Source organism: Lonchura striata, chromosome 3 (assembly GCF_046129695.1).
Source record: "Lonchura striata isolate bLonStr1 chromosome 3, bLonStr1.mat, whole genome shotgun sequence".
NCBI lineage: Eukaryota > Metazoa > Chordata > Aves > Passeriformes > Estrildidae > Lonchura > Lonchura striata.
Window position 1 is genome coordinate 57,913,756 of NC_134605.1, and position 115,793 is coordinate 58,029,548.

Below are 115,793 nucleotides of genomic sequence, written 5' to 3' on the forward strand. Positions count from 1 at the left end.
TCCTGACACAGAAGGAGGCCAGGGGTTTTGCACTGCTGGTGGTGATGCTGAATGAAACAGAAATGTACACGAGCCTGAGCAGCAGCAATGCAGGAAACCTTTGTTGGTTTGAGTCTGACAGCGCAGCAAAGATTAGAAATGTCCTGGCACTGACCACTATGGTGAGGTCAAGCCTCATTTGGAGCCACTTTTAGACAGCAATGAACAAGATCAAAGTGGAGAGAACTATGAGTGGGTTAAAAATGAGGTAATTAATGACTAAAGATACCGATTGCATTGTTGCACCCAGAGCCCTTAGCAAACAGTTTGAGAGACCTTCATTTCCTGAAATCCTCCATCCCTCTGAAACCAAAGTATTGAAAGATGCTTCTCCTCTTTTGATAAAGACCCAGGAAATATAACCATGTTGGGAAATACCTGAATTATAATGTGCTTCATCAGCTACTAAGTACTTAATGTGGAAACCAATCTGATAAAATCTTAACTACCATCAAAGAAAAAAATCAACATCTGGATAAGGTCTTGTTTATGTAACCGAACAGTTTGTAATTTTTTTAGAGAGCACAAAGTCATTGATCAGTGATCTGTCTCTCTGTGTTAAAATGGTAATTAATGCACTATGTTAATAAATAAATGTATAAAATAATGTAAAGATAACTCACGGTATCATTCAATCTTTTACCTTTTGCTATCTATCATAGTTTGCTCATATTTACACAGACCTGGAAAAGTACAACATACCAAGCACCTTTTACCCTATTTATAGTAATAGCAGCTGATAATGTTCAAAATTTGGTGGGAATAGGTGATACATTTTCCACGAGTCATGAACTTTGTTGTAATTTGCCTCCAAGGACCCAGCTGGGGTGCAGCACTGATCTCTCCAGCTTCGGTGTGCTGAATTCAATCTGCTCTCTATATCCATCAGAAAAGGGGAGAGCTTGGTTGTGTCCTGGTCTTGTGCTTCCTGAGGCTGTCTCAAGGCAAGGAGACTCGGCCTCAATGCCTCTGTTGTGAGGAAGGGCAGAATACTCAGCTCTGTCACTGTGACCTTCCCCAGTGTGTCCCGGGTTATCTCCTGTCAACAAAGGCAAACGCCTTATCAGTCTGCTTTTAGAGACCTAGCAGTGAATATGCAAGGGCATTTTTGGAGAATATACATAAGAATAAAACCCTACCATTGCTCTTTAAAATGAGACTATTACAAAAATGAAGTTATTTTGGTGCATTTGATCGCTGAGTTTTGAATGAAATGGCAGAAGCCCTTTAGGCTGTTAAAATACTTATTTGTGTACTCTATTTATTTAAAAAGACAGGGAAAAAAAATGACAACTAGGTGGCATTGACTTAAAACAATAAGCCAACCAGTACTATAATTCGAATTATTTCTCTTCTCTTTTAAGCAAAGTGGCTCAGAGGCATTTGCTAAGATTTGCATTATGCTTAGGGTACCCACACCTCCCATCCCATGTCCTCCTTGCTGGGGCTGAAAGTGAGCCTTGTGGCAGCCTCATGCATTTTTTGTTTCCTGTGAAGGAGGAACCGTGGGCATAAGGGTGTATTCTTGCTATTACAGTTGTTTGAGGCTGCTCTGGTCTCCAGGGATTCACAGGAGACAGCCACCTTCTGTCTCACACAACTCTTGCTTGCAAGACATGAAAAGTGAAACAAATGAGGTGCTGAAAGCTCCACTGGTCATACAGGAATGGAAAGTCACAGACACACTCATGAACTAGATTAAAGCCAAATAAACAGACTTTATTAGTCCCACTCCTGCACAAAAAGTGCTTGAATCCAGAATTCCCAAGGGCAGAAGAGATACAAAGGAGAATATGCTGACTTCTTTTTTTTTGCACTACACTGAAGTAAGATCATTAATGTGCTCAAAAAGGAATGCAGGACTAGAAGGGAGCCCTTTGCAAAGATGATTTTTTTGTTACTGCAATTAAGAAAAAACAAAAAATCCCATCTTTAAACTGATCATATTCTTTACTGAAAGTACTCGGGATTTTCTGTCTCTTCTTATTCCAGGCTGTCCAGAAGCCATAGTCCTCTGCCAGCAGATCCATTTCAAGCCCAGTTTCACTGTCATGCTACAGGTGATGCACTCTTGTCAGGCAGGCCAAGTCACTCTGACACTTCTAGATAATGTCCGACAGAAGTAGTCATATAATTTCCTAACTGGAGGAAAAGAGTGTACTTCACAGGCAGTTTTCCTCAGTTTTTTTTGAGAAAAACTGTAAGTCAACATTCAAACAAGTGTCAGGCTGGGTCCTGCTCTCAGTCAAGCCAAGGGATGAGCTTTGCTGGAAGTTTCAGTGGGAGCTGCTGTGGTATTTAAAATGTTTAAGATATGTGTTAGACATAATTATTTTTATCCTGAAAAATGCCAGCATGCTACTTCTTGCAGATAATGGGTACTTGTGCATGTGAAGAATTGCAGACATTTAGTGGCAGCTACTGTGCTCATGGTGAGGGGACCCCCAGCTAGTTCAGCTCATGACTTCTTTTCCAAGTGTGTTAGTGGTGTTCCAAGTCTGTAGATGAGCCATGAGGGAGGAAAGTGAAAGATAAAGCTGAGGGGAGTCACCACATACACTTGGACAAGCTCTGGGGCTGATGTAACTAGAGGGACAGCATAATGCCTCCCATAAGGTAACATTTCTTCAATGCTCAGTGTGTTTAAAGAGTTAAAGTGACAGAGAAGGTTTTCTTTTCTGCCTAAATTAGAAAGAGAAGAAACTTCTGAGGTTCCATGTTTTGTGTGTATGTCTGTGTCCTGGAAGACCTCTACCAAATAAAGACTCTACATAAATAATTGGGCAAAAATAAATTTTCTCCCTGAGTCAGAAGGAGCACATTGTAAAAAGGGGTGAAGGCAGCCCCCTGGAGCCAGCAAGTGAGTTTGAAAAGAGCATGTAGACAGAGAACTTTAATTGCTAGTGGTGTGACAGGAGAAGGGTCTGAAGCAGGTTATATTATGCTGAGTAGAAATGCAGAAAGGATGTGGCAGAGAAATACTGAAGATGTCTGCACTCTCTGCACTCTCTATATAGGTTTTACTCATGCTTTGACAGCTCTGTCTGTACTGAAGTTAAGGAAAAAGTCCCATGCCTCTTTGCCTCAGAGTTTTTTGTTTACATCATTCTTCTTTCCATTTTCCCAGTCTCTCAAGTCTTGTCTGGCACTTCAGGTATTCAAAACAAGAAAGTGAACGTCTCAAGGGAGAAGTGATGAGAGAAAGGACAGACCAGGAAAAAAAACCAAAAAGCAAAAACCAAGAAAAAGCCATAAAGAAGGAAGAGGGAAATAGAAATACCCAAAACTGTGGACATTGGAGTAATATGGTGGACAAAGGTGGCAGAAGAGTAATTTCAGTACTGCTTATTTTGTTCCTTCTGCTTGGTCCAGTTCGACATAGGGCTCAAAGTTTGCAGCCAATGCAATGGCAGAAATACTATTTTAAGGTCTGTTTGTTTTCAAATCAGCTGTCAAACAGTCGATTCAGCAGCCCAGGCCTTTGCTTAGCCCCAGGAGGACATCTCTGGCTTCTACAGCCATCAGATTGTGCAGCTATCCAAGAGGAGAAAAGACCAGGGCAAATGCCCAAAAAAGAAATGCTTCCCCTCCTTTCCCCAGAAGTGTTTCCAAATCCTCATCTGAGTTTGGCTTGGATATATGAGAAAGAAATAACCCTAGAAGAGGGGGGCCACCTGCGCCTATTCCAGAGAATTCTGACTCTTAAGCAATACTTTCTATGGAAAGAAAGGCTTTGAAGTGCACAAACATGTAATTTGCCTCACGGTGCTACAACAGCCATGTCTGAGAGCAGCACCAGGGGGTGATGTGCCTGTGATATAATGATATATTTGAGATGTGTGAGGAACAAGTGAGAATATGAGTAGTGCCAGTTACTGCAGTGGGGAAGTGCTCTTGTCTATGAATAGGGCAGAGACTGCATCTCCTCTTGCATTAACATAAAGACTGTTCTTGAAAGCCAGAAGGGATAATTAGGCTTAATCAATCACATGTTTTCCATCAGGGAAGTCTGTCTCACTACTGACACAAGGAGGTTAATGCTTGAAAAGCCTGGCCTTGTTTTGCCTGGCGCAATGTTCCTTCAGGAACCATGCACCTACACTTTAATGATCATCCTGAGAAAGATTTACATTTGCAATTATGGAACAGGCAGCACCACCCTCAGGTGTTTCTTCCCAGTTGATGAAAATGTGAAGACTGAAGAATTTAAGCCTTGTTTGAATAAAGTGCCTGAACACAAGCTAGAATTTAGGTGGATTTAAGGCATGTTCTCATGCCATCCTGACTTGAGCGTGCCCTTCAGAAGAGTTTGTGGTTTGTATAGAAATCCTTTGTATTCAGAGCCTGCACCCTGATCCCATCCTGTAGATAGCTGCTTGCTTAAGTAGCTGAGAGGATGCAAGAAGCCCTTGTAAAACTAGTTAGATGGGATCAGGCAGCATCTGAGGCTCATTCCCTGGTTTTGGGCTCACATATTCGGTAGTGTAGCTTAACTCTGCCAAAACAGAATTAGTAGATGCCCACTGAGACTATCACAGGTGATAGTAACAAAAAAATGTCCCATGTTTGCAGATTCTGGCCAGCAGCTACTCATATGGCCTCCTCTGTCCCAGCAGAGTCACCAAACCAACAGCCATGGGGCAAGGGGCACGGACTCCAGTGACCCATGTGCCACGGGAGGGACGAGCCCCACTGCCCTGCCATCCTGACGTGCTGCTGCGCGAGACTCTGCTCCAGGGCTCTGTCACTGGAGTTACCTTCCAACTCCGAATGCTGGCACCCCATCTCTGTGCCGTGCCAAAAGACAGCTCTGATTTTGGTCTTCATCTATCACAATGTCTCCAAAACATTCCAGTGAAAAAAAGAGCTAGAGATTATCAGGTTGTTTTACAAATCTCTTATCTACCTTTTTCCTCTGACTCATACTGCTTCTACACAACCAACTGTATTCTAGTCTCTTGCTGATTCTTCCTTCCCCCATCTCTGTCCCTCAAAAAAATACCCCAATGCCAGAAACCAAGCCTTTCTTCACCTGAGAGAGTACTAAGTTTAATTTTGGAAAGATATGTGTATAAATATTATGCATATTTTGTGCTACACAGTAATCTGGGTGATTGGTACACTTGGCCTGATGAGGAAGAGCTGTATAGCTCTGTGACTGACACTTCTCTATCTCCTTCCATCAACCCATAGTTGGAGGAGGACTAGGAAGTAGCTTTGCTGAGAATATGTCTCAGATTAGAGTCTAATCTCTTTGTACCACAGTAGACCAATCCACATAACAATATAGCTGCAGAAAACTTATTAAGTGTACTTAAGTGTGCCCTGAGTCATGCTTGTAAACTCTGCTCCTCCACCTCCCTGAGAATGTGTATTCGTCAGTGGGAATGTGGGTGCATATAAACCACAATAAGGCATTAAAAGATTAAGCCAGGATCAGAGAGAGAGGAAAAAAACAGATATTGAGAAAGAGAAACAGGATGGATGATACAGAGCCACCAGCCTTCAGTCTTTTGCATGTAGGTGCCTTGTGAGCAGTGAAAGTGCAGTGGAAGTGCTTTGTTGCCAGGGCTACATCCTGTGGGACTGTGTTGGCCTGGGGGCTGGTGGTAACCTGAACATTTCTACTCTGCACAGCTACCTCAGGCCCACTCCATCCCACCGTGGGTGCACAAGCAGACACAGCTGCCCACCCGGGACATGCTCTGGAGCCCTCCCTGCACCTGCCTCCACTGCGATCAGCAACACTGATTGCATGGCCCAGAGCCACACAGAGATGATGGTGTGCTGCTCACAGGGCAAGGAGAATCACAGGTCCTTGTCATCAAAAGATAAAGTATGGCCAGGAATAAAAAATGTAGTCCTGGGAGATGTGTTCAGTGGGAAATAGAGGCAGCAGTAGTCCCTGGAACACCTAAATTAAAGGAAAATATTTTCTATTTAATAAAGACTGAAACTTCAATTGACTCTGAATATGTTTTAATTGTTGGAAGTTCCTGTTAAGGAAAGGGAGAAAGCAGTGGTGTCTTTAACCTCTCCATCTCAGAGGAAGAAAGAATCTTATGTTTTGATGCAGGAAGAAGTAGCAGAATGCCTAAAAAACACAGAGTTTTTTAGAACATGGAACATTTCAGGTTCTTTATCTCCAGCTGCAATTCAGTTTGTTGTTGTCCACTACACAGCTTATTTAGTATTATCTCAACTCTGCAGGGTGAATTCTTTGCTACCAAATCAAACTATGAATAAAAGAGGACAAGTCAATGCTGTTTCTGAAAGCAAACTGATGACATGTTTAATATAGGTGTTCATGCTGGAACTTTGGCAAGATGTACCACTGCATTACTGTAAGAGACAGAAATCCTGAACTTGAAGTCCTCAAGAGCAGCCTTTTTGCATTTGTAGGGCCTGAATTATTACCTGGTTTAATTACATGGATTTCCATGTGATGACTACCACAGCTTATCATCTTGTCCCATTTTTTGCTGAAGGTATAAAGGAGCAAGTTGAAAAAGGTGGAAATATATAAATAAAAAGCCAAGACCTCGTTTTCCTTGTTTTCTTGTTTTTCCTGTAATATAATCAAACAAATTTGTTATTGTTTTTGTGAGGTTGAAGCAGAAGGTAAATTCTTTGTATTTTTAGTATTTATATGACTATATTAGATAAGTGTCTCACAGATTTGTAGCTGGCCTCCCAGTGTTCCCATGCTACTCCCATTTTGCAGAGGAGGAATTTTGCTGATGTTGAGGAAGTCTGAAACAGAGTAATCCCAGGCTTCATGATTTCTACCCTCAGAGTCTTTGTCTTGTAGTCTTGCTACACTTTAACAATTTCATTTTTCAGAAAATAGAATTACCTTTTTTATATTTTAGGACCCTAGATGCACTCTCTCTATATATCTACACTTGATAGAAGAGACAGTTCAGTGTTTTCACTCAATGACCTTCTGACTTCATGTAGTAAACCTATTGCACGAGCTTGTTTTGCACTTTTGTTCAAGATGCATCACCTTGAAAAATAAAAATTATCTCTATGTTTTGTCTTTGGAAAGAGATGAGTATTAGAAGCAATTTAGAATTAACAGAAGAATTTTACTCAAAGAAAATGTCTAGCTACTTGAGAGTCTTCATTTAAAAATTCAGCATTTGGAAAAAATCCTAAAGCAGGAGGAAATATTTTCCTTCTGCAATGATATTTTGATGCACTGTGCTCTGGTTCTTCTCTGTTAGTCATGCTCCCAGCTGGAGACCAAGAGAAAAGAGGATTGTAATATGAAGTCATATTCCATGGTGCACAGTGGGAGGTTCTGTTCAAAAAGGAGAAATGAGACATGAGAAAACTGGGATGCAGTTTCCCTGCAGAACCACAATGTGATATACATGCACCCATAACAACACTGGAATTTTGATTTTTAAAATATTGAATTAATTCACAGACCTTTAGACCACTTTTACAGTTCTGATGGAAATTCCTTCTTTAAACCCCAGCCACACATAGTAATACACACTTCATTCAGGCATGTCATTATAAAGCTCTTGTTGTTTACTGCTTATTATCTAACTACAGTCCTACACAGTAGTTCCATTTTCAGCATGTCATTAGATGACTTGCAAAGATGTTGCCCTAAGGAGTTACAGACCTATCCTGGCTGATTCCAAAGAGTGTCCAGAAAGGGCTGTTAACAATTTCTGTGTTATCTACATGATTTTTTTTTTTTAACTCCTGGTGCCTCCATACACCAGTTATCATTCTTTTAAACAGTTTTCCAGTACAAGGAATCCTCAGCAGTGTAGTTATTTCTCCTGTGCAGAGGACAGGGACACAGGTGAGCCACCAGACTTCAGGTGAAAAATCCTGAGTGTTCAGTGAACTGACCAAAAGAGACACAGGTTTCACAGTACCATGCATCAAGCATCTTACTTAACCACCTATTCCTGCAGTACATAGGGCAAATAAAGAATAATGGCTAATTTCTGTGATAGGTTGGAAATGCATGCAGCCGATAAATATGTGATACAGATTAAAAGTAAACAGGGGTAAAAGACAAAAGACAGTACAATCAAGAGTAAAGATTATTTCAGGGTAATCTTTCTTACGAGGGCAGGGACCTGACAGATGTAACTTAGTCTGACAAGCAACACTGTTTCAAGAAGAATTTGGACATATGTTGCTGGGAACATCCAAAAACAACAAGGGTTGAAAGAGAGAGTACCATGGTATCGACCCTTCTTTCATTAACTTTATCAGTAATACAAAATGTCTTACTCTATATGCACTACTAGCTAATCAGCATTCAGAGCTTTCCTTCCAACATTTTATCATAGGAAGCTCTGACTCATCTCTATCATGCCTCAGTCACATTTTCTAATGTGTAACTTCTGCTTTGCACAACTAAAGCTAAAGTGGTTTAAGCTGCCTATTCTAATCATATATGCCAGGTTATTACTGCCATTCTTACCCTGTTGTCTACCCAGTGGTTTCCTGCATTATTTTACATATACAAATTGAAAATGTAGAGAGAAAATGCTGTTTCCTGTATCCTTACATTGCATAGCAGTGGTGGCCCTAATGCTTGGCTGCTGTTGGGGCTGCCAGCAGACAAGTGCAGTGCATCTTCTCTTTGATGTGTGATGACCCTGGGTTTGGTGCAAGTATTTTGTGGCATCACTGACCAAACCAAGGGGGCAATAAGACTGAGAACCCTGTCTTCAAGGTAAGAACAACCACCTGCTATTCATGTTATGGCTGAAGGTTGGTATGCAGACTGTTGGGGAGCCTCTGAAACCCAAGGACAGAGGAGATAAAGATGGGCATCAGGAAACCTTGTTCTTTTGTATTAAGTTTTCCCCAGCTCACAGCAACACCAGGAGTTCCTCACTTGCTGCTGATCTTCTCTCTGATTTGGGAAACTCCCTGCAATTTACCCTGGCTTCTTTCTCACCACCTGTGATGTGACACAGAGGTGTGAGCTCAGATCCAGAACGCCACGTGTGCTGCCAGGCAGCCGGGTAAACACGGACATGTGCTATTGTGTGAATAGGTCTGTACAGCTTCTATAGCCAAATTGGCTGATTTCCTTTCTGCTTGTGGGGAGTGGAGCCAGCTGTGTCCCCCCCAACACTTCAGCAGTCACGTTGGTGAGCAGCACATGCCCCACCCCGAGGCTGCTGCTGGCATCACCCCTGGGTGCTGAGCCGTGGCTTGCCACCCAGAGCCGTGCAGGTCAGAAAAAAAAAAAGTGCAACTCAAGTCAGGAGCAGGAACATCTCCAAATCCTTCCTTGCTCATGAGACAGTCAGCCCACAAAGTTATAATGTAAACAAGTCCTCTAACCTTCCACCAGCCTGGGCTGAACACCACCAGAGTAATGGGCCAGACACCTCACTTTACTTCCAGAGATCTGCACGTCTGCCTGGGGCTCACCTGGCCCTAACTTTTTTCTGCTTTTAATTACCGTTTTCTCATCAGCATTTTCAGAGCAGAACCTAAAATTCACAAATCATTCAAAAATATCTTTCACAAAGAATAGAAAAGTAATCTGAAAACAGCTTTGCCAAACTATTTCAGGAACCTGTATGCTCCCAACACCAACTATAAACCACCCTCTCACTATGTGCTTTATTCTTTATTCAGGTAAGGTTCTTCCCTGTTTCCCACAGTACACTTGGCTTTCAGCCCTAAATCCACTTTTATAAGCATAATGTGGTGGGTCTTAACCACCCACAAAATAATAGGATTAATTCACCTCTACCAACTTTAGCTGTCAAAATTTCTCAGTAGGATTACAGGATTAAGCAGGAATCCTTGATTTAGAGCCTGCTATTCCATACTGTTCTCATGAAAACACAATCCTATGATTGCTACTAATAGGATTTTACAATTGGCCTTACAGCAACTGAGCAGCCACCAAGGAGTCTTCAGCCTTACACCAATTCCAGACTTAGCTGTCTTTGTCTTATGCTTTCTAGAATTTTAACTCCTACCATAACTTTACTTTTAGCTAACAGATGACCTGTGTTGGCTTCAAAACTTGCTGGTAACATATATTTTCACCTTGTTTTGCAGAAAGCAGTACTAAAGCCAGCTTTCACTCCTGTTGCCTATAAAACACAATCCATCAGTTGCCACCCTCTAGGGAGCTGGTATATGCTAGGATCATGGCTGGTATGAGTAGGATAAAAGATGTCCAGCAAGTTCTGTGTGAATTTTGGGTTAGGGTAACCTTAATTCTCAAGTTTATCCCACACTCCTACTTTAATGACACTCTCACATCACCTATTGAGGAGTATCCATAAGTCATCATGATTCTTCCAGTGTCTGTGAGACTTAAGGGGTCTTAAAACTCTTAGGATCCATGCATTTTGTAGAGTCACAGAATGGGTTGTGTGGGAAGGGACCTTAAAGATCATCCATTTCCAATTTCCCTGCCATGGGGAGGGACATTTTCCAGTAGATCAGGTTGCTCACAGCCCCAGCCAACTTGGTCTGGAACACTTCCAGTCATGGGGCATCCGCAGCTTCTCTGGGAAACCCATTCCAGTGCCTCACCACCCTCACAGTAAAGAATGTTTTCCTAATATCTGATCTAAACCCACTGTCTTTCAGTTCAAAGCCATTTCCCTTTGTCCAATCACTACATGCCCTTGCAGAATGTCCCTCTCCAGCTTGTTCTCATTGTGTCCCATAGTCCTCTGTTTGCACCCTAAAGGCTCCAGTTTAGTTTTTGGCCCTCTTACAACCCCTCTTTTTTCAGTGTGCCCCCTCTGTTAGTGGTTGGAACCCACATCTTCAATCCATAGTCTGAAACATAAGCCTAACTCCTAACCTTTGTTAGAGCTGAATAATTAAGGAATGAATTTCAGCTAGAAGGTGGTAATCACTGAATGACCATCAGGAAAAACTTCACTTCCTGAAACTGCTACCAAAGCTCATCTCTGAGGGGTTTTGGTTATGGCTCATGTAAGAATAAAGTGGGAGACCTGACTCCTGGGTACACAGAGCCTTTTTATACACTGGCACCTGTACCAATCACATAAACCTCTCTAATCTGGTTTATAAATCCTGGGTTGTTGGGTTGTGTTTAATGAACAAATTGGAAGTTCTTTACAAGTTGCCTTATGCTTCCAGCAATTGGAGAGGAGAGAACATGAAATTATACAAAGACTAAGAAAAATGATAAAAGGTAACACTACTAGCTTCCTGCATACAGGATACTTGCAAATGTTACTCAATTCAGTTTGCATGCACTGCAAAACTGCTCTGTCCCACCAAGTTAGTGTCAGAGAGAAGGATTTTAAGATAAATTATCATTCATGTGACATCCTGCTGTATATTCAGTTTAGATAAAAATTAAAAGAGTTTCCATATTGCCCATCATGTCTTTACCGTCAGTACTAATTTATAGTCCCAAGATCAGTTCAATTTCTACATTGTGCTATTGTAGCCCCCTTGCTCACATCTGAATACTTAAACTGATTCAGAAATAGCTGCTCCAACTCTTGGCAGTATCTGATATAAAGACTGCTATTCAGCCTTCCTCTTACTCCCAAAATCACCAAGGATAAGGTGTGTTTGTGACCCATTCCCCTCAAGACCAGGTTCCACTCGTGTGCCTGAAGGAGGTCACACAAACCAACTGCCTCTTGGAGACTGGGAAGGCAGGGCATTTCCAACTTTGGATTGCAGTGGGCTGCAAACACATGTACCTGGTTAATCCTGACATGTTAACATATTCCTATAATGACTCCCTCATTTATTGTATGCATATTTCCTTTTTGGGGAAAGAAGCAGGTTGTTTCCTTTTTCAGAGGTAGCTTGAAATTTTTGGTCCCATAGGTGTTGAATGTAAGGTAGATTACAACTTAAGCCAACAAAAAACAGTTAGAAGTTGTTTTATTTCACTCTGTTCCTTTCCTAACTTTATTCTGACCCTCCCTTTGGGGTCATTTATTTCTCACATTAGTTAGTTGTTCTTCCCGTTTGGGGATTTGGTAGTTTTAGTGAAACATTTAAAGGAGTAGACCAAGCAAACTCTATCCTTATTTGGCTAAGAATGTTTGTTCTGCTAATATCTGAATATAAAAACAACCTAATACTTGGGACAAAAGCAGGGACCATCCTCAGGAGACTTTTCAAGCTCCTAGTTTTGTTCAAACTTTTCAGGAGAGACTGTTTAACTCTCTTGGAAAGATTTTTGTGATTGGTTGGGTTTTTTGTTTGATTTTTTTCTTTTTTTTTGGGTAGCATAATCTCAAGATATAGATTTCACCTAGAGGAATGGATGTATGAGACGAGCACAATGGGGTATTTCTTCCCTTCCCTTCCCTTCCCTTCCCTTCCCTTCCCTTCCCTTCCCTTCCCTTCCCTTCCCTTCCCTTCCCTTCCCTTCCCTTCCCTTCCCTTCCCTTCCCTTCCCTTCCCTTCCCTTCCCTTCCCTTCCCTTCCCTTCCCTTCCCTTCCCTTCCCTTCCCTTCCCTTCCCTTCCCTTCCCTTCCCTTCCCTTCCCTTCCCTTCCCTTCCCTTCCCTTCCCTTCCCTTCCCTTCCCTTCCCTTCCCTTCCCTTCCCTTCCTTTTCATGATCTTTTTGTCTTTCTCACTTTCTTGCTTTCTCATATCAAAAAATAGGAAACAAAATTGCAATTTGACTTTTTTTTTTTAAGATGGCACGTGGTGGCACATGAGATTTTTTTTCTTTGGATCTTAACATCCCCAAATAGATTTTCTACTCCCTTCATGTTTGTTTGTTCAAACTAGGTCTCTTGGTATTGTAGCAGCTCAGGACAACTTTCCATATACTGCCCTTCAGTTCCCACAAGAGTTAAATCCCAGGCTTTCAGCTAGATGAGTTGCCAACTACTGAGTGATGCCATTTGAAGCTAAGCCTCAGATGATGAGCCTGGGACCCTTTATTTGGCATGCCTCAGACCTTTGGAGCAATGGGAGGACTGCACACTTCTTTTTGAGTCATGGTCAGAGTCACTATTTGCTCCCTTTCTTACCAAAGGCAAATGGTTGGAGAAGGTAAACTTCTGCTTCTTCAAGAAAGTTCTTCAACAGCCTCAGGGAAATCTGAACAAACCATGGATGTATCTGGAAGAAGAGGATTCTTTCCATCCTCATCTCTGAATGCTGTCATGAGGGAATGACCTTAGTAAGTCGAGAATTTTTTTTCCTCTTTATTTTACTCTCCAGAGAGAAAACTCCTTTCCTACAGTGATACAAATCAAGAACTTGCTTGAACATATTCATACTCTGTCACTCTTCCATACTTGAGTCTTTTAATTCTCTTTTTCCTTTCCTATTTGTTTTAACTCTTTAAGAAAATAGCTTCTCCTCTCCTTTTTTTCTTCTTCCAACAGCACACTGTTTGAGCACCTTCCCTCTGCCGTTTTTGCAGAGCACTGCTTTTGGGAGGCTTGCCACTCGTTCTGGCCACTGCATTTACTTGTTGCATTCACTCTCCTCTACACATCTCCAGCTATGTTGTTTGTTGCCTTCAGCTGTCTCAGGTGGTGGCATGGTCAAGAACATCATTATTGTTTTGTGCACAGGTTTAAATGCCAGCAAGGCCTGAGGCTTCCTAGGCTCTTTACAGAATGCTCATTCTTAGGCTGTGATATCCTGTCTTAAGCAGCTGTTCTAAAACCAGGAAATGCAAGGCTCATGAGAGAAAAACTATGACTGGGGTGAATGGCTCTCTTTAAATAATCATTGAAGAAGTTGCCCCAGTAAAACTTCTTTACCTTGCATTTGATGTTCTTAACTACTTGACTGTACAGGTAAATTTTCATGTTAATGGACAAGGTAACTTATATGGATGAATCAAGTCAGCTAGATAAGCTTATTGTCAACCGTTAGTCCCTGTTAACATCAGTAAATCCAAAAGTGTCCTGAATGTGACTGTGTATCATCACAGGGCAGCTGGGAACTTAACAGGGAATGGTGTGTGAAATATTTATATGAAAATCAGCAGAAGCCAATGCTACCAACTCTTTGTTTTGAGATAAAAGAAGACTTACAAAAGGAGACGTTACCCCATAACTCAGCAAAACAGTTAAAACCATTATAACAATGGCAGGGGACCTGAACAGATTGTGGTGATGATGATGATGATGAACAGATGATGAACATGATGTGACAAACAACATCGCCTTGTGATGGGCTAGATTTATAATGTTTGCAAGATATCTGCAATCATGTTAAGTGTTTAGAGTGTGTGAACATGTTTAAATTATGTTATGCTGTGATAAATGGCACTTAAAGCAGGTAAGAAATTGCTTTCTCAAAACAGTGCCATTTTGCCTTTCCTCCACCTCTGTACTTGGAGGAAATACAATGTTGAATAACTACAAATTATTTTTACTTAATTAAATCCCTTTCTGGAAAACGGATGTTGGTATCAATGTTTTTTTTTAAACCAAAAAAACCTATGAGCCAAGTTCACTTGAAATGCATAAGTTTAACTTAAAATTAATGCCATTAACTTCAATAGGAACTGAAGAGACCTCTCTGGGAACAATTTAGGGCTCTAACAAGAGCTACCAATGCCATTTGTCACAACTATATAATGAAACTGTGCAATATGATGGGAACTATGATTGCTTGTCCAAGAGCTCTTTAAGAGAATCTCTTTAGCTGTGGTTTAGCACTAACAGGCTGAGCCCCTCAGAGAAGGCAGGTCAGGATTTCTGCTAGCATGATGGGCTCAGTGATCTTTAACATTGCCAAGAGCAGTTCCAATTGGATTTTAGCTAGCATCAGTATATCAAAGCTGGTATTCCTTTTTCCAAGGCCTTCATGTATGACCAGAAATTGAGGGTCCACAAAAACAGAAGGAAAAGGGGGAGGGGAGGAGCACACAATGCTCACAGTATATTTTTATACATATTTACAGAAGGAAGAGCTGTGCTATCCAAACTTGAGCTTTCCCCATGGATGAGTCAAACATAACGTTTCATCCCAGCGAAGGCACAGAGAACATCTCAATGCACAGAAACATTTCTACACAGGAAAGGGTCTGGGAGATATTGACCCCACTTTGGGTAATTATGATCATCTCCTTCCTGGGTTTTTGTGAAAATGGAATTGTCCTCTGGTGCCTCTGCTTCCAGATCAAAAGAAACCCATTCACTGCGTACATCACACACTTGTCCATTGCTGATATCTCCTTACTGTTTTGTACTTTTATTCTGTCAATTGAGTACATTGCTGGCTTTGGATTCGCATATGGTTTTTACTATTATGTAACCACCACACTATCTATTGTCTTCCTTCTTGGCTATAATACTGGTCTCTATCTCCTGACAGCCATCAGTATTGAGAGGTGTCTGTCTATTGTTTACCCCATCTGGTACCGATGCCACCGGTCACAGCACCAATCGGCAATTGTGTGTGCGATTCTGTGGACTCTGTCTTTTTTCATGACAGTGGCCGAATATTTAGCATGCAAAGATGATTCAACTAAGGAACAATTCGACAACGGCAACCATTGCCAAGCTCTGCTCATCTTCACATGGATCCTGACTTTCATGATCTTCATTCCTCTAATGATTTTGTCCAGCCTGATCTTGGTTATCAGGATTCACCGTAACTCTCTGAGACCTCATTCGTCAAAGCTCTACATCATCATTGTGGTCACAGTCATTGTCTTCCTCATCTTTGCCATGCCCATGAGGCTGTTGTATCTTCTGAATTACCACCACTGGTCATCGTTGCTCAGCCAGCAGAACCATGTCACCATTGTTCTCTCCACTGTTAACAGTAGCATCAACCCCCTGGTTTACTTCTTTGTAGGAAGCAGCAAGAAGAACAGGTTCAAGGAGAGCCTCAAAGTGGTTCTTAGCAGAGCTCTCACTGATGGATTGCGGCCAAGAAGCCAGGAAGTTGGCATGAGTTTGGATATAGCTGAAACAATTTTCTAAAGCTAAGGGGGGAAACTCTAGGGGCAAATAATGGATGTGGAACGTTTAATAAACCACTGCAAAACTAAAAGCATTTTCCATAGAATGTAAAAAGCAGAGGTGAAATAGTATTGTTTTCTTTGGTGGTTGAGCAGTGGAAAAACATGGACTAGAATAAAGATTACTTTTGTTTTTTTGTTTTTTTTTTTTTAATTTGTATTTTCTTAATTATTCAAACACATGCTACATCCTGATGTGACTATACCAATCAAAGATACCACACTGAAAAACAGATAGGCCAACAGAGAATATAAAAAAAGGACACAGGAATATGTTATAAATAGTGTGACATTTATAAAAGCACCGAGCACCCATAAATGCTATTGAAGTCATCAGGGCCTGTGTGCGTTCACATTTTTAAAAGTCAAACCCACTAAACACAGGATTCACATTACATACTGGGATTTAATTTCAACTGTTTCCAGCTTGCTTAAGTGCGCAAAAGAGCTGCTCCCTGGGGGAAACAGAGGAAGAAATCCATATATGACAGTAAGTCCCCATACATAGCCAAGTATATACGGCGTAACTTCAATCTAGCAAGACATTTAAGTATATGTTAAATGGCCTAATTAATCTGCTATTAAACTTAAGAATTTGTTTTCAAAGTATATGTTGCGTAATTTCCACTGACACCGAGATGTCTCTGGATCCTTGGATAATTCGGTACTTGACACATAGGAGTCTGGCAACACAGCGATGTTGCCAACTCACAGAGGGCTTTTGCCCTAATTATGAAGGGTGGGGCAGCCTTATCCCCAAAAATGTCAGCATTCCTGTAGGTTTAGGTATTCAAGGAGCCTATGAGAAAGCCAGTCCCAATATTTGCTGTCCCAGCCACGTATGTAGTATTTATCTCTTCTTTGGAGAATATATATTCTCTGTGTGGCCTCTCTGTTTTATATCAACCAGTTTGGAAAAGCAGAAAAAATATAGGTGCCTCACACAATGAATGACTGGAGCTACACACCAGTCACACTGTTCCAGCTGCCTGCTTCCCTCTGTTGTATGCCAGGGTACAGGGGCTGGTATTTCGTGGAGTTTAATTCCCAGGGTCACTTGCCCAGCTATAGCTAAGCTGCAGAGTGCAAAGGACAACAGGAAAGAAATTATGGGGCCAGATGAGCTTTACCACACAGAACATGGGAGGTCATGTAAGACAGAGCGCTGTGGCACTTTCAAAGAGACACACATTTGCTTCTGGCCCCCATGGAGTTCCAAATTCAGCAGGAACTGAGACTTCCCCTCACAAACAAAAGCAGCATCTTCATCTTCATCTTCCCGCCAAGTTTCCATTGCCACACTTAATAGCTAACTGGGGAAAGAAAAATACAACCCACCACTCCTTTGTTGAAAGATTGCCAGTCCTGGAACAAGGAAGATTGTAGGTTTAGACAAAGGATTGGATGGGAATTCATGTAGAAAAGAGATCTCAGAAAGATAAATGTTCTTTCTACATGTGTCCCTTCCTCCTTGCATTAAAGCATTGCAATGTGTCATTGTATAAGACTTGGGAGAAGGAAGAGATTACTCCTACATCTTCCTGAGTCCCTCACTCTATCAAAACCTTTATCTATGGCAGCCTCTCCCCCTGTCCCAATTTCTGTCTTTGAAACTCCAGTCCCAGGCTTGTCACCTCTGCTGGTTCAGGCAGTAGATGAGTGGGGTCTGCTTCTCTCTTAGGGCAGAGGTCTACTGTGCTGCTGGAATAACACATCAGCTGAGCTGCACCCCATTGTCAATGGGGAGTGCAGGAAAGGGTGTCTGTGGACACCTTGTGAGGGAGGGTGGGGGGAAAAGTGAGTGTGATATCCACAAACAAGTGTCGTGTATGCAGGCAGCTGCTGAGGGCTGGGGGACTGTTGGGAAATTTGTCAACACTGATGAATGCCATAAACTTAAATACGAGGGTAGATCTAGCCCTCGCTTAAAAAACCCCAGACTTTTCTTTAAAGCTGTTCCCTACCCTTACCTCAAAACCCTTTTCAATAATCACACAGAGAACCAGAGAGAGGGGCAACATTGTGTGAAGCATCTTCAACACATGCTTCTGCCGTAACCACGCATGTAACCCAGTTCTCTCAGAGTGATTCAGGTGAGGTAAGGCATATGGTTTACAGTGCATAAACATATCCAGATTATTACAACAGCCTTGGGTTAAGGATCACTATGCATGCAGCCAAGACAGTAGATGTGAAGAGGCAATAATATGCAGCAGGGCAATCAGGATGCTTGCGAGCTGAATAGGTGCTCTAGGACTTTTTGCTTCTTATTGCTTTTCATCTGGCCATGCCTCCAAATGCTTCAGATTTTGAACAACAATCGCTAGATCAGTTCACAGAGCAACATGAGCATGAAATGAACATCCAGGACAAAGAAAAATTAATATCTAATAGTAGAAAAATTATTCATATTTCCCAGTGGATAGATAAAAATAACTTAGGAATATTCTTTCTTCTTTATCATAGCACCTGGTGACTGTTCTCTGTGCAGACAGGCTGCAGTACAAGGGGAACTAATAAGCACATGATTCCATGATTTAAAAAAACCAAAGAAAAACAAACCCCAAGACGGGGAAAATGTGACGATGTTGCACAACAAGGATGTGATTCTCCAACAGCTGGCATCTTAAAAAATTATTTGCAACTGTGGTAGAGACTGAAATACCACTGTGCAGATCAGATGGTTTAGGCACTCTTTAGTGATCCAGAACAGAAAAGGTTTTTTTGGTAGCAGCTGTGGAGTTTAGAGATGAGAATTCTATTTTCATGCAGTATTGGCATCTAATTTTTCTGTGCCACTCTTTCCTACCTATAAAATGAAAGTTGTATTATTTTGCCTCCAGTGTAGTGCTTTCACATTTGCACTACAGGCATGTCAGAACAGTAACTATCTCGGTTGGCTCTATGTCTGGGGTAATAAGGATGTAATTTTGCTGTGCTGTCAAGACAAGGAATTACTCAGGAAAGTAATGTCCAGTATAGAACTTGCTTTTTTAAAACTCTTTTTACCAGTTTTCTGATCAGCTTGATACTAATGAATATGTAAAAGTGTGACTAGAAATACAAGGAGAGAAGTCACTTCCCTAGGTACAGAAGAGCTTTTGCTCTTGTAGCTACTCCTTGGGTGGAGAGGATGCTATGAGGCAAGCTGCTGTTTCAGGTCCAAAATGATGTGATGAATTTATGTAGCAGCTTTCCTCTATAAGTCACAAACTTTGTGAACAGTCCTTGTGACAACAAGGACAGAGAGGTGAGGAACACAATATTGCCCACTTTATTTCTAGCCTGGAGCATACTCTGGGAAATCCTCTAAGGGAAGCTGAAATGCTTCCCAGTTGTACTGGTTGCTGCAAACAACAAACCTCCCTTTCCCAGCATGAGAACAATCCACAAGTCCACAGCATTTCCTGGTAAAATTCCTCAGGTCACTTTGTGGAGTGAGAGTAGGAAGGACAGTTCCTTTGCAGGGTCCTCCAAAAACCCTAGATAGATTGTTTGGCTCCACATGCACCTCAGAGAGACTCCTTCTCAAGTCCTCCCACTGTGCCAGTCTCAGTGAGAGCATGATCCACACACTGGGTTTTATGAACAGACATTGCAGTGATGGCACTGGCCAGCAGAAGATACTCTCAGATGGCACCAGGTCAAGGGAAAGCAGAAAGTCAGAGTGAGCTTGTGTGTAGCTCACACCATACAATGCTGCCTGCCATTTGTGTGCCTGTTGCTTCTCTTCCCAACTCCATGCAGAAATAATTCATTAAAATTCACTATACAGGGTTTCTGGCAATCCATCCAATGGAAAGCTAGTTTGCTTTCTATTTGGTTGCCCAGGCACTTGTGTGATATCCATACGGAATTATTTTCTTTTCCAGGTGACTCACACAACTAGCCTAAAAGATGAGGCATCAGGATCCACATTCAAACAAAAGTATTATCGGTGCAAAACTTTGAATTCAAAGAAGAGGTGCTGAGATATCCTGCATGGTTCTAATACTTCTTCCTTGCATATAACATTCCATTTTTAATTATATGATTGCAACCTATTTTTTTCCTCCAAACTGGACTGTTGCCTCATTAAATACACAAGACTAGACCTGCTGCTGGTTTAGTTAAGTATTTCTTGAGTCCTTGCTTCAGTTGTTTCAGAAACATGAAGGGTAGGAAAGGGGAGGGAGTGGCTGTGGCTGTATCCATCTGGCCCCAAATCCTGTCTCCAGCAGCGTTCACAAGCAGATGCCAACAGAGGAGAAGGAACAGAGCAAACATGTATCATGCTTCTTTCTCATCCTCTCCAAGCCTTCAACAGTTATCAGCTCAGAAACACTGAGGTCTAGAAGTCTTTACACTTGGTAACTTTCAATGGATTTCTCTTCCACAAAGACATCTGACCTCCATGGAAGCCGTACAAGCTTTCTACATCTTCAACACCTTCACAGAAGTATTCCTGGTTATTCTGAAGGATTGTCTTCAGGAATAGGAGAATGAAATTCTTACCTTGGATTCCATCATTCTAACACCACCAAGCAAGATGCAATACAAAGCAACTAATTTTTTTCTTTTAGAGAGCACTTTTTTTTTCCGTCTGGACACAGAGCATCTCTGGAATTGAAGTAACTTTTAATTATTTATTTTTCCTGTTAAGAATTTGCTTTAGAAAAAATACGGCTCTTGAAAATTGGACATTGTAGCAAATAGATAGCAATTTTAATGATAAAAGTTAACAGATTTATGAGGTAAAGAATAAATTAAAATATTTATAGAATCAGTATTTTTAGGTATAGTCTACAAAGAGATGTAAAACTTAACAGCTACGTGCAGAAGATGGAGTGAACACTTTGGTGTCACTGTTGTATCTTAGAACAAAAACCCCATTTGCTTAAATGCATTAGAGGAGGGTGTTTGATATTTTATGTTGTCTTTGGTCTATCTGGATTTATTTTTTAACTCAAAGAGTGACATCTGTGTTTCAGATATAATTTTTTATATTATTTATAGGAAAAAAGTTCTCTTTGTTACAAGTCAAGTGTTTCAGATGAACACATATGTTAAGCTCAATGACTATACTCAGATGCTACGGCAAAATGTAATTATTTTGTGAAAATAAATATATCATACCAATAATTTTTGTTTTGGCTAATTTTGATTTTTTTTTTCTTTCCCTGGGCTTGGCCTGGAATCGACCTGCCCTTAGCCAGGGCACAGGCTGAGCCTGTCAGACCAGTGTCTGAACAGTAAACAATGTCTCTATTGCTAGCCTCAGCCTGGCTGAGGTCCTTTGTAAATATAGCTCTGCTCAATAATTATATTCTTAATATTATCATCACTCTTCTGGTTCATTTATCTGTTAGCATATATAGCATTTCAGGACAACACTGGCCTCCACTTCTTAGCAGCATTCAGTGTGGAGAAACTTTTCTCTGTACTTTTCTGTGTCTGGACTTGATGTCAACTCCCAAAGCGTCATTCAGCCACTGCATGCGCCAGCCTGTGGGTTCTCCCTTGTTTCATCCCTGTGGCAGGAGACCTCAAGCCTACAGCACAGCTATTTTAACTCCTTGGGCAGACGTGGTGAGATACGTGCCATGCATCTCTCAGCTTTCTATTCATCCTGAGTACTGTGTACTCCACTCAAACGTCCCTCCAGCTTCATCATTCACATAAGGCTTGTAAAATTCTGCAGAGATTTGATGCCTCTTACCCTGTCTACTCAGAGTCACTGCAGATATCACGTTCTTCTCTTGGCTGTGCTCATGACATCATGTCCCTCCTGTAGCACTGGGATAACAAAACACTGCCCAAAGAAGCTTTTAGCATCACTGCCCATCATCAATCAGTGTCAGTCTTTTCATTATTGCTTTTGTGGAGCAGCAAGAAGGAAAAGACACATAAAATTCCTCCAACTAATTTTATTGAAGGCTTCAAAGACAAATTACTCTTAGCTCATGAGAAAGCTCCAACACTTATTTCAGAGAGCAGGCACTGGGGCTCGAGCACACATTAGGACATTGAGAAGGGAAAGTTAAGGCAAATAATACACAGATAAAACTATTTTCTCTCTTGTGTGGGACAAACCTTCTATCCTATTTTGGATGAGAACACACATGGCATTTCCTAATATTACTTTATTTCAGCTGCTAGAAATTTTCCAATGTGGTGTTTATTCAATTCAGTAAGGGTGACCTGAAATATTTTCTTCCCCACTGTAACATCTATCATATCTCTAAATGTCATGTCAGTACACGAAAAAATGCCAGAAAATTCTTCAAGATAGTTGTCATTCTATGCCTTTCTGATGCATATTTCTTAGCACATTCACTATCATATTTGTACACTTTCTGTTAATTTTACTCTGGCTCTGACTGAAAAAAGAAAAGGAAAATCTGGATTACTGCACTGATTCAGATGGCAATATTACAGATTCAAAACTGTGGAGTATGGAGATCTCCTTGTCATGTGATCCACATGTGCAACAGGTTTTCTTGATCTACTGTGAATCTCTAATTGAACCATTTATTCAATGTAATGGTAATGTTTTGTAATGGTTTACCTGGGCCTTGTGTACACTGACACTTATTTTTCTCTATCCTATCTCCTTCAGCAACTTGCGAATATAAACACCCAGGGCAACATGGTATCTATTATTAAAAATACTAGATTATTACTTTTATTCTAAGTAAGTTAATATGTGCACTTCTTTCTTCTACTTCATATACCTTAAAATGTTTTACAGACAAATGTAATGGAAATAAAATGCATGCCTAGAAGAAGTTTATACTGGCCTAAACCTATTTATGAATATGGCTATAAAAACAAATATATATTCATGGACAGAATATATAAATGAATCATCAGAATATATCAATAAATTCTAGCAAGGCAGGGTGATAGAAGAATCACCTGAATAAAGTATACCACATATTTTAGTCCTCCATAAATATCACCTTATGCAAGAAATTTCTTGCTCAGTTCTTTTCCCCTGAGGCAACTAGGAAGAAAGAAAATGTAGGTTGAGCCTTGATGCTTTAAACAAAAGCAATTTGGTAATTTCTCTGTTGTGTATGAAGTTTGTTAATTTTTAAGTGTGATGTTGAAAATATAATTTTGATTTTGGTGCCATTTTGCTACATAGGAAAAAATAATTTCTTTTTCTTTGTAACTTCCCATTACAAAGAACCAGGAAAAATACAGTAAACCAGAAATTTATCAGCTACCTTGTAACAATCAAGAAGGAACAGATGACAACATGTTTCCTTACATAATACTACTGAATTAAGTGAAATAATTACTGAACTAAAAAAAGAAATTTTGGCTATTGGCTTTTAATAAAAATACAACATGACAAAGCAGTAAGACTTCCAGATGATTCATTTTTTTCACTTCAGCTCCGCATGAGATATTTGCAAGTTTTTGCCATGGTAAAAAAGTGGTCTTTACATATCTTGTACCAGCCTGCACTTCTTCCAGACAAGGATCCACAGCTGTTTCCAGCTTTAGACATCGCTCTAGGTTACTGCTGTGGTTTAGACCCAGCTGGCAACCAAGCCTCCTGAGTGATTTGCTCTGTCTTTCAGGTGAGAACTAGAAGGGTGAAAGTGAGAAAACTGAGATAAAGACAATTTAACAGGGAAAGCAGAAGCCATGCCACAAGCAAAGTAAACAAGGCAGGCAGGTGTTCAGCCATCCCCAGGAAAGCTGGGCTTCATCATGTGCAACAGTGACTTGGGAAGACAAACACTGTCACCTCAAACCTCCCCGCCTTCCTCCTTCTTCCCCCAGCTCTACCTGCCAGGATGGTGCTGTGTGGTGTGGGATATCCCTGTGGTCAGTTGGGGTTGGCTGTCCCAGCTGTGTCCCCTCCCAACACCCAGTGCACCCCCAGCCCTCTCGGTGGTGGTAATGGTGGGGGGAGGGATGAGAGAGGCAGAAAAGACCTTGATGCTGGTTATTGCTGCTCAGCAATAACCAAAACATCTCTATATTATCAACACTAACCTTCTAAGCCACAGCACAAAACTGTGCCCTTTTCAGTGCAAACACCGAGTACAGCACGTAAGGACTTTCCCAACAAAGATTTCATATAAAGTCAAAGTGTTCAGACAAAGCTGATGTTCTTTTACAGTATCATTGAACAGAGTAATCTAGATTAGGAAATATCATTAATTATCTCCCTAACTGCATTGGGAAGCCTAAACCTAAGTCTGCAAAACAAGGTCATCAGGGACTGTTTTCCTCAATTGTTATAAAGCAGGATAACTCATCACAACAAATCAGAAGGTACTTCTTATCGAGAGCTGGCCTATAAAAATGCTAAGGAGAATAGATGTAGAACAGAAAGAAGTAGAAAGCATTAGAAACAAGCAATGTAGAACAGAAAGAAGTAGAAAGCATTAGAAACAAGCAGCAAAAAGAATAAGGAGCATTCAGAAGTAATGGCAATGGGAGTAATATTAGGAAGACAGAAGTATAGAATAGCAAGCAAGAGAACAGGAAAGAAAAGGAAACTACCCAGTGAGTGACAGATCTGTGCTTTCTGAAAAACTGCACAGCTCCGCAGAAAAGCCTTATGAAGTTTCCATGAACTATAAAAGTAATTACTTCAATATAAGCTTACAGAGAGATAGAAACTGTTCAGACCTCACAGGATAAGGAATTTTCCACAATCAAATGTAAAAACAGCTCTGGATGCTGAAATTTTTTTTGTTTCTATTACTGAAAAAAAATAGAGATCAGATGTGAGTGTTAAAGGGAACTGAGATGGTAACAGTAAAAGTGAGCTGCCTCTAAGCCAGCCTGACCTGCACAGCTGATGGTGGCCACATGAAGCAAGACTGTGAGACAGAAGAACAAAAACTGATGCGATATTTGACATCTGGCAAGATGAAAAGAAGAATCCTGGAGGACCTGTGTATCCATCAATCATTCATTACACTGTGCCTACTGAAACCCATCCATAACATGGAAATTGCAGCACGGCTTTCAGGTGTACTGGGATTTACTCCACATAACTAGCAGCCATTGTGCTGAACTTCTCCTGAGGGAAAGGAAAAGGTAAGATTAAGACAATTACATAATTTCAGAATATTTTAACACTTGGCCATGATACATGGCTAGCTGAGATGCCAGTATGATTAAGCACAGGAGGGAAATACTTTATAAATCATACTCAGAATGGCATACTGTTATGGCTACTTGCAAAACATAGTTTAGGATATAAAAATGACTAACACATAACTCCTGACAATCTCTATTGCATGTAGCTAGCTTTAAGCATGGCAGAAAGCCCATCAATCTTGAGGGAACTGCTGCATCCACCAGATTATAAAGGCTAAGGAAAATATGTAGTAAATGGAAACAGCCATATGATTGGAACTTGTAAGCTTTTACTTCATTTTATTTTGAAGATATTTGCACTTATGTTGTGTATTTCAGTATTTCTGCAGCACCCTTGCTGTGTTGCAGCATCGGTTTATTGTTAGGTTTATGCTTATGTATTAGCGCAGCAGATGAAAGAAGAATTCCTGGTTTGTTCCTTTCCTTTCTAATTGGTATTTTTCTTCCAGGTATTTCAATTTCTTTCCTTCTTGCTAGATAGCTGTTCACAAACTTTCCTCTGTATGCAAAGAAACTGCTCTGAAGTCTTGGGCAAATACAAAGGCCTAAGCATTCATAGCAGTACCAAAAGTGAAGAATGCCACTCTAAACTTCTGCATTCTTTTGTCAGTAAACAACTTTGAGTTATCTCTTACCAGACAACTTACATTAACTGTTTCTGCACTGCCAGGCCCTCACACTGCTATAATTATATGTATTCCTAATGTTACCAAGGTGAGCTGTCACATTGTCTTCAGTGGAGTCACTCAGGTACTTAAATCTACACAAAGAAAATTTCAGGGATAAAGTCCTATTTGCAGAAACCTGGGTAGATAATAAGATTAGCAGCTACAGAATGGCTTCCTGCTCTGCTGTGTGCAGTGAATTTCCTGGCTGATACATTTTTAATTGAAGAAGAGACAGGATTTCCACCAAGTCTTTTCTATTAGCACTGCTCTGTGTAAAGTAAGTGATGCCAGTGCTGCCAGCAAAGTTTAAGAAACATAACCATAGAAATAACAGATCTAGTATTCTTTTTGTCAACTGTCTTTGTCTTTTTGAGCCTTTGAGTTGGTGTCATCAAGCTTCTCTTTAAACTATACAGGCTGGAGTCTTAAAGGCAGACAACAGGGTCATCAGATTTGGAACTTTCAGGAATCCACTGAAGGCTAAAACAAAAGACAAAGAATTGACAGTAATCCATTATGTTGTAGTAGAAAAGTGTAGAGGACAATAGTATTTCCTCAGTCCCTTTTATTAATTCTTTTTTCTGAAGTTCCTCTGCCCCTTCTGGAGCTGGTGGTGCTGTTGTGCAGATATGCAGTGAGCCTGGTAAATCAGGTGACAGGTTCAGCTGCAAACTTGCAGGAAACAACCAGAATAGCATGCCAGCTTTCAGCCAGAGCAGCATCTTCAGCCAGCTGACTGCCCTGCTGCGGAGCTAATGCTACCAGAAAGGTGGGCTGTATCTGAGAGAAAAGAGAGGAGAGGAGGTCAGGGCAGCCTGGAATCACGCTGAACTGCCTGAGAGGCACATCTTCAGTAATGTCCTATCTCATGGATGCTAGGGAATGGAGCAAGAAAAACAATTTCCGTTTTAGGCCTTTTTTTGGGTGGTTTTTTTTTTTTTTGTGCAAATGGTTTTGGAAAGTATTCATAATTAGAGAACAGGATTTCTTCACACAAGACAGCTGTCTGTTTAATAAGTGTAACTTTTAGTTTTCTTTCTCTCTCCCACCTTTATGCCTCTTACTACTCTCAAAGGTGCTTTTCGTCTTAGCTGCACTTTCATAAAAATGTACTGCTAATTAATTCCCCCTTTTGAATCTTTATGTTGAAGTAAAAATTGCTAAATCCTGGACATAATTATGCAAGCTCCAGGCTGGATCACTTTTCTCTGTAGGCCAGAAGGCAGTGGAGGTAGGACAGTGTGTGTTTCACTTCCTGCTGTCAAGGCTGCTGCCTTGTGCAAGCCTCCCCTCCTGCCCTCTGTTTGAAATGAGGGTAATTTCTACACACCAGCCTCCCTGCTGCAGGAGTAATTCTTGCAACCAGACAATTAACCACTATAATTGCCTCCTCAGCCTTCATCCCTAATGGGTTTCATTTCCTGATCTCTCACAAGATTTCACTGTACATTTTGAATAACTTATTTAAAACCCCACTTAATGTTTTCCAAACAGCGTTTCTTTGATTCGACCACCAAGCCACAGAATCAGAGAATGGTTCAGGTCAGAAGGGACCACAGTGGGCCATGTGGTTCTAGCCTCCCTGCTCAAGTTGGGTCATGCCAGAGCACATAGCACAGGATTGTGTCCACATCATTCCAGTGAGGGAATCTCCAGTGACAGAGACTCCACACTCTCTCTGGGCAACCCCCTGCAGTGTGTGGCTTCCCACACAGTAAAGAAGTTCTTCCTTATGTTCAGATGGAACTTCCTGAGCATCAGCTTCTGCCCGTTGCCTCTTGTCCTATTGCTGGGCACCACCAAGGAGAGCCTGGAGGCATCCTCCTGACACTGCCCCTTAAGACACTTATCGGCAGTGACGAGGTCTCTTCTCCAGGTCCAGCTCGCTCAACCTGTCCTTGTTAAGAATTGCTCGGGTCCCTTAATTGCTGCCCTCCGCAGGACACTCCAACCCACCGGGAGTGTGCCCCACGGGCCGAGCCCGCCGCACCTCAGCGGCCGGACAGCAGGCACGGCCGCAGCCCCGGGGACAGGGCTGCCGGTGCGGTGGTGTCCCGGTGTGTCAGGGTCCCTGTGTGTCCTGGTGTGTCGGTGTCCCGGTGTGTCAGGGTCCCTGTGTTGGTCTCGGTGTGTCTGTGTCCCGGTGTCCCTGTGTGTCATGGTGTGTCTGTGTCCCAATGTGTCCGGTCTTGGTGTGTCGTTGTCCTGGTGTGTTGGGGTGCCGGTGTCCCTCTGTCCCCGTGTGTCAGTGTCCCTGTGTCCCTCTGTCCCTGTGTGTCTGTGTCCCAGTGTCCCTGTGTGTCTGTGTCCCGGTGTCCCTCTGTCCTAGCGTCCCTGTGTCCCGGTGTGTCTGTGTTCCGGCGTCCCTGTGTCCCGGTGTGTCTGTGTCCGGGTGTGTCGGTGTCCCTGTGTCCCTCTGTCCCTGTGTGTCTGTATCCCTCTGTCCCTGTGTCCCTCTGTCCCCGTGTCCCGGTGTCCCTGTGTCCCTCTGTCCCTGTGTGTCTGTATCCCTCTGTCCCTGTGTCCCTCTGTCCCTGTGTCCCGGTGTCCCTGTGTCCCGGTGTGTCGGTGTCCCTGTGTCCCGGTGTCCCTCTGTCCCTGTGTCCCGGTGTGTCGGTGTCCCTGTGTCCCTCTGTCCCAGTGTCCCTGTGTGTCTGTGTCCCTCTGTCCCAGTGTCCCTGTGTGTCTGTGTCCCTCTGTCCCTGTGTCCCGGTGTGTCGGTGTCCCTGTGTCCCTCTGTCCCTGTGTCCCTGTGTGTCTGTGTCCCTCTGTCCCTGTGTCCCGGTGTGTCGGTGTCCCTGTGTCCCTCTGTCCCTGTGCCCCTGTGTGTCTGTGTCCCTCTGTCCGTGTGTCCGTGTGTCCCTGTGTCCCTCTGTCCCTGTGTGTCTGTGTCCCTCTGTCCCTGTGTCCCGGTGTGTCGGTGTCCCTGTGTCCCTCTGTCCCTGTGTGTCTGTGTCCCTCTGTCCCTGTGTCCCGGTGTGTCGGTGTCCCTGTGTCCCGGTGTGTCTGTGTCCCTCTGTCCCTGTGTCCCTGTGTCCCTCTGTCCCTGTGTCCCGGTGTGTCTATGTCCCTCTGTCCCTGTGTCCCTGTGTCCCTGTGTCCCTGTGTCCCTCTGTCCCTGTGTCCCTCTGTCCCTGTGTGTCTGTGTCCCCCTGTCCCGCCGCCCCAGCGTCACGGCGCGGGCGCGCACCACGTGACGGCCGCGCGCGCGCCCGGCGGCGGTCAGGTGACGCGGCGGGGGCGCGCGGCGGTCACATGAGGGCCGGCGCCGCCGCCTGACGTGCCGGGCAGCCCGGCCCACGGCGCCCATGGCCGCGCTGCTGCTCCGCGCCCTCCTGGCGCTGCTCCCGCCCGCCGCCGCCGCCGCCGCGCTCCCCGCCTCCTACCAGGACCTGTGCAGGTGGGCGGCCGCTGGGCCGCGATGGGGCGGCTGCAGAAGGGGGGAGCGGGGGGTGTGTTGATGGCCGTGCCGCTCCTGCCCTCCGTGGGAGCGCAGCAGCGGGGCCCGGCCGCCCGGGCGGTCGGCCGCTCGTCCCGGGAAGGGCCGGGCCGGGGAGCTCCGGGGCAGCGGCGGCCGTGTCCCCGGGCTGCGGCCGCCGCTGGCCCACGGCGAAGGCGCAGCGGGGCTGGGAGCCTGGCGGGTGCCCTGCGAGATCCCTCTGCGTGGGTCCCCGCAGACACGGGCAAGGACGAGGGGACCTGCGCCATGCAGGGCGCCTGTGGTCCGTCTAGTCTGAAAAACACAAAGTGTTGTTCCTTTGGAAGGGGTGTCATTTGAGAGTTGGCTTCTTGCTAAGGATATCGCCGTGTGCCATTCGGTTACTTACGGATGAGTTAAGAAAGCTTTGGGGAACTTAGCACGTGGAGATGTCACCACTATTTCATGTCTTGACATTTTTTTACTCCAGTTTCAGCCGTGAATTTAATATAGCACCAATATCTTGCCAGTCTTAATTTCTTAATTACTCAGACAGAATATGCAGGTACATACAAGGACACATTATTTCAGTCAGTGTCGCTGTGAAGGCACTGGTGTAGCAGGGTGGGTGTAGCACTAAGGGCAGAGGTTGGATCACTCGAGGCAATGGGCTGTCCACCTTGCAGAATCTAGGATATGGTATTGTTAAATGGTGGAAAAAGGGGGACAAAAGGGTTGGCTTGTAAGAATACTCCATGAGGGTGGCAAAAACTGGTTTTGTGGTTTCGTCAGATGACCACCCTAATTGCAGAATTGAGACAGAAATGAGAAACTATCATGTAGCTTTTAGAGGGAGTTTAGCTACTTTGATGAATGATTTTTGTTGGTGGTGTTTTTTTTTTTTTTTTTTTTTTCTTTTTTTCTTGGCTTTGTTGTGTGTCTGTGACTAGAGGAATATTTGAGAGTGCTATGCAGTCTCATTTTGGATGCAAATTACTTAAGCTGGTTTAATTTTGTTACTGGCAAATGGAAATAATTTGCATGTAGATAGCACAATCAGCAGGTTTCTTTTTAAGATGAAGATGGACTGCTTCAAAAATGTGTATTTGTTGTTGTGCCATGGTGGGGAAAAAACTACTTTGAAGGATTTATATCCAGTAATCCATAATGGGTAAAAGCAAAAATAAGAACTTGTGCTCTGATAGGTGGGAAGTCCCCATGGAGTTCAGCGGTGAAGTGTCTTCTTGGGTACAGCTGCCAAAAAACTTTACCAAGTTAGGAATGATATAGGCAATGCAAACACACTACTGGTGGATATTTCGGCCAAAAGTTGCAGTGTTGGTGTGCAGGACAAGTCCCTGATCTACCTGTTTTTGTACTGGCTTAAAGCAAGGTTTTTATTTGTTTTACACCTGTTAAGAAAACAGTGTCTGGGTTTTGTGTGCTGTAATAGAGCTGGTGAAACTGCAGCAGCTGTTGCGTCTGGTGTGTGAATGTCAGAAAGTGGGCAAAGAAAGAAATTGCTGGGGATTAGAAGAGACACTGGCTCTCCTTTAAGTAAGAGTAGGAAAGCTGTTTTGCAGGGAGGAGGAAAGGTGTCAGAACTGTTTTGCGCAATAACTGTGGCATGAGGCTACTTAAGCTTGAGTTGGAGGTTTTCATTGTTTTTTGTAGCCTTGCTGCTGCTATGCTTGGATGGTCTCGGGAAGGAAGACAAGCTTTCATTCTCTGAAACTTTGTCTAATGGCACGGCTTCAGTCACTGATTTTGTTATGCTTTCTCCTTTGTTCTTGTGTGCTCTGACAGCTGACTGTGGCTGTCATGTGACTTGCAGTTGGAATTCTTTTTTTATCTTCTGTGTAGAGGTTTCTCCAGGATTGCTGCAGTATGAATACCTGAGAAAGAGTACAGGGAACTGGGTGGATACAGGAAGTTACCGGCCAGTTTGGTCTGTCCCAGTTTTTCTTCTTCCCCTTATATCTTTCATGTTACAATGCAGGAAAAATTCTGGAATTAGAGTTAATTTTGTGACATGTTATTTAAGTCCATCCACTTAGAAAGAAATCTTGACAGTTTGGGTTCACCTACATAACCCTGCAAGAGTTGCTGTGTAATTTTCAATTTTTTTTTTTTTAATGCAGAATATGTTTTGCGTGTGGCAGTAGAACAACAAATACAAATTGCCTTCTCTGTGGGCTGTTTTGCCTGAAAATCTATACTGGATGAGAGGTGATTTAATGACTGCGGATGTTTTTGCCCCCTTACAAGGATAGGAGCTGGTGCATAACTTCAGTGATTTTTAGACTTATGGATGTAAGGGAATCTCAAACTTCTGTACAACACAAGATTGCTATTACACAGACTTCAAATTTTGGGGTTGTAAATCAATTCTATTTTATGTTAAATGTGTAGTTTTTAATAACAAAACTTTTACAATTGACTGTGCCTAAACTTCTGTTCATTCAAAAGACTGTATTTTTAGCCTTTGTTGTGAAACCACAACTGTGTTCATCTGTGCTGCTTGAAACTCTTGAAACTCCAAGCTTGGCCTTGGTGAAGAAGCACATGCTGAGTACAGAGAGGTGACCTTTGGGTGCATTCATTCAGCTCTATTAAGTGCTTTGACATATTTAAGTGGGAGATGTCATAAATAAGATATTACTAGACTTACATACTGATGTGAATGGTTGTGTTATGTGCCTGGGAAGCTGTCATTGTAACGTCTGAATGTGATTACTCAGCACATGAGCCATCTCCTATAGTCTTATGTACTTAAACTTCAGATTGCTACCCCTTTTCTTAAGCATTCTGTGAAATGGTGTAGTAGATGTGGTTTAGAGTGCAGCAGGAAAGACCAAATTTCTTCTGGCTGTGAAAAGCAGAAGAGCTTGTTGTGTAGCTGTAAGGCCGTCATGCATTATGCACAGGCAAGAAAACTTGTCTGAAGATACACAGTGTGCTTGGTAGCTGGAAGAGGGGATGGGTGAGCTAGAGCAGAATTATGCATGGGTAGGGATGCATTAAAAAGCTCTTGAGGCGTAGCGATGGCTGTACTTTGTGCCATTCAAGCTCTCATTTTCTGTAAGGAGAGCTTGCTTTGACACAGATTTTTTTACTGTACACATTGGAGTGAAAAGGGTAGTCACATCTAATAGTGAGTTATGTGGCAAGTGAGCTGCAAGCTTCAAATTAACAGTGGCCATTCTGGAAATTGTTCCTGATCTTGTCTGCTCGAGATTGTGCTGGTTGAAACTGCTTCTAAAGAGCTTTGGATACTCGTTTAATCTCTGCAGTATTGTGATAGCTCAGAAGCATCTGGGCACAAAATCGTGTGGATGCATAATCACATGTGGATGTGCTTTCCAGCTCTGTGGTCATAGTTTGCCTTGTCTCTCTGCCAGGTCGTCTGTGTGATACCCCCTCAGCAAAATGAACTATTTCGGTGCGTTCCCCTGAGAGGAAACACATGATTCTTTGCGACTGTGCTTTACAGCCATTTGGAGCAGGGTGCACTGTTCTTCCCAGCAGTCATCCCTTGGGTAACATTTTGAGAGCCAAGAAGCTTGAACTATTGTTGGAGATTGGTGGCAGTAGTCTCTCTGGTGCTCTGCTGATTTGAAGTGGTTCCCTAGCGCTCAGGCCTCAAAGTGGCTCTGGCATCGGGATGCACTTGCTGTGACAGGAGTTAGCCTTATGCACCTTGCTTGACTTCAGCACCTCAGCTTCTCATCACAAAGTAAACTAGGCTTGCATTTCCCTTTCTCGTGTTATTTTTTTCATATTGCTTCTTTGATTTGTTAAAAAAAGCAGAGCTCTCATTTGATGTTGCAGGTTGCTGAGAAGTAGATTAATTTTCTTTTTCATGTAATTGCTTCAGTGTCTCAAGAACAATGCTAGGTGGCTGAAAAGGCTGACCTGCAGGCAGCGTTATCCCCAGTAACTCATTTGGACCTTGCTTGCACAACTGCCTTAGACAGTGGTCTGAGCTGGCCCTGCCTCCCTCTGTGTCTCCTGCCCTTGGTGCATGGCCAGAAACCACTGTGAGCCAGACGGGGAACTGGCCAGGCTCAGTCCTCCCTCCACGCACATGCACCTGTTGTTTTTGCTCGAGTTAGTTTTGAGAGAGTACAGTCCCTGGGCCCAGCTTGTGTCAGGTGCTTGGGCCAGCAACACTGGCAGGAGACAGGAGAGCCTGCCCTGGGGGGATTGACATGGGTGTATGTTTCATCCCTTAATTGTGGGACAGTTTGAAATTGGGTTTATCAGAAAACAAGCCTCATGTTGTGGTTTCAGCAAAAAATAACTGTTTGACAGTTTTATTCAGGGCAGACAGCATGTTTGAACCCTGACCTTGAACTGTTCCAGAAATAGCTGTTTGAATGGTTTAATCTGTGAGATGGCATCTGTACTGAGCCCCCTGGATCAGAGGATACATCACGCCCCACCCCACAATCATGGCTGTTGCTTTTTAAAGGTGCTGATATAACAGCTCCCTAAACTAGCTCAACTGCATTGAAGCAGGATACCTTAAGCCCTTCAAACAAGATAACTTCGTCTGGCCCTGGCAAAGGCCTGATTACATCAGGCATCACTACTGGTGGAGGTGAGTGCTGAGGAGGCTGGAGGAAACCAGTCCATGTGACTCACATGGTCGGGATGGGCAGTGTGGTTCCCAACAGATTGTTTCCATTATGGATTGTAGTACAGAGGTCAGCTTGTATTTTACTGGAAAATAGAGCACATGCAACTTGAAACTATTCCCAGGTACTGATTTAATGCCTGGAGTTTTACTTGTGTGAGAAATAATTACTGCTTTTACTGTGAAGGTACTGTGCATCTCTGAGAACAGCTGCTTAGGCTACATCTGGGCTGCTGTTACTTGTAATGAATAAATCCCACCTTGCTCCTCCCACACATTAGAAAAAAACAGAATCTCTGTAACATCCATGAAAGTAATACTCTTCTGAAACTGCACTAGATTTTCACTTCTATGTGCCCCTGAAGTTGTGGTTTGGAATATGATTGAACATTGGACTTCATATTTCTTTTGTGCAGATTGTTTTGAAGGATTCCTCCACCTTCCCTGTCATGGGGCCTGTTACAGGGCAGAGGGAAGGTCTGGCTTCAGTGGCTGCTTTGCTTCTGTTCTGTAAGCTGCACATCTTGTTTCTGGCCTGTGGGTGAACTGACTCGAATTCCTATATTTCATAACATGGAATTCCTATATTTCATAACATGGAACTGGGAAAGCAAAACCTTAATCTCTCAGTGATAATTCTGTTGTGTGAAGGACTTAAATTCTTGTTCCATTCACAAATAGATTTTAACTTTCAAGGTCTCTATAAAAACCTACAATACACTGAAGAATGCCCCAGCTTGATCAAAAACGTTGTGCCTTAGTATTATATGTTACCTTTTTGTCATCTTCCAAAACCAGTCAAAGAAAAGAGTACTGGAGCCCTTAAGAAATTTTTGGCTCTCAATTTGAGAAATGCTAACTTTCTGGGTTTCACTGTGCAGAAATTTGGTTTGGATTGAAATGCATTTTCTCCTGGATGTAGAACCAGCTTTGGTTTTAATCTCTTGCTGTTTTCAGAGCCTTTGAAGATGGTCAGGTTCTTCTAACTTATTTTTTTTGTGTGTTGAGAAGCTTTATTCTGTTGCTGAACTTTGGTTATTCTGTACCATAGCTAAATTCTCATCATTTTCCTGCATTGATATTGCCTTTATCCACTTCAGAAATGCAACAGACTAGCTAAGAGAATGAATCAATATGATTGTAAAAGGTCAGATCTGCCTGCTTATGAGGAAAGAATAATGGCAAGTGTTTGTCTAGAATTGAGACACAGTCCTTGAATACATACTTTTATTGATGTTTTGGGTATGACTCAATACCTGGCAAGTTATTTTTGACCCTTATATTAGGATATAAAGTCTCAAATATAATATTATGCTAATATATAAAGATTTTCTTTGTTTTTTCAGTTCACAGGGAATGCTTTTGTATTTGTTCCTAACTTGTTCCAGCCAGCAGTCTGAATTCTGAATTAAACATGGCTGCTATAGTACAAGGAATCAAAGAGCCCCATAGTCAGTAATTAAAATGGAAAAGTATGTGCTATCTTACTACTTGCTCTTGGTTAGATATGGGATGCACTGGGTTCAAGAGGAATTCTCAGAGGATTTAAAATTTAAAATCAAGTAGCTGAACTGTTGTTGCCCCTTTCTCATCCAAGGGCTGTAGTTCAGAGCTGAGCAGGAATGGTTTCTTCTCCTGGGGGAACCTGGCGTGCAATAATGCTGAGTGGTGCAACACATATGACCTAGACATTAAGGCAAACAAACCTGATGGGTGAAGCTTCTTATCAGCTGAGATTTGTGCATTAAGACAAATGCTTCTGTGGGTCAGATAGGTGCACTAAATTTTATGTGAGTTCTAAATAACAGGAATACTTGAGTCACTGTGGTGTCCTCAGTTTTTTTATGTGTTGATGAATGGGTATTAATCCTACTGAAGCTTCCACTTGTAATAGAAAGGCAGCTGGAGAATCTGTTGCATTGCAAAAAACAAGTGTCCAGAAGATGCTGCCAGTGCCAGGAGAGGGATAGCTGAGCCAAGGTGGCAGCAAACCTTTATTGAGTTGTGCTTTTTTTAACAGAGCTTGACCAGAGGGCCCTGATGGTAAGCCAGGCTGTCTGAAGAGCTCCTGGCTCTAAACTAGATGACCTGGGCCTGCCTCAAAACTGAGCAGTGCTGTGTCATGCAGCTGACCACATTTCACTGCAGTCATACAGCCTGCTGTGAGGGAAGGAATCCTTGCCTCTGAACTGTGCTGCATTTGATTTTTTTCCTGCTGTTACTCGGATTTATTCCCAGTTGTATTTATTTAACCTAAGCTTTGTGTTCCTTACCCAGTTTTTAGATATCTGTTTTTCTGATAGGCCTGTAGCTAGGTAGTGTGATCTTTCACTGAGTGTCTTGAGTATAGCTCTGCTTGGTTTCCAGCTGTGACATATATGTAATGCCTAAAGGTGCAGCTGGGCCCTGATAAGCACTATTAGCATCTTTTGGTCTGAATACTGTAAGACTCTCAACCCTAATTTTGACCCTGAAGCTGGGGGACTTTACTGCTCTATTCCACTTAGACATAGCACTTCTGCCACTGTTGTTGGGCAGAACACTAAGGTGAAGTAGTGTCCAGCCTGCCAAAGTCATCTGAGAAATTTATTGGGCTGTCAAGCTAACATATTACAGGTGATGATCCTTAGTCAGGGTGACCTTCATAGAGATTTGAAGGATGGGGTAGGCGAAGAATGGGTAATTGGGTGTTCAAGGCAGGGAAACATGGACTCGATGTTATGTTCCACAAGTGGTTGAATCTGTTCTGCTCTTAGTCTCAACAAAATAGAAATTATTTCTGGCATTTACAAATATAGAACCTGAATAGGAATTTGAGTTAGTGATGTTCTTAGCCTTTAACTTGGTTATTTCAGGGAGTGGTATCTAGATGGGATGCAATTCAGACAACTTGAATACCAACTGACAGATGTTTTTGTCTTTTCAGTTACACTTGGGAAGCAATTGATGCAGACAAAGAAGTACTTTACAAAATAAATTTCTGTTCTGGTGTTGAAGAGTGTGGAAGAACAAGTGCAGTCTGTGCATATGACAAGAAGAAGAATGTCCATCTATCTGTAGGTAAGTAAATAAGTGTCTTGTAGGTAGTTCAGAGGCATGTTAATGGATGGTCTTATAACTATTGCAAAGTTTGATGTGTTAGGAAGGATTTCCCTCCACTGCCCCCTCCCCTTCCCCCCCAGAACCGTGTAAAACTTTGTTTTGTTGCAGATTTACTAGGGAGATTTGGTAAAACATGATCTGATTGTAGATAATGACTTTATGGGACAGTGAAATGTATCTTACGCTTTAGTTAACTGTAACCTAGTGTGAAAGTATGCAAGGCTACCTCTGGTACAGTAACTCCATCTACCTGTGGCAGGGTATGGACTATGCACAACGTTGTAAATACTGAACACAGGACAGAGATTGAGTTACAGCTCTAAATTATACTCAGCCTAGCCTGATGTAATGTCAGGTCTTTGTTCAGAGGCAGGTCTCTTTGTAATGCAGTCTTGAGAGTATTGCTAAGTGGCTGGGGTGTCATCTTCAAGCTGTTCTATGCAGAAAGGAAACTAACTACATGCAGTTCTCTGGTTGTGGTTACACTTGTGAAATCTGGTGTCAGCTTCAGTAGTTCACAGATGCCCTTGGTATTCTGAGGAGAGGCAGACTTGTGCATGCTGATCTAAATATGAAACTGGCATATTCCTGTACATGTACACGTGATTTCATCAGTCAGAAGCACCTTGTGCTCTGAACAGTATTTTTTCTTGAGTTCATGTGATTTATTTTCATGGATGTTTATCACTTTCAAGGTTGCTTTTGTGTTTTGGCTGATGAGACAATAATACATGGGTACTGTTCAAGAGGCTTTCTCATAGTTTACTGTACTTCTAATAGAATAAAATAATAGCATTCTGAAGAGCAGTATATCTTCAGAATGCTTCATAGTATCTGCAGCTCTGAAGTCTGATTTAACATGCTTGCCAATCTTGCCAGCCATTGGCAGACAGCTCTTAAGAGAAGCTATGATTCTTCATTGAATTGCTTGAGCTGCTAGAATGTGGTGAGGAGGAAAGTGCTTTTCATCTGTATGCACCAGCAGCTAGTCAGCTTCCGTTCTCCTCTCACCTCTCTATTAACAGTAGAGATACTTTGGTTTCAGTCTGTGGTTGATGAGTGCTTTTCAACAAACTGTTAATGTTGGGACTCAGGCTTACAGAATCACTGAATGCATGAATAAAGGTATATTCTTGCTCCAGAGTTCTCTAGGATGACTGGTTAGGTTGCCTTTGTATTCAAATGGCAACTGCATGTAGTGTAGCATCTTCTCTGAGGAGTATGGCATGTTAGAGCACTTGATGCTGTTATTCTTGTTGTACATTTTAGGAATGAAACACATTTTTATTTCCTGCTGAGAGGGGTCTCAGCTCATATGCTGTTGAGGCTTCAGTTACCTGTAGATTAGAAAACAAAACAGCATTTGAGTGTCTGTTTTAACATGCTGCTTTGGGTGAGACTGGAATGTGGCAGGTGGAGTGAGATTGAGGAAGTCTGTTCTCCGAAGGGAAGTGTGAGAACTAGAGGCTTGTGTAGGTTTTATTCCACACTTCTTGTGGAAAGTGGAAGGGCGAACAGAACTGGATGATGAGTGAGCAGTATCAAATATTCCTCTGTATGCAAACCTTGAGTTCATGAGTGCCTCTGTGCTTCTGAGTGGAAAAGCATTTAGTAACAGATGTACTGTGGTCTTGCCGAGGCAGTTTGAAATGACTTTCAGAGGTTAAACTGTGAATCTTGTTCAAGTGGGATATGTTTTTAACTACCCTGCAATCAAGTGCAAAAACAAGGTCAACAGTTAATGTTGTCATTGAATTTTGTTTTTTTCTATTGGTCAAATTGTCCAAGTTTTGTTCTTGCTCATGCCTCTAAATGCCTTGAAGCTTCATCACCATCACACTGAGTTTAGATCATGCTAATGGGTTATCAAACTTGTTTGTTAAAAAATTTAAAAAAAACCAGTCCTAGTGAGAAAAGAAGAAATTCTTTGATCCAGGTTTAGGCAGGTGTAGACTTCTGGTTACCTAAACCAGCTAAACCACATACTTGTCTTCAAGCAATCCAGCTGACATGAGGTTACCTGTATGCCAAAGCTGTGAGTCAATGAAGGACATTTATTTGGGGGAAGAAGGACAGTTTGTCAACTGATAAATTTGCTAAGTAGTAAGCTTTCTTCAAATATGGGCTTAATCAGTTCTCTTCTTCATTCTTTCAGAAAAAAAAAAAAATCAATGCAAACAATTGTTTTGTTTCTGAAATATTAGCTGTGCAAGGGATGACAGCTGTAGTACTGTTTGTTGCTCCCAGCTTTGAGGCGTGTCAAGGCCATATGCTCTGTGGCAGTAATCAGCCTGTATCCCAGGCAAGCCTTGTGGCTAATCTTAACTGTGTCAGTGATGTACCAGGGTTTGCATGGAGGCCCCAAAGGCCTCTCCTCTGCACTTTTATTGATTAATCCTAGATGTTTTCAAGGATAGGCAAATATTTAGTTGATGAACATCAGTGAAGACAGAGACTACATGGTAGTTATATTACTTTTCAGCTTACTATGATACCTAGTGACTCATGTACCATGTACTTGGACTGCTCTTAGAAAATGGAGATGTTACTTTAAGTGTGTGTTTAACCTGATGGTGGAATGTGCACTTTGTCCAGCTGCTGTAGGATGAGTGGACATGAAATGATAGCTGCCACCTAAATGCCCTTTCTTCTGGACAACTTATTAGATATCTTCTGTGATTGCCTTTTTCCTGCTAAGTAGCTAAGCAGATGGAGTCAATGAACAGAAGGTGTTGTGGACAGTGCCTTTGGTACTGATTTAGTACAGCTGTGTAATACGAAGTATTTGGTGCTAATTTTCATGAACAGTACTAGCTGATTTGTAGTGTGTTGCTTTGTGGAAGCAGCATATCTCTGAAGTAATGAAGAAACATGAGTGATGATTGTAGCGGGAGCTTGTTGCTACAGTAAAAGTGGTTGCAGCTGTGGAAGGAAGCTGATCATGTGAGGGGCTGATTTCCCTTGCCCTGTGGGAAAGGGTATGATGAGGCATGTGCCACTGAAGAGACTTACTAAAACTTTTAGCAAGTTCCCAAACTAATTGTAAGCATGCGAGGGGGAAGAGAACATATGTGTTGGCCTGTAGTAAACAAAGTAATATTCAAGAAAAAACAAGTTCAGCCAGTATATCTTAACTGAGAAAATTGGAATGAGCTCAGAAGTGCCTTTAATGCAATGTACTATTTAGCACAGAGAGAAGCTAGTGCTTACAGAGTATGAAATCCTCAGATGGTGCTGCCATAAGTTCCCTGCTAACTGGGGGCTTGTAGCTGTATACATTTATAACTGGAGAGGTTTTAAGTCTTGTGCATATTGTTACTGTATACATTTCTTGCCTAGAAAGTTGTGTTGGCTTCCTTCTGCTAATCTGTGGAAGAAAAGAGGACACCTTGACAGTATCTTCTAAGCAATCATGTGATAAGTAATAATCTTGCTCTCAAAGCAGTATGGAGCTCTTAGGTTTAAGACAGCTGCATGGCACTTTGGCTAGCACCAACGCTAGAAGCTGTAGAACCTGAAGATGGCCTTTTGATAACACAGGAAATAAAAAAGGCACAAACCACATGTATCATCTTTCTGCTCAGTTTTTTGACTTCTGTTCTCTAAGCTGCATTAACATGAGTGCAGTGTAGTTTTGCTTGCCTTAAGTGAGGAGGTAACAGGTTGGGCAAAGTTCCTACGAGTGTGTTTTTTAAAAAAACATTTGACCTAGGTGCAAAGCTGCTATCTGCAATGCTTACAGATTTGGCTTGCTTTCTCCCTACTGTAGACGTAAACTAAAATGGAAAAGGGGAAGCTGATCCATGCTCATATTTTACAGCATTTTCTGTAGTTCAAACCAAACTCATTGCAGAATTAAAATCTACTTTTCAAAAAGAAAAAAAAAAACAAAAAACAAAAAATCAAAAAAAAAAACCCAGGCTGGAGTTAGTATGTAAGGTCTAGAGTGGTCTGTGTTTAATATTAACCAAAATGGGCTTGAGCAGGAGCATTTCAGTGACCTGAGCTGGTGCTCATCATGACTTGAAATGTGCTCCACCTTTCCCTTTCACATCAAGTGCTGGGGAGGAGAACAGGGTGTGGTGACAAAGCACTGCCTCTACTCCTCATGCAGCGTGTGAGCTGTGCTAAAGGGGATGGAGGATGTGGAAGACTTGTACTGAGGCAGTGGATCTGTGCCAGATTTGTCTGCAGAGAGTGCCAGTGCATGGGCACCAGTGTGTTCTTCATTAAGTATATTAAAGATTAAGTGGAACCAGCAATGTGCACCTGCAGCTCAGAAAGCCAGCTGTATCAAAAGCAATGGGGCCAGCAGATCGAGGGAGGTGATTCTGCCCCTCCTTTCTGGTGAGACTGCACCTGGACTACTGCATCCAGTTTTGGGGTGCTCAGCTGAGGAAGGACAGGGACCTATTGGAGCAGGTCCAGAGGAGGGTCACAAAAATGTTCACAGAGCTGGAGCACCTCTCCTGTGAAGACAGAGTGAGAGTTGAGGTTGGTTAGCTTGGAGAAGACACCAGAGAGACCTTACTGCAGCATTCCAGTGCTTATAGGAGGCTTATAAGAAAAATAAGGACTTAGGAGGGCCTGTAGTTACAGGACAAGAGGTAATAATTTTAAACCAAAGGAGTGTAGATTCAGACTAGATATAAGGAATAAATTTATTTGATGATGGTGTTGAGGCAGTGGAACAAGTTGTCCAGAGAGGTTGCAGATGCCCCATCCTGAAAATGTTCAAGGTCAGGCTGAACAGGGTTCTGAGCAAGTGATGGAGTTGAAGATGTCCCTGCTTATTGCAGAGGGGGTCCCTTCTAAGCAAAAACTGTTCTATGATAGATTCTCTCTCATCTTGTGCTGATGTTATTATTATAAATGGTATAAAGGCTGAGAAACTGATAAATAGAAACTTGTAGGAGGAAGGAGTGAATTGTGATTGAAACTAGTTGGTAACAGCTTTCCTTGTTCCTAAGGAGTTGACTGGATTGTAGTAGCACCTATTTTTAAAAAGTGTTTGCTAAAGTCCTTTAGGAAAGTACAAGTGTGATTAGGGAGTCAAATACTATCTTAACTTGGATCTGATCTTCCAAATCAAAAATCCACAAAGATCTTCAGTTGTACTGTCTTCCAGTGAACTGGTATGTCTTGTGTGCTCAGTGGTTGAAACTAGATCCTGTCTTTTGAGTTTCTGTGTTGTATTATAACACCCATTTTTCCCCCACCTTCTCATTTTTTAAATCCTAGGTGATTTAGCCTTGCAAAAAGTTTCTGAAAGTCTTCTGGAGCTGAACACTACACGTAACTGCTTGCAGCAAGGCAGTGAACACCAAATTCAAAGTAATATTAACTTCCTCTGTGGGAAAACACTGGTAAGTCTAAATAATGTGCTGTTATATTCAATGGAAATGACAAGTAGTTCTGACTTGCTTTTTAAAGAGATTTGCTGTACTTTTGGATGTACTGATTATTGAGCTTAAAGAAGAGCCAGTTACATTTTACTGTTAAGTTAAAGTGATAATTTATTGTGGCTTTCAAAATTCAGTCCTTGTAGAAAATTGTTGCAGGTCTGCAGCTTAGCTCTGGTTATAGGGTCTTCTTTGTCTTTAATGTTTTTATATGGTTGGCACTGTAGTATTTTATTAGCTTAATATGGAGGAATGAGTCAACAGTGTGCAGAGTACCATAACAGTGAGAGCTGTTGTTTAATTGTTGGCTGTGCCTTAGCTGGGAATCTGGCAAGACTGTTTAATAGAACAGTATTGAAGAAAATGACTGACCTCTGTCATGGGGCAGCCTAGTTAACAGCAATAAGACTTAGGCTTGGTCCTATTTATACATTATACATTTCTACTTATACATTTATACTTGTATATTGTTGAACTATCAGTGCTTATACAGCCATCTGTGCTTCTGAGGAACTAGTTGTTTGGGAGAATGTGTTTCAAGTGTGATTGGAGATCCCTGAAAAGTTTCTAGTGGCCTGTGTGCATGCAGTTCACTTCAAAGTGCTTTTGGAGTTACACCCTCCACACACTTAACAGATACAGGAACTCAGTGCAGACTGTGATCAGCTCACGTATTTGTGTATGTGGGAGAGGTATTTATTGGTGCTGCTCTTGGCACTGACAATGCTATTCCACACCCCCATCTTGGAAAATCCAGCCAACTCAAACAAAGTGCCAGTGCAGCAGAGACTTAAATGCTTCTTGTTCTTTTTTAGCAGATGACTCTTGAAACTAAATTAAAAATTATTGCTCAACTTCAGCTGTAACACCAGATCATACTGATCATCAGGCTTCTTCTGGTTAGCTCAGTTCTAATACCTGTTCATCTCGTGACATAGTAAAAGGATTTTGTAATAGTGTCTGGAACAACTTGTTTTCTCCCCTTTTATGGCAGGGTTAAATGAGAGAGGTAATCAGTTTGTGTGCTAAACTGCTGAGGTGGTGGAGGGCAAAATGAAAAATTGTTGTTTTCACTGAGAGATGTTCAGTTGAACATCCAGTCCTGAACCATGGTAGAATCCCCATCCTGAAACATACACAAATGTATATAAACGTGAGCCTATAAAAATAGGCAGTGCAGGTCAGGGATATTCTTTCTGTGTAGCAGAAGAGACTGCTAATCAGTTGTTTCTGTAGATTAAAAGGGAACTGATAAACCATGCATTGCCTCACCATGTTAACCTATTTATACGCATTTCTATTGGTGTCTTCCTTTTTAGTAAGCAGATATCACTGGTGCTTCTGTCATTATCAGTTGGCATAGTGAGCACTTCTAAAACATGGAATACAGTTACTGCATATTAGGACTGGATATGTTGATTGTTGGTGCACATGCAAACTATGGATTTGGCATCCTGCGTCTTCCCAAGTTGCCCAACAAAGCTGTTATATAACAATCTTGTTGTTAACAAGTGCCATTAACAAACTGTATGCCCTTGTTCTTTGATGTGCTGTATTCTGTTTTTCTTAATCTCTTGAATAAACTTCATAGTATCTACAGATGTAAAATAAAATCAGTGTGTTTTTTAAAGCACTATTTTTTCTTACTTAAAATAGGGTACCCCTGAATTTGTAACAGCAACAGAGTGTGTGCACTATTTTGAATGGAGGACCTTTGTGGCTTGCAAGAAAGACTTGTTTAAACCTGTGAAAGAGGTAATCTATGTACTATTCATGCAAAAGCTACTCTTCACATACATGACAATTTTGCTCTAATTACCTGCTCCCCTCCCCAAATTAAGCTGAACAACCTCCAGAAACCTATGTTTTTCACAGGTTTGTAAAGCATAAATGTTGGAATTTGGTGGAATTGAGAATTTTCAAGAACTCTTGAACCTTTTCTGTTCATTGGGTGGTAGTTTATAGTAAAGCTTTTTTAAAAGCCGGAGTAAATGAGTCTAACTTTGGATGCCTCATTTTAATCAGCATGTCTAGCTTTGAACTTCCAGAAGTAAAAAACTTTAACACATCCTAACTGGGCTTCATATATGCCTGTTCATCACTTCCCCCTACTTAGGTAGCATGGTTTGAATGTATTTTTTTTGTTGTTGTTGTTCTAGGTCCCTTGCTATGTGTTTGAAGGTCTCAAGAAACATGACTTGAATCCTCTCATCCAAGTTTCAGGACATTACTTGGTGGATGATTCTGATGATGATTCCTTGTTCATAAATGTCTGCAGGGACATAGGTTTGAATGGTTGTTTGTCACCTGTCAGTGTGTAAATTTCTTTTAACATGGTTCTTCTCCAAAGTTGTCCTATGTCCAAAGATCAGTATTTCAAGACTTAGATAATTATTTCAAACTCCCTACTCTCCAAGTATTGATGTGTTCAGAGATCCCTTCTGGATGTGCAAGTGCTGTTAGTACAGTTTAAGTAAATTCTTCTAAGTGGGAGAGGGCAGCTTGTCTTGTATCTGTGTTTGCTGACAAATAGGATCAATATTGTTCACAGGGCTTCATAAGCTCCAAATTTATTCCTTTGGACTCCAGGTTGTTACCCAGTTCCTGATGAATGTCCTGAGGTGCATCTAAGCAATTTTTAGGTGCTTGCCTAAGTACTGGTGCATAGCTAGCACTTCCCTCTCAGTTGAGAGCTATATGTATAAGGAATTAAACCAGCAAAAACACATATTTGAAACTTGCTGAAAAGGTTAGTTTAGCTGTATACTCCCACTGCAGTTTTTACTTAACAGTTAAATATGTGTTTTGTGCCCCTGTTAAGGGTTTAATGCTTCTAGTTTTAGTAAGAGGTCTGTTCTTTTAAACATCTCACTAGTATGAAACTTTTTGCTAACAGCTTTGAATTAGATGGTTAATAAGAAACAAATAAGGGGATAAAACCTTCCCTGTAAGGAAGAGTTACTGCTGACTTGGTTGTGGGAAAAAAAAAAAATACTTGTCACACTTTTGGAAGTTTTCAAAGCCCTGTGTATCCAGCAGCAGTACTAGCAATTAGCTGCAGCTATTTTGTCAGGAAGGATGAATTTGCTGTCCCCAACTAGGGCAGCACCAATTACCACAAGCACTGCAGGTTTTGTCTTGTCAGTTTTACATTCTAATGTAGCCTGTTTTTTGGAACTATTTTTAGAAGAACCCACAGATGAAATGGCAAGATACTTCAGGTAGAGCAGGGCTTAGAAACTGAGTCCTATAACGTCTTTTCTATGTGCTATAATCAGGAAGTTCAAGTGGAGAGGCCAGAAAGTGCCCTGCTGGCAGTGCTGCTTGTTTGGTACATGATGGTCTGGCATATGATGTTGGCCGTCCAAAGGAGCAGCTGAAGCTTCAAGACAAAGACAGGTATGCAATTTCTGTGGTAATACTTCTGTGGGCACTTCAGTCATCTGGCCTGGAAACAACACTCACGGTAACAGATGAGTCTTCTGAAACTTCACATTAATATCTCTTCAGTGTTGAAGCATTAGCAGAAAACTATTCAAAAATACTGTCAGAGCAGTCTGTCAGGCCATAGCAGATCAAATTTTCTACTTTGTTGTGACAGACTCCTTTTTACAGAATTGCAGAACTCTTAGAAGCTGGGGTGATTAGTGCTCTCAACCCACAAGCAGTAGGGTAAGATTTGGTCTGTTCTGCCTACTGTGTGAGGGCCCACAGGCTAAATGCATTTGCCTCACTCTACTCCCTAGGAGTACTTTAAAAATTGGGAATAGGACCAGATGTTGCCTTTCTGTGGTGTGGCTAATCTGAAGCCAGAATGTCACTGCTCTGGGAGCTGTTGCCTTCTGCCTGTTAAACTGCATAGAATAATAATGCATAGCTGGGAAGTTGTGGTGATTGTCCTGTTCTCTCATCCAAGTCATCTTGCTATTTGTCTCTCCCTGTCAGATAATTACTGTGTTTTATTCTCCTTCTCCTGCTTCACCTGATCTAACCCAGTTGCCTTCCTCCTGTCAATTTGCTGAGTTCATTTTGCTGTTAATTCTGAGGGCAGAATGGCAAGAGTTTATATGTAGAGAGGTGATGAAGTACAGGAATGTGGCAAAACCTGAGTGGGTACTGCTTTCAAAAATTGCAAGATTATTTGCCACATCTGCTCTCCAACAGTAGTTTTGAGAGCAAAACTGTGATTATTCTGTGTTCCTGTGATTATCAGCTAAATTCTTGCTACAATATGAATCATGAGGCATTCAGCATAGTCTTAACGTGTAGGGTACCAGTAGATACTATATAAGTAATTTTGCTGGGACTATTTTAATTTTTATTTTTAATTAACTCTTAAGATTAAATGAATGAGGATCTCCCTAGAAGTTGCTTTCAGGAGCAGGGCTACATTAGTATATTCTGTCAGAGTGTCTAGCAAAAATTGAGCATTTCAAGAATATCCCTCTTTTGTAGAGTGTGAAGTCTTAACTGTCTTTCTGGTTTGTTGTTTTCTATTTCTAGGCTTGTATTGAGTTATGAGAGACAATACAAGCATGATGAAGAAAGGCCAGGCTTCTGCCTAGGCCACAGTCCAGCAGTGACAATCACTTTTGTTTGCCCGTCAAAGAGGGGAGAAGAGGTAACTTCAGTGTTCTAGTTTTTGTTAACTGGTTGGTCTTTACATTTGTGTTTTATTATTTATTTTTATTCAGACCTTGGAGGACTTCTCTGAGGCAAACACAATCCAAACTTAGGCCATTTGGTTGCACATCTTTGCTTTTTCCAGCACATTAAGGGAAATTACTTTTAAAAGTGCTATTATTTCTGCTGTCCTTCTCTTAATGTCTGATGCTTTACTTCTGCTTAGACTTGTAATAGTTTGCCACATCAATTATAAGACTTATTTCTGAGAGGCCAAAAACAATGTTTGCACATCTTAAGTAATTTAGAGGTGAACTAGTTGTTCCTGATCTTACAGAAATGTGATACTGTTGCTTTAAAAATTATATTTGAAGTAATTCTATTTAAAATTTAATTTCTGTTTCAGAGTGCAGGTCCCAAACTTACAGCAAAAACAAATTGCCGGTATGAAATAGAGTGGGTTACTGAGTATGCCTGTCACAGGGATTACCTGGAGAGTAAGGACTGTCGTCTGACTAACGAGCAACATGATATCTCCATTGATTTAAGTCCACTTAATCAATTTTCAGGTAAGCTCAGTATTTTTCTTTTGTTTTTGTGTTTTTTTTACTAGCCAGTTTTGCATTTCCTTATTTAGGGACAGAAAGAATGTCCTGTATTGATATTTAGAGCTTTATGTCTGTCCTGATGTGTGTTAAAATACTTTTTTTTATTCATTCAGAGTATGTCACACCATATTCAGCCAAAGATGAGAAAGAGGAGTATTACTATTACTTGAATGTATGTGGGAAAACCACTGCAGGCAACTGCAAGGACAGTACAGGATATATTTCATCTTGCCAAGTAAAACTTTCAAATAACCAGCAAAAAGTGGCAGGAAGATTTGCGAACCAAACCCTAAGGTGTGTAAATGCTCTTTAACCCTGCTAACTGGTCTGATTGGTCTTTGTTTCCTGCTTTGATGCTTCCTTACTTGTCACGTAATCAACAGTTGATACAAAATGAAAGCATTTCTGGTCACTTTTTTTGTTAGAAAAACTGTAACAGTATAGCAGGATAGCATTAGCAAACAGAGCAGCCAGTGAGGTTGGCAGAGGCCCTTGTCTAGACAGGAAGACTTCCACTGACTTTGTTGTCCCAATTGGTGACTGTGCTTCACTGCCCGTTGTCCTCCTCTTTATATGTTTTACATGTAAAACAGTATCAGAAGCAGCTGATTCCCAAGCGGCCTATAGGGACAATAGTTTGCATGAGACTGTAAAGCAGAGATTAATTCATGTGGATATGATCTTCCATTTTGTCTGTGACGGGTTTGTTGCAGTTATCTTCCAGGAAGTATGACTTCCTCTTCTTACAGAAACACAATATACTAGTGGGAATAGATATCCCACCATACCTAGGGGAGCTTTAGAGCATTCTTTAATTTCTATAGAAATTAATGGAAAGTGATCAGAAAAATCAGTGGATGTAAGCCTTCGTTGCTGTAGAAATGTCATTTTTGATGTTGAACTAGCATTTGTTTTCCCTGAGAGTGAGACAATTAATAAATGAACAAGAATGTGACTTCTATTATGCGAAGACCACTGTGTGATTGTCTGACCCCACATTTCTATCTAAAACTGACTTCTTACTCAGATACTCTGATGGAGATCTCACTTTAATTTATCCGAATGGGGATGCATGTAGTTCCGGCTTTCAGAGAATGACTGTCATAAACTTCGAGTGCAATGAAACAGCAGGTGAGTTTAACAAGCTGTGACAGCTTTGCTCAGGGTTTGACTCCCATGCTAGTAGACCGTATGCTCAAATGAATGCTTGCTTTGAGCCACAGCTAAGACAAGAAATAAATATTGTTACATTAAGCAGCAATTTTGATGGCTGGTAGGATGTGCTGTGTAGTAGCGCTGCTAGTCTAAATTTACACTGATTGAGAAGATGGAAGTATAAAAGAGTCTTTTATTCTTTGCCAATGGTAAAAATACAGAAACACAAGTCCTCTGCAGCAAAAGGACTTTTTGTCTTCCTTGCTCATTGCTAGTCCTCAAGTCTCCTTGCCTTTTTCTCCTTCCCCTGCTAGAAACCTCATATTTGTTAATCTATTTCATGTTAAGGTAATGATGGTAGAGGAACTCCAGTATTCACTGGTGAAGTTGACTGCACCTATTTTTTTACTTGGGATACAAAATATGCATGTGTTAAAGAGAAAGAAGATCTCCTTTGCAGAGTTACTGATAAGAGAAAACACTATGATCTGTCACCTCTTATCCGCAGTTCAGGTATGGCAATAAAAACTAGCTTTCGGTTACTTCTACAGTTCTGAGTTTGCATGCCATCTCCAGTGCAATTCTTTAGCTGAACATTAATCAGCTTTTGTTGTTAGTGAATTTCTGGGATGCTGGTATTTTCTTGTCTTATTCCACACAGACTGAGCACCTTAGTGCCCATGTCCGTGATTGCCTTGGTTGCTGCCATCATAGGTTGTTTTAAGTCACAGAATTACAGTTTGGGTTGAGAGGGAACATTAAAGATCATTTAGCCTGACTCCACTGTCGTGGGCAGGCACGCCTTCCACTAGACCAGTTTGCTCAAAGCCCCATCCAGCCTGGCCTTGAACACTTCTAAGGTGGGGGCATCCACCATCTCTCTGGGCAACCTGCGCCAGTCAGGATCCACTGCAGTTCAGCAGCTTCCAACCAGTGGCTTGTGCAAAGGGGATGCCTTTGGGCACATCCAGAAATGGCAGGATTTGGCAGCTATGGCTTCAGGGAACAGATGCAGGTGGGAATCTCAGCTGGTGGGAGAATGGAGCTGAAATCGGGGCTTCTGTATGCTGTGGGATGCTCTGAAGGATAGGTCATCACTCAAATGTGGGGTATCCTATAATAAAAGGCGTTTTGGCATGGAGATTCTGAAACAATTTAGCCAGATGACTTGTTCTTAATGAATGACCCTCTGTATTTCAGAGTCAGCCCAGAACTGGGAAGCCGTGGACAGTAGCTTTTCAGAGGTAGGAAGGAAACATTACTACATCAATGTCTGCCATAAGGTGTTGAAGAGAGGAGGAGCTTTCAGCTGTTCAGACGGTGCTGCTGTTTGCTCTGTAGGTGAGTCAGGGGTTTTTGTTGGTGGTGTTTTTGGAGGTTTTTTTGTTTACTGTTTTTTTAAGCCTCTGAAGGCTTGGTACTTCCTGTGCAAATGGGGTTGGTTGTCCTGAGTGCCTTCATTTATTCGAGGACCCAGAACCATAGGCTTTGCAGCATGGTTTGGCAAGGTAAAATCAAACTCCTAATGATGTTTTCTTGGTAACTAGACAAATGGAAAGTCTTAGTATCTAACAGAAGCTTCACTTCTTTTCAGAGAAACAAAATTTCTGTATTTACTGTTTCTACAGATAAGCAAAACAACAGTAAGAATCTTGGAACATTTGTATCTCCTCCAAAAAAGGTTGGAGAAAATATTCAACTTATATATTCAAATGGAGACAGCTGTCCTTCTAATGAAAAAGAAAAAATCCAAACGGTCATCACTCTAATATGCAGACCAGGTGAGAACATCCACACCCTCCCTGTTCATTGATCTGGTTAAAAGCTGAAGGTCATCTAATAAGCCCAGATATGAGTGCTAAATATTAGCACATGCTATCTCTTTCTATGCCAAAGCTTGAAGCATCAGGGTTTGTTTACTAGGGTGATGGCAATGTAATTGCAGGTATTTTGTTCTGCTTACCTTTTATGCAAGTACTCTTTAAAAACTCCTGAAATAAGATTCTTCCAAACATGATTAAAGTATGCTTAAGTGTTTAAAACTCCACAAATACTTGGAAGCAATACTAAGCACTTTCTTTCTCTAGATTGTCTTCATGGGAAAGAGTAGTTCTGAACTGAGATCAAATACTTAAGCCTTCTTTCCCAATAAATATGGTTTGTATCTAAACTGCATAAGCTTCATAAACAAAATGAAATATTGTTCATATTGATTATAATAGTCTGCTAGTGAATGATCTCCCAGGAAAATAGAAAACCTGTGTTCCTCTACCTCAGCCTGAGGAACTTGAAACTTCCAAGTGTGCTGGCTGTTAAAGCTATTGCTTTGTAGTAAAACAACAGTTTTTTTTATATCGAAGTAGATATTTTTTCAAATATTGTGATAGTTCTCAGGAGCAGATTGAGCCCTGCAACTTTACTTCTGGGGTAAACTTTTACTTTTACTTTGGGGAGGAGGATGCAAAGACTGTGAAAAATATTTTTGGTTCTATTTTTAAAGAAGAGGTACTTTGACAGTCACCTTGGTCTGCTTTTGTGGAGAAATTAGTTTCTCAGGTGTAGAGTCCTAGTTCCTATTGGCAGCTTGGCTGTCTGTATGCATAACACGTTGCTCTTGTGATACCAGGTGACCTAGAAAGTGCTCCAATCTTGATGGCTGAGCGCGAGTGTTCATATGCATTTGAGTGGTATACTGCTGCTGCGTGTGTCCTGTCTAAAACTGAAGGAGATGACTGTCAGGTGTCGGATCCTCAGGCAGGTATGTGTGTCTGTTCAGCAAATCAAAAGGTCATTAGGGATAGAACTTAGGCCACAACAAGTCCTTATGATACCCAAGAGGAAGATGAGTTCAGCCTAATGCTAAACACCCACAGTTTTAAGTACATGCATGTGGAAGATCAGAACAGCATGAGCTTAGTACTCAGGAAAATAGATGTAATGTGTATTTTACTGAGCTCCATGTATAAGAAATCATGCTTTTACTTTGTCCACTTTGTTTCTGGAACAGTAATTACATAGAAGGAGACTTATTCAGGGGGAGTTGAACTAGCTGTGTGACTGACTGAATCAAAACCTAAGAGATACCAGGATAAAATCAAACTGATACTATTTATTCCTTCCTTATTAGGCTTCTCTTTTGATTTATCACCTCTGGCCAAGGCAAAAAGTTCCTATACAGTTACTACTAAGGAGTACTTGTTTTACATAAGTGTCTGTGGCAGTTTGCCTGATAACCTGTGTCACACAAAATCGGCAGCATGCCAAGTAACGCAAGGGTGAGTAACTACGTCTGTTGTCTGTAAGGAAGATCTCTTGTTGCATGATGTGTTGTCTATGTGCAACAATGAACAATTTGCATGTAAAGTAATTACTGGGCTACCTGTAATAGATTCAAGTAATTAGCATATAATTTGCAGTAATTACACTGCCAGCTGTTTCAAGCCAAATGCACATATATGTAATCTTGCTTACAGCTAACTTGTGAGATGGAATGTGCCCATTGCTCTCCCTTTTGTTATCCATAGGGACTGTAAACTCTAGATTAACTGCTGCAGCTGTATTGAGGCAACCCATAATCCAGAGACTGAGTCTCTATTCCAAGAGCTGGCCTAAAGAATGTGAGCTTGCCTGCCTGAGGTGAAGCCCAGAGCTTGGATGTTGTACCATATGGCCTCAGGTTGTGCCAGTGAAGGTTTACATTAGGTAGTAGGAAAAGTGTCTTCCTGGAAATGGTTGTTAAGCATTGAAGCAGGCTACCCAAGGAGGTGGTGGAATTGTCATCCCTGGAGGTGTTCAAAAATTGTGTGAATATGGACTTGAGCACATGGTTCAGTGGTAAAGATTTGGTGGTAGTGGTAAGTTAAAGGTTTGACTTGATCTGGGAGGTCTTTTCCAACCTTAAGAAGAATGTTCTTTAGAGGAAGATGATCAAGCTATGTCTGATAGAGTCAGTGCTAAGTCAGTGAAGAAACACTCCTGAACCAAAGATACCTAGCAGAGAGCTGTTGTACAGTGCTAGGTCGCTGTTGTCCATATGTAATCGGATGAGGCCAGTTTGACCCCAAGATGATGGTGTCTGCAGTTTGATTTCTGCTTTGGGGAACGTGAACTTGATGGTATTGTCACCCTTTTAGAGAAGGGAGTATTTAAGTTTTCTAGATATCTAAGCAATATGTAACTTCCTTTCCTTTTCAATGGAGGACATCTGTTCATGTTTTAAGTTTCCTTTTGGCAGCATTCCTTTTATCCCAGCTCACTGAAGTCTAATCAACCTTATTTATTACACCTTATTATGGTGACTTGTATAAACTTAGTTGGTTTCTGTTTTTAAGACTTCTCTTAGAGACAATTAATTTTGCATTCTGTTCACTCTCAAAACTCACTTTTTCTTTTCTAGTAATGATAAGTCTTGGAGTCTTGGACTGCCCAGTTCCAAACTTTCGTATTATGATGGCCTGATTCAGCTGACCTACAAAGATGGTGCAGCGTACAATAATGAGAATAAAACACAGCGCTCTACCCTTATAACTTTCCTGTGTGATCATGATGCTGGAATAGGTCAGCCTGAGTATCAGGTAAGAAGTTCTATATGAAGAAAGGCAGGATCTCCATCCTAAAATACTGACAATAGCTACTAGGTCAGTACAAGCAGAGTGTTGTGTGTAGAAATAACCAGTATCTACAAAGCAGGCTAAAATAAATAGTTATTTCTCTTGGTATATTTGATTCTTGTTGCAGCCATAAGGCTTTCCATGACCAGTGAACAACAGTAAGCTGTTTACCTGGATCCAGATTCTTACCTCACTCTCCTCTAGTCCCGGGGCCATGTAATTATTAGTGCTATTGATCATCGTGTATTTCTAGCTGGATAAAAAACTGGCTGAGAAGTAACAGATGGTAGCACTGTGTACATAGCAGACAGTGGTTTAACAGAACCAGAGCAGGTTTTTTTGGCAAGAGCATTTTTGGTGACACAGGGAATGACAGACCAACACAGATCAGTTTGAGAAGATATATACCAAAACCAAGGGGAGATACCAAGCTTGACATATAAAGCAGTAACTGTGAGTCACAAAGTTGTCAGTGTGGAAAGCCTCTCTTACCTGTTCTGCTCATTTGTAGAAAGAAGATAACTATACCTACAACTTCAAGTGGTACACTGAATATGCTTGTCCAGAAATTCCCCTGGAATGTGTTGTGACAGATCACAACACCATGGACCAATATGACTTGTCAAGGTAGGAGAGTGACATGTGCAGTGTAACTTAGCTATTCTAGTTTGGTGCTCTGGCAGATAGTTCTGGTTGAAGTTGGTTTCCTGTGTAGACAGTGCCAGAAGCCTCACCTGTTGTGATGGTCTTGATTGCAAGTTTGTTGAAATCCCTCTAGTATGTTGGCTTGCCTCCTAGGATGTAAACTGACTTCTTGGGATGGTTTTGCTTTTAAAAACATATTACCTTGTCAGCTGTGCTTTGTCCCAGGAGTGTTCTTTCTAATTGTAGCACTTAAAAATGAAGGGGAGAAGTTAGTTGGAAATGCCTTAGGGTTTGCTCTATTTCTTGAGATTGAGAAAGGTAGCGTGTACGAAGCATGTATGTTCTTAGAGCAGAACTTTCTCTTTCTGCTCAGATTAGCAAAATCTGAGAAGAGAGGTGAAAACTGGTATGCCATGGATAATTCAAGACCAAGTGAGCGCAAGAAGTACTACATAAATGTCTGTCGGCCCCTGATTGCTGTCCCAGGATGTGACCGGCGAGCGTCTGTCTGTCAGATGGAATATACGCATGTTTCTGTGAGTACCCTTTCCATCCCAACTCGGAGCTGGTTTGCCACATGAGTGAGACTGAAACAGACATGAGTGAAATTAAGACAGCCATGGGAATTCTGACTCCTTGTGCAAAGGGATATTTTGTGTACTATAATGATTGCATAACCATAGCAGAATGGTAGAGCTCCTGTCCACCTCTTCAAAGAACAAAGCTTTAATTTTTACAAGTGTACCAATGTCATGTTTGACATTCATGATTTTTTGCCCTATGTTTCAGAGGTAGACAAACTGCATGAATTGCTGGAGTCTCAGAGAACGCTAGAAATACACATTTCTTTAGGAACAGGTTGTCCTTCTGGATATTTTGTCATGCTTTTAGCTTGTTTTAGATTGAACTGTGGAAGAATTTTGTTTAAAGATACTTTTTTGCACCCCTACCCTCCCTGAGCTTGCTTTGGATCTGAAGAGTAGATGAGGCAGATGTTGCGAAGCAAATGAAAACAAAAAAGGCTGATGGTTGTTATGGGCTTCTACTTCTGTATTACCCTGAAGTATAGCAATTTATCATGGAAGTGATAAGTGATAGCAGCTGACAGGCTGAATTGACCCATTGCCCACTGCCTGACTTCATTGCTGCTCGGAGCTGTAGGGAAAGCTGAACTAGAGGCTCACCAAGCCATCCTAATTCCTTCTATCAAACAGAAGAAGCACCATCCCCCCTTACTGCTAAAGGGGATGTGTTAGTGACTGAAGCCAGTCATTGCCACTGGGGCACTTGAGAGATAATTTTTACTCATTCCCTGTGCTTGCTTGTTTCCAGTACTTGTTGTGCAAGGCTGCTTACTTGTAGAGACACTTTAGGGCTTCATTACTTCACTGCTTGAGATAGTGGAGTAAAAGGTGAGCACATTGGGACAATCTAAAGAGTTGTTAAAAAAATTTGAAAGGGTGGAAGTCTGTAGACAGCTGTTCTGGAGGTGTATTCTTCAGTTTGTTGCTGCAATTGACTTAAGGTCGTTTCTTAAAACTAGGAAACACCAGTTATATTGAAGTGACAATGACTTCAGACTTTGGTAGTAGCACCTACTGTCTTTCTAGTGCTCAGTTTCTGTCAGTGATTTTTAGCCTTAGCTAGGCATGGCAAATCCCTAAAGTCAATGTTGAGAACACCTGGAGGCTTCCATATATTATTGTAAAGAATTCTACAATAAATTCTACCTGCTGCAGAAGACATAGGCCTCCCTAAATTGCTAAGCTATGTAGCCTGGGAGATGCAGATGGGTGTTCTAAGGTACTACAAGCACTTTATTGTACTAAAAATAAAAACAAAAATGAAACCGTACTTGGTTGTGAAGGTTGTCTGTTAAATATGTGACACTTGAATACAGAATGGGTGAGAAATGTAGAGGTATATCTTATACCTTTGTTATCTTCAAAGCTCTCAACCTGTGTAGAAGAGTACTCTAATAGGTATCTTCTTTCTGGTTGTATCTATTTTTTAAAACATTGTTGACATGCTTTGCTTTATTTCTAGGCTTCTTATTCTGAAGTCACCTCTATTAGTAATCTTGGTGTTGCCAGCAAAGAACTAGTAATTGAAAGACCTGGACATGTTTCTCTAACCTATGGAAATGGCTCTGTGTGCATCAATGCTGATGGAAAGACAACTACTTATACCACCACCATCCACTTTGTCTGCTCCAGGGGCACTCTTGTAAGGACAAATGATCTTCCAGTTATTTTATCTTAGTAGGTTTCTTGTCCTATGACATGAAGCCACATGAAGATGTGTAGTGTATAGCAGATTTGTAGCAAGGGAGACTTCTTGAGGGTTTAAAATTGAGATGTAAAACCAAAACTGATTTAGATGCTAGAGAAGCATGAGTATTTTATCATAAACAAGAATTAGATAAAAACTAACAGCCTTGATGAACAATAGTATTTTGGACTAGTCTAATTAGCATGAAAAATACGCAAGTACTTAAAACTGCAAACATTGTGGACATTCTTAAGTGCAAAAATACTGTAACGTGTATCCTCAGCCTTAGGTTCTGCATTCTCCGTAGATTGTTGATTCTAGAATTCTTAAATCTATAGAGCTTTTGGGGCTACAACTCGACATACTGAAGTTTAGATTGAGGGGATCATTAGATTTAAGCTTGTGTAGACTTGTTGTTCCCAGTTTTGTGAATCTGCAGGTCTTACTCTTCACTTTACCCACATGATCTTTAGCCCAAGAGGTGTGGTGAGACATCTGTGGCATGGAGCAGTTAGAAAGTGCTTTGCTTTTGTCTGAAAACACTGACATGAAGTGTACATAATTAATATTTCTGCTATATTGTTACACCACCTAACAGGTTTCTGTTGCTTTACTTTTGCCTTTTTTTAAATTATGGGCTATGTATTATACCCTAAAACTCCTCAAAGCTTAGACTGAGACAGGATCTAGTCATACATGTCTAGATTAAATATTGACTTAAATCTGAGTATTTGCATGTCAGATTCAGTTCTTGGCTAATGCTTGGTCACATGGTAAATGTTTAACTAGACCAAATTTTCAGTGATGACCTTCAAAAAAAATTGGGGAGAGGAAAGTGGGGTGGGAACTGTGTGCCTTTGTAGTGAAGTCTTTTAGAAGAACCTGGCAGTTTCTTGTAAGGGGGAATCTCAAACATGACAAAGTCTTAGCTATTACACTTACTCTGATCTTCCTCTGCAATCTGTTTCCAGAGTAGCAGCCCACGGTTTATAGCTATTCTGGATTGTGTGGCCACTTTCTTGTGGGAAACTGAGGCTGCTTGCCCAATCAAGGAAACAAAAGATGATTCTCAGGTGAGAAAGCAGAATGTAAATTGTATTTGTAGTCTCAATGTACGATCTATTTTTCCTAGCGCTCTTGATTGCTCTGTTTAAATGGCTCTTGAAGAAAACTAGCTAAAGTGAAGTCTCAAGTTGGTCATGATGTAGTCTTGTGATATCTTACTGCTTTATTTTTGAAGTGTTTCTGAAACATCTAACTTCTGACCAAAATATTCATGTGCTTTTTCTTGAGAACAGTTTACATCCTCTTGAATGCTTCATTTAATGTTTCATTCCCTTGCTATGTTGCTAGTAAAACTGAGTTTATATGTACAGATATGTATTGTCCTTGTTTTCTGCAGATCATCAGATGAGACTTCTCTTTCTTCACACTAAACCCTGAGATTAGCTCAGCTGCTTGGAGCATGGTGCTAATAACACCAAGGTTGAGGGTTTGATCCCTGTTCGATCCCCATATGAACCATACATTAAACAGTTGGACTCAATGGTCCTTGTGGGTCTCTTCTAATACAAAATATTCATGTGGGATCTACTCAGTTGCTTATGCTTTACAGGTCTCAACATAAACACATTAGTGTGAAGATAGCGCTCAATTAAAATTTCCTTACTCTTAGCTAATATGATAGATGCCATCTGTTAAATTCCACTTTGATATATTGGTGTGGCTGATGTCAGTGGACAAAAAGAATTGAACAAATGTACAAAAGAATTGAATGAAGCTATTGCCAGAGCTGTGTTCTGGTTGCAGGGTAGGAATAAGTCTAAATCACTGCTTTGGTTCTTGAAACAAGTTAGAGGTAAAATATAAACAGAAGAAATACAAAAGGAGAAAATAATTTTGTTGTATTTTTTTTTTCAGTCCTGCTCTGTGCGAGATCCAAACACTGGCTTTCTGTTCAACCTGCAGCCTTTAGCTTCTGAGGAAGGGTATACTGTTACTGGCAATGGGAAAACATTCTCGGTAAGGATTTTGACTGTACATTATGTTGTTTATGAACACTCCTGCATTTTTTTTCTTGCACAGTGATCTAGTCCAGATTTCAGTCAGTTCTCTTAGGAAGTATGAGTTGGCAGGAAAGCACTGTGGTTGAGGGAAGGAATGAAAGTTAACTTCATTCATCTTAGATGGTCTTGAAAGCATTAAACTTCTGGTTCTTGGAGAACATAAAGTAGCCACACTTTTGAGGCTGCCTTTTTGAGGTGATTTTCCCCTTATGGACTGTGTTGTGTACTACAAATTTATCTGCTAATTCTGAAGAAATTGATGGAAAGCCTAGAAAGGGATTTAGTCTGTCCATATTGGTGTTTTTAATGTAATCTGCATGTGTCACTAATCCTAGGCTTTCACAGATAATACCATACTGGTATGTTTTGGCCAAGAATAAACTTGCTGAACCACATCCTTTACTTCTAGCGGGGAGAATTTGTGGACCCTGTAATCTGAAGATTGAGGATACTTTTACTGTATTATAGTTGAATTATAGTCTGTCATTTCTACACTGCAACTGCAAGACAATTGTGTTGTTTGAACTAGTTCTCTACAAGGGTTTTACTGATGTAGAAATGGCTATGGGGGCCTTGTTTTTCTGATGCAGTTAATACTATGTACATCTATGTGTTTTCAAAACTTCTAGCTAAGCATTTGTGGACAGTTGCCGTATTGTGGTAAAATCAATGGCAAAACAGCTGCTGGGTGTGAAAGAGAAAATCTGACACCTCTGAGGCCGCTGGAATTGGACAAAACCCTTTATCTATCCAGTGAAGGGTTTCTAACTCTTACCTACAGAGGTCCTCTTCGTGTGGAATCAGGTGAGTTCAGGAAATACACAATGTATTGTAAAAACTTAGTGTGAGTGGTCTTCATTCCTTCTTTTGTTCATGTACTGAAGTCTATTTGGCTTGGTATTAATTACTTGAACAAGCTGGCTCATATGGAAATTTTAGGAAGAAATGAAGTTACACAGAATGGTAATGGCTCAGTAATACATGTGCATTTTAAAACTCTAGGAAAGTAACTCAATACACTATAGGGTTTTCTTCTTAGCAGATGAAAAATACTGGTCCTTGCATGGAAAAATGGATAGTCAAATTGGGAAAACAGAATTAACTTGGGTTCTTTTTCTTAGTGAAGTAATAGCTTTTAGCTTCAGTTTCATGGATAATATTCTCTAAAGTTGTTTCATATCTTAAAGGTCAGCTTTCAGTAAGCTTATACTCTCCTGTATAGAATTTTTTGAATTCGTGCTCTAATATTTCATTTGCACCTACCGCATGAATTTAAGTCTCTTTGGAAGATAAAGTGAATGAAAAATATGTATCTAGTTTTTTGATATTAGATGCTCTCCAATTATATTGAAATTGAGCTTTGTAGAAAGGAATATGACATCTTAACAACGAAAGACCTTGGGAAAACTGGGTTTTGGATTCAGGAGCCTCAAATGCTTCGGTATGCTTAATTGCTGGGGTACTATCTCTTATTTTCTCAGTTGTGATGTTTTTGTACATAATATGTAACAGCGATTAAGCTCTTATGTATTTTACTTTGAGAGGTTCTACAATTTTTATTACACTACTAAGCATTTTGCTGACAAATACTACTCCCTGACATAATTCTGTCACTTCTTGAGGACTAAACAGAACTTAACATCTAGTGCTTTGATAAGCTCAATGTTAGTTGTTCTGCAGTCATTACACTGAACTTCTTACAAACAGAACCCCCAAACCCAAAACTTTGTGTGATTCAATTTAAAAGCTGCTGTTACCACTGGTGATATTTTAAAAGGTTTCTGTTTCTTCATATATGTCAAAGAACATAGAGAGCAGAAGTCAATGAAGGTAATTATGTTCTTGTAATGTATCAAGCTGTTTTGGTCTCTTATTAGTAGAGGCAATGGTGGCTGCTGGGCAATTTTTCATAGCTCTCTGATGAAGGCTTGCATATTTACAGCTAAAAGCCCATAAGTAGTGAGGGAGTGTTATACTTGAAGTAGTTATTAATAAGAAACTCTTAGAAAATGTTGAAGTCAAGTATTAGCTCAAACTTAAATTCAAAAACAGAACCATCAGTAGATAAATGTTTGTTTTATAGGAACATCAGACATGTTCAGAGTGACTTTCATTTGTAATGATTCATATCCTGGAGAGCTTAAATTTGTTCGTGAGGAGATAAACACCGTGTTGGACGTCCATGATACTTTTTTTGAGTTTCACACAGCTCTGGCTTGTGTTCCTGCTCCTGTAGATTGTCAAGTTACAGGTAAGTACCTGGAATTTAGATGGGATCTGTCCTGTGTTAGAAGGATTAACTGGACAGCAAACGTCTACTCAGGGGACGGTTTTAAGAATACCTATTGTGAAGACATTTGTGAGACTTAAAGTCTTTGAAGGAGTTGTCAGGTGGGAGAAGAGTTAAGTTGTTTGAAGGAGGCTTAACTTAGAAAAACAGGGGAAGAAGCTAATTTAGAACATTGTGGTATACACAAGAAAGCTGATAATTACTTTGAAAAAATTTAATCATTACTGTGGCTGATGCTGCTTCAGCCCAACTTCGAAGGAAATTAGTTAATTTAGTATTGACATCTGTAAAAATGCACCTGTGAATTGTGGAGAAGTTACATTTGGGAAGTAACTGTCAAGGGAACTATGTTCTGCATTTGGCATGGTGAGGTTTTTGTGGCAACAGTACATTCTCTTAATATATATCTAATGTGATTCTGAAAATTATTTTGAATTGCTTATTCGTCAGTGAAATCGGTATAATTTAAATCCAATTCTGCTGCAAGTATTGAGTTCTCTCAGCTTACTGCATTTCTTCCAGATGCTGCTGGCAATGAGTATGACTTAAGTGACTTGAGCAAAGAGGGTGAGCCATGGGTTGCTATAGACACTTCAAAGGAAGCAAAAAAGCGAACATTCTTCCTGAATGTCTGCAAGCCCTTGCCCTACGTGACTGGGTGTCCTGGTAAGCCAAGTGGCAAGCGCTTAACTTGTGTTTTGTGGTGCAAGACCTTATAGTCAGGATGATGTCCCTGGGTGTTTTGGTAAGATTTATTGACTCCTGTCCATTTAATCACAGAAATAGCATAGACTTATGTGACGTATATCAGAAGTATTAATAAACAGACTTTTGCAGACCGAGAGCAGTCTCTTAATGCTTATCAGGACTCTTGCATTGAGATGTATATTAATGCATTTGAGAAAATTGCATTGAGGGTAGTATTTGCCAGGATGTGTGAGTTTATTGTTATTTTTTAAAGAAGATAGGATATAAAGGGTCATAGTTTAACCCCAGCCAGTAATCGGCCTCATGCAGTTACTTGCTCACTTATCCACCAGCAGAATCGGGGTGAAAATCAGAAAGGTGAAGGTGAGAATTTGTGCTTTGCCCATTAAATTGTCGTTACCTGAAACCATATGCTGGACATACAAGCAAAGCAAAACAAGGCATTAATTCTCTGCTTCCCATGGGCAGGCAGGTGTTCAGCCATCTCCAGGAGGGCGGGGCTGCATCACGTGTAACAGTGACTTGGGAATACAAACACCATAATTGTAAATGTCCCTCCTTCCTCCTTCTCCCCACTTTATATACTGAGCATGATGTCATATGGTCTGAAATATCCCTATGGTCAGTTTGGCTCACCTGCCCCTGCTATGTTGCCTCCCAGTGTCCTGTGCATCCCCAGCTTCCCTTGCCATGTGAACTATCACAGGAGAAGCAGAAAAGGCCTTGGCTCTGTGTAAGCCCTGCTCAGCAATAACAAAAAATCTCTATATTATCAACCCTGTGTTCAGCACAAATCCAAAACACAGCCCCATACTCACCACTGTGAATAAAATTAACTCTACTCAGCTGAAACTAGTACAGAAAGTCAAATGTTGTTGAAGCCTCCTAACTGAATGAAGCCAGAATGAGAAGCTTATGCCATGTCTTACTCTATTTATAACCAGTTTAATGTATTTAACTGTACAGTAGTCTTTTATGAGTCTGTGGAATCAGATAAATTAGTGTAATTAAAAAGATTTGAGTATGGAGGAGTAACTTGTTTATTTCTCAAAGGCTTTAAGTACACAGTGTTTCTGTGTTGATGAATACGTATGTGTTGTGTTCTGCTTCAGGAGTTTGAGACAGTTTACTTCAAAGCTCTCTTAAAGCTACCCTGTTATGTTACTTTGCAATCAATTTAACCGAAGTTGTCAAAGAACCAAAACCCAGTTCTCTTCCTGTAGGTGGTGCCATAGGATCTTGTGTGAAATACACTGATAAAAGCAAAAACCTTGGAGTCATTCAGATAAACCCCCAGGCTGCTACTGATGGGTCGTTAAGTGTTATCTACTTGAATGGTGACACATGCAAAAATAATCAGCGCTATTCTACACGTATAATCTTCCAGTGTGATCAAACAACGGTAATTCTCTGTTCTACTTGCCATTAATGCGGATTTTAGTGCTTGTACCAAAACAGACCATGTTTGCTCCTCTTAAAAGGGAGAGGCTGGTTCTGCAAAGTAAAATCTTACATACTTTTTCCTTGTCTTTTTTCTTGAAAAAGCAGTCTGTTTTACTGAACCTGTAGAACACAATTGTGAGATATCATGGAATCCTACTAGCCACCAAAAGTAGCTCTTTGCTGAACATGAATATTGAAATTTGATAGTGGAGACTTTAAACTGTGCAACAGCAGTAAAAAAAAAAAAAAGCCATGTGTGTATGTTCTGAGACTTACAGTGTAATTACTAGTAAGCCTCCTTCATATGGCTCTTTTCTGTAGGGATCACCAGTGTTGGAGCAAGAGAATGACTGTGAGTTTGTCTTTGTTTGGAGGACTTTGGCAGCATGTCCTGTTCACAAAGCAGAAGGTAAGTAGTTGAGATTTAAAATATCAGTCAAATTGTACAAGCAATAAATACTTGAATGAAACTGTTGGTTTCTTGCCCTGTGAATCTTTATGTAAAAGCATTCACTTGTGGAGGAATGTCTGTTCTGAGCTTTTAGCATTAGATAGGATTTGTAGTTAGCTTAAAGTATGAGTTGGGATGACAGACAAATTTACTTGCCTATCTAGGGAAAGAAGATGTAGTATGATACTTTATCAAAACAGCATTATTACTCTCTTGTTAAATCACAGATAGACTTGCTAATAAATATTAAAGCATCAGGTTTCATGAGAACAGAGTTGATTCTGTGCCTGGCAAGTAATTCCCTGTCCCTCACTGAAGACTGGAAGCAAGACTAAACTTGACCCTAGTTAGACAATGGGGAAGAGGCTGGTGGGGGAGTCTCAGTTTGTATTTGACTCCAGGATGTGCAACAAGACATCACAAGTTCTATTTCTGGTATTTGATTGTCTCTTAGATGGAGGATTGTGTGTGTAGGCATCTTCTCTGCCTTTGCAGGCTTTGTTTTGCGGCTTGTAGATAATTCCTTATAAAATATTTGGACTTCCTGTAAAGGATCTATCGCAGCGGTCCTAGACATTATTGAAACTGCTGAGGATCTGACCTGGCATGAGGAATATTCACAAACTGCCCGTCTGTAACACATAGTTACTGTGCAGGACACTGGTGACTAAATTGTGGTTTTGAAGGAGTAAAACTGATATCTTTAGCTGGGTACCAACATGTATGATTAAGAAGAGCATAATGGTCAAGTGACACTATCTGATGATTTTTTAGAAAGCTTCAGAATATTGAGCAAAGGGTCACTTTAAAACTGAAGACTTGATCAACAGTAAAGTCACTATATCATCAGACATATATCAGCTAATGAGACTCATGAAACTAGAATTTTCCTAAACCTTCTTTTATATGCATCCTTGTAGATTTGTAAGCTGGAGTTAATATTTCCTATGACTGATTATTTTCTTAACTCAGCAAACTTCAGAGATGTTAAAAGAAGATAGAAGACTGACATCTAGGACACCTTTTGCTTTGATCTCATGACTTTGCTGTTCTTTTCAGATAATTAAACGAGTTCTGGACTTAGTAGCTCTGATTTTGTACTTAACCTCCAGCACAGCTGAAAAAAGAGCTTGAGACCACTCTTGAGGCAGTTTTTGAACTACAATGTGATTTTTTCATCTTGTTTTAGTGGCAGTTATAAAAGAAATGTGCCATTTGTACTAAGATGGTTCTTCAGTGTTACTGCCTTAAAGACACTAATCAAATTTGTGGCCTTAAGCCTTAATTGTTCCCAGTGTGTTTGGCAAGGCTAATAGATCTTAAGTTGTATTTTAAATTGTTAACTTCTCTTTAAAGGAAAAGATTGCCAGGTGAAAGATCCAAGGTCTGGTCATGTTTTTAACCTGAAGCCACTTTCTGAAAAAGACATCAGAGTGAGTACAGAGGAGTATGACTACTACTTCAGAGTTTGTGGAGAAATAACAGAACCTTGCAGTGTAGAGGGTCACAGTGTTGCAGCGTGTCAAATAAAGAAGATGGACCCTACTTTCAAAAAAGTAGCAGGTACTTACCTAAACAAATTTATCAAACAGGAAGATTAACCGGGGTGTAATAGAAGAAGGGTTCTTGCTAATCTAGTACATCTAATTAGATAAAATACCTCACTGCTTTTGCTCAACGTGCAGATAAAATGTCATACCTTTGGTTACCTCAACACTTAATTATGAATGAGCTCAGCCTTACGGTGCTGGAGTAGTAGTTCCTCAATAACTGGATTAAAAGTTTTAGAGGAAAGTTGAGGTCTGTCTCTGTATTCTTTAATTGTGCATTTTATTGCTGTTTATGTGATCCTATTGTCAGAGGCATTACTGCAGTTGTATGTACTGTAGCTGTTGACTTTTCTCAACTCTTTGCTTCTAGGCTTGCGTACAGACAAACTGACTTTCAAAAATGGTCTAATAATGATTAATTACACCAGTGGAGAAAAATGTCATAAAATATATGAACGATCAACTGCTATATTATTCTATTGTGACAAGACTACATCTGAGGTTAGTTTCAAAACATGTTTCCTGTACATACTGTTTTCCAGAGTTGCCCTCATTTTTAAAGCATGGAAGGTTAGGGTGAAGGCCATGTACATGCCTAATTATTTACAGATTAGACACATGATTCAAAGGTCCTGTGAGGGGACAAAAAAAATGAAGAATGTTTTGAATCTCCAGTTTATGGATGGTACTTTTATTGTTGCCCAGGAAGATCAGTGCATCTTGTTCCTTTAAGGGACGTCTGTCATTACCAAAGCTCTTGGAGAAGTTGGGAAGGGACATTCTTCCATAAATAACAACTGTTTCTTTGTAAGAAATAAAATGTAGAAGGTTGAATGTGCAGGAAAACAGGCATTACATAGCCAGACTAAAATAAGCTGGTTACTTTCTTTTAGTATCTGATTTGTGCTTCCCTTGCTGTTCTTAATCAATGGTGTCTAGAATTACTTTTGCTCCTCTTATTTCATTGGAGAGGCAGCAATTCCTAATGGCTGCCCTTTTATCAGAAGTGTGCATTTGGATAAACTCAGGTTTGGGAGAAGCCATGCTTAGCTGGTTAGAAGCATAGTGTGGCTCTACGATAATATGTGTGTTCTTGGATCTTCCTGAAGCATGACTGAGACATTTCATTGTTTCAATGGGTCTTAATGAGAAAGCAAATTAATTTTGTATTGTGTTATTTCAGCCTGTATTTTTGAAGGAAACTCCAGACTGCACCTACATGTTTGAATGGCATACTAAGTATGCTTGCCCACCTGTTAAATCTACTGAGTGCTCCTACAAGTAAGTTGTTTCTACAAAATTAAAATGGAGTTGTATGTTGAGAGAGATAAATACAGCCTTCTTGCAAAGCAGTGCTACACTACCCCTTTAACTATTATGTTTTGACCAGCTAATGTAGCATTCAATGCCAGTGCATGATATTTTAAATAACGTTTGCAATTTGTGCTTCTGAAAAGTAATTTCACTGGGGGAAAAAAACAACTTTGAGATTCTTCTGGGAAATAATAAAAGGGAACTGTTGGATATAGATTTATTGATGGTTGAATGCTGAGTATGCTAGGTTGTTGCAAGTGTCTAGTTACTTAACAACAGCTAATTTAAATAAGGCTGCAGCTGTCTGTTTGGAACTTCCACCAAGCACTGCTTCAGGAAAAATGTCATCTTTATCTGTCACAACCAAGTATTAGCTCATTGAGATTGGATGTGGGGTCAAGTGTGGCTAATATTTGGCCCAGAATTTGGACATCTGGCCTCATTATAGGTCTCTACCTTAAGGTAAAACAGTGGACTGTAACTGTGTGCATACTTGCTGTGCACTGAAAGCCAACATGCTTGAATTGAAAGTTTTTAATCACTGTTGCATTGGCCGAGAGCTGTGTGCATGTGGGGAGAGCTGGTGCAGTGATATTATCCCTCTGTTGAATTTGAGGTTTCTAGGGGAGCAATGCATCTGATGCAGACTTCTTTTCCAGTGTAATACTCTGCTTAGATTTCAGGTTAAAATTACTTAGTAACTTAAGAATTGTGACTTTAAAGTGCTTAATTATTTTACATGCTTTTAATCTTTTGTACAGGGATGACGAAGGAAATTTCTATGACTTTTCATCCCTGACACGACACAGAGAGAACTGGGAGGCCATTGCTATATCTGCTACTACCCAGAAATACTATATTAATGTCTGCAGGCCCTTAGTGCCATATAGTGCTACACGTAAGTGCAAAATATAAATACATTGTTCCTATAGCTAGGGAAGGCAAGTGGTAGGACAGTACTGCTGGTGGCGGTTCTGAGTGAAACAAATCACAAAGCAAAGAATGCAGAGACAGTGGCGTGATTTTAGCACCAGAGCCCGATTTCCATCTGCTTGGTGGGTGAGATTCACTAGCAGCTCTTCTCTTGATAACTTTGGCACTCTAGTTCTTTCAGTCCTTATCCAAAGTCTACTATAGCTCTTAAAGATTAAAATAATCAGTTCAGAATTTCCCTATGGCATCTTCTGACTGACTTGATGTTTTGTGCAGACTTGTAGCTTTCCACTCTATAGTAGTCTACTTCCCCTGTGGTAGTTGTTACTGCTTTTTGCATGTTCTTAAGTGAAGTGAGACAGTTGCTGCTAGTTATGATTTTTGGGGAAAATGCACCCCAATTAATATGGTTTGGACAATGGCTTGGAGATAGATTGGCCGTGACATACCTGAAAGTAGAGTAGTGGACTTTTATTCCAGGAAAGTACACCTTACTAACATTTGGAGTAATAATGCAGTTTTTGTTTATCTGTATAGGTTCCTGCCCTTCTGATGCTGCTGCCTCCCTCATTGAAGGTACAAAATGTACCAGTCTTGGGGAAGTGGCTGATGGTCCTCATTGGGAAAATGTCACATTTATCCTGAAATATGTTAATGGAGATCAGTGTCCAGATAAAATTCGGAAGAAAACAACAATATTGCGCCTCAAGTGTGATGAAAACAGAATTGTAAGTGCGTTCCTTATGCTGCTATTTTGTGTTCATGCAAGCAGAAGGACTTGTAAGTACTTGAATTTTAGATTCTGAGCAATTTTTAAGGCAACGTTTTGTACACACTGTATACAATGATAAATGATTACAGATGATAAATTTTGTCATCTGTAACGGCTTCAGATCATCTGCTTACATCTTGAAGATGAATGTAGTGCAGGTTGGGAAGTGTTTTGAGTAGTAAATAATGCTATTGGTTGTGTAGCTCTTAACTCTTGCATGTCTGTATGCCTTGCCATTAAGTACTCTTTAATTTGAGATTTTAATTGCCTTTTGGATTTTCTATTGCCCTAGGCTACCTTTAGCTCTCCTTTCATTAATTTTATTTCTCCTGATAATGGTTCTGTATTGTTTTGTATTTGAAATAATCACAGTTAAATACTCTGTCCTTGGATTAATTCACTGGACCATGATGATCTGTCAGGTTTTAGAACTGGTGTTTGAGCTGAGCTCAGCTACAGGCTGCAGGGATAAACCTGTTGGCATGGAATCTTACACTGTCACTCTATAGAGATGTTACTCTCTCCACTGTTTTGTGTTTAGGAATCAAAGCCAGAACTTATAACTGCCATTGAAGATTGTGAATATACCTTCCTATGGTTCACTGCTGCTGCATGTCCTCTTAAAAGCAATGTCCAAAATGACTGTCGGGTAACCAATCCTGCGACAGGTAAGGAGGATGCCTCTGGATTTTGTATGTGGAAGAGGCTGCTGGAAGCAGCACTGCTGTGTTTGTGTTCTTGAGGGACTTTGTTAGTAAAGGGCAGTATGACACATCCCCTCTGGATAGTGACTAACAAGTTTACTGATGGAAGAAATCTCTTGTACTGCAATGTCACTTGGAACATAAATAGCTGATAGTTCAAAACTAGTTTTTCCTCTGTTAATGTGAATAAGTAACTGCCTTTCTAAGCTAGCAGGCAAATAGGGTCTGGTTAACCTTACTACTAAATTAAGTTACTGAAAGCTTATAATACAAAGAAATATCTTGATTTTGAATTAGAAAAAGAGATTAAATTGTTCCCTGATCTCTCTGTAGGCCACCTCTTCGATTTGACATCATTAAAGCGAGAGTCTGGCTATACCATCAGTGATCCACACAACAGAATAATTGAGTTGAATGTTTGTGCTGAAGTTAAAAGTTCATGTGCTAATGGAGCTGGTAAGCAACTTATCCTCTCTGGTACTGTAATCATTGACTATAGGGTAACCAAAAGAAATGCTTATGCTCAAGTTTACTGTAAAATGTGATGTTTTACTGCAAATGCAGAAGGAGTGAAGGGAGCAGCTGGTGGCTGTCCTGATTAGGAAAAGAACCTAAAACTGCTTTAGGAAATGAGGCCATATATTTTTACCCAACACCATTCACATGATCTCACTTCAGTCCCAGTCCCTTTAGTTCCTAGTGAATGGATATGAGGTCAGGAATGTAGTTTGCTACTACTGCATGTCTTTAACACTGTGAAAATGGAGACAGTACAATCTTCCAGCTGGAGTGAATTTTATAGTGATGCATTGCTGCAATACATCTGTACTGTGCTTTGTGTCTGAACTTCAAACACCTTTGCCAATCCTCTTTCTAGCTTTCTGTTCTGGATGCTTCTGAAACATCAGTAGAAGTTAACTTTCTGCTTAATTAATTGGTTTTATAGCTGCCTAATTGCAGGTTGAATTACTAGCTCTTCTGTCAAATTGAATATGAAATAATACTTAAGCATCTTAGATGCTAAAATAGGAATATTTCTTGTCATTAAAGTTATTTTTCTGGAGGTGGAAGAAAATACTGGATTGATTTGGTTTTTAAGAGACATCTTAATAAAATTATATATAATCTGTCTGATATTTTGTGTAATTGCTTGGTTTTCAGAGTAGTAATAACCAAACACTACTCTGTGTCTGCTTAAGCATGTATAGGTGCAGTACATTCAGCTGGCTGATGAAGTAATAAAGGCAATATTTGGTCTTTGTATCAGTGCAGTTCAGCTCAGTTTAATGGCAACTCAGGATGGCGTGGCAAAGCCATTCTTTCTTGGGAAAATTAAAGTGATGCTAAAATCTTAAGGTTCCTGGTATTTGTTGTATGGTGCAATTTTTGTGGGTAGTTGCATCAGACTTGATCTGTTTTCTTAATTTTTCTTTTTTCCACTTCAGCTGTCTGTATCACAGGTGGCCACAAACCAGTTAATGCTGGAAAACAGAGTAAAACTTTAAGTTATGAAGATCAAGTGTTAAAGCTTGTCTATGAAGATGGAGATCCTTGCCCTGCAGACCTTGCACTGAAGCATAAAAGCTATTTTAGCTTTGTGTGCAAGTCTGATGCTGGATATGAGAGCCAGCCTGTTTTTGTGTCATTTGACGAACAGACGTGCACTAGTTACTTCTCTTGGCATACTTCCTTGGCTTGTGAAGAAGAGGTAAGAATTACTTTTGCAGAAAACACTCATGGGACTTAAAATTTCTGACAGGGGTAAGATGTTATAGCAGTATATTTTAAATTCCTTGAGGGAAAGATTTCTTCTGATCCCATTTTTCACAGTGACCCTAAGCTATTTCAGTGTGATGATATCTAGGTTGCAGCAATGATTATTTGTCCTGAAATGTAATGGTTATTTTGTTAGTTGCTTCTTTTCCAATATCTAAAGAAAAATAGATTTCTCAAATTCCTCATAAACTCTTGGTAGGTTTATGCATGTTAAGAGTGTGTGAAATTGGTCTGAGGAGAGGTAGTACTCAGGCCATCAGCTTGCAGTACACTAACTTTACTTTGTTATAGTGTTGTTATAACCAGGTTTGTTTGTTGGAGGTCCTGGAGATGAGGAGAGGAAGGCATGGGGCCTGAAGTCATAGTGACTATGTATGCTGGAGTATGTGTGGCAGAGCCGTGTCTGGGTATTGTTCTGATAGGGACTTCATTCCATAAGAATGCTTAAATGATCAAGGCTTTTCATATGCTGCTTGTAGGTGCTTAGTATCTATAGACAAACAAAAATTATAACAAATGCTGCTTTACTTACATTTGAAACTTTTAAATGTAGCCATGCTTCTTATGCCGAGAAGGATGTTTGTCAATTAATCAAAGCAAATAATAAAAGAAGAGCAATAAATGTACCTTCTTGTAGGTGAAGTGCTCCGTAATGAATGACAGTTCCATTATTGACTTGTCTCCTCTGATCCATCGCACTGGGTATTATGAGGCATTTGTAGATGAAGATATTACAGATGTTTCTCCAGATTTCTACATCAACATTTGTGAGCCTCTCAATCCTATCAAAGATGTCAATTGCCCGCCTGGAGCAGCTGTTTGCATGGTTCCTGTTAATGCATCACCAATAGTAAGTATTTTGCCAAGAATCATTTAAATGTGCATTTCCTTAATAGTTCAATATAGTGTCCCTGCCTAGAGACCTGATTTGAACCAGAGGCTTGACAAGGGGATTAAAGAAATGGATTGCAGAATCAAAATCTCCTCTGCAAAGTTCCCTTTTACTGCTTTCCCCATGAAGAAGTATTTTCCTGTACTGAGCCCCAGTGGTCTTTTTTGGATGTCAGAAGATTAAATACAGTGACAAATCTAAAAATTGCTGTGGAGAATTTTTTTTCATGTAGTGGAAAAGAATGTGCGTGCCAAAGTGCTGAGTGCCAAATACAGACACTGGGAAGCAGAATGTCTTAGCCACTCTGTGGCTTAATTGATCTTGATAATCTGTTGCAATTGGAAGCAGTCTAGATGTTGGTATGCTTCAAAATGCATTTAGGTCTTTCATGTAAGAACTTCACAGCTACACAAATAGCAAGCCTGTTACAGAGGATTGACTAACTTGTCTGTGTCATTACCTGGAGAGAGCTAGGCTTTTTCTTTTGAGGACATGTTTGCAAGCCCTAGAAGATAGACATAAAAAGCTGTGATTGTTTTCCACAAATTTCCATAGTCATCTAGGGATCTTATTCCATTCTTAATGCTATTTTTAAGTGATGTGTTAGTAATTTGGCACATTGATGTAAAGAAGATTCTACCTCTAAGAGGTAGAAACTCCTTGGCTTTTGTCAAGCTCAGAGAAAAACTGTTTTGAGTTGCTCAACTTAAATTTTATTAGGGTTGAAATGTAATAGCTGTTCTTTGACTACAGAATGCAAGTTTTCAAAAGAACAGTAGTTGTGCTCCCTTGTAAACCAAATAGATGAATCTGAATTGATCTGAATCTCTGGGCTGATCTGGAATCTAGGTGTGTTCTGTAATTCTATTAACACATATTTTCGCTTGTGTAGGATATTGGTCACGTTACTGAACCTCCCCAGTTCAATAAGGCAGCAAATGAAGTTTACATCACTTACAACAGCACTACTCCTTGTCAGATAAACAATGGATTGAACTATACTTCTGTTATTCTATTTCACTGCAGCCAAGGAACTAGTCTGGTAAGACGTCTATTAAACCTACGTTGATAATGGAGTGCAATGGAAAGTGCGTAGTAACCAGTGTTAGCTTTGCTTAAATCTGAGTCACGGATTTGTTTCTGTAGTGTATGAACAGACTCTCTTCAAGAAGTATCATATTTGTTTTCTTGACTGGCCAAAATTTTACTGAGTTCATGAACTTTAAGCTTGAGAGTAGCAGGTTCTGATGATTTCAAGCATCAGTTTCCACACAAACAATGTAATGATAACTCATTGCTGACATTATATTTAATGCTGTATTGCACCTTGTTTAGATTCTAAAGATTGTACTTGTAGCTCCAGCTAACACGAGAACCAGTTTAACTGTACAGGTATTACGGTGAAATGTTCCCCCTATGCTGTAACCTTTTCTATAATCACACACAACTTTAAAAATTTGCATTTAGTTACTGATGTTTTTATTTTGTGTCTACACCAGAACACTAAATTGAATTTGTGTGGTGATGTGAAACTAACACTTGTTGAATTTTCTTAATGCTTCAATGAACTGTAGAAAAGCACTTAGATATGTTTGTCAAACTAGAGCATGCTGAAGATCATGAAACAATTTTCCATCAACATAGGGCATGAGTTGAAACTTGAGGCAGCTCTGAATTAATTATGCATACTAATACTTTAGAACATGATAGGGTAAACAGTATTCTCTCTAAACCTTAACTCAGTGAAATTTCTTAATACTCTCCACCATCAAGAAGCACATCTCTCACTCTTCTGCTGCTTGCAACTGAGCTGACCATCAAAATTTCAACCCTAATTAAGAAGAAGGCTTGGGTATCTTGAATGCTTTCTGGAGATAAGTAGAATGCACTTCCCTTTAAAGCTTTTTTTTTTTTTTTGGTACTGGTTACAATAATGTGTTTGTTCTGGAATCAATGAACTCTAGGCATGGTAGTAACTGAGAATTAACTATTGGGGAAAGGAGAAAATGCAGAAACAGCAACAAACTCTCCAAAAATTAAGTATTGTCTTCCTGTGTTCTTTGGTAACAGGGTAAGCCAAAGATGATAAGGAAAGTTGACTGCACATTTGTGTTTGAGTGGGAAACTCCGCTTGTGTGTCCTGATAAAGTGAAAACTTTGGGCTGCTCTGTGATTGATGAACAACTACACTATACATTTAACCTGACCAGCCTTTCTGGAAGATCATTTGAGGTAATGCCTTCTTGTGGTGTGACATTTATTTATTTATTTTATTTAATAATTGCCTATTGCTGTCAACATTTTGAAACTGTAGGAAGGATTTCTTTTAAGCATTCTGTGTGAGAAAAGGCTGAAATGTGTTGTGGTCAGTATTGATAATTGTTTGGCTTCTGACAGAGGGGATAATATTAGAGAGTATAACATTTTAATGTTTTTGAAGTGAAGTTAATGGACATAGTGATGGGTAAAGCAATAGGTAATCTTCACCTTTGACAGAATCTTGAATGGGAGAGCAGGTCTGCTGAATTTGTTTTATCTGTGGTCCTGTGTGCTTTATCTGCAGTTTTGTCATATTAAGGAAGCTTAGACTTGAAAAATTAGTTATCTTTTCCTCCTGCATTATGCAAGTGCTGCCTGAGACTTGGTTTTATGAAGCAGTTGTGATTTTTTAAGTATTGATTCTAGACTTGCTGTGATTCTTCTGATTGTCTACACAGGTATTTTCTGGATCCAACAATTACCATGTTGGTGTGTGCAGTGTAGGCTTGCCCCAGGGAAAATGCAGAGATGGGGCAGTGTGTCTGACATCTAAAAGTGGTGTGTCATCTTTCGGAAACATAAAGGAAATGAGAATGGATTATAGCCACCAAGATGAAACAGTCATCTTGCAATATACAGGAGGTGATCGGTGCCCTCCAGGTGAGATCAAAGCAGGCCCATTCTTTATGTTAAAAGTTTGTCAGGATATTTTTCCCTTAAAATAGGAGGTTTTGTTGTGACAGGAGGAAGCAACATAGATTTTACATGCAGCAATAGAAACACGCAGCTTTGCTAAATCACAAGCATCATGCTAATCTGCAACATTAACATGTATCTCCTTGGAAGAGACAGTGCAACCTTTCTGTAGGGATGATTGTAGCTAATTGTATGCTACATCTGGTTTTTTAATTTGGTTTAAATTCAATGTTTCAGTATTTCTGTTGTCTGCCACTGACCTTTCTTTAGTAGCACAATCTTTCTTTTTGAAGTACAGGCTTTGAATAAAGTTCTGAATATGGAAATGCCTCTGTTCTACTGTGTGTAGTTATGAGATTATTCCTTTCCTTCTCAGTGACTGAAAAGGGAGAGCTCTGTGTGTTCCCCTTCAAGTACCAAGGGAAGACCTATGAGGAATGTATTACAGAAGGGAAGAATAGGCCATGGTGTGCTACAACTGAAAACTACCAGGGAGATGAAAAATGGGGATTCTGTAGTAGCAGTAAGTACTTCCTATGCTTTATGTACAAGGGTGTTAGCTAACACACAGATTTATCTGCACTAAAAATCCGTACATGCCTGCAAGCCTCCTGTAAAATACACGTCTTCTTTTTTTCCAACCTTTCCGCTTATAGCAACTGCAAGAAGGGAATCTACCATTATCTTCACATGTGATGAAAATGCTGGAGTTGGAAGCCCATACCTTCTCAGTGAGACTCTTGGTTGTGCTGTGACATTTGAATGGAAGACTCAAGCTGTTTGTCCTCCCAAGAAAATGGAGTGCAAATTTGTCCAAAAACACAGAACATATGACTTGAGAATGCTGTCTTCCCTGACAGGATCATGGATCTTTTTCCACAATGGGAACTCGTGAGTAATGAGCAACTCACAAGGAAGAGCTTGCGTATTAGTACAAGTTCTAATGTGGCATAGCATTTCTGTTTGGTCCCTGCTCAGAGTCTTAAAACTGTCAGTGCTTAACACTTCATATAATCAAAAAAATACTGAGAAAGGAACCTGTTTTATCTAAAGGGACTGACTAATCATATTTTTCATTCTCACCCTTTCCCTTTATTGGTGACCCTTTTTAAAGGATGAATAAATCTAAACTAAAACCTATTTTAAAACATTGTATTTAAACTGCTGTCTTAAAAAAGTAATTTTGTTGTTTAAAGCTATTTTTTTATTGTTGAAGAAAAGTCTTAATTGCTTAGTTGATTTATTTTGATTCAAATGTATAACTTATTTTCTGATATTTTACTGGGGCTTTTTACCCATATTCTTCGATGTATTAGCATAGCAGAAACTCTGGATGTCAGGAAGTCATCAGCCTCTCCAACCTTCCTCCTCCAGTTAGGAAACAGACATGAACTGGCAAGGGTGACAGCATCTAATTCGAAACTTAGGGTAAACTGTGGGGTAGCAAAATGCTTCATTCACCATCTTGCTAGCAGTCGCTGCTCTAATGTATCTGAGCTGGTATAACTCTGAGGAGATGCTGAAGTTAGGGTAGTACTATAACTTTTATAAATGAAAAATTTCAGGATATTTCTTGACTCTCTTCCAGTTTCTAATCTGGACCTAGGTCAAAATTAACTAGTGACCTAATCTGGTAAATGAGAATTTTTTTTGCCCCATCTTTTACTTGAACATGATAATTAGAAGTAATCTGCCAAACCTTAGTACATGTTTTAGTCTGTCAGCTAATTTGAGATTTAGTTTCTTGCAACCTGTATAGTTTCCCATTAAGATTTTAAAATTTGTATATCACTTCTTCAGTTTAGCCTAAATGAATTTTAAAGAATTTTGTCTTCCACGTTCTGTATAGGTACTATGTGAACCTCTGTCAGAGAGTACACGAGGGACCTACAGGCTGTCCTGAAAGAGCCAGTATTTGCAGGAAAAGCTACAATGGAGATGTTCAAGTTCTTGGACTTGTTCATACACAGAAACTGAATGTGACAGGTAGAGTTACTTTTTCTTTCTGTGAAGAGCTAGAGATTAAAGGTTTAAATCTCACAGCCTGGCTGTAGTAGTTTTTAAATTATGCTGAAGCCTTTATTTTGAAATATTTTTATCAGTGAATCTTCTGTTTAATAATGGAAACAATATGATGTTTAAGGCATGAGAAAACATTGAAGCAAATAAACAGTGTTGTCATTAAAGCTTTAAGTAATAAGTTATCTATCTGAATATCAAGAAACCCTTTTGTTACAGTCAGAATACCCAAACACTGACACAGGTTGTCTAAGGAGGTTGTGGAATTTCCTGCCTTGGAGGTATTCAAAGGCTTTCTGGACATATTCCTTGACAGCTGGCCCCAAGTGACCCCACTTGAGCAAGGGGTTTGGACCAGATAACCTCCAAGGGTCCCTTCCAACCTCAGCTAATCTGTGTTTCTATAGTTGTGAGTGGGCAGAGGAGCAAAGGAGATTTCTGACAGCTGCTTATGAAAACCTTTTGTCACCTTTTGTTCTTTTCTAGGTGATACATTGTATATTAGTTATTCCAGTGGGCAAGAATGTAGGAAAAATAAGAAAGTAACAACAATTATAGAACTGAAATGTGCAAAAACAGTTGGCATGCCCATGCTGCAGAGGTGAGTAATGAGTTTACATACCACTGATCTTCATGGCTGATTCTTTTGTACCTCTCTAGTAAACCCTTAAATCTTAGGACAGGAACTCTCTGCTCTGTTGGACAGTCTCAAAAATAATCCATGGTCTGTACTTGCAAGGCATAGGGTCTTCTGGAGTTTGTGCAATTATTCATTTTCATAAACATCATATTTTGTATTTATCCTAAAATTTCTGGGAAAAAATTTAAGCATTCTGCTTCTGAAGGAGCTGACAATGGCTCAGATGGTGTTGTTTTCAGTGTCAGTAGCCAATGTCATTGTACAACCACTCTTAACTCAGTTCAAAATCTGTATATTAAATAACATTTTTTGCAGGTTGAGCTAATTAAGCATGGTTTATTTTTGCCTCAATACAGTGTATTTAACCAGAAACTCTCTAAAATCAGGTATATATGTATGATCACAAATAGTAAGAAAGCTTGAGGACTTTTTGCTTCATGTTGATATTATTAACACTATAGTACTTGCAGAACTGGAAATCTGAACAAAATGCTGCGAGTCAAAGAACTGGGCAGCACAGTCTGACTAACAGTCATGGTTTAGGAATTCTGTTCTCTAATTCAGTGCTCCCACTGAAAGTATGCACTGCTTGTTTCCCCCCTTTCCCCTTCTGAGGACTGGAGAGGGGACATGGAGGCACAAAAGGCACAGATCTTGGGTTGAGATAACAACTGTTATTACTGGAAACAAATGAGAAGAAAAGAAACAGTACCAGCAGCAATACCAATGACACAGGGTACAGGAAGGAGCTGAATGACTCAAACAAGACAATGCTACATGACTGGGGTTCCTCTGCCATGCTATGCTGGCCCAGGAGGGACCCCTTCTCCCTAGAAAAGATGTCCTTCCCCATGTCCCAAGCAATGATGTGAGCTGGTAGAGAATAACCTCTGAGTCCTGGCAATGGTCCTTTCTGGCTACTGCAAAAATATTACCCTGTTCTGGCCAGAACCAGGACACTAGCTTATACCTCTTGTCCTGCTTAAATAAAAGGCAGGTTTAACATGCTGCAGAAAAGCAGCCTGATATGTTTGCTAGCTAAAATATATCAATAAAACCTTTTGATACACTGTGGGAATTCTGGAATTTTCAGTAGGAAGTTCAGGTGCAGCCAAGTCTTCTAAAATCATGAAACTGTAAAAAAATCCAATGTAATCCAATTTTTTTTGAATGCTGCTTGACTATTTTAGCTTACTCTAGGTGTGATACTTAGGCAGGACATTGTCACATGTGAGTTAGCAGTTGTCTTTTAATTTCTCAAGATGGTAAAAACTTGTTACTCTTTCCTGGAATCATCAGCTCTATCTTTTATTTGGTAGGTTTGATGAAGAAAACTGTGCTTACTACATCACATGGGACACACGTGCAGCTTGTGCTGTGAAGCAGCAGGAGGTAGAGGTGGTGAATGGAACAGTCATTAATCCTGCAACTGGGAAAAACTTTTCTTTAGGGGATGTTTATTCCAAGTGAGTAAAAAAAACCCAAACAATCCCCAAAACAACAGAATGGTAGAACTAGTTACCTTTATGGAGAAGATTGCTAGCTTGTGCCATTTATCGCAGCTGCAGAGCACACCATGTGGTTCTCACAGTCAAGCCACTGAATCACTTTTTTGTCTTCATACTATCTTAAACCTTTGAATGTGTTTACATGTTTATTCATACGTTGAGGGCAGTATAGGTGGAAAAATCTGCTTTCTGTGCTTGCAAAGAATTATATTGATGCTAAATATAATCCTTACTTCTACTTCAAGGAGGAAGCCATCATCCTGCATCTTTTGTGGTTGCTGAATCACTCAGCATGCACTGGAATCAACCAGTGATATCATCTACCATTGTTACCAGTCTTGGAAATAGCCCCAACCTGTGAGTTTAGACGTAAGAACAGATTTTTTTTTTCTGTTTCCTCAGGTTGTACACAGCTTCTGGTGATGTACGGGCAAATGGTGATCAATATGTGTATCAAATTCAACTTTCTGGTATAACAAACTCAAGTTCCCCAGAATGCTTTGGAGCAAACATCTGCCAGGTGAAAACCAATGAACAGCGTGTTCGAAGAGTTGGTTCTGCCAGAAATGCCAAATACTACGTTGATGGTAAGTATGTGCTCACCAGACAGAATTACTTGATCAGAAAGTGGTTCTTGGTTGACAACATCTATGCTAATCCATTTTTCTAAAGCTATCCATAGTCTGTCTAACATAATTTATGTTTTGTTTTTTTTTTTCCTATGTAAGCTCAATTGCAAATATAGCTTTAATAGGGGTTAGGACTTGACACTTGAAGACTGAAAGACTTGAAGTTGGAAGACTTGGTAAAAACAGTGCAAGATAGAAGACTTTAATCTCCTGTTTTCGCCTGTGCTCATACAGCATAATAATGATTTCCTGTAGCTAGCTACTTTTTTTTTTCCAGGGTCTAGTGCTTACAGACTGTTGTCAAGGAAGTAAACTATTTTTTCTTCTCATTGTAGATGATGATTTGGATGTCATATTTTCATCTGACTCCAGATGTGGTAAAGATAAATCAAAGTTTGTGTCTTCAACCATTTTCTTCCACTGCAATCCAGACGTAAAGGAAGGCATCCCCGAATTCCTTCATGAGACAGCAGATTGCCAGTATTTATTTACCTGGTACACATCTGCTGTGTGCCCATTAATGTGAGTAGACAACTGTTTGCTGAAAACAGCTTTTGTCAGCACTTTTTAGTGAAAGCCTTTTTTGTATTTGTCACAGTGATTGGGAAAAGAGGAAAAGCTAAAAAAAACAGTAGGCTTATAGATTAATTGATGATCATGTGTGCAGTGTTTGGCACATGACTACTAAATTAAAGCTTGCCGAACTGATCTGGACTTAAAGCTGGAGAGGCACAATGGAATTGATATAGTCGTTTTCACTAAGTGAAAGTTACTGTAGCTGACAGAACGTGCTGTTTCATGTTACTGAGAAGAGCAAACAGTTTGTGGGTGAGGTGGTCCCCTTTGCCTGGAAGGGGGAAAACTTTGAAGCTGTGACAAAGACTGCTCTCCCCCTCTATCTCTCCACTTCTTTAGCCTGGAAGAGAAAATCATTACAGGCCTTCAAGGGACAATGAAGTATTTCTGCAGTTAAATACCAGCTAATCTACTCATTAGTGAGGGGACAGTGTTAAAAGGAGAGTGTCTGTGTCTAGGTGCTGACAATGTTCTTGGCAGGTAGGCAACCTCACTGTGAAAAATGGAGTGACTACTTCTGGGAGTGTTTACTTTCTAGCTGCTAGCTTGAAAGCACAGGCAAACTCTTGATTCTGATTTAAACCTATTGAGGGAGTTTGGGGCCAAAGTCAGATGAGAGGTAGATAATTTTCATAGCTGTTGCAGCTTGCTCATGTGCAGATTTGGTTCTAAAACAGCAGCTTTGTGTGGATACCTGCTGCTGTATAAGCTCTGGAGTGCTTAATTGTGCACTGCAGTCTTGACATGAAGCATGTAGTTTCATGCACTATTTCATAGCATACTGGGATGGAGGCACAGTACATATATTTGTGTTTTTCAGGTTGTTTTTTACTTAGGTAAAATCCCCTAATTACAGTTCATGCAGCTGTTAGGTTGGAATGACAGGATGGTGTGGCATGTCTTCTTTTAGCCTGCTGTTTCTAATCCAGTTTAACAAAACTTATTAATAGATCTTATCTTTTCAATTTACATTGCTAGATCAACTAATGATCCAGGAAACAATCAGCACCAGACAGATGAGGAGACCCAAATACATAAAGGTCTTTCAAGGAGAAGCCAGGCTGTTGGTGCTGTGCTTAGTGTCCTCCTGGTTGTTCTCACTGCGTGTCTCATAATTTTGCTGTTCTACAAAAAAGAGAGGAGGTAAGAAATTAAGAGGCTTTAGAATTTTCTTTGTCAGGACTTGTTTTTCTGCCTGAAATGAAAGGGAAATGGTGAACTTCAGAGATTTGTGTTCTGTTTTTCAGTTTGTAGCATCAGCTGTCAAATTGCTGGTTCCTTCAAATTCTCCTTTACTATCTGAAGGCCCATGTAAAGAGGGCTGGGGTGTACAACTGAGTTGGTCTAGCATCTCTTGTGGGCAACTGCTAATTAATGAGCATAAAACAGTATGACAATATTGTTAGTGTTTGATATCCCTCCACTTTCATGGAGTCAAACTGGATCCATGCAACAGTGTCAGGGAAACAGTGCAAGTCCTGCTGTTCCTCTGCTTTCCAGATGACTTTTGTGGTGTTTTTCCCTTAGATATGAAGGCCAGAGGAGTTTCAGAACAGTCAGCCTGAAGCTGTAGAAGGGGGAAGATGTACATCATTCCAGACTGGAGTTTGATAGAGTGGTTCAGAGTCCTTGTGATAGTTTTTAGCTCATTTGTTGACATGCTTTATATTGATGGTAAAATTCCAGTGGAGAAAAGTGAGGGCTAATAAGTGGATATAGTGTTCCTAATGTAATATTGTTTCCTTTGTTTAGGGAAATTGTAATAAACAAGATAACAAACTGCTGCAGAAGATCATCTGGTGTTTCCTACAAATACACAAAGGTAATACAGTGACAAAATCAAATTTGTTTCTTGTCAGGTTTTCTTAATATGAAGCTTTTGTTAATAAATAAATAACTCCCTTAATTCCTAATTCCTTTAGTGCATAGAAACCATATGGTGTGGCATTGGGAAAACCTAGCTGATATATATATATATATATATATATAGTGAAATGAGAAAGGAAGTTAGAGTTGAGGAAATTAAGAGCAGTCCATAAATCACCAAATAACATGTAAACGTACAAGAAGAGAAAAAAGTCTGTTTCAGCACAGTGAAAAGTGATGCTCTGGCAGTGTTTACTCTCTCACAGCTACCTTAAACCAAGGTTGTACATGCTGTGGAGTCTGATGACTGGGGAGATCAGAGTGTGTGTCAGTCTAGAGTGGCAGATGCAGTCTCCTCTTTTCTTTTCTTGCAGATAAACAGTGAAGAAGAAGCTAATGAGAATGAGACAGAGTGGCTTATGGAGGAAGTTGCAGCACCAAATCCAAGAACAGCAAAAGGAGGGCAGGAGAATGGTCACATTGCTACCAAGTCTGTTACATCTGAAGCCCTTACCTCTCTCCATGTGGATGACCTGGACAGTGAGGATGAAGTATTAACCATTCCAGATGTAAAGATTCAAACAGGAAGAGGACTGAGCAAGCACCCACAAAAGAAGCCACACAGTTTTGGCAGTGATAATAAATCTTATTTACTGAATGGAGGAAAAGAAACTAAAGCAATAGCAAAGCCAGGCCAGCATCAGGCACAGAACTCTATAAATACAGCATCATTTCATGATGATAGCGATGAGGACTTGTTGAATATTTAATAACCCTTCTTGTGCCTAATCAAATATATATAGAGAGATTATATATAACAGGACATTTCCAACCAAATATGAGGACTTCAGCCTGAAAGATTTTTCTGAATTTTGCCTTTAACAAGAAACCATTGAAAAGGGAAGAAGAGAAAGATTTCTTGGTTGTTTACAATGATCTGTTCAGTAATGACTGGATTTTTGACATCCAGTTGGCTGAGTTAGTTGACTCTCTCTAGCCAGGACACTTTTTTTTTAAAGTCTCAGCATAGATGTTAAATGCTTGCTTAAAGAGAAACCTTTGAAAGGAAAAGATTAAGGCTCAATGAAGCCCCTGGCTTCTGAGACTCAAGTTATCCGACTACTATTGTTTTAACTCCTTGTATTTATTGATCGTCACTACTCAGGTTTGCTTAATAGTAACATGTTCTTCCTGCCGGCAGGGTATTCTATGGGCTCACCCACTGTGAGACACGGAACTTTGTGTGTTGGGATGATTTGATGTAAATTTTGGAACTGGTCTAATTTATCCTGTAAATTTGAATATCCATTCTAATTTAAACAGATCATTGGTTCAAAGGTCTGGACTGAAAGGTACAATTCTGTATAGCTTTAGCCTGAAATGGTTGCTGTTCTTCGCATGGTATATTTTTTTTTTTTTTGGTACTGGTCATATGAATGACTTCATCAATATTTGCCTAAACAGCTGACAAGTACCCAAAGATTTTTTTTTTTTTTTCCTTGATTATGGCTGGACTAGGCCAACTGCACAGAGAACCAGATGTTTCAAGGACACAGAGGCAGAATTCCTATAATACAGTCTGCACTACCCAATTTGTTATCACCAAGAAAAACCCAAGGACTAGAGGAGCCCTAGTCTGCATAATTCCTCTCTCTGGTATTAATTTCAAGGAAATAAATTTGGGCCAATATTTTCTGATAGCCTAATTCCTAGTCCGTATGCTATGTTCCTGGCCATGGTCATTGATTTGAAATGTTGCTGGTAATAAATGCAAGTCAGTTTTTCTGTAGCAGTCTTGCTCCTCTCCAGGTGTTTCCTAAATAAAATTATGGACAATGTTAGGGTTTCAAAGCATTGTACAAGAACATGCATTGGTCAGAATTTTTTGAAACTTTTTTGTTGTTCCTTTTGGCTGGCTTATTCAGTTTCAACAATGGTTTCTTTTTATAAAAACTCCATTTTGAATCAAAATAGTGTAATATAAAGTATTCAGCAATTTCAATAAAAGATATGGAGTGGGTATTCCAAATCCCACATCTCAAGTCTGGAATCTTTCTTACACTATTCTGTATGCTGCTTACCAGTCTGGTGTGACCCTTTTCTGCTGTGATGGTTAATACCTCAGTCATGTCACTCAAAATGAGAACCAGTGTTTGATGACAAAGATCAGAATATATAGGTAGGTCCTGGTGGTGTATTCTTTCTTTAATCAGACTTGGGTGTTCTTCCTCTGATATTGTTACTAGTGGAGGTGTAAGTCAGTTTGGCTTAAGCTGCATCTTTTCAAACTTCAATCAACATTTTTCATATTTATAATTAGAAGAGCTTGGAGAAGCGAGAGGCTTGCTGGTCTGTTTTTAATACTAGCTGTTATCATTACAACAGTTCTCTGAATGTATGTTGGAGGGTTCTGCTTCCCTTGCCCACATCATCAGGGCTGATGTTTTGGAGTTGTTTGATCCATGAACCAACTGCATGAAATGAATTCTCCTGTATCTGACAGCAGTGAGTGACTTCAATGTCTGGTTTTGGAACTATTGCCCACTTTTTACCCAGGCATTTGTAAGTAGCCTGGTTGAATCTTACCTTATGCTGGGTGCATACATAACCAGCTTCACCAGACTATTTTTCCCAGAAGAATATTCTGCTTAACTGTATGGAGTGAAGGGTTATGAGAATAGCAGGGCCCAGATGAGTCTGTACAAATGGCTGGGCCTATGCCTTAGCTTCACCCACTTCCCAGGCAAGGTTTGACTTCAGTTCCCTTGTCTCCAGCTGACTGCACGCATCCTCCTGCTGAGGAGGGTTGCAGGGCCTGGCTCTGAGCGTGGTGACTGCTGTGCACGTTTGTGTCCCTGTTCCCCTCCCCAGCTCCACATGGAACTCCTGCAGCTGGAGAGGCGGAGGTTTGGTGTGGGGTGGTGCTGTGCTTGGCCGAGGGTGACACAGCCCTGAGTGGCCAGGAGAGGAGTCCTTGTTAACTTGTAGATGTTCCTGACAGAGAAGAGGATGAAGCAGGAGAGGAGAAAGCATGATCTTGAACTGTTGGTTTGCAAAGCAGCTTTCACAGCTGCTCAGGCCACTCCTGGTCTGTAGTTGATGAGCAGTGTGCTCTATTTCAATGCCTGAGCCAGAATGGCCTTCTAAGGTGGTTTATCTTTTTGGAGCGTATTGTGTCTTTAATTTTTTTTCCTTGTTGTCTAAGCTATTCCAATTAGTTTCCAGACAATTTTTCACTTTTTTAATATCTTTTAAATGTTACCTCCACTTAGGCTTTTCTTTCTGGTGGAAAGCTGCTGTTGTCAGCAAAAGATATGAGAGTAGCTGTCCATAGGAAGGACAATGTACCACTGGAGCCTACTACAACTGCATTTATTTGAGGTGCCTGCAATGAAGTCTACCTAAAGTCCTATAGGTCTTCTGTGGTTTAAAAAAAAAAAAAAAAAAGCTGTTTTGACCATGGATACTGTATTGTATGGCTTTCCACAGCTATTCCCAGTGCATAATTCTGTAATAAATGCTTTTTCTGTTTTGGATCACTGCAAAAATGTGCTCAGGTGAATCCCTGATACAGGTGGGAAGAGATTTTCCTTGGGAATGGAAGAGTGTGGAGGGTGAGAAGTGTGACACATGATAGAAGTTTTCAGGAAAGCTGTTCTTTACTGCTCTATGGCTCAATGTGTAAACACTTTTTTCAGCATGTACCCACCTGTTTTTTACAGATCCTGGTTAAGAAGTTTTGCTTACATGTGGTGCCCAGCCATTCTTCACTAAACCCATGTGTTGCTTGTATGCTGGTAGAAACATTTTATATGTTTGCTGCTTAAAAATATCTATTGTGAGGAGCTGACTTGCCTAACTAAAAAAATAACCCCCAAACCCCCAACAAAAACTGAAAGGCTGTATCCCGTAGGGGGCTTTTCCATAGGACAGGAATGTATAAATGCACTGATTAGAGGTTAAAGGCAAATTCTCCCTGGGTGAATTAAGGTCTGATTTCAAATGAAACCTAAAAAATAGAGCTTGCAACATGTAGTTTAATAATTTATAGAGTTAGTCTTGACTTTTGGTTAAATATCTTTGTTACTAACTTTGCTGCCAACTAAATATATCAGTGCTGCAGAGAGGACCTAGTTGAGTTTTTTGAGGTGGTTTTAGTGCCAAAATGCCAACCTTAGATGACATTTTAGAGCATGTTGGAGAATTTGACAGGTTCCAGAAGCAAACTTTTTTTGTCCTATGTTTGTTATCTGCTTCCTTCACCCCAGTGTACGTGGGGGTCTTCTTCTTTGGGTTCACCCCTGAGCATCGCTGCTCCAGCCCCGGCGTGGCTGAGTTGAGCCAGCGCTGTGGCTGGAGCCTGGAGGAGCAGCTGAATCACACAGTTCCTGAGTGGGATGGCCACGGGGGCAGCTTCAGCAGCCGCTGCAGGAGGTACGAGGTGGACTGGAACACAACAGGCATCAGCTGCACTGACCCCCTCGGCAGCCTGGTGGGCAGCGGGAGCACCGTCCCCCTCGGTCCCTGCCGGGATGGCTGGGTCTACGACTTCCCAGGGAGCTCTATCGTGACAGAGGTAAAAACAGCTCCCTTTGTTCTGTCCCCTCTGTTACAGACAAGGCGAGGGCGGGGGGAGAGGGCTGGTGGAGCCTTGGATGTGTTAAAATATCCCCTGCTTACCTGGAGAAGGGATTGTCTCTTACTGTGAACTTGCGCTTGGGGGTTTACAAGTTATCTTCCCTCTGTCCTTGCTGTGAAGTGTTTCCTTGGCTGCTCAGGAGGTTTATATCTCCAGCTGGGGAGCAAAGCATATTTCAGCAAATAAATCCCCAGGTAGATAAAGTCCAGTTCTGAATGAAATTCCTGTCACATGAGAGGTCCAATTGGTGAAGGTGTGTAAGTGTGTAAACAGTGTAGCTAGCAATGCTGCAAACAAAATGAACCAATGCAATGGTCTTGATTTCTTCCCCACACCCCCTTCTTTTTTTATCTTTTTTTTTTTTTTAATGAATAAAGTCTTTTAAAGTTGGTTTTAAATAAAAATTAATTACAGTCAGTGTGGGGAAAGGTATTGCCTCCCACAATTAAAGAGCTCAACTCTGGAATAAACTGTAGAATCTGTTCTCAGAATGAGTGTGAATAAACTGAAAATGGTACTTAAGCTGCTTGCTGTACTTTAGCAGTTTAGGTGCTTTAAGTTTAAGAATAAACCAATAACTGGGATGACAAGCTTGATCTCATAATAGAAATTTCCACCAAATGTTTAGAGGGGTCAGGACTCTTTCCCCCATATGTCTAACACAGGAGCAGTTAAAATCTGTGCTCTAGCAACTTCAGCATTCATAGTTTGCTAAGAGATTGGTTGGTCCTAGATATAAGGGGGTGCACTCTAAGTTTACTTCTTTCAGCAAGTTATGGGCTGTGAGATATGCAAGTGAGGAAGTGAGGCACCTCAAATGCAGGGTGAGCCAGGCCATCTATGCAGCAGCAGCTCAGCAGGCACATCTCACTGGAAAAGGCTCTAGCAGATCCCATGGTCCAGATGCCACCATCATCTCCTGAGGCTGTGGGAAGCTGAGCACTTGCAGTCTCTGTGGGCTCATGCAGTCATGCTCTTGCATCAGCTGTGTCCCCTTTCCTGCTGAAGGGGGTGCAAGGCCAGCCCCATGGGCTGCTTCCTTCATAGAATAACCAGATATGTCACATAACTCTGCATTTTGTCAATGACTTCCTGGTTGTGATTGTTTCTGTGAAACTTCTCAGGCTCTGATATGTTGTCCCTTGCTCTGATTGCTTAGAAAAGGAAAGGATAGTGCAGTGTAAATCATATTATTTCAAAGGAAAATTTGTATATGGAAGAACGTCCTCATGGGGAGTCCCACAGAGCATCAGAAGAAATATTTGGTTTTGTTTTAATTATGGATGCATAGATTCAATTAAACCCAGCTACCAGGAGAAAGGGAAGGGATTCTCAGTCATATTAAGAGAAAAGGCAATAACCTTTTCTTCAGTAGCTTTTATGTATTTCTACAAGTAAAACAGGACAAGACTAGATGGCAAGTATATATGGGTATCCATGTGGTATAAAGTTTGGTCCTGGATAAAAAATATCTGCTCTCCAGACGCATACAACAGCGTAGTTGAGCTAAAGACCAGAGCAGAGAGAAAATGCTGTGGCCTCAGGGCAGATGCAGATACTTCCACCCTCCTTCTGAAAGGCAGTGCTCCATGGGACCTGAGACAAGGCAGGCTCCTGAACGCATCTGAGATACTTCCAGTAAAGGCATCACACTTAGTCCTGAATGGTCTGTGGGGACTACTCTGCCATGCCAGGGTATAAGGTAACAAGAACTGCCCAGAAATGTTCACTATCAGCCACACAAAAAAGCTGTTTGAAAAACTCAGGGTGATCATCAGATCCATGCTGATTTGATCAATGAGGGCCAACGCAGGTTTGGAAGTGCTAGTTTTGACAGATAATAACTCACTTATGCACTTTCCAGAAAAGAGAGATGAGACATGAATGGGAGACACCAGCTCAAGGGCTTTTTCCAGTCTTTAATGTTGGACAATTAGTTAAGTTAGCAGGATTTCTGTGTGCTGGCAAAACAGGCATTGACCCAGAAAGAAGTTTAAATCTTTAACTGAAGTGAAGGAGAGTTGTGGGTGTGAGCCAGCTCCTCATTTCACTCTTTTGTCTCTGACTGGTTGCTCCTTTAGTTTGACCTGGTGTGTGAGGACTCCTGGAAGTTGGATCTCTTTCAGTCTTCTGTGAACGCTGGGTTTTTTATTGGCTCCTTAAACATTGGCTACATTGCAGACAGGTACGTGTGGGCTGACAGCAAAACCCTCTGACCTCCCTTATCAATGTTCAGCAGCCAAACTCAGATAAAGGTTGTGCAACTGATATAATCTCTGCGCTTCTGAAAATAAGGTCATTCCCCTGGACCTTCAGTCACTGCATGAGCCAGTATCCTGCCTTTTAGGTTGTGCTTGGTGGTTAGGACAGATCTGCTCAGGAAGCCTGCAGAGCCCATGAAGACTATTTTAGCATTGTACACACCAAACTTCCTCCTGTGCCACACCAGAGCCCTCAGGTGTTAACCAAAGCCAGGAAATGCATGGTTTGGATCTCTCAATCTGTCACACTGTGTGGCTGCAGTTTGGAAACATTTTGCTTCTTTTGGAGAAGCTTAGAAATAGATTGCCAGATGTGTACAGCAGCAGTCACTGAGAAAAAAAGCAGATAATCCCTCTAGCTCCCTGTTCAGAGCCAACTGAATCAGACTCCCTGGCTCAGGCATCTGGGCTTGAAGAGAAACAAATGTCAGTATTTTCCCCCTTGCCTCCTCTTCTGCCTAGGACTGGTAGTACAGCAGGCTCTGAGTTCCTCCAGCTGAGAAATGCAGCACACTCACAAGTAGATCCATACATTACATGTGTTTTAAGGGTTGAGGTTGTGGTGAATAAATCCCTTATAAATCCGGTGCATGTGGAACTATCAGAGTCATAATATTAACCCATGCTTATTTTTCAGTCCAAGTGTAATATATGTAAACATGGTACTGTTCTTTGTTTCCCTGAAAGTTTTTGTGGAATTGCTGAGCAACTGGCACAGTAGCTTTTCATGGCATAGAAAAGAAGATCAGTGAGTAATAGGCAAAGAAAAAAAGCATGTCTCTATATTGCATAACAAAATTGATTTTTTTTTTTCCTTCTGAAAATACACAAAGCTCTTACTAGTTTAAAATTCTTCCATGACTAGTGGTTTACTTCATGCTTATCATTTTCCAATCCAGGTTTGGCCGTAAATTTTGCCTTTTAACAACAATTTTTGCAAATATTGTGTGTGGAATCCTTCTGGTCTTCGTGCCCAACTACGTGTGGATAGTCATCATCCGCTTCTTGCAAGGGCTGGTCAGCAAGGGCTGCTGGACTGCAGCCTACATCCTGGGTGAGTTCAGGACCTTCTCCCAGGGGCAAGACTAGCAGCAGAAGATGAAGGAACAAAACTCAACTCCAAAAACTTAAAAAATAAGCCATCTAAAAAATGCCTGCCATGGTGTTTTATTAAGGTGTTTTCTCCCCCTTTGACTTTCCCAGTATGTTTTCAAGCAATGTCATTAGGAAGAAACAACAATAGCCTTCAAAGCTCAAGCAAGTGGTGGTGGGTTAGGGCTCTTACCTCGAGATAGGCTTTCCCCTGTGGTGCAGCTCACCTTTGCAGATCTGTCTGGGCCCCATGGCTCTTCTTCCTTCCATCAGGCTGTGGCTAGGGAAGGTGACCAGGCAGACACAGCCTCTCTGGCCTGGGTGCAGACAGGATGGTGACAGAGGAGGCCATTAAAGGAGCAGGCAGGGGGTGGGGAAAACTTGAGACATTTTTATGACTCAAAGTGCATTAAAGGGTAAACAGAGGCTTTGGAACATAAAAATAACTGAAGAACAACATTTACTTGTTGATAAAAAGATGAAGTGTTTGTGTATCTGTGTGTATCCACTGGGCTGAGCAGAGGCCAAGCCATGGAGGAGCCACCCTGTGGAGGTACCTCTTCCAGTGCCCTGCACCAGCTGTGTCTGCTGGTGAGGCACAGCTGGGTGGCCAGGCTGGGTCTGGGACCATCTCAGGACCTCTTTCTGGTTCAGGGTGGAGCTGCCTGGGATTTCTCTGATTTTTCTGGAGTGGAGTTCAGTCTTTTGTCCAAAATAACCAACCGCAAGCAATCACTGAAGCAGCAGATTAACTAATTTGAAAGCTGACCTTTAGAATATTAACTGGGTTAGGGTGGCAGGTGGCTCTACCAAATACCTCTGAGAGATACACAGTTCATTGTGACAGTGTTTGGTGAAAATGTAAAAGTCAGTGCCCTAAACTTCCATGAAGTTTTCAGTGTGGGCATCTTGCTAATTCAGTTATCCAGATGTCTGATAGAAATAAAAGCATCTATCCCACTGTCCAGACTGTCTGCTAAGACATGATTATTCCTGTCTGTGCATTTCTGGATGCTTGTTTAGCCTCTTAAATCTTTTCCTGGCACAAATGAAATCTCCATCCGCTCTTCTGGGGAACTTCAAGCTGTTTTAGAGCATGAAGTCCTTTTCAGGACAATGATTTGCCTCATCTTGATATTTTATCTCTATTATATCTTGTTACTCCTGGAGTCTCTTGAAACTCTCTTATGCAAAAAGATCCTGAACTAGCCCCAAAGCTCCTTTAAATTTTTATCTTCTCCCTAAGAATGGCCAATACTGAATATCCAGGGAAGGATACAAGGACAGAAAAGCCTTGTTATCCTGCTCTGCTGGGGCACTTTTCTACCCTTCAGCTGCTTCTGGCTCAGTGCTGCTGAGCCTATGGAAATGTCTTGGTGCATCGAATCTGTGGTTCCAAAACTCAGCAGCTCATTTGGCTGCTAATTATTTGCTTACTCTTCTTTTTCTAGTGAGTTTTCTTTCTTGAAGTCACAACTGGATGCAAAATGTTGCGTGTGCTTGTGCCTGCCTGCTGGAGTAGTTACTTTTAATTCTGTATCAACAAGACTGAATGTGTGGGTCTATGCTCTGGTGTGGAGTTGCAAAGTGCAGATGAACAGTGATCCCACTCTGGCCTGGGAGCTCTGTGCCATCCTGTGATACAGGCTTTCCTTATGTAGTTGGAGTGAGATGCAGGCTGAAAGCCTGTGTTTTGGAAACAAAATATTCAGCTTTGTTGTTGGGTTGGAGATCCGACATGTGTTAGCATTAGATTTCACAAAAAAATTAATCTGTGCATGTTGATAAATGTTTGATCTACTCTGAGATTTCTGCAGCAGAGGGCATTCCTGGATGTCTTAGGCCAGTGCACAGCCAGCAGCAGCATTTTCTTCTCTGCTGGAATTCAGGTGTTAGGAAAGCGAAGCAGGGGGTTTTGTCTGGAGGCATTACACCGGGAAGTCCATGATTGCCAAGGTTTCCCCAGGGTGTTACTGTAGCATTGGTGCTCCAGCGTCTCCCCTAGCTGGTTTCTGCTGCGTGGGGCAGCCGTGGCGCTCAGCTGTCCCTGTGTGCATCTGCAGTGACAGAAGTGGTGGGCCCGCAGTATCGGAGGATGGTGGGGATCCTCTACCAGGCGGCTTTCTCCGTCGGGCTCCTGGTCTTCGACGGCATCGCTTACGCCCTCCCTCACTGGCGGTGGCTGCAGCTCACTGTCACCCTGCCCACCTGCTTCCTCCTGCTCTACTACTGGTAAGTGCCCTTCTGTCGTTCCTCTGCCCGCCACCCAAAAACCCGGCTTCTCCTGCTTCCCAAGGCTTGATACCGAGAGAGACCGGGCGCTGCTTGCTGGCTTCCACACCTCTTGGTGCAAAGGGGAGGTTCACAACAAAAAGGAGAGGGAAATAGGATGCCTCAGCAACTGAGATCTTGTTGAATCCTAGCCTGTGCACCTTGTATTTAAAAAACTGACCACTTGGAAAACACTGGAGGAAAATTGGATTAGTATAATTTACTATTTTCTTTAAGCAATTAATAAATGAAAATAAGTGCCTTGGCATAACTTGGTTGGTCTTACACTGAAAATTATTGACTGTTTGTCTAACGGTAACATAACTGTTAGCATTTTCTTTTAAGGCAGAAAAGCTGCAGTGTTTGTGGTTCAACCAAAAAGAAAAGCACTTTAAGGGTACTCCTTAATTTTAGTTTCTCTCCTCTCTTTTTAATTAATATTTCTTGTTTGAGTGCTTTAGATTTGAGAAATTGTCTGGATGGGTCAAAAGGTTAGGAATAGTAGAAGGAAATTTGTTGCCTTCCTTCTTCCATATTTTTGAATTGGTGAGCCAGTTCTAACTTAATTAGTACTTCTTAACCTGTATTGGCAGAAGTGAGATATGGCTCCCTAAGAGGAGCTGGTTGGTGGTGAATGGGCTGGACAAGACGAGAGCACTACTCTCACTCAATGGTCCTCCCTGATTTATCTTCAGTAAACTCCTCTTTGACTAAAGCCACTACCTCACGTGTTGCTCTTCCAGTCTTAGGCATGGATACACTACTTTTCCTGACCGGGGGAATGGGAAATAGCACATGAAACTCACACAACTAAAAAAAAAAAAAAAAAAACCTCTCTCCAAAGTCTCTACTCATGGCAGAATAGGTAGGCTTTATGTTTTGTTGTATAATGGCATCCACTCTCATTGTAGGTGCCTCCCAGAGTCTCCCAGGTGGCTGATATCTCAAGGAAAAAATGACAAAGCTATGAAAATTATCAGCAATATGGCTAAAATAAATCAGAAAAAGATGCCTTCCCATTTTAAGGTGAGCTCAGGGTTTGCTTGTACATTTAAGTAAGCATCATGACAGTACCTTGCACCAGTTCCTCCCAGAGAAATTTAATTTACTATGTACTGGCTCTTCCATAGGATATTAAATTTGAAGAGGAAGATTGTGGAAAGCAGAATCCTTCACTGATGGACCTTTTCAGGACACCCCAGATAAGAAAAAACACACTCATTTTGATGTACAACTGGTAAGAATATAACACTAGAGAGCTGGTTTTGGAGCTCTGGATTTGAAATCTCCATCAGGACACGGATGTCTGTTCTCCTACTATCTAACGAATCCAGGATGCTCTTCTCTGCCCAGGTTCACAAGCTCCGTCCTGTACCAGGGGCTCATCATGCACATGGGAATGGCTTCTGAGAACATGTATCTGGATTTCCTCTATTCTGCACTTGTTGAGTTCCCAGCTGCCTTCATCATCATCATCACTATTGACCGTGTTGGGCGGCGCTACCCCTGGGCTGTGTCAAACCTGGTGGCCGGGGCTGCCTGCCTTGCCACAGCCCTCGTCCCAGAGGGTAAGTCACCTGAATGAACCCCCATGGAGGCTTCCCACGGGGTTCCTCTGGAACCTCCATGCTGCTTTGGGAGGGTCCCTTTGCCACTACTCATGCGGTCCTCACTGTTCCTGTTCCCTCACTCACACGAGTGAAGCAAAAGAAACAAACATCCCTCAAAAATATCGACTGACATGGGATCAGAGGTCCCACAGAATAACACTGTTGTATTAATTGACACCTGCTAAATCACTGGGATGCTTTTAAATGTGTTGAATGTATTTTCTCTGCAGACATACATTGGTTAAAAGTGATTACTGCTTGCATTGGGAGAATGGGAATTACAATGGCTTTTGAAATGGTTTGCTTTGTAAACACAGAACTGTATCCAACTTATATCAGGTAAATGCATCCTCTACCCACTTGGCATTTGGCCTGGAAACAAATAATTGAGGCTGATGTGTATGTTATGTTTTTTGCTAAATGAAGTTATCCTCAAATGTGTCAGAACTATGCAGGTACTATTGAGCATAAAGTAGGTGAAGCAAAATTAAAATGCTTAAAAAAGGTAGCTTAATAAATAAATGAAATGTACTTTTAGACAAGGGGAAAATCACATGACTGAAGTAAAGGGAAAATCTGGGAGAACTGGGGTGGGTGAGGGATCTGAAGTTCCACACAGTGCCTGGATCTGTCCTGTGTGAGCGCGAGAGTTGTGATCCATCCCCTTCCAACTGCAGTACTCTGACACTAACATGATCCCTTTGCTGCCAAACCAGGAATCTCGGGGTGATGGTTTGCTCCTCTTTGTGTGATATTGGTGGAGTCATCGCCCCATTCGTTGTCTACAGACTGGTGGAGATCTGGCACGATCTGCCACTGATTGTCTTCAGTAAGTGCCACCTTACCTCCTTGCTGGTCCTTTCCAGAGTGCAGTGGGGGACCCAAGTTCCAAAGGGAGAGAAAAGCCACTAATGCAGCTGCTTTAAGTTCAGCAGAAGCCCCCTGCTCTCTACAAGGCCTTAGCCTTCAGTTTATTACAAGCTGGAACTTATTTATGCACTCATATCTCCCTTGCCCCTATGATTTCTCCATGCATTTGAAAGGAAGTTTGAGTTGAATGAAGGTTTGGCAGATGGCAAAGAACTCATAAAAATTTGATGAGCTTAATATTTGATGGATTTAAAGCAGATTTACTGCTCTTCTGTGAGTTATATTGTCTCTGTCCAGCAGTCAAACCTTAGAATTTCATGTAGTTGCCTGTTTAATGGAGTACTAGTATGGCTGTTATGCTTCAGCTTTTCTGACACTTGGTTAACTGGCTCCCCTCCACTTATTTGGAAAGTGGCTGCTAAAGAAATGCAAGATAAGTTTTGCAGACTAGTGACCTGAACTTTCAGGTCAGGGCCTGAAACACTTCTATGAATCTTTAGGTCAGGACATTATTTATAGAAAAATACCTTGAATGGCAATATGCAGATTTTAACAGACGGGACATCTAGAAAGGTGCTTAATAGATTTAAAATACATGCCAAAAATGCACAAACTGAATAAAAGGAATTATCAGAGGAGGATTTGATTGTGTTGCTTAGAAGATAATACATTGTGTGTACATTTTCTAATCTTATGTGAATAGCATAAAGATGGAATGTGTTTCCTGGCATTCTCTAGCACTAAAAAGAGTTCTTTCCCCTACAAAGGAAGGATATGTCCAGTTTGAGGTGTCCTAGTTCATGCCTAACTCACAAGAGAACTTAGCTTGGTGCTGTCTCCACAGGGCAGCCACATCCTCCTCCATTTTTACACCAGCACGTGAGACTTGAGGTGCACATCTTGTATAAAGAACAAAATAAAATGCCATTGACTATTCTGTTCAGTCTGACAGTAGCAAGTGGCTGATAAATGCTTACAAGCTCTTTGTGCCTCTGTTTTGAAGCTGTGCTTGGTCTGATTGCGGGTGGATTGGTGCTGCTTCTGCCTGAAACTAAAGGAAGAGTTTTGCCTGAGACTATGGAGGATGTTGAAAACTTTCACAGGTGAGTCATACGGATGAACATGTGGCAGTTTTCACTTGAAATTGGGCAAAATCCCTGTCCAGAGGGAATCTTGGCTGCCTTGTTTGTTTCCAGGAAATTGTTGGGTAATTTTCAGACTCTCACTGGACAGATTCTGGGCTCCTTTTACACCATGTCTACCTAGGCACCTTGAGAACAATTAGCCTAGGCCTTTACTGGCCTTGAATAGATGCACTAGGCTCTCAAAAGTGCTGGAACACCATTGTAAATGGTATTTGTGTTTAAAAAAATGCCTTAAGAATTGAAGAGGAAAAGGGCAGTCTTGGTAGCACCAGTATCTGCTGAGGAGCCAGAGCAAACCTAAAGGAATATATGTGGTCAAAGGAATATATGTGGTCATTTTATTGGGCCAAGGCAGAGCAGGGGAAGAACTTGAAGTTAGATGCTCCCTGAACAACTTCCTTCCTGGCTAATGTTCATGTCTTATTATTCTTGCAGGCAAAGTGCTCCAAAGGCCAAAAAAATCTATCTCCGTGTCCAAGGATCAGAAGTAGCACATGGCTGAAGAAGGTGTAACTCTTGCTGGGTAGTCTGCTTTAGGGCAGTAGCACAGAAATACCACTTAGAATAAATACCCTCTCAAAAGCCTCTCTTATTTCAATTTCTATGCACATCGTTTATTTACAGGGTTTAGGGTTTTCTGATGGGATTGTCCCTATTGCTGCATAGCTGCTTCCCCCTCTGTACACTAAGACAAACATATTTTAGGGCTGGGAAATTTTTGTACCAGCTGTGTGGACTTCAATGTGGACTTCAAGAAGTCTAAACTTGAGCATGGTAGGATCCATAACCAACAAAACTTTGTAAGTCTCCATAAAGTCTGACTTTTTTGGCTTCTCTTAAGAATAGGCAGCATAATATGATATTTATCTCCATTGTAGAATCAGGGTAACTACAAACCTGGTTCAATTGTGTGACAACTTGCACAGAGTTTTAAAAAAAAATATTTTATTTTCTCTTATTTTACTGGCTACTCATAAGGATATAAACTCACAAGGATGGGCATGTGGCAACTCCAGAGCATGAAAAAGCATGCACAGGAGAAACACTGATAATCCTTTACGAGGTAATAGCATTTTATATGTGTCCTGCAGGGCATTCCTTTGGACTGAGCTGGGATCAGAACTTGCAGGACCCTGACCAAGGGTCCTGTGTATCAAGGAGAATCAGGAACAGCACTGGCTCTTCCAGGAAATATCCAGCACCTTCAAAAATTTCCCAGTCCATCCTGCTGAGTGACTGTAACAGACTGGTGGTTGCAGGGCAACAATGGTCCTGTGGCTTCCCTTGCCTGTTTGTGTTGCTGGTCCTTTTCTGCTGGAAAACACTGGTTTTCCATAAGGATACTGTGAGCAGGGTACAAGATACCTCTGCCCATTGATAATCAGCTGCAGGGAGAGAACTCCCAGTTGAGCAAGACACTGCTGGACTCTAGCAGGCAGGGTGAAATTCCCCCAGGATTGCATCCCAGTGACCTTGCACCTACTTTCAACTGGCCTGAACCTCAGTTAATGTTCAGTGTTGCTGTGAGGGCCCCCAAGGCAGGCAAGGGTGCTGTCCAGCAAGGCAAGGCCACGGCAAGGCTGCCCTGAGAAGAGTAGGGACAGATCAGGAATGACATGACCTTGGCCTGGGCAGTTGCAAAACTAGTATTTGCTTCAGGATCAGAGAGGAATAAGCTTGTCCTGAGAGGGCAAGAGGAACAGAGGGGGTGTAATTGTGTCTGGTAGAGCTGATGTCCTGCTCTGGTTGCAGACCTGTCTCTGCTCCGCACTAAAAGAAATGTCAGAACTTCTGACTTACAGTTCTTGGATATAAAACCTGCTGAAAACTCTGCAGGTAGAAAATGGGGATGGTAGCAACAAGTGAAGCAAAGCGAAGACTGAGATGAATAAATAAATAACTACAAAAGCTGAGTGCAAATACCCTTACCTATCACACTGATATCTATTCCCATAAGCATTGCTACTGCCACAGCAGGAGCTACAGAGTCCAAGGCATGCCTTTGCTTTACATCATCTACATGTGATAGTGGCATCTGCTTCTGGTGGCAACTTAATAAACACAAGGGCAAATGTCCTTCATTTGTTTCTTTGCTGGTGACCTTTGCCCATTCAGGGATTGCTTCCTGGAGCTGGGAAGTGAGAGGGATGTAAAAGCTGGTCCAGCTGCACATGGCTGCTCCAAGTGGGGAGCAGCAGCCCTGTGTCCTGGGGGGTGGCAGGAGGGTGTCACCCTCAGGCTGTGGGTGCAGCTCACATCCTGCCTCAGGTAACACAGTCTGACAGCTTCCCTTCCCCTAAAGAGAAGCTGAAGCTGGTCTGCTCCTGAGGATGCTGGAGCATAACCAGTGCTGTCCATGGAGCCTGGGAAGGAGCACTTCGGATCCAAGCACCATCTGACTCTGGCAAGGAGCCTGGGAGCAAGTAAACAGGGCCAGATTAATCAAAGTGGGACTGACCCCTGAAGAAGACCCTGCCCCTCACCTATTACTTAAACCTGGAACTTATATCAGAGGCGCCTGAAGAGAACATAAAAACTCCATGTTTTGGGACACCCACCAGCCTTCACCAACTGGGTTTCGGCCAACCAACTCTACTTTTACAAATTTTCTGGTGTTCTCCATGGCATCATCTGATGGGCAGATAATCTTGTGGCCAAGGGGCTGCACCTTTCCAAGCACTGTTCTTCTTATCTGCTGTTGCTGTCAGCATCTAAATCCAAGTGCCAAAAATGCAGGTATTACTGTTGTTTGGACGCTTCTGTGTTCCTTCCCATCCCTAATCTATATCATTGTGTTCATCCTACATCCTTAATATTTTAAAATGTTAAGAAATCGGGCCTTCTTCCACAACTAGAACTGGTCAGGAGGCAAACTCAAATCCAGAGAATAAATATAAGTTGATGAATATGATGTGAATCACAGATTCTTAAGAGCTGTGGAGAGGACTCTTCAAACTCCAAAGGCACTACAGCAGTGTTTTTCCACCATGCATGGAGGGAAAACTACTTTAAAAAACATATCCTTTTTTGGCTTATCTTTCCCCCCTGCCTCAGTACTTATTTCTGACAGATGTTTGGGAGTTTGGCCATGTAAACAATCAAGCTCGAGGCGTTAGGAAAACACTCATGCATAAACACAAATTTTAATGTGCTTTAATATGTAGGGCAGAGTGTCCTGTTATTGTTTGGGTTGGTCCCAGGGGGTATCTGTGATGGGGCTTTCTGCCCCTGTCACTGATCCCAAATGTTGATGCAATTGTAAGTGGCCCAACACGTCCTGAGGATTCACTGCCTCCAACTCCTCATTACTTTTTTTTTAAATTTTCCAGCTTGCCTAATATCTAGTCAACTTCTGGAATGCCAGATCTTGAAAGCCAGCCTGGGCTTAGAAGTGCTTATGTTTTGTACTTATTTCTCAGGAAGAAAAGGAGCAGAATTAGGAAGGAAAAGGGGCTTGTGGATGCCCCAGGTACCCACACTGGGCTCTACAGTGGCAGTGCTCACTGCTGGGTGGCAGGAGCTGAATTATAGACCAACCAACAGCACCAAGACTTTAAGGGAGGTAGAGGGAATTGTGACAGTAAATCAGACACTGCCTCTATGTTAGTTTTGTGCAGTCAAGTAGCTTGGAGGAAGTGAGCTGGGCTCGTGACTGCACTCCTGCTTGCTACAGAAGTGAGCAGCCCAAAGAGGTTTTTAGTTTTATAAGAAGCAAAAGAAAGTGTTCATTCATGAATTTCCCACTTATGCCACATGAGTTGCTGCTGGCAGATGCTCTGGGACACCTGAAACATGTGAAAGTGTTCAGGAGGCAAACAGAAAATATATGCAGGATGGCCCATGAGGAAGTGAAGCAAAAATGCTTCTGTTAGGAAGTCTGCTCTTGTTAGACAGTGCTTTGAAAATCAGATGGCGTCAGTGGGGGTCAGGCCTGCTGATAATCAGGGGTGCCTGCCCAGAAGATGCCATTGCAAAGTGGGTGACTGAGGACAGAGCCGATGAGCCAGCCTCCCTTGCTGACCAGTCCCTGGATCAGGCTGAACGTCACTGTCCAGCTCAGTGCAAAGGCCATCAGAGCTGCTGAAACCACATTGATGAGGACAGTGACCAGAAGGCAGAGTTTGTGCCCCCAAACCTGTAGAGGGAAAAAAAAGAGAAGAAAGAGGCTCAGCTCCTGGAAGGGCAGGGGGCAAACCAGAGGGTTTGAAGAGGTTGGAGAGGATGCCTGTTAATTTTGAATAGGAGCCTATATCTGCTCTTCCCTTTGCAACATTAACCACATCTATGCAATTTCAGGGAACTCCCTGCCTTGTGTTTTCAGGTCATTGCTCACTTTTGGTTAAGGACTTCACCAGTGAATTCAAGATTGCTTTGATGTGGCTTCCCAACCCATCTTTCAAAGCTCCATAGTTTTTTCATGGAGATTTGTTTGCTATCTGTGATCTTTCCATATTTTCTTATCAACCCTGGCTGACTATTGAGCTCTTCTTGAGTAGGGTTTTGTACATCACTGTCATTTGTCATTCCCTTTATCACTGTGACTCACTGGTAGTCAGAAATAGATAGTTTCTAAAACAAGCAAGCTGACTGGAAGACTGGAAAGGCATTTGATTTCTAGCTGACAGAGATTCATATTCAGTTAGAAGTATGAATTATAAAAGCCATTAAGTTAGTCAGCATCCACTGACAAAAATAGCATGATAATAAGTACCAGCCAAAAATAAGTCTTTTGTTTTTCACATTAACATCAGCAGATCCCATCACTCAAACTTAATCCTCTCATGAGCCCAACACACAAACATTTTTGACTTGCCTTAAAGTTTAGCCCATGAGAGGCTCATCAGACCACATTTGAAACTTCTGGTTTTGTTTTTGCCCTGAGCACAATACATCCTGGTTATGGTATTTTGTGTTGCTCTTGGGTGCTCTCAGTGCAGGAACAGCAGAGAGAAGACTCCTTAATGTGTTTTATCTTAGGAGAAATTATATCCTACTCCCTTATGTCATTTCATACTCCTTCACAAAAAGCCTTTGCAAAAAGATCCTTCAGTATTTTGACAGGGAGAGAAACAGAAGAGCATTTCAGCTATACATGGCTATGAATTTGGAAGCTCTGGTTTCTGTTGGCTCTCACCATCATGAGGTGGCAAGAAATGCCTTTACTAGGGAACATGATTGCTTGTTAAGGTGATCTGAAAAGTGGTGCTTCTGACAACCATGGAATCTACTCTCTGCTGTTTCACGTCCTGTTATGCCTGGGTCTGGGTGCATCACCATCCAAGCCTCAGTTCTGGGAAAAAAAAGATGGACTGCTTTCAAGTTTACTAGGAGATTAGTCAGAAAACAAGAACTTGGATTTAAGAGAATGAGAGGATGAGGGAGGCTGCAAATGTTTCTGATTAAAACAAAAACCAAAACAAAGACCTTCCAAAATATATGTGAAGAAAAGCTGAAATTGTTGTAAATCTGTCCACTTTTGTCCTTGGAATTGGACAGAGGACTCCATCTCAAGATGGAAGACTTGATGTAGAATTTTTGTGGTACTGCTATAGCCATTTGAAGTCTTTCACCTGAGAATCCTTTTGCCAAAGGTGTAGCCACACACAAGATGTGGCCACAAAGAGTTACTTCAATAAATCACTATCTACTGATGAAAAATCCATTTAAGCAGAAAACTTATAAAAAAGCTGGTCTGGTTCACTGGCAGTATGGTGAAGATTTAATGAGGATGGGAAAACAATCTGTCCAATCTATGCATAGATGAGCTTCTTCACAAGCAGGTTCATCTGCACAACCTAACTGATGGTGTGTTTGCCTGCACTGAAACCAGGGAGCAGGGACCAATGAGACAAACACAGTCTCATCCTAATTTTGTGACATTGCAGAAGTGCTACAGGGGATGGCTATGCCTCTTCCCATAGATCCTCCCCCTTGGAGGAGTGGGACAGTGAAAAGAAGGGAAAGATAGCAGTATCTATTCAACAGAGATAATATTGGGGCAGTCTTGGGGGGAAAAGGCTATCAGGAATACAAAGTTAAAAAAATCAAGACAGACTGGATCTCCAGAAGGATTGTTTCTCCCTGTTACCTCCATTTCTTCAAATTCCAGTCTCATCCTCCCTTGTTATTTTTGGTAAATATGCAGAGACAGATCAGCTACAAAGCATTGAATTTCTTCAGAGTCTAACCTAAAAAAACCTATCCACTATGGCACAATGATAATTGTGATGGAAAGAGGAAATGAAGGACAATAATATCTAGAACTGGCTAAATACAGACTCAGCTGAAAAAAAGGAGGATCAAATAAAGTTTAGGAAGAAACTACTGCTTCTATTTATATGTTTGAGAAAAACTCTCCTAGTTTAAAACTGATTTATGGCCATCTGGATACTGTTAAAATTAATGTGAAACAAATTTATCGCAAAGATGAGCAAATAGTTCTTGGTGCAAGAGTTAAAATTTTATCTTGGACTCTGAACTTGTGTTGTGGCTTGCACCTGTGAGAGAAGACACTTTCGTTAATTCCTCAGGGCTGTAAAAGTGGAGTCATACATTGACATTTTTGTGGATTTTTGGGTCACAACAGCCTTTGAAAGTAGGATCTTAGAAACCACCACCCATCTCCCTTTTAAGTGACACACAGACCTTTTCAATCAAGTTTTGGTTGCATCTACTTTCTTTATGAATTGTGAATTTTGTTCAACAACATCAGAAAGCAAATAACCAGAGGAAAGAGCTCATCCCATACCTGTCTGCTATGGAGCCAATAAAATCCCAGCATTCACACACCACTGGAAGAGGTCCAGCTTCCAGGAGTCCTCGCACACCAGATTAAACTGTAAGGGCAAACACATCTAGAAGCTCAGGGGCATTCTCCACAAACCACAGCTGTTTGAGAAGGAAGGAAACCAATGGCATCAACTAGAAAGCAGAGGGAAAGAAGCCCTCTATCCTCTTAAGCTGACATCTGCAATACATTTTGACTGGCTTTTCCCCAACCTTGTGAAAGTTACACCCTGGGAATGGTTGCATAATGGCACATAAGGAGAATGAAAAAGGGAGGAAAATTCTGAAAGAACAAATAAAAAGTTCAGAAAAATCTCATCCCCTTGTCATCACCTATCTGCTTGAACTTTGGAGAACACTTGGAGCATCTGTTTCTTAAATGTTGTTTCTAAACACACTTTGACTCTTCTTTTTGGCTTCTGTTGTTAATTTGTTTTATTGACATATTTGAAATGCAAGATCTGGAGTCTTAGCTTATGGCCATTTCAATCCATCACTGACAATCTGCCCATGCACAGGATGGGGCAGGTGGTAATTACTCTATCCAGTGTTTTCAGAGGCCATAAATACTATTAAAGCAATACGATCCTTTTCCTCATGTGCATATACAAATGGAGAATTACAGTGGACATAGATAATTGTTTGTATGCTCTTTTGAGGGAATAGGAGAATACAATAGAGCAAAAATACAACAGGACAACTTTCTTTTAGATACTTAGTGGTTAAAGAATAATGTTGTGCCTCAAATGGGAAGCAGACCAGTCACTTGCAGTATGAGCTGGGGCCTCTGAGTCAAAGGTGACCAAAATGAACTTGCAGGGGTTCACATGCAGCTGACACACAGTCAGGGAACTGAGAGTGGCCCTGAGAATGGTCACCAGCCCTTGCATGCCCATCCTGCCCTCTGCCTCCTGCCCTGCCCTGCACCCTGGGGAGACAGAGGGCAGAGGCTGCTGCAAGATATAGCCTCATCTCACAAACAGTTTGCAGCTGTTTAATGAGAATTTTTTAGACAATGCTAATGTGTAAATGTGTGATTAAGCAATGGAGACATCCTTAGCCTCCTTTACTTGACCAGGAGATTAATGTCATGTTCCCACGACCATGATTGCATAAGGTCCTTTCATGTTGTTCCCCATTTCCACCAATGATGGGGGATTGGAAGAGGTTCAGCTGAACATCAAAAGTGTGGATTTGGACAAAAATGATTTATGGGCAATGATATATGCCTGAAAAATTTCTGCCATCTTTCTGTCTGCAAATCTTTCTAAGCCAGACAAAGACTCTGTAGCTTGGTTAGTGCTCCTGAACAGAGCCTCTGAGCAGGCTGCTGTCCCTAGGTTAATTTTCCCCTGAGGAGCACTCAGTGCCCTCTCTGAGTTTCATGAAGCACAAAACTAAGTAATGAGGAAAACAGAGGTGATAAGTAATATAATATTTAAAAGAGCTGTCACAAACAAGCACTCTTGAGTTACAATGACCAACATTCCTAGGAAATGTCACAAATCACAAACGGGACCGCTCCTCTGCAATAAACATCTTTTGCAGCAAAGAGAAGACCAGCCCTTTGACTGTGTACAACTGCAGAGTTTGCCTTTCTCTGTTCAGTCTGGTTTCATTAGAAGCAGAGAAAGGACTATTCCCCTGTTAATGCTCAAGGAGCTCACTGCACCAGCAGCCTTTTAAACCTTGCACCCTCCTGCACACAGACTACTCAGCAGTGCACATATTCGATGCAGTGGTTAACAGCTAAAGCCTATCCCAGCCAAAACTGAACTAAGTGCAACGGGAAGTGCATAAACTCTAGAAATCAGCTTTAGTCCCTTTCCTGATTCTGCTTACTGTAGTTTTATGCTGGAGACAGCAAGAAGAGAGCTGCCAGTGTGGTGTTCACATGGCAGAAGGTTGTATCTCTGATTATGATTAATGTTATTTCTTCTGGAAAACCTATACTTTCACTTGAGTATTCTCTTTTATTGCCAGGAAGCAAAGTGTTGTCCTACAGTGAGAGTGACCATGAGTACATATTTGCAGGATGTCCAGAGGTTTTGGCTACAGTCATCCAAGCTGCCCTTGAATAATCCTGGCCAGACTCTCTCCTGTGTACGGTCTCACCAGTCTTGAGGGAACTGAGTGGTCCATCCCATCAATATAAAGGCAGGTGACTCTTGTCACCTGGATATCCCCGAGTAAGATGTCTTTAAGATGTTTTTATTGTGATTTTTTCCACTTTGCTGAGGCCAGAGCAGGCAGTGAGCATGCATGCAGTTCTGCTGGTGTATCTGAGTGCATGTGAAAGGAGGCAGCATGAGAGCTTGCCAGCCTGGCATCTGTACTGAAAAACTAAACATGACTACATGGGCTCAAGCACTTTCCCTTAGCCACTGTGCTTCATCTTTACCACCCTCCCCAGTACTGTTTTGCCTAATTCCTGTTAGCACCTCACAGCACCCAGGCAAGTCTGGGGAGGTGATGTCAGGCAGGCTGTTTTTTGGTAGTCAGGAGGAAAAAGATCACCCTGACTGGGGTGGGTGTGTACAGAGGTGAGCCATTGCCTCCAGCCTTCCTATTTATTAGCACAGATGCAGCACAGCACCAATCAGCATACAGCAAGTAATTCAGCCAGATGAGAAAAGGGAAGAAAGCCAGAGCAGCTCTGTTAGCAGAGGGTATCTGTGTCCCTGACAGAAGACTCATGTCACTCTGCAGTGGCAGGTTCATGAAACACTGTCAAGTGTGACAGGTTTGCTGGGTATAATCAGTAATCCCTTCAGTCTGCTGTAGTGAAGCATTACCATGACTGCTTTAAAACAAGTCAGCCTTCAAAATCTGGGGTAAATGTTCCTGTACTCTGACCTTCCTCAGCTTTAGATGTAGATCGACAAGTTGGTGAATTGTGAACAAAGCCAAGCCTACCAAGCTCCTGTAAAAAAAATTACAGATGAAAGACATACTGATAATGATTGTATAAATAGATGTTGGCTACCAAACAATAACCCCAGTTCAAAGATCTGAAAGTACCTTCTCATGAAATCACTCATGAAGGCTGAGAAACTGAGGCAGAGAGATCTAGCAGGTTAGCTTTTCAGAGAAACTGGTTTTCAGATCTTTGAGAATTTAGGCTAAAAGTTTGCTAGAGGTGCCTTAGATACACTTTCTCATCCAGACTTTCCCACCAGGAGCATGCTGACATGTTGGCCTACAAATCTTGCATGAGTAAACACTTCTGCATTGATGTCCTCCTAGTTAGTAATTCTTTCATCCTTGCCACTTAGTGATGCTTTTGGTTCAGTACTTCCCTGTGTATTTGGATCTTATCATAGCTCTGGTTCCTGTGAATACATCAAGAACATAGGCTTTTAACAGGGAGCTCTGAGTATGCTGTCTGTCATAATCACATGTACCTGAGTAGGACATTTATAATTCAGAGGAATGTGATGGAGAATCACTGGAAACATGCAAGGAAGTTTATAATGCCCCCACTGAGATGCACTGCCTGTGCATTGGGGTGCAGGTACTTCAACCAGGCTAAGCCAGTTTGGTTTCTTGGTGCAAAGCCCCATCCCCTTTCCTACAGCCTGTTGTGGCACTTGTTGATCCTGTACACCATAAATTGGCTCAACTTGCTAAGAGGACAGAGGCAAATCCTATTTGCAGTAGTAGATTGTAGGGCTCAGTGAAGGGATGAGGAAAATTCAGCACAAAGGAAGGCTCAGGTTCACATGGCTCAACCTGCTGGGAGAAGGAAGCTGGAAAGAAGAGGGAAGAAGCAGGATGTCCCTGTGGTGATGGAAAAAATATCCATCTTGTAGTTTTTGGTAAGGTTTCACCTGTGCTAATGTCAGCCATGCAAAAACTGAAGAGTAGCATGTAGTTACCTCTGGATGTGTATCCACATGTGAAGGAGGAGCCTGCAGTGATGCTAAATGGCAGATCTGTGCACCCAGAGCTGCTAATAACAGCTGGAACTTGGCTCATAATCAGCTCTTCAGGTCAGCGCTGAGAGCTGGATATCCAAGAACTGACTGTAGAGGGAGCCTATGCACCTTGTTTTTAGGCTGCTCAAGTTATTTCAAAAGGCTCATGTTTGCACTTGGTATTTATTTGCACCATGAGAACTTATTTTATAACTCAAAGAAACAAAGTGTACTTTATGGTTGGCTCATATATTACTAACACATTTTTATTAGATGATAATCACACTAAATTTGGCAAAACTCTCTAGTTCAAGATTATTTGCATCTAGATCCAAAAGTCACAGCTTGAGCTCATTTCTTCCTTGCACATTAATTACCACTTATTATTGTGCAACCTAGGAATATCTCCCTTGGTGACAAAGACAGCTCAGTGCTCAGTCCTTACTCCTCAGCTTTTGCTGAGACACAGAGCACAACGTGTTAATGGAGTTTGTCCTCTGAAGATTTCATTTCTGCAGTCATGAGGTGGCATGGCTTTTGCCAAGACCAGGAGCATTCTGAGCTGCTGTACCACTGGCATTTGGCCTTGTGGGCTACTGGAGTGCTGTGTGAGCACTCTTTGGATAAGATGAGGATGCTTGTGCTACTCAGGGAGAGGGAATTGACTCTGGGACAGCTTGGCTTATTGTGAACCTGTCCCATGGTCCCTAGAGTCCTGTTGCTTTGTTCTGACTTCCCAAGGAGATGGCAAGGTCACCCCACAGCTCGCTTGGGGTTTGTAGAGCCGCTCTTATCAAAGCGTGCACTGATAACAGGTTACCAAAGTGAGCAGAGGAGCCCAGGCAGCCCTGTAACTCCTGGCACAGAGCCTGGAGAGCGTGCTAGGCACTTCAGGAGAAACACACAGGTTTTTTTAAATGCTTGTCACAGAATTTTCCTGAGCCCACCCACCCATCCACTTTACAAAGCTCCTCCAAGAGCTGTCTGGAAGGGGTAACTACATCTATCAGCAGAGTCAAGGGTGGAGCTGGGCAGACCAGCCTTCCCAGCTCTGGGATGTCACAGCACAAGTACAGCACACGCCATCCATGGTTATCCCTGTGTCTCTACCCAGCCTGACATCACAGCCACTGGGACTGGGAAGCCCATGGCTCCTGTTGAGCTTCCTTTTGAGCAGCCCAGTGTGACCGCAAGGAACAAGCCTCATCCCCAAAGGGCTTGCAGTCTAAGTCTTAGGTTTGTTATTCCTTTTGCACAGTTGAACTGCTGATACCTGCTGTAAAGGTAGCAGGACCTACCTGAGACAAGCAGTGCAAACAGTATGGGCATTGCAAGGCTAGATGCTGCTCAGAGGACTTGAGCCTGGGGTGAACCGAGGCTGGGGTGAGCTGGGGACTGAGGCTGCATTATAACATACATTTCTGCTGGTGATGAAGGCAGGCTTGCTTCATGGCACACTGGTAACTGCACCCAAAGGGGCTGTCAGGGGCTGAGGTGATGGTGCCCATTTCACTGTTCTCTGCCTGGACACAGTCACTCCTGAGTTGGTTTAAGCACAGTGAATCCTTCTGTCCCATGCGTAGAAGCTTCTTTTGGACCACCAGCTCTGCAGGAATGGGAAATGCTTCATATCCAGATAAGAAGGAAGAGGCAAGTTAAGTAGGTGTCATGTGAAGCAAAGCTCAAAGAAAGCTTGCAAATTCAAAAGGGAAGAAAGGAAAAAAAATAGGAGAAAGCAAACTGGCAAGTAGCAAGCAGGTTTGCAGTTTGGAACTGGCCCTGACTTTAAAATGTAGTTAATAATTTTGCAGTAAGGTTTTGGGAGTGTGATTGCTTAATAGGTTCCTAGATTACATCTATCAGTCATGACTTACTGCTGTGCATCACAGCTCCAGGTGAGGCATGGGGCCATCCCTGGCACCTCACCAGGCTCAGAGCAGGATCAAAAGTGGTGGCAGGGGTTGAGGCTGTCCTGCTGGGATCAGAGTAGGGGTGTTCTGTTCCCACCTCTGCAGGTCTGCTCCCCGTGCTGCTGCTCTGAGCAGCCTAGGAGGGAAGGTGACAAGGGAGCAGCACATCTTGTCACTGTTTCCATCATCAGGGGGCTCCAGATCCCTGCTTTCTGGATCTTTGTCCTGGACCACGCCTTTCCCCACCTCCTCAGTGGGAATGGCAGCTATGCAGAGGTGTCCCGCTGGCAGGGGGAGACAGGGGTGCTGCTCTGAGGGGTGGGTGGCTGTCTGAAGAAGATGGTGACCCTCTGTCTCATCAGACAAGACTGCTCTGGAGCAGTGTCCTGGCCATTGGAAGATGGACAGGGGCAAGGGTGCCTGAGGAGAGATTGCTTCTGTCCTTTGAGACCAATTTCTCCCTGTTGAAGTTCCCTAACTCAGCTCTGTGCCCTGCCTCAATCTCTGACAATCCCCTCCGACTCCTCCTGCCGTCCCTGCTTTTGGCCCAACCCATTCAGAAATCCCATTTGATCCTTGAGGCAGCAAAATGCCATCAACCAGAGGACTGGATTGTCTAAACCCAGCCCTAATAGAATAAAAGGTGGTATAATATTATGAGAATTGATTTTTCTGAATTTCTGACAGCCTTGCTCCTTGCATATCACCATGCAGCTGTTAGGATCACTGGTGTGAATGTGGTCTAATGAGTGATAGGCAATTACAGAATCCCCCCAACTACACCATGCCAGAACTTCAGAGTCATTATGAACAATATTCTTGGAGTTTCCATATGGTCCTCAGCTATATCATTGTTCTAGTACTTTTGTGAAATAAGTGAACACACCTATATCTCTTGGCATCATAAATTACTCTTTAAATTACAGAAAACTTGGAGTAAAACACAAAACACTTATTAAAAAGAACAATAAAGCAGTTAATACCGACCTAGGAAAATTGTAATTGGGGATCAATCCTAATTAAGCAAGAGATTTAAGGAAAGGCTTCTTAACTCTGGGTTTGAATATTTTTTTCTGACTGCAAATGGAGTTCAAATATATTTTGCAAGCTTGAATCTTTGGGGAGTTAAATATCATAAGCACACAGCTGTGATGCAGTTTGTCAGTGTTTGTTTACACAATTGTTATTAGACTGGACATTTATGTTTCTAAAAGAGCTTTCTGCTCAGCAGGAAATGAAGCTATTTCTTCTGCTCGAATTGCTTTAAAAAACAGTCCTTTTGTAGTTGAGAAATGGCACATTGGTCTGTGAGGTTTTGTTTTCAAGCCTGATGCCTCTGACATCCAAGGTGCTTGGAAGTGATGTGCTGCCCCAGTAGAGGAGGAGGTATCCAACACTACTTGTCATGTCAGGTGCTTCAAAGTCTTCCCTTCAGGATAGGCTAAGAGTTCTTGCTCTCAACTTTTATTTCCATTTCTTAGCTTGTGTTGTAAATGTTTGGGTTTTGATATATTGTAATTTGTTTTTTGAACATTTGGGCATCTGTCTACACATCCGAGAGCTAATGAAACATACTGATGAGACAAATCTACTTGCAGCTACAAGTGAGGTAATACAAACACAATAAACACAGTTTCTCAGGGTCTTCAAGGGTAGAGAAAACCATCAAGGAGCAATGGCAAGACGGTGTCATAGTTTAAACCCAAAGGGAACAGAAAGACCCAACATTCGTAGACAGACAGTCAACCTCTGCTAGGGAATTGGGACTGAACTCTACCAACCTACCATGAATGCAGACAGCCCTGCTTCACTTTAGCCGCAGGACTGCTGGAATTTCAGTGGGACTAGCTAGAAGTACACTAAAAGAGGCTCGTCAGGGAAGTGGGGGAGTCAAGCATAAGGACACTAACTAGCAGGCAAGTTTGAAGTCAAACACATACCACATGAAATAAGAAACAGAGAGCAATGTTTTCTGGTTGAGTCTTCCCATGCTAATTGCCTGTCTGTGCCACCCAGTGGGCTTTGGTGCTCCTTCCCTGATGCAATAAGTGCCTTCATAATGGTCTCCAGGGTAAGAAATGAGACAGTGGGTGGACCTTGGTGGAAAAAGCAGCGAGACAGTGATAGTCTCCACCAGATATCCTGTTTGGAGCAGTGGTAATTTGCCCACGTGCCTCAGTGAGACGTGACTCTTGAGCACCATAGAGTTGGTCGGCTCTTCAGCAAGCATCTTTTGAAGTGAAATATCCATGGGAAAACGGAGCCACTTTACAGCCAAGGGAGTGGGTGGAACGAGATCATTGCACTTGGCCCTTTGTATGGATGAAATATAAACCCAGAACAGGGACACTGCTGAGCCAGAGCAGGTCCACTTTTGACTTGGGAGGAATTGGCTAAGTGAAGGGAGGGGAGCTCCCTGTGTAGAAACCATTCTCAGTGGACTGAAGCTAAGGCATGAATTCAAGCCAGTTAAGCGATTGAAGCTCAGCCTGTTAATCAGATCTAGGTAAAAATAAGGACAAAGTGTGGGCAGCATTCACAGAAGGAGCCACACTGGAACAGCAGCATGTCCCTGTGTGTGTGTCTATGGGGGCAGTGTGTGTGCAGGGCAGGTCTTGCATTTCCCTGCAGGTGATGAACAAACAGACTCCCTGTGACCTGCATGGCCAGCCATGCCCACAGCACTGGTCCCACTCTGCTTTCCCGAGACTGAGGCTGCAGAGCTGGCAACACAGGCAGTTTTACAATGCACAGGCTGTTCTCAAGGGAGGTATGTCCTGACTGTCCTATGGAGCAAGCTGCCCACTCAGTTAAGAGATTACTGATAACTTCTGAATTATTGGGCTGCTCCCATAAATACGAAAGTAAGTGGACTATGACTGTAATGAGAAATTCTGAGCCTAAATTGTCATTCAGTTATTTCTCTGAGTCCCTAAGGTTGAAAGTGTGTGGCCAGAGTGGTTAGTCATATCTGTGGAGACCACCCAGGTGAATGTCTATTCCTAGACACACATGCAACAAAGTATGTAAAACACAATGTATGTAATAAATGCACATGGCACACAATATACGTAATATTCTTGGGTCAGGTAACAGCTCTATCACAGCAATGTTAATATTTAACTGCATCTGCCCCTTGGTTATAGCAGAAGATTCTGTGATCTCAGCTTTCCCTCCTAATTTCAGGGTGTGTTTCCTCTGTGATCTGCAGCAGAATTGTCCCATACCAGTGACACCAGTGCTGGTTCCCTGTTCAGACAACATTCAAAACTGGCCTGGAGCCGTCTCACATCTCTATTGAATGAGTGCACATGACATAGGATCTATGCCAGCTCTGCCTTTACATCAGTTTTAAGGCCAGCATGACAAGTCATAGCCAGCCTGCAGATAAAGAAGGACCTCAGCCAGCACAGATACTATTTGGTCCCTTCAATACTCTTACCCAGCACTAGAAGCCTTACAGCCATGCTGACCAGAGTCTCTCTGCCTGATATTGCTGCTGGTGGTGCATGGACAATCCTGTGCATCAGGCACTTCTGGCATGTGGGATATGTGTAGCTTCACTTCTTGTTTTCTTGAATGCCACAGGCCAAAGGGAGTAGCAGATAGAAATACAATTGTCAGGGACAATACCCAGCAGGAGTTTCAGTGAGTTTGGGATGGTAGAGCTCAGCAGAGACTCCTTTCCCAGGGTGGATGTACTTTGTGGTAGTTCACACACAGGTGCTCTGCTGGGCTGATCTGTGTTCCATCAGACAGCCGAGGCATGCCCAATGCAAAATAAATCTGACAGCTACTGAGCAGGGAGAAACACACTGCAGACTCCCAGACTGACCTCATCAAGAACATCCTGTAACACTTGTGTGTGCTCTGAGATAATTTAAGGTGGTAATGGTTAAGAGGAAAGCTTTCGAGTAAGTCATATGATAGCATGTAACAACTTTGTTTAAACTTCTGTTTGCACTGTAGTTTTCTTTGGACTTCCCAGGAATAGTGAAATCTATGGAAAAATAATTGTAAGAAATAGCCCCTAGGTCTGCTAAATGAAACTGCTGCATAGCAAGTGAGAAGCTGAAAGGTGTCTGAAAATTTTCAGAAGTTCCAAAGTAATGAGCCAAGGGTTTCTAAGCAGGCACCAGGAGTGATCAGAGACAGAGGCTGAATGAGAGGGTGCAGGAATGCCATGTCCCTATAGATGACATATGGAGGTGGTGGCAGTATTAATTTTGGTGTAACAGCCAATAATGCTGAGTTTCAATGTAATTTATTTGTACTTGAAAGTGACAGCCACTGGATGAGCAATCATGCTCACTTCTCACTTCTGTGACCTCCTTAGTCCTCTCCTGCTATTTGGCAGTCCTGTACTGTTTTTTTGCACACACAGAATATTTTCTGACAAAAGCATAAGAAAGCAGAGGTGAGGTCAGAGAAACCCAGCTTGCCTTTCCAGTGTAATGGCTTAGCACAGGTAACATAGACTGCAGTTGCTTGGAGCTTTGCAAGGATAAAGAAACACAGAATAACCACAGATTTGTTGAGATTGAAAGGCAGTTGTGAAGATCACCTGCTCCAGTCCCCCACTGCTCAAGCAGGGCTACCTAGAATAGGTTGCCCAGGATCACTCCCAGATGGCTTTTGAGTATCTCCAAGGATGGAGACTCCACAACCTCTCTGGGCCATTTGTTCTAGTGCTCAGTCACCCTCACACTAGAAAGAGATATCCTGGTGTTCAAAGGGAACAGTTCAGCCTGTTCCTATTGCCTCTTAAAACATACTCCTTAAGAATGTGCTTTATCTTCTCCTGGCAAAAATTCTGCAGTCTCTGTTTACAAAAGTCTGGATATAGCCTGAGTCAATGAATCTCCAGAAAATCTTGGCACAATATAAACTATCAGGGATCCCACCACTGGGACTGTGGTTGAAAGGCCTGAGGACTCCTTATGTTGGTCACAGAGCTGGAATTTCCTTCTGGGTTGTTTGCTTCATGGAACAGGAGAGCAATGGGAGGAGGGATTTCTCATATCGTACACAGAGGTTTTCAAGTTTCTGGTTTTGTCAAGAACACAGAACTTTCTTGAAAGGTTCATTCTCAGAGGAAGGAAAATTGAAGTGGAGCAGAATAATATAAGAACAAAATATTATGTGATGGGAAAACCAGAAGAGAAACTTCCTTGGATATAGAAAAATCAATGAATGACTGGCTTCAGAATTCCAGAAAATAAAGAAGGATCTTCCTTGTTGAAAGCTGGCAAATTGTTTAGCAGTGCCACCTGTCTGAGCAAAAGCTGTTACCAGGAGGAATGTGAATGAGGCATTCCTGGTACTTTAGTATAAATTGCCATTTTAAGCATGCTGCTGAAAGGAAGGAAGAAGAATGATTTTGAAGCAGAAGGAGGTTGGTGAAATTGCCTTTAAACCTCCCCCATGCTGGGATGAAGGCTGGGAGAGTGACAGCCAGGGCTTGCCAAGCATGAGGTGTGTGGGAGACAGCCTTCCTCAGCTGCACAAACTGCTCCAACTTGTGTATCACCCTGTATCCCTGCTCTGCCACCCTTTGCTGGATGGGCAGTGAGTCTGGGATGGGCTCTGCCCCTTCTCACCCCATGGAAGGTGGTGAGGTCTGCAGTCACGCTGCAGATGAGGAGAGGATGAGGTCCATGCTGGTGCCTGCTTGCTATGCAGGAACATAAACATCTCCTTGGCTCTGCTGGCCCAGGAGCAGTTTGCTGTTGTAACAGAGGACTGGAGGAGAACAGTAATGTGAGGGGTCAGGAGGGTGTCAGCTGGTGTACTGATGCATATATGGAAATTATACAGTAACATTTCTCTTTTCATTTATTAAACAAACCCAAATCAAATCCTTTTTGCTTGTCTTCAGCTATTATTTTGCTAAAAATACCATATGAACTAATCCTCTAAATAATATTTTCCTAAAGTTCGTCTCTGAATCAGTCTTCTAAATCTAAGTTTCAAGGAGCTGGCAGTTAGTCCAGGAACTTCTTGTTTACTGAAATTGGTCCATTCCCCATCTCCTCATCTCAGTGCAGAGGAGCAGAAATGAGGGACTGGGAACACTGGCTCCCCTGAAGGATGAATGGTGGGCCTGCATCCAAGGAATGCTACCCACCCTGGCAGCAAACTTTCCCCTTTCCACTGCAGCTGGCCAGCATGGAGCGGGGGGAGCAGCGGTGCCGTCCCTTGTTTGTGGTTGGTAATGTCCCTTCACCATCCAGCAGTCTCAGCTCTTGGCTACCGCGTGTCTGCGAGGGCTGAGCCAAGGGTTGTACTCCTGCTGACACCAGCTGCCAGTGGGAGCAACCTTGCAGCAGGAAGAGCATCTTTTGCAGATGATGCCTTCCAGCTCCCGGTGCCCAGGACTTTCTGCCTGCTGCATCATGGTGACGCTGCCAGGGACCAACTCTCCAAGTGTCCTGGTCGCTGCACGCCCTCACTCAGGCTCCTCTGTCAAGGCCTGGGTTTGGTGACTGAAAGCTCAGCCTAGAAATACAGAATTCATCTCGGAGGCTTCCTTTGCCAGCTACATTGCTTTACCTGTTCCAGCTCCACAGGATACAGGTGTTACACTTTCAAATGGGAAAATGGATACAACTACTGAATTCTTTTCAGATACACTCAGCTTGAACAGCCTTTGTTTCAGCTCATCTGTTTACTCAAGATTTGGGCATCTTAGACCAATGTAAACAATTTCTTCACTTTTAAATTTGTTGAATCATTCTTGCTTTGCATCTTCACATCAGATATGCACATCTTCATGTTTTCTTCTTCAATACACTCAGATACACTCAGGAACATTTGCTAGGGAAAGGAAAATAAAATAAATCCTGTGTAATAAATACACTGACATTTAAAATCAAATAAATGTTAAAACAATTGAGTAACTGAAGTACCCTGTGGTAGGGCCACATACCCAAAAATGTCCATTTTAAGTAGTGTGCTAAGAGCTGGATCGTGAGCAGAGAGCATTTTCATCCAGCCAAGCGGCCTGATGAGAGTAGTCTCATCCCTCTTCCTATTAATAAAGCATACTAATAAAGCAGGAGATGAGAACCCAGCTGTGAAGAATTCCTTTGGGTTGATATTGTGCAGTCAGGACAAAGGACACGATGTTATAGCAGAGATAAACTACAAAAACAGAGTGAACTATAAATAGATTGCAACCACTACAGGTTTCCAAAAACAGTGGCAGGGAGAATAGAGAAAGTCACTGAGAAATTACCAGTCCTCATCCATCCTTCCAGGATGACTTGAACTTTCGCTGGTCCATTTGAAGTGTGCTGGATCTCTGCTGCTGCTCTGAACTCACCCCAATCCTGCAGTTTTTTGTTTCTGCAGAGCTGTTTCCTGTTTCTTTTTCAGTGGCATTAAAAATAATTTGCTATTGTCTTGGAAAGACAGAAACAAGAAATCTGTTGAGATTAGGTAATGTTTCACATAAATATGAAATATATTTATTCTCCCATGTGGACTTTGATCAACTAGATGTTGAGGCTTGGGGATATTTTAAACCTTAATTCTCTTCTACATCAGATCATACTGCTTCTATCCAAAGCTGCCCATAAAATGGGCAGCAGCAGTCTCGGAGAATTTCTCTTTCACTTTCTTCTCATGTATATAAATGGTGGCATTTTTGTTATGCTGGCCACCTTAGTGGTCTTTTACATTCCTGAGAGTTCCCAGACAAAAAAGAAAAAAAAAATAGCAATAGAAAGGCCAAAAAAAAAACAAAAAGGAGAAAAAAGAGGGTTGTTTGGAATACTGAATATAAAACTGAGACACTGTATGAAAGTAAATAATAGAGTCCAATGTTAAAAACCTTGCAAGGGGTTTCATGTGGGGTTTTTTTCTTTCTACTTCTTCTTTTTTTTTTTTTTTTTTAATGGAATTTCCCCTTCAGAAATAGCTAGGGAAGTATATGGGTAGAGAGGGACCA

At 41.5% G+C, this 115,793-nt stretch overlaps 3 protein-coding genes across 3 annotated transcripts; all 3 read left to right on the forward strand.

Annotated features, from left to right (window-relative positions):
- Positions 1 to 14,969: 14,969 nt before the first annotated feature.
- Positions 14,970 to 15,991, forward strand: MAS1 (MAS1 proto-oncogene, G protein-coupled receptor). Its single transcript, XM_031504536.1, has one exon. The coding sequence runs from the start codon at positions 14,970 to 14,972 to the stop codon at positions 15,957 to 15,959; it is 990 nt and encodes a 329-aa protein (XP_031360396.1). The 3' UTR covers positions 15,960 to 15,991.
- A 13,077-nt stretch (positions 15,992 to 29,068) lies between these two features.
- IGF2R (insulin like growth factor 2 receptor) lies at positions 29,069 to 83,383 on the forward strand. The gene is made up of 48 exons (XM_021540643.3): positions 29,069 to 29,176; positions 36,760 to 36,893; positions 42,177 to 42,301; positions 43,994 to 44,092; positions 44,497 to 44,623; positions 45,616 to 45,736; positions 46,841 to 46,958; positions 47,367 to 47,529; positions 47,682 to 47,862; positions 48,596 to 48,699; positions 49,072 to 49,236; positions 49,924 to 50,064; positions 50,352 to 50,504; positions 51,350 to 51,481; positions 51,851 to 51,998; positions 53,120 to 53,297; positions 53,845 to 53,960; positions 54,352 to 54,514; positions 56,025 to 56,204; positions 57,221 to 57,322; positions 58,170 to 58,271; positions 58,945 to 59,119; positions 60,399 to 60,566; positions 61,128 to 61,271; positions 62,537 to 62,715; positions 63,078 to 63,165; positions 64,564 to 64,770; positions 65,128 to 65,258; positions 65,941 to 66,038; positions 66,833 to 66,969; positions 67,542 to 67,732; positions 68,318 to 68,444; positions 68,814 to 68,936; positions 69,926 to 70,188; positions 70,894 to 71,106; positions 72,041 to 72,190; positions 73,219 to 73,380; positions 73,866 to 74,067; positions 74,480 to 74,626; positions 74,760 to 74,994; positions 75,953 to 76,089; positions 76,609 to 76,723; positions 78,082 to 78,228; positions 78,673 to 78,857; positions 79,235 to 79,421; positions 80,454 to 80,618; positions 81,228 to 81,297; positions 81,716 to 83,383. The coding sequence occupies exons 1-48, from the start codon at positions 29,085 to 29,087 to the stop codon at positions 82,109 to 82,111; spliced, it is 7,386 nt and encodes a 2,461-aa protein (XP_021396318.2). The 5' UTR covers positions 29,069 to 29,084; the 3' UTR covers positions 82,112 to 83,383.
- A 1,849-nt stretch (positions 83,384 to 85,232) lies between these two features.
- On the forward strand, positions 85,233 to 95,814 carry LOC110476047 (solute carrier family 22 member 2). Its single transcript, XM_021540644.3, has 11 exons — positions 85,233 to 85,917; positions 88,062 to 88,165; positions 89,141 to 89,295; positions 91,397 to 91,565; positions 92,516 to 92,630; positions 92,735 to 92,841; positions 92,958 to 93,172; positions 93,445 to 93,553; positions 93,931 to 94,043; positions 95,088 to 95,187; positions 95,665 to 95,814. The coding sequence occupies exons 1-11, from the start codon at positions 85,507 to 85,509 to the stop codon at positions 95,729 to 95,731; spliced, it is 1,665 nt and encodes a 554-aa protein (XP_021396319.2). The 5' UTR covers positions 85,233 to 85,506; the 3' UTR covers positions 95,732 to 95,814.
- Positions 95,815 to 115,793: the final 19,979 nt, after the last annotated feature.

Coding starts and splice junctions, on each gene's coding strand:
- MAS1 (XM_031504536.1), top strand. CDS start 14,970: ATGGATGAGTCAAACATAACGTTTCATCCCAGCGAAGGCACAGAGAAC.
- IGF2R (XM_021540643.3), top strand. CDS start 29,085: ATGGCCGCGCTGCTGCTCCGCGCCCTCCTGGCGCTGCTCCCGCCCGCC. Junction 72,191..73,218: donor GCAGCCAAGGAACTAGTCTG/GTAAGACGTCTA, acceptor CTTTGGTAACAG/GGTAAGCCAAAGATGATAAG. Junction 81,298..81,715: donor TTTCCTACAAATACACAAAG/GTAATACAGTGA, acceptor CTTTTCTTGCAG/ATAAACAGTGAAGAAGAAGC.
- LOC110476047 (XM_021540644.3), top strand. CDS start 85,507: ATGCCAACCTTAGATGACATTTTAGAGCATGTTGGAGAATTTGACAGG. Junction 85,918..88,061: donor GGAGCTCTATCGTGACAGAG/GTAAAAACAGCT, acceptor TTGCTCCTTTAG/TTTGACCTGGTGTGTGAGGA. Junction 93,554..93,930: donor CTGTATCCAACTTATATCAG/GTAAATGCATCC, acceptor CTGCCAAACCAG/GAATCTCGGGGTGATGGTTT.